The 144,179-nt window shown below is 36.2% G+C and overlaps 1 protein-coding gene and 1 long non-coding RNA gene across 5 annotated transcripts; both read left to right on the top strand.

The window, feature by feature from the left end:
- Positions 1-7,192: 7,192 nt before the first annotated feature.
- On the top strand, positions 7,193-21,642 carry LOC117095366. Its single transcript, XR_004441942.1, has 3 exons — positions 7,193-7,391; positions 16,031-16,038; positions 21,632-21,642. It is a non-coding gene; the product is annotated as an uncharacterized LOC117095366 (long non-coding RNA).
- A 2,897-nt stretch (positions 21,643-24,539) lies between these two features.
- UBE2E3 (ubiquitin conjugating enzyme E2 E3) lies at positions 24,540-108,657 on the top strand. 4 transcript variants are annotated; one of them, XM_033230978.1, is made up of 6 exons: positions 24,540-24,701; positions 26,174-26,392; positions 28,191-28,241; positions 103,257-103,389; positions 106,242-106,389; positions 108,021-108,657. In XM_033230978.1, the coding sequence occupies exons 2-6, from the start codon at positions 26,199-26,201 to the stop codon at positions 108,116-108,118; spliced, it is 624 nt and encodes a 207-aa protein (XP_033086869.1). In that variant the 5' UTR covers positions 24,540-24,701; positions 26,174-26,198; the 3' UTR covers positions 108,119-108,657. The 4 variants fall into 4 exon arrangements, with proteins under 4 accessions (XP_033086869.1, XP_033086867.1, XP_033086870.1 ...); XM_033230976.1 differs by lacking the exon at positions 24,540-24,701 and adding an exon at positions 24,718-25,130; XM_033230979.1 differs by lacking the exon at positions 24,540-24,701 and adding an exon at positions 25,270-25,637.
- The last annotated feature ends 35,522 nt before the right edge of the window (positions 108,658-144,179 follow it).

The raw sequence follows: 144,179 nt of genomic DNA, 5'->3' as shown, positions 1-144,179 counted from the left end.
AATCTTTATCTGTCCGCAAAGATGCTTTTTATAGGTTCTAACGCAGCAAATCCAATACAGTAAGTTATTCTCCCAGTTTAAAAACATCTTTGATGAAATAATATGTAAGAGTTTATTGGAGAATAACCCTTTCATAGAATGTTTGAGCACTGTGTTATGTAATCTGAATTCCACTTTTGGAAGACAGTGTTCTCACAATAGTTTCCTTTTGACAAACTATTGATACTGCTGAATCCTCTACTCTCAGTGAGGCAAAGAATGGAGAAGAACCAGGTAGAGATCAACACAGACAGTTGAGATGCTGATATCTCAGCGTAGCACAAGGAGTATTTATAATGCCTCAATCAAAAACTATACAGTTCTTTAGGAAAAAAATAAAAGGGAAGTGTAACAAGACTTTTATAGGAGAGATGTTGGTTCTACATTTAGGCTATACTTACATGCAATTCAAATTAACTAACTGTAAACAGACTCAAATATGTTTTACAAGCATTTAAGTCTGTTTACCCTAAACTTTGTTTCACTAATGATAGGTATGTGTAACTAACAAAACCTTGTATAGAAAGGTGCATCATACCATTAGAAAATGGTCTGAGAGATACAATCTTGCCTATTTTGCCAGTTTCACAGGGTTATTATGAAAGGAGAATAAGATAATATATGTAAAAATGTTTTAAAAACTTATACATGCTATACAAATCATTTACTACAATCTACATCATAATGGAAATAAAATTAATTCTTGGCTCTAGTTTTAAGGGATGGGTTTTGTGTAAATTCAGAAGTTCCTAGACTCATGGCTGGAAGGAAGTTCTACAGAAAGAGGTCCTTAAAGTATGACACCAGAAGACTCCGTCTTGTCAGGCATCTATCCTTGTCTGCCATTCATGAGGACTAACCTATTTTAAAATGAACTCATCTATAAATAGCTAGCTAACACCTGGAAATAATATTAATAATACACCAGATTTTAAAACACTTTACTCCTATTTTTAAAAGGAGGGAGGGAAGTGAGGATATTACTTATATTATTTATCAGATAACATTTCCAGGATTCTACTAGAGTCATGTGTTGTTTAGTGTAATCTAAATGCTTGTGTTTGTTTCATATTTTCCATGTGGAGCTTACTTTTTTAAACTGTTTTTTAAATTATAAAACTACTATTCATACATGCTAGGATAAAAATGTTTAAACAGAATGAAGGAGTAAAGATAGACATGAATTTCTGTCACCTCTTCAGCTCACCCACATTGAGTCCAAATAATTCAGAAAATTTAATAACATTTCTATATTAAAAATAGTGTAATATTGCAATAAAGAATACTGATTTCCATATTTATTTGAAATGGGAAATGATCACATTTCTTAGCAATACCAAGCATCTGAAGTCCCAGGAGCAAATGGGTATCTTGAAAGATCCTAAAATTTTGAGCTTCCATGGCAGAAGACATATCTTCAGTTGCCTGATTTTATTTCTTGGTGTTTCCACATTCTTTTTTTTTTAACCCCATGTCTCCACCTCAAACACAGAAAAGAAACAAATCTCTTTTTTATGTTTATATGAGAAACAGCAATACTAATTGGAAAAATATCCAAGTATTAATAATTTTATAGCCCAAGCTATCCCAGTTTTTCAGAATGTTCTCACAGGAAAAGCATTTACTACTACTATGACTGGCTACTGCTGCCATTATTACTGATACTCATAGTAATAAGAATCATAATAATATTCTGAGGAGCTACCATTTTCTAGTTGAGCATTTGCAATGTGTCACAGGCTTTGCCTGCATTTTCTCATATTTTTCTTACTATACATGTAAAAACTCACCAAAAGCAAACTGAGATGAAAGATTTTAAGTAACTAACTTATGGTCACATAGTAAGAGCTGAAGCCTATGTGTGGAACCAGGTAGCGATCCCAGTATTCAGGGCTTTTTAAGCATTAGGCTTAACTGCCTTACAGTCTCACAGACTTACCAAATGGAACTTCTAAAAGCATACTATTCTCCAAAGTAACAACTTTTGTGGTTGCTAATATTATGACTTAAGGAAAATTACTCGAAATAATTTTTAAACCCTGTATTGATGTAAAAAAGTAACAGATTCTCAGAATAGAATTAACCCACAAAGATGCTTTGAAAATCTATTTCAGAAAGCACTCTGCCCAGCATAATTGACAATCTGATAACCTTACACATTTCCATGGCTTTAACTAACACCAATGTGTGATGAAGTCCAAATCTTTAGCTCCAGTGCCACCTTGCTCTTCAAGTTTCACGTTCTATAATTGTGCTGGGACTTTTCCAAGGGACTACCCCATATGTACCTAAAAGTATGTCTCAAATGAAAATCATTTCCACAAACAATACTGTTACATACAAATCCCTTTACTGTTTCTTGGTGTTCTGTTTTTCCCCTTTACTCAACTTTACCACAATTTGTAATCTCGCATTTATTTGTTCATTTTTTCCTCCGTCACTGAAGTGTTAGCACCAAGAGGGCTGGCATCAAGTTTATTCACACAAAATTGAAAGTTTTAAACTCTATCTGTACTTTGTGCTTTGACACACATCTTGCTTTTGCTTGAAATATTAACAATTTCCTCGTGTTTTCCTTTACTTGACTAAATTCTATTTATCCTTCAACATCAGGCATGACTTCTAAAGGTAGCTTTTCCTTCTAAAGCCTCTTCTTTGTGCCAGTAGTATCCAGGGCCAACTGCTATTTCTGTCAATTATTGCCCTCTATTGTAATAATTATTGGTTTGTCTACCTTATTAGACCTTAAGTTTCTAGAGGGCAGAATTAGTAAGATTCGACTTGATATGTCTATTATACCTGGTATGACCTGGTAAAATGCCTGGTCATAATAAGGACTCAACAGATGCTTTCTAAAGGGATTAATGAGAAATTCAACGAATGAAGGGGTGAATGAACCATATAATAGATTCCAAACATATGGCAGTTCTTGATACTTTAATATATAAGCATGTAAGCATAGTGCCAGGATATTACACCTAACAAATACTAAATTGCTAACTTTTTCATTTTTCTTTTTTCTTTTCTTTTCTTTGCATTATCAGGAATTTCATCAAGATCTTTGAAATAAATTTACACACACCACACAGAACACAATGGGCCATTGTAGTCTACTCAGGTAAATTATGGAAATCTCCACTGAAAATAAGACATAATGATATATTTCCCCACTTAAGGCCAAACTTAACATAGCAGTCCCATACTCAATCCCCAAAATGTGGTTGGATAAATTTTAAGACAGAAAGAAAGCCAATGTACTCAATGTTCTAATATTTATTACTGTGTAAGAAATTACCACAAAACTTAGTGGCTGGAAACAACAAATATTTATTACTTCAAATCGTTTCTGTGGCTCAGGAATCTGGGTGTTACTTAGCTGGATGGTTCTGGCTCAGAGTCACTCACGGGGTTGCAGTTCTGCTATCAGCCAGGGCTGGAGTCTCTGAAGTATCCACTTTTGAGCTCAGTCACGTGGCTGTTGGCAAGCCTCAGAAGCTCTACTTCCGAGATCGTTCACATGTGCCTTTTCACAGGACTGCCTATAATATGGTGGCTGGGTTTCCCAAGATCAACTTAAGAGAGGGCAAGATTTAAGGAAGAACAAGAGAGAATGAGCAAGAGTACTTAAGAGAGAAGCTGCAGTCTTTTTTTAACCTAATATCAAAAGGAATATAACATTGCTTCTGTCACACTGTTATTTATTAGAACTGAGCCACTGAGGCAACCATATACTCAAGGGGAAGTGACATAAAAGGTGTGAATATCAGGAGGTGAGGGTCATGGGGGCCATCTTACAGGCTGCGTACCAGAAACATATTCTCTGTATTTCAAATATATTTTAAACAGAAAAACATCACAGAATATTACAGGTAAAATTGCACAGACATTAAGATGATGAAATCAAATAACAAAGAGGAAAGCCCTTACAATAATACTAAAACTCAATGTTTAAAACGAATTAACGTTATGTAGAGGTGGCTTTTGAGACAGCATATTGTGGGCACAACCCATCTAATAGTTATTAAAATGGTTATTTCTATGCTTATTTTGGAATTAGTGTCAGGTTAATGCCCTAGTTCTCAACATAATTCAGATTCCTCATCACCAAAATATAACAAAGGAAAATAGTCACTTGCTACAGATATTGTCTACTCTATTTAACTATTACCACTGGCATCATTTGATTTTTCTTCTTAACTAAAAGGGAAATAATGTTCTTTTAATTATTGAGTTAACCATACTCAACTTATAAACTAACATATGTCTCTAGGTGGTTCAATGTAATTCCTTAAAATAAACTAACAGTAATTCCTTAAAATAAACTAACAGTTAATATAACCATGAAAATTTACACTTCTATCTCTGTTAATGCTTTAATGAATAAATATTAATTTGTTTAGGAAGACAAAATTTTACACTTCTTATAGCTTGAAAAACCAGCAAAGAATAGATTATTATCCACGTCTGAACCATGGCAGAAATTTCCTATCTGGTTTAAAGCCAATTTCATGTTATTAGCTTCATTTTTTTCATTTGTATGTAATAGCAAAACTAGACCTATAATAAGAAAGGCACATATTCATTATTTGTAAAATTATGGGTTATGGAACACCCTTTAATATATATATACATCTCAGGCTTAAATTCTTTAATTCTTTTTTACGGAGATTGATTTTAAGTTTTCCAAAGCTCTGAGACCCCTGGGAAAGGGATGTTATGATGAGCAGAGAGGAATGTTTAAGGTGAAGAAGGATCTGTTCCAGGCCTCCTAGCTGTTGCTAGTTCCTTGGCTTGTAGCAGCACAGCTCCAGTCTCAATGGCATTCTCCCTTCCTCCTCCCCTCCCCGTGTGTGTGTGTGTGTGTGTGTGTGTGTGTGTTTCTCTGTAAGTGTCCAAAATTTTGCTTTTTATCAAGGTACCAGTCATACTGGATTTGCTGTCCACCTTACTCCAGCATGGCCTCATCTTAACTAATTACACCTACGACAACTGTATTTTCAAATATGGTCACATTCTGGGGAATTAGGGATTAGAATTTCAACATATGAAGTTTGGGGAGACACAGTTCATCCCATACCAAAGCCCAGGGAGTCTAGTTGAGTCCACTGCCAATGATAAGCCACTAAGTAAAGATTTTTTTTGTGTTGTTAATGGTTTTTCTGTTTTCCTTTAGTCAGGAAGCTGACATGTTCCAACAGGTCTTTTAAATAAACGTGTCTTAGTTGTTACCGGTAATAGTGACTGAAGGGGCTCTAACCTCGAGGCACAGAGGCTAATTTTAAGCTGTTTGAGGGCTACAATCTAGTACATAGTTTACAAAGAGCTACATGATCTGGCCACCTACCTTGCCAGCCTCAGGGCAATCCATTCTCTGCCCTCCACCCAAACTGGCTTTGACTCAGCATCATAAATGCCCCAGGTCCTTTCCTCCTGGGTTTCTTTCAGCACATTGTTCCTTTATGCCTAGTTTGCTCTCTCTCCGCTTCACTTAGTTAATGCACTGCTTCAGAGCCCAAGGTAAATAGCACTTCTTCAAGAAATCTTCACTTGAGCCCTCCAGACTAGATCTGTCTCTCTAGTTATTTGCTGTTATAACTTTTCTTTCATCTGTGAAACTACCACAATTGTAGTTGTACGATTAATTTTACAATTTGTCATTTACTCCCTGTCTGCCTTGTTAGACTATAAATTCTCTGAAGGAGAGACAGCATCTATCCTGTATTGCCATAGTATAATGCCTTGTTCAGGGTAGGTCCACAATATATATCTGTTGTATAAAAGAGGTAATAAAAACCTGTGCTAGTGTGAGAATATGGAAATGGCAAAGAAAGGACAGAGGAAAGGTTTAGGAAATGTTCTGACTTAGCAACTGCACGTGGTGGGCAAGGAAGGAGAAATCAAAGATGGTACCAAGATTTCAAGTGGGACAGAAAGATAGTACCACTGATAGAAATGAAGAGGCCATGATAGAAATGAAGAGGCTAGAGGAACTAGGTTGGGAGCCCCATTTTTGGCATTTTTAACACGAGATGGATGGTGAGACAGGTTTGTAGAAACAAGTACCACTTAAAGAAAGAAAGGTAGGTAGACAGACATTTGGTTGATATGTGGGTCTTATGCTGGTTCCAGGAAACTCCCAACGATCACTGTTGAGGGAAGTGATATTCTAACTTATTTGGTCTGCATTTCCAATATACATTTATAGTCATTTTTCATATGTGTAAGTATTTTTTATTTTTAAAACATTCACATTTAAGGTAGATAATTTGGAAAATAAAAAAATATAAAGAAGACCTTGTAGGACAGGTACACATAAGTAGTAACTGGCTTGCCTACATGGAAATATGTAAATTGATATAATACTTCTGGATGACTATTTGAAAATGTAACATAAACCACTTAAAAAATAAAAATGGCAATATACCTCATACTGCATCATTTACATGTTTTGGAATTTATTCAAAGGAATTAACCAGATATGTGTACACAGTTTGCTTAGAAGGATGCAATCTCTTTATACAGATGTGACCGCTGCATGGTTAAGTTTCCATTCAGTAATTTTTAAATGTTCGGTCTTATTGTACTAATAATTTTAAAATTCAGGTCACACTATATATACTGTTTCAAGCTCTGCTTTTTTTTACCCTATCTTTGCCATAACCATATATTAGGTTATGTTTCAATAACTTAATAATTGTTATTTCCATTTTTCTTTTATAATTTTACTGTGATAAACACTTCTATACATAAAGCCACTTTACCCAAAAGTGGTGATCAGATGTGAACACAAAGTCAAATTGCTATGTCTTTTTAAGTCTCTTGATACATTACCAAATGATCTTCCAAAAAGTTGAACCAATTTACACTCTCACAAGCAGGATATGACATTTTATAGTGTCACCAAATTCTGGCCAAGTTAAATGCTATTTCTGGTTATATATTGATTACTTACCGGGGCCAGTCGATGTCAAATAGGCATTTGTCTGGGCTTTTAGAAAGGAAGAAGGAAAGGAAGTCACCTTAATCACATACCTATCATTAGTGAAACAAATGATATGCACAAACAAATGGGTGCACAGAAGTCAAGAAGTGAGGTTTGAAAATCTCCACCTGCATTTCAGAAGATGTATGGAAACACCTGGATGCCCAAGCAGAAATTTGCTGCTGGGCGGGGCCCTTATGGAGAACCTCTGCTAGGGCAGTGCAGAAAGGAAATGTGGGGTCAGAGACCCTACAAAGAGTTCCTACTGGGGCAATGCCTGGTGGAGTTGTGAGAAGAGGGCCACTGTCCTCCAGACACCAGAATGGTAGATCCACTGACAGCCTGCACTGTGCACTTGGAAAAGCCGCAGGTATTCAATGCCAGTTCATGAAAGTAGCTGGGAGGGGCGCTGTACCCTGCAAAGTCACAGGGGCGGAGCTGCCAAAGACCATGGGAATCCACCTCTTGCATCAGCGTGACCTGGATGTGAGACACGGAGTCAAAGGAGATCGTTTTGGAGCTTTAAGATTTGACTGCCCTGCTCAGTTTTGGACTTGCATGGGGCCTACAGCTCCTTTGTTTTTGTCAATTTCTCCCATTTGAAATGGCTGTATTTAGCCAATGACTGTACCCCAATTGTATCTAGGAAGTAACTAACTTGTTTTCAATTTTACAGGCTTATAGGCAGAAAAGCCTTGCCTTGTCTCAGATGAGACACTGGACTGTGGACTTTTGAGTTAATGCTGAAATGAATTAAGACTTTGGGGGACTGGTGAGAAGGCATGATTAGTTTTGAAATGTGAGGACATGAGATTTGGGAGGGATCAGGGGCAGAATAATATGGTTTGGCTGTGTCCCCACCCAAATCTCATCTTGAATTCACACATGTTGTGGGAGGGACCCAGTGGGAGGTAACTGAATCATTGGGGCAGGTCTTTCCCATGCTGTTCTCATGATAGTTAATAAGTTTCATGAGATCTGGTGGTTTTATAAAGAGGAGTCTCCCTGCACAAACTCTCTCTTTGCCTGCTACCATCCATGTAAGACATGACTTGCTCCTCCTTGCCTTCTGCCATAATTGTGAGGCTTCCCCAGCCAAATGGAACCGTAAGTCCATTAAACCTCTTTCTTTTGTAAATTGCGCAGTCTCAGGTATGTCTTTATCAGCAGTCTGAAAACAGACAAATACAATCTCCAACCCAATATGCAACACAAGCTCAGAGGCATGTAACCTTGTCTTCTTCTTAAATTTAAATGGACTAAGTTTTACTGGTAAGATATACTTTAGTCCTCACAAAACCCCTGTGAGAAAGTAGGCAGTTATCATCCTCACTGGAGAGGTGCAAGGTCAGTCTGTCACTAAGAGTTGAAATAAACAGGTTCAGTATTACACAACTCAAGTTTTAGAGCTAGAATTTTCATCTAGGTCCATTGATTCCAACACCTGTATTCCTAACCACTGTATTCCAAGTATGCCTTCACTGCATGCATGAATCTGTGTATTTACAAAAACAAGAGCTAAAATAACCTATGTTCCTTTAGAATTTCTTTTTACTCTAAAAAAAGTAGTTGAATCATTTTTAAAAACAAAAACTTACAAAGAACCCCAATTAATAAAACAGATACAAGTGAGACTGCTCTGGGTAAACCTGGGATAGATGGCCCAGAATTGCGTCTGTTCTGTCTATTCCATTCACCCTGGTATCCTTGCTTGAGGTACCTCTGAATTCCATAGCACCTGAAACTGCATCTGAAACTACCAATTTAGAATATCGCTCCTTTTCTAGGCAGACAAGTAGATGTTTGTCTTATTTAATAGGAATTGATACTTAAAGACAAATCCTCCCTATACCCATGTTCTTCCTTGGCAGTTAATTGGCTGTTTGGTAGGTCAGAGTCACTCAGATACTGTTTACCGAACCGCAACAGCAATGGCCTGAACAGAACGGCCAGTGTCCACCACAGAACTGGGTTTGCCAACTTGTTTTGTTATGCCTTTTCCCCCACAGCGCAATGGATCCTCCAGTTGCCTGACAGCAATTTAGGAGAAGGGAAGAAGAGGCCCTCAAAGCTCTCTTAAATTATATTTGTATATGCCTCAGCAACAGCCCATCTCAGGAATAAGATGCTGAAATGGGAGGAGGGGTGCCTGAGCATCTGTTGAGAGTTCTCAGTAGACTGTTCTGCCCTAGTAGTCTGAGTGTCATTTTTGCACCAAGGTTTTCAGAGAATGTTCCAAAATCAATGTGGCATATTCACAAGTAGCTCTTATTTAACTACCTAGGAGAAGGCTTTCTGTAAAAGACCCTGTACACAAGAAATAGGTTATTAATAAAAACTACTTAATTGTGTTATGGCTTCCTTTTTTGGTAGTCATAGACATGGCTTTCCAGGATCTAGACATCTTAGAATGTGTCACAACTTTAATGGGTAACTCAGAATAAATGTAAAGTAAATACATCAGCTGGGCAATGTGTATAGAAATTAAGCATAAGTGGCAGACTGAATATGGTCCCCAAAGATATCTAGGTCCTAAACCCTGGAAATTGTAAATGTTACTTACATGCCAAAGAGAACTTAGAGACATGATTAAATTAAGAATCTTAAAATGGGAGAGTGTTCCTAGATTATATGAGTGAGTTCTGAATGTTATCACAAATATCCTTGTAAGAGGGAGGCAGAGAGATATTTGACAAAGAAGAGAGAAGGTCATGTGACTATCTCAGCAGAGAGAGAGAGATTTAAAGATGCTATGCTTCGGGGGATGGTGGGGGAGGGTGAACATTAGAGAAAATAGCTAATGCATACTAGGTTTAATACCTAGGTGATGGGTTGGTATGTCTAGCAAACCACCATGGCACACATTTACCTATGTGACAAACCTTCACATCCTGAGCATGTACTCCCGAATTAAAAATAACAATTAAAAAAATACATAAATAAAGATGCTATGCTGCTGGCTTTGAAGAAAGAGTAATGGGGTCATGAGCCAAAGAGTGCAAGGACCACAGCTCTAGAAGCTGGAAGACCAGGAAACAGATTTTCCCCTAGAGCTTCTGGGGCAAGCATGGCTCCAACAATACTTTGATGTTGGCCCACTGAAACTTATGTCAGGCTTCTGACCTGCATAACTATAAGAGAATAAGTATTTGTTATTTTAAGACACCAACTTCGTGGTAATTTGTTATAGAAGCCATGGGAAACTAATACAACATGTTTTGGATACACAGCAAGAAAAGATTGGGGAAATCAAAAAAGTTGCCGCACAGGTGATGATAATGTTATCATTGAAAAAAATTTTCCAAACCCCTGGGAACTTTTTACTAGGAATTTATAATCTGAGGATGTTTGTTGTTGTTCTAATGGCAATCTCCCTCCTTTCAGGCAACTAAAAAATCTGCACACTAAAATCAACAAAATGCAGTCAGTATATAGTTTCCAAATGTCTGACCACAGAATGAGGCTGGCATAGGATATTTTTAATTGGTCCTTGGATGAAGTGAGAAAAATAAAGACAATATAATGAGATTTTTCTAAATTAAATGTAATTATGTATTTGCTCTTATATGTTATATTTATATTATTATCTTGTAAAATTATATATGCCGCTGTCGTGTTATAATTTTAAGCAACAAGTTTAGAATAAGGCAGTAAATTAAAAGCTAGCAATTGGTTCCAGCACTTTTTGGAACTTTTACTGGTCTATTAAATTCATAAGTTTAGTAACCATTTACCTAATGCAGATAATCACAAGAATTTTTCTACCTTATTAATTGCATTAGTTACTTATTGCTGACATATCAAATTACCACAAACTTACATCAACAGTGTATTATCTTACTGTTTTGCAGGTTAGGATGCCTGAGGTAGATCTCACCAGAAGAAAGTTCACTCACTTCTGGAGACTCTAGGGGAGAAACTATCTTTTTCCTTTTTCCAGCTTCTAGACACCTCCCACATTCCTTGGCTTATAGTTCCTTCCTCCATTTTCAAAGTCAGCAACAGCAACTGAGTCCTTCTCAAAACACATCTCCTTCTTTGACTCTATACTTCTGCCTCACTTTTCCATTTTTAAGAACTGTATTATTAAATTAAAATTTTAATTCTGAGTTATTTAACAATCATATTCAACAGTTTGATAAATGACTAATCTTAAAAATTAGTATGTGCTTTTACTGTATTTCATAAAATTGAAAATTTGATTCTGAAATATGTCATTATTTTATAAACTTCTAAGAAAAATTGTTGTCAATTAAACAATAGCACACTATTAAATCAAATTAAAAATTTGATTCTATGATGAATCATTATTTTATGTGCTATTGTGGAAGAAAAGTCACTGCCAGTTAAACTATGATTTTTTTTTTACTACTTAGAATTGTTACTTTGTTTATTGAAAGAATTTTCTTAAGCTTAATTGGATTTATATTTTTATCATACATCATAGCAATATGAAGAGCTATGGCCAAGTTCATGCAGTCACAGGCAATGACAACTACATCACCAATACTGCCTGGCTGAGAGTGATTTAAGACATCATTGATTGGAAGGTATATTTTGATTTCAGAGATGTTAAAACGCGCATGTTAGAATCAATGACATTATATATATTAGGGAGACTGTTAGAATATGTTGATTCTTGATTCTCACTCTTCAGCAGTAACTGAGATGGTCCAGGAAGGGAGGTGATTTCTGCTTTGCTGGGAAACACACTGCACATGTTTCCTATCTGGTGCACAGGACAGGGTTCCTCAGTGAATGAGCCTGAAGGATTATGCACTCAACTTGCACAGCCATGAGTGCACACTCATGCAGAAACAGGCACTCTCCTTGCCATCTGATGCCTAAATTTAAGTATATGCAAAGATTTCCTATAGCCCTAATAAATGGCAAAGGTCTACCGTGGCTAGTTATAGAAAATATATATTCCCAAGGAGAAAAAAAAAGCAGGTTTTCAAAAAATCTGTTTGAATAACTAAAAATGGCTACCATTTATTCAGGGCTTACCACATGCCAGGCACTATGGTAAGGATTCTGTCAACATTTCCCCCATTTAATCTCCCACAACTAACAATCTTACACAGAAGATATCAATATAATCCTTTTATAGATGAAAAAAGTGAAACTGTAGACTAGTTAAGTGATGTGCTCCAGGAAACATGCTAGGAGGGGGCAGAGCTAGGTTTTGAGTCCTCGTTTGAGTCTAATCAGTGTACTAGACAGTCTTCTATATTCTACATCGATTATATCTAATCAAATAAATAACTGCTTCCAACTTACTGAAATTGCATCAAAGTTGGGGGAATTTTTGTATCTCTACTATAACTCACTTTTCTTACTGGATAACTCTAAGATACCTCAGGAAAACATACTTTATGAAAATGAATATAATTAAGGAATAATAGCACAAAGCATAGATTTATCTTTTTTCCCTAAGTTGAGAATGGCTTAAAAATCAATTTCCCAAGGACACCTGCCACCTCCAATTACCCATCTGAAAATTATTCATTCTGCCTCATGACTACACAATGTGTATATTATACTTCTATACAATAATGTGTATATTATACTTCAAAACCACTTTTTTCAAAAAGGACAAAACAAATTAAAAATAGTTCTTATATGACCACAGAGGAAATCCATAGGAAAAAATAGTTATCACAGATTAAAATACAGGGGCAAGTGATTTACTGGTATACTTCAGATCACATTTCTATAATTTGTAAATTTATTCTTTCATGCAACAGATGGAACTGAAGTTAGGATATTTCAATGAATCAGAAAAAAACAGTCTAATAATCTCTTTCTATACATCACTGGTCTATGGCAATTTGAACAATCACTAATGTTCATTCTTTAATTTAGCAAGTAGATATTATTTTCGTACCATTTTTCCACCATACCGATTCTTCACATCCCTACCACTAAGTTATGGAAAGCAATGATTCTCAACCTCGACCATACGCTGGAATCACCTAGGAAAGCTTAAAAAAATATTAATGCTTGGGTCTCACCCCAGAGCTTATGATTTAATTGATCGGGAGTATGGCCTGTGCATCAGGATTTTTAAAAGCCCCTCAATCATCCCCAGATGATTCTAATGTGCAGCCAAAGTTGACAACCACTAATATGAAGAGTTAGATAATCAAAAACACATCTGTCAGTTTGAGAAAGAAGGCTGACTCAAATAGCTTAACAGTGATATTTTTGAATTAGCTACAGATTTCTTTGTATATATTATATATGTTCTTATAACACCATAGATAATGGAGGCTTAGTTATGTTGCCAAATACTCCAGGCATTTCATGAACCAAAAAATATAACCAGATCCTTATCTCATTATAACTTTGCTCCTAAAATTATCTTATTTGTTTTTAGAATTATGTAACAAATCTGTGTTTGGATCATAGGACCATAAAATCCAATAGTACTACTGTCTTGGGGGCGTGGGTGGGAGTGTGTAGTAAAAAGGTTTAAAATTTATAACTTGCCATCTTGGGCAGTAATCCTGGCCAAGTTTCTTACAAGACAATTTGATACACTAATAAAACTTCTGCCAAAATAATCTTTTGCAGAGCCAAAGTAACTTTAGGTATGATAAGCTGGCCCCAGTGCATGAACTTATGAATCAAACAATTGTAACAGGCTATCTGTACTTCTGATACTACTGTTTTCTTGAAAAATATACTTAGAATAAAGTAAAATTTTGTATAATAAGTGGTAGAGATGCAGCTAGGCCCCCAAATAACAATTTCTATTCACATATAACTTTATAATCTGTAAAGCTTCTTTACAATAAAATTCTTTATTTGGTTTCTATGGTTATTTAAAGTCACTTGACTCCTTGGTAATGTTCTCAGATAAATATCTTTCCAGTTCTACTGGAGGTATACTAATAAGGTAATTTAAAAGAAAATTCATGATTGGTTGATGAGAAGCTGTCATTATGCTGTCAAGAAAGTTAAGGTAAGTCACTATGATGTTTATATCTAGCATTATTGCAGTTTCTAACTAGCACATTTACTTCTAGTTCAGATTATACATCAATACTCTACTTTACCTAGCTCCTTTAATATTATGCCTTCTAAATAGACAATTGGCAACTACAATAGCAAATATTCTATAAGAGGAAAATATGACCTCTTAAGAGGAAAGTGTCATCTACTGGGACTTGATGTCAGCAAATGAATATTCATTCAAATAAACATCTGTTACTTCCATAAGCCACTGCAGTAAATCAGTTTTAAGAAGCTGTACAGAGATGAATACCATATCACCTTTCCTCACCCCAAATCAATCTCTTTAAACTGGGATCCCTGTTGTCTGGATTTTCCATTGCACATACCACACTACAACACATTGTAGCTAGGCAATATAGAGCCTGTGCATGTGCTCCTGATGTCAGTCCCTGATACTGGTTTTAACTTATTTAATATTTGCAGCACTCAAGTTACATGTGTTTGTCAAGTTATGTGGTTGAGATTGCTGCAATGTTAGTCTCGTTTGTAGTGTCTTTAACAAACAAGTGCTTGTTCCTGTAGCAAACTGACCATCTGTGCACACACACTTATATATATATGTATGTGTATACATATTATATATATATTTGCACTCTGTTCGATTAAAGTAAGTACACTCAGATTAAGTCCTTAGTCCAAACACTATTTGTGCCACAGTAGACACAGATGCCTGGTGATGCTGGGAATTTTCCCCAGACAACTCCTTTAAATAACTAACAATTATGTTTATATACTCACAGTTAAATGCACAAATACAGCTTATCAGTGATTTAGTGTTCTTTACAGAAATGCAGAGATTTCAGCATTCTATAAACTATCCCTCGGCCTACATTAGCCACACAAGAACTTCTTGTTCCCATTATAAAGTGAAGGGTCTAATCATTGTTCCTAAATCTAAATGTTGGGATTTTAAAAAAATGTAAAATAAAATGTTAAATTTTAATAGCAAATGCTTTGTACTTAAGATTTGGCCATATCTTCTAATATTGAAGTGACAGAGTACCAAGATTTATTTTCATAATCTCTTTTTTTAAAAAGACTTTTTTTAAAAGTTTAGTCCACCTGGGGACACTATTCTTCTGTTAAGAGTCACTGACCTGCATGTTCCTCACCAGTAAGAAATCATTTTTAAGTTACTTCAGTTGTTTTCTTCTAATGGAAGTGGAGAGAGAGAGTGTGATGATATAGACATTTGATTTAATAAATACTTTAAAATTTAGGTCAATATTATAATAGGCTAAATGGGATAGGAGAGGAAACGGACAAAGAAAGAAAATGTCATAAAGAAAGAGGATGAACTAGAGAGAGTTTGGTAGAAGAAAAATTGCCCAGGAAGACCACATATTGTTTCTGATTTTTATAGGAGCTTCTTTACACATTTCTTCCTCATCGGACAGTTACTGTCAATCCCACTATCCAAAGACTGTCCAAAAGCAACGTCCTGGGGTTGCCTGAAACCACAGCACTTCCCTATTCTTCACTGGCTGTCAACATATCCAGGCTGTCCTAGACATCTCAATCCTTTCATGCCACTGTGGGGCCAATGATGCTGTTAATTTCTTCTCCTCTTTCTCATCTCTTCACTTGGAATGCCACTGTTTTCTTCAGAAATGGCACAGCACAGCAGCCAAGAGCATATGTTTTGGGGCACAGTCCAACATTTACTAGTCATGTAATGTGACCTCGAGTATGTTGCTTTATTTCTCTGTGCCTCAGTTTCCTCATTTGTATTTATTAACATATAATAATTGGGGTTATTGGGGGTATTACCTGAGGCAATGTACATAAAAGACAGCATAAAAGAAGTGAGTGAGAGAGTCCAACATCTGAAGTATCCCAGTTGAAAGGTTGAATTCTGAATTCCATTTTTTTTAAAAAAAGATAACCTACCACAATGTGAAAATTAAACTGCTGCTATTTAACCACCATATAATTATCCTAAGATAGAACTTGTTTTCTATCTACTCACTAGTGCCTATTTCTTCAGAGACTGCTCTGTGTGCATGCATGCATGCATGTGCTCATGTGTGTGTTAATGGACATGTCACCTACATTCAAAAATACAGTTTTCTCTGCAGGACTAGGTATTACAAAATGCAGTTTTTCATTTGTTGAATAGGTACTCAATATTTGTTGGCTGAGTCGGTATATAAATCTACCTTTCATATCCTCTGGCCTACCCTCTAACGCATTTGAAGGCAGCAAAACAATTCCAAGGGGCTACTTATTACCTAAAGAATAGGTAAAATGAAATTCAGCCATTGCTTTTTTAGGTAGGAAGTCCCTGTTTTTAGACCTTGAGGCCATCCCTCTTAAGCTATCCTCCTAGATTATAAATCCTTTAGAGCAGAGATGCTGTCTTGTTTGGCACATTACTCTCTACCACTGTTCTTTGTCCTTTAAAAGGACTATTATATTTATTATTTGAATAAATCAAGTCTCAGATATGCATGTAATTATATTTCCTACGTTCATTTTTATGGGACTTTTTGTGTGTATAGCAAGAGTAGCCATACAGTAGTCATAACTTTGTTTTTTAAGAAATTCTTCTAAGAACAAGAAAAAAATTAAGTTGAGAATTAATCTAACCAGAAAGTGGAAAACTCATGTGACAGAAACAACCTTATTAAAAATGAAAAATGACATCAATTATTTTTTACAAAATTCTAAACAACTTGAATTGCTGTTGTATTTTTTCCCATTTAAATTGACAGCTGGTTTGGATACTCATATGTTCATATAGCCAAAATAATGGGGAAAAGGTGGCACTGGTTATAGTATCCTTTACATAAGACATTCTAATTTTTAAAAGCTAAATTGAATTTTAACAGTTAATCAACTCATGTGGATACATATGGCCTTAAATCATCACTGGCATAAGTGGTGCCTTTAAGCATTGTTAGTTTTGTTGTTGTTGTTTCTGTTTTTAAAGATGTTAACAATCATGTTAGTTAATTCAGTGTGTTCAACATTATTTATTTAAACAAAAGCATAAATCATAGGGATTCCAGAATTGGAAAGGACTTTCAGACTCTTCATTTTACTGATAAAGAAACTGGCATCTAGAAGGCTGAAGCATTTTAACCAGGACTTAAACTTAAGATGCTGAGTTTCTGGGTCAATGACCACAATGTTTTGATAAAGTAGTAGAGAGAGTTGGACCAAATGTGTAACAGTTTTATTTCCATCAGTTCTTTTAAATTGCTCTGCCAATGAGTCTGAGATTGACTGAGGTGATTGATTTTAATCTTAACTGCCAGACTTTAGCTTTATAGAACACAAAACTTGATTTCTTCTATGCAGACATTTTATTAAACAGGTTAGAAAAACTGTGTTACCCTGCAGTACTTTTAGAAAACAGCATAAGCCTATAGCCCAGTACTCATTCTCTGACCATGATCTTATTAGAAATTGGGTGAGAAAATGTGATCATTGTTCTCCCTGACATTTATCTCAGAGATGAGAGTCATATACCAAACATCTTTAATTTATTTCACTGTATGAAACTATTGTCCTTTAATTTCTCTAAATACCTTTCAATTCCTGTATGCTTGGCCTATGCTCTCTTTAACGAAACTGGTTCCATAAATATATTAGGCAGTGTGAAAAAATAATTTTTCTTGTTGTTATTATTCTGTAACATTTCCTTCAGTTGGCTCTCTTTGACTGTGAATGAAGGTAATGTGGTCTCATTCAAGAATTATTTTACTAAATATTATATGCCAAGTATGCCAAGATACTGTCCTAGGCACAAAAAATAGATATGGGACCTTCCCTCCTTCTAGTAGGGGGAGAAAAATATTGCAGAAATAATCACACACAAAAAATTTACTTATAAATTGTGACAAGTCTTATCAAGAATATATAGGATGATTATGTAGAGGATGATTATAACAGGATTACTGAATCTATACTACCATATTAGAGAAGGTCTCTTTCATGTTTATGAACAAAGGTACAAAAAGACTTAAAGTTACAATAACTTTCTGATGACAGTCTTTTGACAATCTCTATAGGAGCTGGTGACTTGGGAGACTGGACTCTTTGCCCTGGTAGATATGACAGCATAGCAGAATGGGCATACAATTCCAAAGTGCTCTCTACAGTTCTGTCAAGAGCTACTTTTAAGACTTTAGGAAAGTGACTTATTGTCTCTAATCCTTAATTTCATCGGTAGAAAAAGTCTAGTACCTCAACATTCTTTTCTGGATTATTAGTACTGATACTAAGTGGTCATTCCTTCATGAATCTAAGTTGGAGATGTTCCTTACCTCTACCACACAGAATATATATTCTTTTTGAAAAGTATTTATCACTGTTTTTTTACCTCATTCACATTACTCTGGGATGTTTACTTCGTCTGAGTTATTTTGGGATATTATAATCCAGAGAAGTTAAAGTCATATACATCTGACATTTTACTAGGCATAAAAGATTTTTGAGATCTTTATAAATTATAATGAGCCTTTAAAATTGACCTGAAAAAAACTAAAAATCTTACTCTTGAAACAGAAACATTCTGTACAAATATTGTTTTACTACTTTAGTTATATAGATGTTCAACTGGCACATAAACCTGATTATCATATCAAATTAAACTACTTTATTTGTAGCCCCAAAAGAAAGCACACTGCCCCTTATTGAGCCTTTTCTAATTAGATAACCATTTATGCAATATGGAAGAGGTAGCCAGAATCACAAGCAATCAGGCTACTTATTCCAAAATGATTGTTTGCATATTTCTTCCAAATCTCTATTATACATTTTTCAACCATCATGGATACAACTTTGTTTTCTGAAGCAGAAAGGATACATTTAACTTGATTTTACAGAAGATGCTATAAGGCATCTCAGAAAAATGTAAGTGATGATGTTAAGTAAAAATATAAGTTAAAAAAATGATGTGTGACACTTTTGTTAGTCTTTTTAACTAAGCAGGATATGAGCTGATTTCATAGAAAAGGATTTTCCGACAAGGAGGAATTGATAAACTGTTAGTTATAATACTCACCATTTTATATTCATGTATCATATTCCATCGAGTGAATGAACCGTAATTTACCAAGCATAGTCCTTATATTGGACAGTTTGAGTGGTTTCCATTTTTATATAGTATAAATTACACTGGGATAAACATTGTCAGGCATATAGCATTTAAAAAATATTTTGGATTATTTCCTTAGGATAGATTCCCAGAAGTAGAATTACTAGGTTAAAAGAGTATGAACATTTTTATGATTCTTGTAGCACATTGCCAAACTGCTTCCCAAAAAGGTTATATCAATTTACAGTGCCATCAGCAATATAGGAGAGTGCCCTTCTCATAATACTCCTCCAGGTATTTGGCATTACATAGTTTTTAGATTTGCAAATTTTGAACGCAAGAACGTTGTACCCCATTTTAATATATATATTTCTTACATTTTTTAAGGCAAATATAAATATTTTTACATACAGTTTAATAACTTCAAATTTCTAACATGTTCTTTAACTATGTTTTGATATTTTTACAAGCCTATTCAGAATTACATGTGATATATACTAATCATTATTCATAGTATTATACAAACCATTTTATCTAGCTTGTTGTTTCAACTTGCTACATGTATACGTACGTGGCTCCTTTAGGAAGGCATATTGAGGCTTCAATTTGTGTATCTGGTCAAATGCTTTTTTTTGTAATTTTTTGTAGTGCTGTTGCTTTTTAGCATAGTATATCATAACTCTGTCTCTCTGCATCATGTACTCAAATTATTCTAATTTTCTTAAGTAGTGACTTTTAAAAATGTTAACTCTTGAACTCACTTGTAACTATGCTCATGTATGAAATAAGGCATGATTTTAAGTGATCTTTTTCCATATTGGTAACTAGTTATCTCAGTCATTTATTGCATAATACTTCTTTTTTGTATGTTTTAGGTAAAATCTCATCTGTTACATAATTAAATGATCTAATTCTTGGTTACATCTTTTTCAGTGGTCTATCTGTCCTCGAGCCAGAGCTTGTTTTATTTAATGTGGAGTCTCTTCATATGGCTTTTTTTCAGTATTTAAAATTGGTCTTCCCTATTTTTTCTTATATCAACTTTAAAATCCTGACAAATTCTAAATAGTCTGCTTGAACTTTCATCATTTCTTTCAATTTATGTAAGAACTTTTTTTAAAAAACCATTAAAACAGCATTTATTTTTGCCAAATCTACACCTCTGCATTTATTCACATCTTTTTTCCCCTCATAAAAGTAGTATCTGCTTATTAAACTAGAAAAACACTGCATATAGTAAAAAGAATATAAAGTTGTTCATATTCATAGTCATTCTAAAATCTAGGTACTGGTCAACCTTTTGTTTTCAGACATTTTTGTTTTGCTTATTGTAAAAATACAATGGATATTAATTCAACAAATATTTATAGAGGATTTACTTTGTGCTCAGTACCTTGAGAGGTATTGAGGCAGGCTCTGATTTCACAGTGACTAAAACAGATAAACTTCTACCTTAAGTGTATTTTATCATAATCTGTTTTTGTATTTTAGCTTGCTTTGCACAACTGTTATTTTAATAATGGCAAATTTAATTACGTGGGTGAATCAGTATGTGTAATCATTTGCATATTGTTGGACATTTCCAATTTTTCAATATCATTTTTCTCACTTTTAGAATGTTTCCTTAAAGTACATTTCTTGAAATGGAGAAATCTGGTCAAAGGGTATGGCAACATTTAATGCTCCTGAAAAAAACTTCCAAATTGCTTTTTGAAACATGTACCAATTTTCATTGCTACTGGAAACGGGCAAAGGGATTTTTTTTTAAAACCAATTTGCCAGGAATTATTGTAACAACTAAAAATTGTTTTTGCTATTTTGATAGATATTTCATTTCAACTTTCCTTTCTGGATAACTAGCAAGGCTAAATTTTTGTTATAATGTCAAATATTTCTTTAAAATTTTTCTGTAATGCCTTTTGACATACTAAGGTGCTCATGGTTTTGTTTCATGTGTACAGGCTCCTTACCATGACATAAGCCTTTCTTGGTATATACCGTCCCTTAGAGTTATCTCAAAAGAGAAATACAGAAAATAATCACTGAGTTATCTGACATCAAACCAAGGCTTACGCACCTTTCCAACTCCAGGGCCCAGCGCTTGGTACAGCACACAGCAGGTTTTCCCCTCAGGATGCAGTGGAAGTGCACACAGATGTCAAGCGATGCATTGGATTCTGGGGGTCCAAAGACACTGGGACTAACAATGACAAACAAAGCTGTGTAAACTAAGGCTGAGCCAAGAAATACCTTCCTAGTAAACCAATCCAGTCTTTATGGGTAGAAAGAGAAAACTGCTTAGCCAGAGGACTGAGGATACAAGTAACTGGAAAGCATCAGAAACAGCCAGTAAAACTGAAGGGACACTCAGAAAAGTTATTGACTGGAAGGAAACAAAGCACCTTCAAATCAACAAAATAAATTCATATGTATTCTACATCTTCTATGTGTGAGGGATGCTGTTGGTCATGGTGGATGAGTTGAGGTCTATACCCCAGCTTACATAATCACTCAATTAAGAAACTTCTTAGGTAACTCAGTGATAGATCCTGTGAAATTCTTAGTTACACATACTCACAATTATGTACACAGATAAGAGAGACTCATTGAAAGGCACAGGACAAAGCATTTCCCAAACTAGGGAGGTGCAAAGGATTCTGGGGTCTGACTTATTTGCCCTTAGGCAGGCCTCTTTTTGTCACAACATTTGTTGGGTAAGGGGATAAGAGATAATCATTGTAATACTGCAATTGGATTCGGCATCTTTCCTCCTACCACAGCCCTTCTCAGGGTTGTGAGTGAGAGGCTGGCAGGACCCCACACCAATAAGAGAAAAGAAAAGAGACTGAGAGGAAACAATCTGCTTTGTGGTAGCTGGTGTCTGCTTGTGGAACTATTCTGAGGGACCTTATGGGAAAAGGGCCCTTTTTATTATATATTTTATGAAATAATTGCATTAGGTCAAATTTATATGCTCCCAAGAGTGCCTGTGAAACATGAACCCTAATTTCAAGGATTGACATAGCAAAAACAAGAGAGAGAGAGAAAATAATCACAAAACAGGTTGTCACGTGAGGAAGAACTAAACATTAGAAGCAATTTGTACCTTACAAGTTACGTCTGGTGGAGGTGATGCCATGTTACCTGAGAGAGGAGCTGTGAGTTGAAATCACTTGAGCAACCCCTTGAGTCAGCTGAATGAAGGCAGCCAGGCACCTCACATTGTGGGGGCAGGGCACTACTGCCCCTAACCTCATGGAACCATTCATTATCTTTATGTTGACTTTAACAATAGGTATTATTTGTTGAACACCCAAGTTCCAGGTATTTTGCCAAGAGTATTAACCTATATTATCTACATTATCACTGGCCCTAGTGCTCTCTCCAAGACTAATCTAATGTTTCCTTCTTTGACCTTTACCTCACGCCCCACAACTCCAATCTGAATTAATAGTTCCATTATTAATTGATGATGAATAATGCTCTATTCTCATTCACTTCTTTAATATAGCACTTCTCATTCTGCAGGCTACGTTTCTGGCTGCCCTACTACACAATTGAGCTTGGTTAAGAGCATGACCCATGTTTCACTCCAATTTCCCAAGCAGTTAGTAGATCCTGAATATTCTGTAGGGTGAATGTTAAGTTAAACTCCATGACTTCAAACTCACCAAAAAATCATAGAATCATGGAATTTTTGAGCAGGAGAGGGCTTAGAACCTTTGATACAATCTCCTTTTACATAAGAGTAATTGAAATAACTTAACTTGCCCAAGGTCATATGAACTTAGTAGAATGAGGATTAGAATACACTTACCTTGCTTTTCAACCCAATACTATTTCTGAAGATGTTACCAAACACAACTAAATATCTTTCTCCCCTAAGCTCCTCACCCCACTAAATCCTATCAGCAATTGGCCTTTGGGCCTTCAGGCTATTTCTGTGTTCTTAAATTTCCTAAAAGAACCCTGTTTAGCATACAGCTTTCCTTTTATATCTCCCCATTCCAAACAAAGCAAAGCTTGAACTCCAAATTGTCTGGCTTTTGCTGTAACATCACATCGTGTAAAGCTGGGGGAAAATTCTGCGTCTATTTTCACTAGCAAGCTTTTCCCACAAGCACTCTTTGACCCAGCCAAATCAAAATGCTCGTCCACAGACAGACCATGCTCTTTTTTGAGGCATGAGCTATTCTATCTGTTCATTCTGAGTGGAATATCCTTACTGCTTATGAATCTAGTGAACTTTAATGAACTGTTCTCCTTCTGGATTAGGAGGAACTCTTAGCACAGAGTAGAGACCTGGTTTTAGTCACACAGCAATTGAATGAGAGTGTGTCCAGCACCTAGCAACATAGAGCCCTCAATAAAGTTCACTGAATGACTGTGTCTTTGGAAAATTACGTAAATGTAACTTACTCTTTAGAGTTGTTATCAAGCTTTTACCAAAAGTTTTCTATTAGGAGAAATAATAAGCAAATAGTTGGCTCACTCAGTCTTTTCTTCTTTCCCTTAACTCTGGTACATGTTTTGACTCTGCCATTCTCACTCCCTCTGTGAACTGCACATTCTCACAGCACCCCTGCCCCTGGACACTTGTGGGAGAGGAATCCACAAATTCCTTTGAGGCTCCATCACCGGAACAAGTTCTCAGTAGCTGGAGAAGGTCTGGGCGGCAAACAGGAAGTTTTTGTATTCTGGCTACTTTGTGCCGCAGGGTAAAAACCGCAGAGTCCACCTGGAGACTGCAAAAAGAATGGTAGAACAAACAAAACTGTCACTATCTCCACCTAAAGCTTTTCTGGGTGGACATTCTGACCCACCATCACTCAGGACTTCTTTCCAGAACTGGCACCTCGTGTAAGATAGAAGAGTCCCGCAGAAAAGTGTCATGTATTTAGCTCTCATCGCCACCCCACAACCCTAAACTCTTCTCCTTCACTTTTAAGAATGTTGAGTGGGACATTTTAAACACTGTTTTGGATTTTTAAGGTTTCAAAGCATCCGAAGGACAGTCCCTTTTGGCAGCGACAGTTGCAAGCTGTGAGCCAAAAAGAAATAGAGGTTGGCCCCCTAATCAACAAATATATTCTACCCTCTTCAATGCCCAGGACCCCAACTTGTCCCTTCCTCCAGCGAGGGGCAAGTGGCAGCTCTTCTCCGCCTGCTTGCCTGGCCTCGCCAACAACACCCATTAGTCTCCCGTCTCCCGGGGCGGCGGGGGACTCCCAACCACGCGCCCAAGGCCCTTTCCCAGGTACTGGTGCCCCGGGAGCCACGACGTCGCCCACGCAGGCGGACGGGATGGAACCAGCCCTGGGGACGCGGGTAGCCCAATGGGCAGCCTCCGCCCGGAGGCGGGCCCAGGCCGGAAGCCACCCCGCGGCACAGCGGCCCCACGATACGGTGCCCGCGCCCCCGCCTTCTCTGGCACAGGCTCCGCGGCCAAGGGCGGCAGGGGCCAGCCCGCCAGGTCCCCGCCGCGCTCTTTGTCCTGGCCGCGCGCGGGCGGAGGCGTGCACCCCCCGGGTGAGGGGAGGTGCGGAGAGCGCGCGCGGCAGCGCGCGGGAGCAGCTCGCGCCCGCCGGGCGCCGGCGGCGCGCGTCCCTCCGCCAGGCAAGCAGCGAGCACGCGCGCCGCCGCCGCGCCCGCCCCTCCCCCCGCGTTCGCCTCGGAACTTGCTGACTGCGCGGCCGGGAGGAGCCGAGCCGGGCGGCGGCGGCGGCGGGAGGCCACAGCGCGCGGGGGTCTCCCGCGTCCCCTCCGCCTCGCCGGGAGCTCGCGCCCTCGCCCAGCCGAGCTCCCACCCCCCCTTTTTTCCGAAGGCGCTGGGCGGCGCCACCCTCCGGCCGGAGCCCGGCACTGCACAACCCCCTCCGACTTTCAATGTTCCACACTCCCCGGCCAGAGCCTCCTCGGCTTCTTTTTTTCCCTCCCCCCCCTTCCCCCCCCCACAGCTGCCTCCATTTCCTTAAGGAAGGGTTTTTTTCTCTCTCCCTCCCCCACACCGTAGCGGCGCGCGAGCGGGCCGGGCGGGCGGCCGAGGTAAGGCGGAGGGGCCGGGGGGCCGCGTGGGGGGCGGCCGGGGCGGCGGCGGCTGCGGTGGGGGAGGGGGCGGGGGCGGGCAGCTTTGTTCGCGCCGGGCGCCCGCGCCGCCGGTGTCCGCGAGCCGCGGCGGGGCCGGCCGGGCTGCTCGCATCACTTGGCGCCCGGCGCGGCGAGCGCTGCCCGCGGCCCCCGCGCGGCCCTCCCCACAAAGGGCCGCGGAGCTGCGTGGCCGCCGACGCCGGCCGCGGCTCGCCTCCGCGGGCGCGGAAATTTGTTGCACTTCTTGGGGCTTTGTTTGTTTGTTTGTTTTTCCTCTGGGTTTCTTATTTTTTTCGTTATTTTGGACAAAATGTCGGTGCGTGATGTAAAAATTGAGCGAGGAACCTTGGTGGCATTGGGAGCTTTGCAGAAGGTGCAGTTTGAATTCTGCTTTTCCCAGGGTGGCAGCTAGGTCTTGGCCGGATGAATCTTCGCTGCTGGCGGTGGAAACAGCTAGAGGAGCTCGTTAGTTGATTTTTAAATTTCCAAGTGTTGTGTTTAAAGGCTTTACGTGCACTGAGAAGGAATCGCCACCTTAAATAAGCATATGGGCGATTAACAGGGTGTGTTTTCCTCTCGGAAAGGGAATTTGGTAGCTTTGACCAATGTCAGTGTGTAAATATTTAGACGTTATTAGTGACTTTTAAACATTTTTCAGCGAGATCTGTTATTTACAGTGTGTCATATGTTATTAATGCTTGTTGCCTAAGTTCCTTGGCAAATCTGTTTCATGCCTTCTGAGAAAGTAGACAATTGATAGATTGTCCAAGAGATGGGAAAAAATGTGAGTGGGTTTTCTAACTTGAGTTCGGCAAATCCCTGAACGCTGGCGTTGTGTGACACATCACCTCCCCTGTACCCTTGTTGTATGATGAAATAAGTGTGAACACTTTTGAAGCTTTTTCATTACAATACGATTTTAGATGAATAGAAGAAAATGCTGTTGGTTTATTTCCTAGATTTAACATTTTCTCCCCGTCCTCCCCTGTTCTCTTTAAAAGTTTTCCAAGAGATAACTTTACCAAGATGTCCAGTGATAGGCAAAGGTCCGATGATGAGAGCCCCAGCACCAGCAGTGGCAGTTCAGATGCGGACCAGCGAGACCCAGCCGCTCCAGAGCCTGAAGAACAAGAGGAAAGAAAACCTTCTGCCGCCCAGCAGAAGAAAAACACCAAACTCTCTAGCAAAACCACTGCTAAGTTATCCACTAGTGCTAAAAGGTAATGTGTAAAAGAAGGATCCAGCACACTTTGTCAGGTTGTCTTCCAGGTGGTTGGACGCTTCTGTTGGTTTTACATCAATAGCAATAGTTCAGAAATATTTACTTCATTATCAGTTTATTTGTACTTGAATGAGTTGTCATTCTTTAGGTGGTGTGTAAGCAACCTTGCTAGAATTATGCTTTTAAGCAAACTTACTCTGTACTTCGGTAACTTCAGTTAAGAGTGTCCTTGAGTAGAGATTAGACTAACATTCTGACAGATTGTTTAAGGAGTTGGCAAGGAAAATTTGGTGAACCCAAATTAGATGGTACTTTGGGGATGTTTCCTTTTATGAGTCATAATCTTCTTTAATGAAATTGACACTTCCAGAGATTAGCAGGGCCTCTCTTCATGAAACTTAATGATCAGAAATGATCATATTTGCTAGAGAATTGCAAATTCAGGCCTTTGCTATGTTTGAAAGCAGATTTAAAATCGTGCTGCGAATCTGCTTACAGTTTTACAAAACATGACTTTAAATCATGTATCACAGGTAACTTTCGTGGTTAAATTATGATTATCCCTCCCTGTGCTTGTGAGGGCAAATCAAACTGAAAAGTAGCCCTTTACAATTTGAGGTGTCACTGGTGATAGAAAACTTTCATTGTCCTTGGGCCTCTTCACTCTGAAACTTGTGGATGTGCTTGACAAGTTAATACTCAACAGCAGGAGAAACATATTTAATTGGATGTAAGTGGAAGATCATTTGTTTCCTATTGATTTATATTTTCTGATAGAGAAGAAAAGATTCTGTCAATGAGACTGTCAGTGGTAGTAGTAGTAGAATATCCACAAACTCTAGTAATTATACATAAAATGTATAATCTCTACAGCGTTAGCCAATGTTGACATTTTGTTAATTTTATTGATCACAACTAAAGGAAAAAATGTAAAAACTGATCAAATACTACATTCTGTGGTGATTCATAAATACTCATATTTTTCTATGGATTTTCACCTTTATTGTTTCAGTAATGATGTGTTAATAACTTGAGAATATTTTTGAATGGCAGCAGTCTTTGACATAATTTAAAATCCTTCTCAATTTGGTATAGTGTTGATGTGGAACATATTAGACACATCTAAAGTTTTGAAAGCATATTAAATTTGAATCAAATCAGGGAACCGCTTTTCTCCCCCTGAACTCAGGCCTATGTATTTTCTCTTTCAATATTTACTAAATTTAAATGCTGTGCCTATAATCAGGGAAGACAGAAATGGGTAAATTAGAATGTCAAGTAGTCTTCGAAAGTTTTTCACCAGTAAAGATATTTATAAATTTTAAACTTTTTTTTTGACAGATAAGATATTGTCAGAACTGTTAATGTGCTCTTGCAGTAGCCTGTTAATTTTTACCTCAGTAAAAGTCACTCGAAGTCCTTGTCAAATATTCCAGTGCTTTCCCTCCTCCCTTTTTGTCTCATTTGCATATAAGCTTGAAAAGAGAATTTCTTTGGTAAAAAGTGTTTTGAAATAGATATTATATTCTTTACTGAGTACTAGTGGATGAGTATTTCTCAAATCAAGTGTAAATGACTTACTTATTTGCAGCAGCAAGTGAGAAAAAAAGCTGCAAAGTTTCTGTTAAGGGATTTGGGTTATGCCTCTGAGAACAAAGAGGAAGCAGCCATGTTAGCATTACTGAAGGCAGAGCCAGCCTTGCATTTAACTGCATGGTGGTAGAGGGCAGTGTAATTCCCTGGTTATTCTGTAGACTATCTCAAATCCTTTTTGTCTCTTCTCATTTCACTAACAGAATTCAGAAGGAGCTAGCTGAAATAACCCTTGATCCTCCTCCTAATTGCAGGTAAGAAATGAATTTTGTTGTTTTGGTTTCAAATTGTGGAAAAATATCAAGAGATTGATGTATTGTCTGGATATGTGTGCAGCAGAGGAGACAACGTTTGCTTCTTTACAGCTTTGCAAGTGCATTAAATAAAAATTGTAGAAGGTGAACTAGATAAAATTGGGAGAAAAAATACTTTTTAGCATAAGTATACTTTGTGGATTTATGAATATACTGATTTTGTGCTTCTGAGATTCTTATGAATGGTGCTGATTTTTGTTCTGATGTATTTCTGTAGAGGGTGTTTATTCAGAAGTATACTGAAGAAACTTCTAAAATTTTGCTCAGCTTTAAAGTTACTGCTTGTGTGCAATCTGGACTGACCTTCCCCATTTAGAAATTGCTGAATGTGGTGTTACAAAATGTAAATGCAGTAAACAAGCATATAGTTGGTTCTGTTTGATTTATTCAGTTACTAGCCTTAAGGATAAATTTTATGGGCTAAGCTAATGGTTTTAGTCCTCGTTTTCTACAGAATGCATTGTTGGAATTATTTACCTTTTAAGCAAATGTCCTGATGGCTTGAGGAAATTTTTAGTAATTTTGGTAGTTGGAATATGTGTATGAAAAGCAGTAAATGAATTGGAATTGTGGGAATTCATTTCAGTGGAACTCAGGTAGATGAATTTAAGATTATTGGTTGGTATAAGATACTTTAAAAGTATCTGGTTGATTATTTTTTCTCCAATAATTTTTTTCATTTTGTTTGTATAGCGCTCTATTCTTTTTTAAATGACTATATGGCTTACAAAATTGAACACACATAGAAAACAATATTGTAGATAATTTGTGAAGAGATATGTGCTCAATAATGTGAGCTGCTGCAAGAAATAAGGCAGTTTTATGGTTTGGTAGGAAAATGTTTTCATGTTTAACCTGTATTTCTGTTATAAGTTGTATTCACTTGGGATGATCAGACCCTATCTCTGAAGTCTACTTGTGATATATAATAGGATAATCCAGTTACTTCTTATTGTGTATGTTAACTGGATCCTCAGATAAGGTGATTTGATCCTGATTTATCCATTGAATGAACAGTTTGCTTGTATTTGTAATTTCAGTTCAAACAGGAAACATGAATGTAAACTAATTTTAAGGAGATAGTGGTATGTGAGATCTCAAAGTATTACTTAAGGGCTGTGCTGTCCAGTAACATCGCCACTTGCCACATGTGGCTGTTGACCTCTTCGGTTGTGGCTAGTCCAAAATGAGATGTGCTGAAAGGGTAAAATTTAAACACATTGGGGTTTGAAAACTTAGTACAACAAAAGAATGTATAATATTGCATTGACTTAAAAAATATGTTCATTACATGTTAAAATAATATTTTGGATGTATTTGGCTATAAAATGTTATTAAAATGAATTTCAATTTTTTACTATTTTAGTATGGTTGTTGGAATATTTAAAATTACATGTGTGACTTGCATTATATTTCTATTGAACAGTGCTGCTTTAGAGAACAAGCAAATCAAAGTTTTTTCCCTCCAGCCTTCTAAATGGTGTGTCAAATCTGTAGCCATTTAGAGAGGTCAAGTTAAATTTGCTCCCTGGAAGAATCACTTAACTTGCAGAGTGTATTCTGATATTTCCCATTATGAAAAATGTAAAGATCTATCAATTCAGAACTCTTAAATGTTTTAAAATTGCATGTAAGGTCAAACATTTTTAAAGCTTTCTGTTGATTTTCTGCAAATGGAACAAACTAATGTATATGCATAAATCTAGAAAGCCTAGTAGACATGTGTTGAGTGCCCTCAGAGCAATAGCCTACTGTTGCAGTTACCAGAGAAATCTGCTTTACATGTTTAACTCGGGAATGTTTCCTCAAGGTCACTGAGAATTATTTTAGAGAGAGGAGAATCTTTCCATGAGATAGGAGGTTTCACTTGTCTTTCTCTTTATATACCAGATTTCATTTAAGTCCTTGAAATAATGCCCCCTCATTTAGTAATTAGACTAGTGAAACATCAAAACTTTGGGCTTTCTGTGAACAATAACATGGAACACCTCATCCCTGCTTTCCCTTGTCACAACCTGTGATGACTATCACCTATTGCAAATGACATCTTTTAGTTCTCAAGTTCTTTTAGTAGATGAGTTTATGTGTGGCTGTAGTATGTGAAAAACAGACATAAAATATGTCTTAGTAGGGAACCAGGATAAGTTGTTGCTTATTATTGGAGGCAGTGTTTTTCCGTATGCCTCACATGTAAAATATCCAGATACTTTGTTTGTCTTCAAATTCGACCTAGTTTTTGTCCTTGAGTGGGAATTGGAATACTGAGTATTCAGTAAAGGTGTTTTAGAATTTTGACAAATAAGAAGCCTGAATTTGTATTATATTTTTACCTTCGTGTCAGATCTGTGACAGACTGTGGTGTTATGTTCTTTTAATTCACAAGTGCGTAAATGAGAATTTTAGCTTTACGGTGATTGTACAGTTTAAATTTATTAATTTATGCTGTAATTAAAAATGGAATCTATATTCATAAATTTTAGAATATGTGAATTCATATTGCCTGAGATCTATGAAACCTAATACATTTGGCTTTCATGTGTAGTTATTTAATCAGAATTCCATTACAGTCTTGAATACGATTTTTACAAGTTTGTCAAAGTACATGACAGCTTTAATTCTTCCTCGGGGAAGAAACGTAAAGTGTATCTGTGTACATTCAGGAAAAAGTTGAATGAAATACAAGAAAACTCAGCAAAACAAAAATTATTCAGACTGGGACGATTTCTCTAAAATCCATTCCTATTTTTTAATTAATGAAATATTTTTTAATTAGTATATAGTTACATCTAGTACATACACACCCAGGGTGATGTTAGTATTGTGTATGGCTTTATACGTGTTTTAATATATTTTGATAGCATTGATATTTCTTTTCCTGATAGTGTAAAAGTTTGATAATGACATTATTTCCAGTGATTTGATGTTATTTTAGGTTTTAGGTATTGGAGGGCCATGGACCATAGTGTACTAAACATAGGGATATATTATTTATTGGTTTCAGTTTATGCTGTTTACATAGTATAAATAATTGATACATCAATGAGAGTCAAGGGAAATTGTGTTATGGGCATTTCCCTATTTGTATTTAGAGAGAATTATTGACTAGAATTGTTTAGTGATGTGTTATTAAGACATTTACTTTCCATCTGTTTCCCAGAGGGTGTCCTTGTCCTCTCCTAGTCACCACTTGTGCGAACAGCAAAAGTTTAGAAAGGTACTTGATTTCTAACTTAACCCTTAATTTCTTTCCATATAGGAAGAAGCACAAATATACACTCTTAAAATATTCATCAGTATGTTCAGAGTGAATCTATTCTGAAGATATTCGGGGGTATTTGTGTTAATAAATAGTTTATTGATGTGGGAAAGGCCATATTGGGGGATATGTATTACAGTTTCAAGTTTATAGTATTAATATACTGACTAGCAAAACCTGAGATCAGGTAATTTCGTTAACTTTCTTCTTTAAAAATAAAAAAATAATGAAATCATAAAAGAAGCAGTTGTTTCTAAACCAGTAGTTGGTAATCTCTAGCTTCCTCATTAGCCTAATTGTCTGAGGATAAATTCTACTTTCTTCTGAGGGTAGCTACCACTTTCCATCATTTTCTAGGGTAGACTAGAACTTTGCTACTTAAAAGAGTGCCCTGCAGACTGTCAGCATCTGCGTCACAGATGAGTTTGTTAGAAATACAGACTCTTGCTTCCCCCAACCTGCAACCCAGAATTTGAATTTAACAAGATTCCTGGTGAATTGCATATGTAAGTAGGTTTGAAAAGTGCTGGTACTGGAGCAAAACTGTCTGGGTTGAGATCCATGCTCTGCCACTAACTTGCTGTGTTACCTTAGATACATTTTGGAATATTTCTGTTCTTCTCAGTTGTAAAGTGGGGATTAAATTAATACCCCCCTTTATAATAGGGTTATTGTGAGGATTAGACGAATTAATATGTTTAAGTTTTGTAGCAGTGTAAATCGAGTCAGTAAAGTGGCCACAGCAAGATAAAAATGGGAGACACAGTGTAGCGGTGTGCTCTCACTGTTGCTGGCATTTTCTCCAGTGCATTGACGTCTTATGTAATTTTATCTTAATTCGTCACCAGATTATTGAGTACAAGTACATAACAAGCAATTTGTTTTTTATTGTCAGTAAAAGTAGTTCCTAGGAACTTGTGTAAAAAAGAAAATAAACCTAAAAGCTTCAGGCATAGATGAATAAATACTGCATCCTTTTAAAGGAGCATACATAAGATTAATGATATTTAATTCAATAGAGAATATTATGATTGTCCAGTAAAGTATAATAAACAATTTTTAGATAAGAGTAATGATTGTGTTTTCCCCTTTTAAAATATAAGAATTTGTGATTTTACTGTGAATGGGATTATATCAGCAGTTCTAAAATTCACATTCTGGATTGCTGTTACCTGCATTACCCAACCCCATAGCATTCTTTCCTTGTCTGTGAACTAAGGAGAAATTTTGAAAGCTTTTTTCTAATTGGCATATGAAAGCAGGTAATAATTGAAATAACGTGTGATCCCTCTATTAGCTTTGTTGGTTGCTTGTAGAGTACTTGGTTGTAAACTCTCTCACACATATAGATATATTGCTCTTCCTTCTTAATACGTTTGATTGTTTTTGTTGTAGTGTTTGCTACAAGATTGTATCTCATTGGTTATCTAGTCCTTTTATTTTCAACTCTTAAAAAAAAAAGATCCTGGAAACCCCTTTTTATAAAAATTAAATCTTAATTGGAAGCTCGACTGTAAAACAGATAAATATGGAACTACTCTGACAAAGTATTTTTCATCCCACTGTGCCGTGGTCATCTACAGGTAGTTTATATTATTAGTTTTATTGTTGATAAATTCATTTTGGCATCAGTATAGACCTCAAAGGTCATGAGGATTTTTCTGGGGACTTGGGCATTAGTGATAATTTTAAACGGTTTATGATCAAAGCAAATTGATGTTTTATTTCTCAATAAGCCAGTAGTTTTTTTCAACACAACTGTAATAAAGTACTTTTTTCATGCTGTATTATAATACTTGTTTACCTTCTGCAATAGCGAGTGTTCCTTGAAGGCAGAGATTGTCTTATTCATTTTTGTATCTCTTCCTTCCTTCACATGGTGCTTTGCATGTGAAGGTCTGTTAATAAATAAATTGAAGTCTCTCAAATTGACATAGAAATAGCAATTCCAGGCAAAACAATGACTTAAGAGAAAATTTATTAAATATCCTATACGTTCTTTACCTTTTCAATAATTATGATACTTAATATTTAATAACCTATTCACAGTTTACCTAGCTACTGTTTTTGCTTATGAGAGGAAATTGATACTCACAGTAGGCCTAGTTATTTCCTCCATACATACCAGTATAGCAGAAATGCTCAGTATGCTGTGTGACTAGAAACATTTTCCAAAGGAGTGACCAAGTGAAAATAATATTCTTCCCTCTAAACTTCACATTTTTATTAAGGATCTATTAAGTTCAGTGCAGATAATGTAATTAGAAGGTGGGTAAAACAGCGTGTGCTTTTAGAAAAGTTACGTGTTTACTTTGCAGCTACATGCTGCAAATCATATTCCTCTCATAACCAGTTAGTACTTTATTCTTTCCTTAAATGCGTTGCTGTAACAGCAACTATGGCTATGTTTGATTTTCAGGAAAATCAACAAGTCTTACATGGAGTGTAAGGACATTCAGATTGAGAATGAAGAACTTGACCTTTCAGTCTCTTCTTCCCTATCAATATGAGATGAAAACATAATAAAATCACTTGTAAATCTAGAGAAATAGAAAGTGATTTTTTTTTTCACATACCAATTTTGACAGGTAAGTATATTTGGGCATTTTAATTGGAATCTGGAAGCTGAAACATCTTCAAACTTTTAATCTTTTTTTTGCCTTTGGATCAGTGGTTCTCAACTGAGGCAATTTTTATCCTGCCCTTCCCCAGCCCCCAGGCTAGGTGACAATTGGTAATGCCTGGAGATATTTTTTGCTTTTCATAACTGAGGGAGAAGGGGGCTACCACTGACATTAGTAGGTAGAAGTCAGGGATACTGCTGAATACCCTATAATACATAGAATAGACCCCCCACAATAAAGGATTACCTGGGCCAAAATGTCTAGTGCTGAAGTTGAGAGACCCTCCTATAGATATTTGTTCCTGTACTTTGCCTCTTGAATGTTTGAATAGTTTGCTTTTGACTGTTTTCCTGTCTTATTAGTGATGCCTGCTTAATATATTCACCTACACCCTCCTCAGCTGATTCTTTACTTCCTGCTACTTCTATGCATAGTTTACACATATCTTACATTATTTGACATACGTGTGTATTATTTTTTATGTGAAACCACAGGAATGGCTACCTTGAGTACCTGCTAAATTATGGTCTTCTGAGGCCAGAAATGCTTACAGCAGTATTTTTATTTCTTTTAGGTCTTGTGCCAGTTAATTATATCCCTGCATGATCTAGCTTTAGGCTGGTTATGTCTATTCTACTAGGAGTATTAAAATAACATCATGGAGAAATAACATTGGACAGTCATCAAAATTCAGTTTGACATTGAATTACACGCAGGTTAGAAATTTGTGCTCCTCATTTAGGTTTTATTTTCATCATTATGACAATACACAAGTTACTTCAATTTTTACAAGTTCCCAATCCTTTATTTCAAACCCTTGGGGCCGGATGTATTTCAGAATGCAGAAATTTTCATGTTTTAGAAAGGTAATATGATGTGTTTGTGGTACTTTATGTAATCTGTTCCACAGCATTACTGTTTCTCTGCGTTACTGTTTCCACACCAAAAATGTATTAATATTCATACAGGTGGGATAAATAGAAGCTACAAATAGTTTCAAGTCAGTTCAGATTTAGGGTTGCTACCAAATTATTTTGTGACAACCTTATTAAAACTTTGTTTTTTTTTTTTCAGAGTTTTGAGATTCTAGAATTGTAGATAAGCTGTTAATGGCCCTATACAATAGTTCTCCCTTATCTGTGGGGAATACATATCAAGACTCCTCAGTGGATGCCTGAAAGTTGACATAGTAGCCATTGTTAAATAAAATGAGGGTTATCTGAAATAAAATGAGGGTTATCTGCAGTAGTCTATAACCAATTCTAATAGTGGAGTCTGATAGCGAAGACCACTACTAAGTGACTAGAGCAAGCTTGTTCTACCTGCAGCCCTTGGGCCACATGGTGGCCAGGACATCTTTGAATGTGGTCTGACACAAATTCATAAACTTTCTTAAAACATTATGAGATTTTTTTGCGATTTTCTTTTTTTCTTTCTTTCTTTTTTTTTTTTTTTTTTTAGCTCATCAGCTATTGTTAGTGTTAGTGTATTTTATGTGTGGCCCAAGAGAGTTCTTCTACTGTGGCCCAGGGAAACCAAAAGATTGGACACCTCTGGACTAGAGCATATACAGTGTGGGTAAACTGGACAAAAGTATGATTCAAGTCCAATTGGGATGGAACAGGGCAATGTGAGATTTCATCATGCTGCTTAGAATGAGGTGCGATTTAAAACTTAAGAATTATTTCTGGAATTTTTCCATTTAATGTTTTTGGATTGTGGTTGACCTAGAGTAACGGGAACTGTGGGAAGTGGAACTGCACGGATAAATAAAGACTGCTTTGCTACTTCTGTTACGTGACCATGACTGAAATTACTTACTATTAATGATGAAAGGGTGTTTTTATTTTCCTTTGCTTTCTTTTTTACCTGTTTCCTAATAGCTGATTTTGGTTTCTCAGTTGTTATTTTTGGTTTATTGAGTTTTTTGTTTTGCAACTTGTATGCTTAAGAGTTCTTTTCTCTTAAGGTGAAACTATCAGTGTCCACTTGTTTTTAAGTTGTTCTTTGTATGTTGGGTTGTTTTTTCACTTTGCTTTGAAATACTGTCTTTTAATCATTCCATTCATTTTAGATACACAATATTACACAGAAAGGAAGATAATCTTTAATACTTAAACACAAGTATTAAGTAATACTTAATACTTATGTATGTATTTTGCCTTACATTAAGTGCAATTAGACTATAAAAGGAGACATTAAATTTTGCTGGTTGTGTTGTGATTACAAACAAAACTAGAAGGCTCAGTGGCTCAACATATAAAGATTTATTTCTCACGCATGTGAAGTCCGCTGTGGGTCCAGAGACTATCTTGGGTAGCTCTTCTCTGTGTTGACTTGTGTCTATGTATCTTGTAGCTCTGACATTTGGAACATGTGTCCAGGCAAGACACGTGGAAGGTCATGTGGCAACTTTCAAGTGCTTTGGCCTGGAAGCAAGGCATGAATTAGTCATCCGTGTAGAGTAACTGCAAAGTAGCTGAAAAATGTGTAGAAGTGTACAGATACTCGGTGAGAAACAAGTTTCCGTGCCACAAAGTAGATCCACATATTCTCTCTCTCTCTCTCTAAATAAGTGACTTTCACTCTCACTTCAAAAGCTTAAAGAGGAAATAATTGAGTACCAGCTTGGCACTGTACTAGGTTCCACAATACGGAAACCTAATAATACAATATTTTGTTTTAAATCCTAAAACAACTCTATGAAGTAAATATTATTATTCTGTTTAGATTTCAAAACTGAATGTGATGAGAAAATTGCCAAATGTCATGCAATGTGTATGTGTATATGACAGATCCAAGGCAAAAACCTAGTTTTTGACTTGAAATGAAAGCATTTTTGGTTTTGTACAGTGCTGTTTGAAAAATCTGGTAAAAGCAGAGTCGATATAGATCTATAAGTACACGCTTAGTGTAAGTATATCCCTTTCGTTTGCTTATTTCTCAAAGGATCCAAAATACTGTTCCTGTCCGGCTTTAGAATCTGGCAAATAAAGTCCAGATGGTGAATTGGAGAAAGAAGAGAGTTTTCTTCTTTGGCTTGGAGATGCCAGGCCCTTCCTACATTTATCTTTTTAAAATTATCATTCAGAAGCATTTTCTTTTCAGGTAATATTCCCCAAGTGGTCAGCTGTCTTGTCTTGTTCTCTTTCTTTGTAGGAAGACGGTCAGGGATTGAATATGATCATAATGGAAAAGGTAAATCTGTTTGCAGCCTTGTGATTCTTTATGTATGGCTTTCTTATAGGCAGAGGAGTAACTTTTTAAATCTACCTTTACTTTTTTCTCTGGGGTGTTGTGAAACATTCCATGTTTATGAATTGCTTTGAAATTGGAAAAATTCTCTCTGCAGATAAGAATTTTTGTGTTGTATGAGGAAAAACTTCAATCATGGAAGATTTTAAGGGATTTTTAAAGCTGATCTCTCAGTAATGTGAGCATGTATTATCTTTTAATATTGATACCAGCTCTGATTTTTTTTTTTGCAGAAATTTGGATTTTTTTTACTAGGTTCCTCTTAATTTTGTCTTGTTTTATGTATTTCATAGTTTATTTAGACTGTTTATCCTAAACTTATGAATTTGTACTTTTAAATTTATGTAAACTTGTGATCATTAGTATGGGGATTTGCTTTTTCTCTTTTCTTTTTTTTTTTGAGACAGGGTCTCACTCTTTCACTCAGGCTGGAGTGCAGCATGATCTTGGCCCAGTGTAACCTCTGCCTTCCAGCCTCAAGCTATCTTCCCACCTCAGCCTCCTGAGTAGCTGGGACTACAGGCGCACCCCACCATGCCCAGCTAACTTTTTTTTTTCTTTTTGGAGACAGAGTCTCGCTCTGGAGTGAAATGGCACAATATCAGCTCACTGCAACCTCTGCCTCCTGGGTTCAAGCAGTTCTCCTGCCTCAGCCTCCCGGGTAGCTGGGACTATAGGCATGTGCCACCACACCCGACTAATTGTGTATTTTTTTAGTAGAGACAGGGTTTCACCATGTTGATCAGGCTGGGATTTGCTTTTTCCAGTGAGTCTCTTTGGAAGAGTGGCTGGTCCACTTTATAAAACAGAACTAATGTTCTCAGGGCGATCTACCACATTTATATATTTCATTTTAAATTGATGACATTATTGAGTTTTATTAAGCAAATATGTGCCTTGCGTCTTGTCTAAATGCAGTAATAAAGTTAAATTCTAAAGCCTTGAGATTTTTCTCTCTGTTGACATTCTATCAGTTTTATAGGGGTGTATAGAGAAATAACAAAAGCTTGTTTATTGCTTCTGTTTTCGATGTGCCTGTCAGTAGGTGGTGATAAAGTAATACCAATAGTGAGGATCAGCTTAGGGTCATTCAGTTTTTAAACATCCCAGTTCCTTCTTTTTGGTCCTTCATGTGTATAATAATTGTTTTAATTTTATGGTTATTCACAACAAATGAAGCTTTGAAAGGAACTGCAGTGTAGTCTGTCTTTTTTGGAAGCTTTTGGACTAGCTATGCCATTCCAAAGTTTTGCTGCTTTAATGTTCCAGAGCAAATATACTCAGTCATTCTGTTTAACTTCCAGCTTGTCCGGGGAAAAATAAAGACATCTCTAGTCCAAAATTGCTTTTGGGAGTATAGTTCCACATCTTTTGGTCTGAATGAAAGGCCTAGGGAAACATGAATTTTGTTACCTTTTTATTTTATTTTCCTTCACTTATAAATCATCATCATGATCCTCACTTTACATCCATGCGTCTCACTTTTTATAAACACTGTTTATTCCCTTTCTGAGGGTGGTTATTTGTAGTTAGTTTTGCCATTTACAGTCTTATAGGTCCTTTACAAATGGATCATTTTTTCACATTAAATTTTAGTAGGTCAAGAATCCATTTATTCAGGGTCCCGAAGAGAATCAATCTCAGAAGATTGTGGCTACATATTTTTTATGGCTTCCTTTTGCTTTCTGTAGTCTTCTCAATTTAAACAGTAGCAATAACAAAATGTAGAGGGTAGCATAAGGCATTGGCTTTATGATTTATTCTTGCCTCATACTTGCCTCTTAGGGTATTGGTATTATTTGTTAGATTTGGAATATATATGCTTGTACTAAATTTACCTGGTGTCACAATGAGAAGAAACCGGGCATTTGAAGGCTTTGAACACAAACTCATAGGCATGTAAATCTGTGTGGAATTCAGTGGCAGTTTTAACTAGTGTGCCTTTAATTTTTCTTCATTTTATATTTATACCAGTGTCCTTGTAAAATTTTAAAAGACATTTTTCTCATCTTTCCAGATGCTTACTATCCCCATTTCCATTAGAAGATGCCAAATACTCATTTTGTTCTTTTGAAAACCCTAAAATAAGCATGTTGCAATTACCACTTTCCCCTTCTGCCGAGGTTTCTTAATTTTGGAGAACTTGAAACATACACAAAAGTAAACAGGCTGGTATGATGAACCTCCATAAATATAACCTTTATCCAGTTTCAGTAGTTACCTAATCATGGCCAATCTGGCTTCATCTATGCCCCTATCCATTTCACGCTCCCATTATTACATTTAAAACAAATCTCAGACATCATTTCATCTGTATCTTAAAATATGCAAGTATTTCACTATGCACTTTCAAAACATAAGACTCCTTTTAACTTAACCATTGTGACATCAGCATGCCTACAAATTTTCAGTAGCTCCGTAATCAGTCATTGTTTAGGGTTACAAATGGGTGTTGTCCTTCCTTCCCCACAGTTATTTGAATGAGGATACAAGTAAAGGCCAGTTGACCTTTGAACAACATGGATTTAAACGAGTGCATTCATTTATACATAACTTTTTTCAATAAATGTATTGGAAAAATATTTAGAGATTTACAATTTGAAAAAACTTGCAGATGAATGCTGTAGCCTAGAAATAGTGAAAATATTAAGAAAAGGTTAAGCTTGTCATGAATCCACAAAACACATGTGGATACTAATCTGTTTTATCATTTACTACTGTGAAGTAATACACAAATCTATTATAAAAAGTTAGAATTTATCAAAACTTACATAGACATTTACAGATCGTACATGGTGCCATTTGGAGTCAAGAGAAACGTAAACAAATGTAAATACTAAATCATAACTGCATAAAATTAACTATACTACATACTGTATTACCGCAGTAATTTTGTAACCACCTCCTGTTGCTGTTGCAGTGAGCTGTAGTGTTGCAAGTATCTGCTTAAAACTATGTGATGCTAATCATTTCTGTATAAGCAGTTCATCACTCCAGTAAATTGGATATTGCAGTAAAAAGTGATTTCTCCTGGTTCTTGTGTATATTTTACTGTGTTTAGTGCAATACTGTAAAGCTTGAATAACACCATGGGACCCATGTGAAGTGGCACTAGTGATGCTGGAAATGCTTCCAAGAAGCAGAGAAAAGTCATGACTTTACAAGAAAAAGTTGAATTGCTTGTCGTGCGTGTACTGTAGATTGAAATCTGCAGCTGTAGGTGTCTGCTGTTTCAGACAAGCTTACAATATTGATAAATACAGTATAGTACTGTAAATGTATTTTATCTCATGGTTTTCCTTTGCTTATTTTACTGTAAGAATACAGTATATAATACATGTAACATACAAAATGTTTTTGTTGTTGGTAAGGCTTCAGGTCAAGAATAGGCTATTAGTAGTTAAGTTTTTGGGGCATCAGAAGTTATACTCAGAGTTTTTCTTTTTTTATTTTCTAATCTATAAGGTTCTCCTCAGTGTTTTCTTCATTTTTGCAGTTTGTTTATTGAAGAAACCAGGCTGAGTTTCTTAGAGTCTGTTTTGCTTATTGGATTTCTGTGGTGTAGTTTAATATCTTTCTTCATCCTTAGTGTTTCTTGTATGTTTGGGATATTAAACTACATCACAGAAATTCAAGCTGGATTTCTTTTTCTTCTAACTACTACTACTTTTTGTTTGTTTGTTTTGTTTTAACAAAACTCCTGGTGTGCTTTTGTATCAAAAGGCACCTAAGATCTGGTTGTTGTTTTGTGATGTTAGCAGCCATTGGAATACAGTTCTAAACAGAAAGTTCTTCTCATCTCCTATTTGGTTACCTAGTCATGCAAGTTGCATACTAAAGGTATGATATGTGCTTAATGTTTTTCCCTTACCAGTTTTTTCTTCTTTTTCAAAATAACGAGTTGGTGTCCTAGTATCCTTTTCAGAATGATTGCCAACTCATAATTGTATTTCAACCCATTGTAGTACTTCAGTTTATTGCTATCATCTTTATAGAATTTCTTAATTCTTAATTAAAAAAAAAACTTCAGCTTAAATTGCTTTGGTCTAGGAAACCTTAGAGGGTAAAAGTCATATGGACCTATTTGGTGTGTAACAATGCAGGTGCATACATTCAACTTAACCATTGCTCTAGGTATTATTTTGAAAACAATACTTATTTAAGCTGTTGTTTCAAACATGACATTCTTCTAGCCACTTCCTTGTCAGTTGTCAGAGATAATTAAGTCTTGGCATTAGGAGAACTGAGATATCTTTATTAAAACTATAGATCTGCTTTAAGTTTTGAATTAAACTGAGGGGGTAGATTAAGGTAGAAGGCAAACCTTTATCAGAATCAAATTAATTTGTCACAATAATTAAACTTAAAAATTAACTCTGTTGTTAATATACAAGAAGCAGCCTCCTTTGTCTGTTTAGTGTTTCTCATCAGGGGCATCTTAGTTATATTTGACTGGATTGTGCTTTGACTTGGAAGACATTGAACATCCTCAGACTGCTAACTAAATGCTATGTTCTGGCCACCAAAACCTGCCTCTTCCCCCCATTTCCAGATATCTTGGAGGGGAGGGCCTATCACTTGCACTTGCAAATTACTGGTCTAGATTCCACATTGCAGTGATAGCAAATCATAATGCTGTGAGAAACTAATTTTATATAGCATTACTTTGAGTAATATATAATAATTTGTAATAGTTGTGTTTCTTACATAAAATGTATCTCGACTAAGTTTGTGTGATTTTTACTGCATATGTAATTGTCTAATATGTGAAAAAAAAATTTCTTCCTCTAGCTTTTTACTTTTTACACCTCCCCACAATTCTGAACTCTCATAGTACATTTGAACTTTGTGCATGAGCTTAATGTGTATGTACGCACACACACGGCTCTTATAAATATGTGAGTCTATGTATCCCTTTGATCTTTTTATTATTAATGAATTCTTTTTTTTCATTTACAGGAAAACTTTTGTTCTGAAAAAGATTTCTGTTTACCCCATTGCTTCAAACCACACTTTTTTTTTACTCTTATTTCTAATCTCTCTTCAATTATTTAACCTCTTTTTCTAAGAGTTTTTTTAAGCTCATTTAATTGTTTCATCTTTCTCTACTTATTATCCCATTTATCTATCTGTATTAATTTTTTTTGTTCAGTTTTGTGTCTTGTGTTTCTTTCATCTTTTTGTTATATGGCTTTTCCTCTTTCATTTTATTTTAGGAAAGTCATTTGGAAATATTACCTGTTAGTATTTTTTCATATGACTTACTCTGTGTCTTTTTTGTTTTATATGCCCATGTTCTCTTTAGTTTCATCTTTTCTGATGTACTTGAAATGTCTCTTCTTTCTCCCACCCTCCTTTAGTATTTCTTCATGTATGTGATACATATTCTTTTTCCACCCTTGTGTCGTTTATCCCTTCTCATCTCCCCTAGGCTCTCATGCCACATCGTGTCACAGCTGCTTTTTGGTGATGGATTTTCCCTCAGAGTTCCAGTGGTTGTCTATCAAAATTACCTGCATGTAGCTCTCTTAATTGATCTTTATTTTTATCTTATCTTTATTTTTTTTCCCATTATGTAGAAAAGTCTTGTTCCTACTACCTGAGTAAAACTTGAGTTTTCTAGATTCTGCATCTTTGTTTACATCTCTCGTTGCCTAGGATGGCTTTCATCCTTCAAGTGATAGTGATCTTTTAAAGTCTATTTCAAATTTTACATCTTTCCTGCATATGTCTTTTTTGGGAGACATTTGTACTACTAATATTTAATTCACTGGTACTGCCTCTTGTCATGTGCCCTTTCCTCCCAGCTGAACCGGGCACTAGGACTGGGTATAGCTCTTATGTTTCTTTACATTTTCATGTCAGTAAAATGGTGTAGCGCTGTAAGAATAATTTTAATTAACTTAGTTGAAAGTAGTTCTGAAACTTGCCAGATTCTCAAAGTGTAGAGCACAACGGCAACAGTGTTTGACCATACACCTTGGTTTACATCTATTGTCTTGACAAAAATATTAATAGCATTTCCTTTCACTTTTAGAAATACCCGAGTTTGTGTGATAAATTATAGGTTCACCTTACCCTCATGCTATGAATTGGTGGTGTTCTGGTTGGACTTGGTGAATCAGGAGATTCTTATAATCAGCAATTACCCAAAGCAGAGATTCTTACTTAGTGGGCCAAGGGTGACCTGACAATGTGCATTTTAAGAAGGCACATCTAAGGATTCAGGTAGTAATGTGAGAAGCAGTACTCTGTGTCTGGTACTGAGGCCAGTGGTCTCAGTAGGGATAAGGAGAGTGGGGAAGGGGCAGGGGGAGATGATGAAATTCATTTATCCTCTATGAAGCTATGAAAGAACAATTAAGATCATATTTCCTATTTAATTTTAATGGCTAGTCATTTCTTAATCTAAGCACCCCGTGTAATTTACCTATGTCATAATGCAAAATAACCGTTGGTAATAATGTTGGGGGGAGGAGTCTATACAAGAATATTAAGGCCCTGTGTGTGAGCGTGTCTGTAGTTACAAAGACTTAATGAGAAAGCATCAAATTGTAGTGCAGACAGCTGAAAGTAGAAGTAAATCGGAACATAATAAGGTGCAACTTTGGAGGAGCTGAAAGCAACAGGTATGTTTTTATCCGAAAAGGAGTAAAACAAAAAAATCTTCAACAGCAGTTCCTTCAGATAATTAACAGATGATTCATTTGAAAGCATTAATTAACTAGGTTGTTTGTAAAAGAACTTTTTTCAATTTATACTTTTAATGTTTATTAAATTACTTTTCTCTATAAATCTGCAGATATTTTAAATGTGTAAGTGGTATAAATGTCCCGTGTGTCTTATTCTAGAGCATAAGACAAGACGGGAGGCTACCTCAAACTTGTTTTGAAGCAAATGTCATAAGCATCCCCAAGCATAACACCAGTACTGCTGAATGACAGTTATCTAATCTTACTGATGAACAAAAATATTAAAATTATAAAAGGTCAAATTTATTTATTATGATAAGAATAATACCCATCCACGAAGGGTATTACAAGACCGTGAAGAATGGCAGTTCCCAGTACTCTGACACACCACAGTAGGCTAAAGAAGAAAAACTGAGCATTTCAAGAAATACCCAAAAAAGGATTTGGTAAATTTTGTCTCCTCACCACTTGTGAGCCTTTGGGTTGTTTCCACCTTTTGGGTACTGTGAATAGTGTTGCTATGAAGGATTCACAAACACATATTTGTTCGAATACGTGTTTTTATTTCTTCACTGTATATTCCTAGGAGTAGAATTGTTGTGTCGTATGATAATTTCTCTGTCTTTGTGAGGAAACATTGAACTGCTTTTCACAAAAGCTGTGCTATTTTACTTTCCCAATGGCATATTAGGGTTCCAGTTTGTCCACATCCTGGCCATACTTATTTTCTGTTTTTTTCTTTATAGGCACCCTCCCCGCCGCCCCCTTCCTCCCCCCAAAAAAAGAAAAAGCCAAAATAAAAAACAGACCTTGTACATCCAGGACATCCACATGACGCAGATAAAGGGCTTTGAAGTTAGACAAATGGAAGTTCAAGTCCTGGCTTTACAATTGAGTAACTGTAAAAGCTGGAGCAGGTTATCGCCTCTATTTCTCAGGAATGTGAATAATCCTGTTTCATTGTTCTTAAGTGTTTCAGATATTATGTAACTGATATATGTTACATATAATGATATAAAAAGCGGTTGTTATATGGACAAATAAACAGGCATGTTTATGAAAGAACATTTTGAAAAATGAAGTATTAGAACCAATTATAATACAAAGATATATTTTTGAAAGTGGTTCTGGCCTACAAATAGCACGGACCAGTGATACAGAATAAAGTATTAATACAGTTTGATAATCGTTTTGTGTTTTCAGCTGCCTTTTGCAATTTTTCTTCTTGGCATTTAACCCAATTTCTAGACATATTAGATATATACATATATATAATTTTGAAGTTTTGTTCACTAGATGTTCGGAATAAGACAGTATATTATAAAACAAACACCTCTTAAAAAATCTATTAAAATAGCTTTCTAAAACATGGGGTTAAGATTATTAAGTGACAGGAATATGTGAATAGTGATTTTAAAAATTGTTAATCACAACTTTATAATATAAGCTCTAGATGGATGAAAATCTTATATGTTGTAAAGGATTAAGCTATTGAAAAACTTTGCAAATAGGCATATATATTACTGGTTGAATCTAAAATGTTAATGCTGTACAACTCCAGGGTGTACCATTCACACTGTACTCTGTATTCAGCATAACACAGCACAGAGTAAGTATAGTATAAATGGTATCCGTGGAGTTGTATAGTGTCGTGGCCAGGATCAGACCTTAAAGAAAAACTTTTTTTTTTTTTTTGAGATGGAGTCTTGCTGTGTTGCCCAGGCTGGAGTACAGTGGCTCAGTCTCAGCTCACTGCAAGCTCTGCCTCCCGGGTCCATGCCATTCTCCTGCTACAGCCTCCCGAGTAGCTGGGACTACAGGCACTCACCACCATGCCCAGCTAATTTTTTGTATTTTTAGTAGAGACGGAGTTTCACTGTGTTAGCCAAGATGGTCTCCATCTCCTGACCTCGTGATCCACCGACCTTGGCCTTCCAAAGTGAGAATAACTTTTTAAATTCATAAGCAAAATCATGAAGGCATTGATTGAAACTCTGTTATGTAAAGTAAGAATTCTTGTGCTTTGAAAAGGAACAAAATTTTAAACACATTAGTATTTAGTGTGTTTAAAATATTTACATCAACATTACAAATAATATATGTTATGCATCGTTAACTCATATCAGTAATAAAAACATTAAGATTTACTATGATGGGGTGGAGAATATGACACACTGACTCTTAAAGAGGCAAAAATTGGAAACAGCTTGGGACGATTGCATTACTTGGACTCTTTCAAAAACCTTTTGGAAGTTTTGAACCACTGCTTCAGAAGAATGCTTAAGAATTTTTGGTTTTCTGAACTCCAGAGTTCCTTTCAAGCTCTAGTGTTTTATAAACGTGAATTACTACATTTAATGTAAATTAGAGTGAAGAAATGAAATAAGGTAAAATATGTCACTTATTCAGGAAAGAGAGGTGGGAGAGAAATACACAGTAGCCTCCACAAAGTTGAGAGCTGGGATTTCCAAAGTACAATTTTCTAGCTGCTTAAACGTCTGGGGAAAAGAAACATACAATTATGTTTTGCCTTGAGTCCCAGAAGTCCTCCACCCCCCACCCCCCCAACTGTGAATGTAGAGGGTGGGACATCAAGAAGTGGAAATACAACAAAAGAGACAATTTGGAGAAGGAGTCGATTGATACAGCACCAGATAAGTAGGTTTGCTTAAGCACAAGAGAAGGAATAGGCAGAAAGGTGAAGAAAAAAATAAAGGAGATTAGGAGCCTGAAATGACCTAAGAGGCCTGTCAAAACCGAAGATAAGGATTCTGACATGTAAAGGCCATAGAAAATCTTTACAGAGTATTGAAAAGAGGAGCTGGGATTTAGAATGTGACAGATTAGCATATAACTTGAGTTGTGGTAGTTAAAGAGACTTGGTTAACTAACAAACTGGGGAGGGCGGAGAGAAAGAAAACAAGCTGAATGCAATTCACCTTTCATATCTGTTAATATACTGTTTTCAAGTATGGATGAGGGGATTTTAAATTTTATTATTTAATCCTCTAAAATGGCAAGACTGTCTTTACTATTAAATACTTGTTGATGAAAAGAAATGTATTTTTACGTGTCTTTGCTTTAATAATAGAAGTTTGCAAAGAAGTTGTAGTTTTCCACCTGTTGCGTATGGAGATTGAAGGGCTTGAATATCCCAAGCAGCAGACAGTACAGTATCATAGAAGCCTAGTTGGCATTAGCTAGAAATACATATGGCCTTCCACACCTAGCATTTGCTGGCAAATGAAATAGTAGGGATGAGGTTGACTTAATGGCTGGCCTACTGATCACATCTTGGAATGAATTTGTTTTAATGGATTTCTGTTTTACTGAAAATCATATTGCTTGTTGTCTGCATGATAAAAGTACTAGTACACAATTAATATAATGCCTTTTGATCTAGTTTCATGTTTAGTCTATATTATCCATTAATATGTTTATTTTCTGTTGCTCACTGTGGTAGGTACGGCATCCCAAGAGGTTGTATGAAAATGTATAGAAGGATGAAGTACATACAGAATGTTTAAGCTGGTGGATACCTATCAATTCACAATACTTTTTTTAAAGACAAACTTAGGAATGATTACAAATGAAGAAAATCCTCTAAATTCATAGATTTAATTGCCATGATTTACAACAGAGCTTTCCAATGAAAATGTAATATATACCACATATGTAATTTTCAGTTTTCTAGTAGCCACATTAGAAATTGAAACAAAGGAAATGAATTTTAAGTTTTTTAAACTCAAATATGAAAAATTACTAATTTTAATGTAATATAAAAATTAAGGAGATATTTTATAATTTTTTTGTACAATGTTTTTGAAATCTGGTGTTAAAATATACACCACCTTTTAAGGGCTTAAAATAGCCACAGGTAGCTAGTGACTACTGTATTAGACAGCAGAGATTTACAGTTGCTGCTCTGTGTTCTTCCACTTATCTTGGATTATCTTTTGTTCCCTCTTACATCTTTTTATTGTGCATAGATTTCAGGAACTGGGGCAAACCCCAGTTTGTAAAAAGGTGGACAACCCTTCTTGGCTAGAGGTAATTAGATGTGAAAAGTCTGAAAGAAAACTCAACATCCTGTACAAAAATGCAGGCTTCTTTTTAAAGACTTTTGTTTTGAAACACATCTCTCTGCCCATGTCTTTGTTATTGGTATCTTGTGTAGTACATGTGTGCTTTTTGTTTTGAGAGAGTCTCTCTATTCCTTTTGAGAATGGAGTGTATGTCCTGAACATCACTTTTGTGACAGGAAGTATAATATATGTGGCTTAATTAGTATTCCCAGATGGAGTTTATTTAGTAAGGAGCTTATATTAGCCTAAATATATTTTCATTGGTGTTCTGAGATGAAATGTTATTTGTTATGAGTTTAATTTTTTTATATTAACAGTGTTAAGCAAACATGAGCTAGTAATGTATTTATAACTGCTTTATCACATTATAGGCAATCTTGCCATTAGCAGTCCTTATGTTTCGGATGACCTCTAATGAGCAAATATGGTATTGTCACTTGAGACATTTCTAGAAGTACTTTGTAAATAACTTTAAGTCAAATTATTTATGTCTACTTTTGAAGAACTTCCAGGAGGGATGACGCTGTCTCAAGATTTAAAAACAATCTAATTACGATTTGATATAAATTAAGATGGAGTTTCTGGATATTTGGATTGTAATTTTACTCAGTACCCGAATGTCATAAGTCAGTTTGTTGGCTTTGAACACTGAAGTTGAATATTGTAAAACTTTATAAAACAAAATTTATTTGTTTGCACATGGTACACTGTGGAACCAGACTGTATTTTCTAAGACTTCTAGCCATGGACATTTTCATTGCCATTTACTTTTTCCTTATATGATGAATTGTTACAAGGGTCACTTAATTGCAGCTATATATGCCCATTTGAATATGGTTTCAAGTGCATTACTTGTTGAGTGTGGTAGGTACTATTCTAGGTAATTTACAGGTATTGTTGATATTTCTGCATTCTCCCGGGAAGATGTTATCTTTTTAGAAATGAGAAGAATAAATCCTTCAGAAATTATATAACTAAAGACATACTAATAAATGATGGAAGCAGGATTCAAACTTAGGTCTCTCTGACTAAAGATCATGCTCTTCATCACACTGCCTGCATCAGGTGTGAATGTGCGTTCGGGAAGGTCTTTGCGAGGCTGGAGTGGAGAGTTAAGAAATATCTACTACTGTGAAGTTAAATTAATCAGTACAGCATAATACTCTGCTTTTCTCTTCACTTTCCTCTGTATTGTACAGAGTTTGAAATTAATTGACTCAGAGCAACTTTCAGAAATTATAATTTTTAGAGTTGAAACCAATGGTGTAGTGTGTAGTAGTTTTAATTGTAAAACTTGATAACATAACGCTAATATTTTAAATTTCTTATTTGTACACAAAAAGTTAACTACCTTATTAGCAATAGCTTAAGAAACAATACAGCCGAGTGTGGTGTCTTGTGCCTGTTATCCCAGCACTTTGGGAGGCCGAGGCGGGCGGATCACAAGGTCAAGAGATCGAGACTATCCTGGCCAGCATAATAAAACCCTGTCTCTACTAAAAATACAAAAATTAGCTGGACCCGGTGGCACACCCCTGTAGTCCCAGCTACTCGGGAGGCTGAGGCAGGAGAATCACTTGAACCGTGGAGGCGAAAGTTGCAGCGAGCCGAGATTGTGCCACTACACCCCAGCCTGGTGAAAGAGCGAGACTCCGTCTCAAGAAAAAATGTGTTAAAGTAACTTTTGATTTGGGACTAAATATGTTTAATATCAGGAATACTTGTCAGTTTATGTATGTGTCCTTTGCACGTGCTTAGAGCATGTTTCTTTTTAAGGAAGCCAAGGCATCATAGCCTTTTATATTGTGAAAAAAGGTAATATATATATTATGTGGTAGGTGACAACCAAGGCCTTTATTGTTTCTTGGCCTTTTGCCAAATGTAATTTTGAAGGCTAGTGTTTGTATGATAAATCTTCAGACAATGTCTTACAAAGAAAATATTTTGAAAGGATTTTAAGTAAAACCCAAAACTTACATTTGCATATGCTTGCATGCTGTCAACATATAAGACAAACTCAGCACTGTGTGTGTGTAAGTTACTTTTAAAAATTGACTTTGACTGCCTGTATCAGAATTCATTTGGTTGCAGCGGCATACAACTCAAACCAAACTGGCTTAAGTAAAACATGAATTTGTTGGTTCACATGACTGATAAAGTCAGAGTAGATTTGACATTTGACATGCTGTCAGCATCTGATTTACCTTTCCATTTGCTTGTTCTCCTTCCTCTTAGTTGACTCCATGTTCAGACAGACTTTCTCCTTGTGATCATAAGATAACTGGTAGTACCTCCCAGCTACGTTCTTCAGATTGAGATGCAGTGTGAAATAGTGTGAATCTTGGCCCCAGTTTTTTCATCAGAAGTCTAATGCATTTCATTAATTCCAGTTGGGTATATTATATACATATGGTTCATTCATGCCTAGGCCACACTGCTCTATCCCCAAGATAGGAATGGCATTAATTCCATTGGAAGCATATAGACTATTAGAAAGGGTGCAAAGATGAACTGGGTTACCACAAGTTAAGTAAATGAAGCTGAGTAGCAAAATTAGTATGTATCTTTTTGGAGTGATAGGTGTTATGTGTTTCCCCATAGTCCTTAACTCTTTCTATTATGATGGTCGCTTAACTAATTTACATTACCTGTGTGGCACCTTACTGACATTTGGGTTTGATTCCTCTGGTTTATAGTTTCCTGTTATCTATTGAATAATTTGTTATGGTTATATAGTTATATATTTTTTCTATTTAACAGACCTACGTTCATAGCTTTAATCTTTTGTGTATCTACGTATTTAATATTTTTATGAATCTGAAGTTATATTTGTTTCAGTTGTGAAATGGCAAGGATGTTTATAAAGGGTCAGATTAATTAGTTTTTTCAAATGACTTTACCAAACACAGGTTTATGTGTTGGTTAAAGCTCAGCTGGTAGTCTTGAACTGCTTCTGGCAATTTCTTACAAGAGGCTATAGCCCAGATTTTGGCTCATGTGTATAATTATAGCTAAGCCAAGAGCTACGGATGTAAACACCAGTTTATGGGCTGAGGGCTGGGAGGCTGTCATAGCTGGAACAGAGAAGGTCCAAGCCTAGTCCTTCTGCAGGAATAGAATTGGGAGGCATTTCCAGAGTCCCTTACTCTTGACAGCAAGGCAGACCTGGAGAGGGTAAGGAGGCAAAAGTCTGTGGGGTCAGAATTCATGTCACCAGGATAAAATGAACAAAGAGTGAGAGCTAGAATTGAGCACAAGTAGTACAGAAAAAATTCGCCTGTCAAGATTCCCTTGAGCTGGTGTTAGATTTAAGGTCATAGAGTTTGCTTAAATAGACATACTTTCACTTGTTTTAAAGTAAAGGCACACCTTCCTGTTCAGTGTATATGCATTCTGTTCATATTGTTTGTGATTTCAGATTTTGTTGCCTTCCACCTTTTGCCTTTCCAGATTCCACGAAGGATACTACTTCTGGATCTAGGATGGCCAGATAAAATACAAGATACCAAATTAAAATTGAATTTCAAATAAACAATAATTTTTGTAAGTGTGTCCCAAATGTACATGGAGCATACTTATGTGCATATTAAATATTAGGAACATGCTAAATATTTCTTGTTTAACTGAAATTCAAATTTAACTGAGTAGTTTTTGTTTTTCTTTAAACGTTTGATTTTGATACAGATTCATATGTGATTGTAAGAAAGAATTCAGAGCGATTTTTTCTGTATTTTTATTTGCTAAATTTGACAACCCTCTCTGGGTCTTTTCATCATAAAGCAACCCAACCTCCAAACATTTGTGTTTTGCAAATAGTAAATATTAGTTAGAAACCCTTTGGATCCTATGATACTTTAGGGAAGACTGATTTTTGAAAGACCAGTTTTTAAAGTAAGCTACTACTAAAATTACTTAAACATTTGTAATTTCTTAGAGTAAAATTACTTTAAAAGCCATGCAGAGTTTATAATACCTAACAATCTAATCTTTCTAGCAAGATACTGCATTGGAAATGTTAGGAAACAAATAATTTAGCTTGAGGCATCTCTGAGCAGGTAATATTTTCAACCATTCAGTCTCAGGTCTCTTTCATCCCCCAGTCCTTCCAAGTTCTTCCAACTCCTTTGACCCAAATTTAATCATATTTTTTTTTTCCGGTAGTCTGTGGTGACTTTATTAGTGATTTCATAACTATGGGATAATAATTTGGATAAATAAGATACTAATGCCCACCACCCCTTTTAGTAAGCAGAAAGAAAGAAGTGATCCTTCAGGTTTTTAGAATTTTTGAGCCTAATTAAGATAGCTTGCTTCCTTATCCTTTTCCCTCATCTGTACAGTAGGTGGTATGGCCTGGGGAGAAAGATGGCTAGTGTGTTTTCCATGCAATTACTTAGCCTATGCTGTTGCTCCCTATTGATAATCAGACCTTGTGAGTACTTCCATCGTTTATAAATATGAGAGTTGACTGGACTCGGGAAAAGAAGAGGAAGTGGAAATAAGTAAAACTGGGAACTAAGTATAATTGATTATTATTTTTTCTTTATGCTTGGAAATAACTGGGCAGATAGCTATAGAACATTGTTCTCTAATGAGATGCAAATTGGAGCTGGAATTAATAGGCCCATTTGACTTTCCATTGATTGAACTTTGGTCTCCAGCTTTACCATCCTGGAAGGGGCAGTGTGTCAGTGTATTCTTTCTGCCACTACTGTCAAGGGGGCCCAACAGTGAATGGAGGCCAGTAGAGCCAGAAGTGCTGCTGCAGGTTTCTGTCTACACTAGTGCTGGACAGGAGAACTTTCCACAATGGTAGAAGGACTTGATATCTGCCACATATGGGAATTGAGCACTTCAAATATGGCTAGTGTGAATAAGAAATTGACTTTATAATTCAGTTTTAATTATTTTATATGTATAAATAGCCACTTGTGGCTAGTAGCTAACATATTTAATGGAGTCTTGAACCCTTATCAAGGAAGGTTTCTACAGGAGAAGTTTGTTAATCCTTATTCTTCAAGCATCCACTGAAACTAAAGCCAAACAAATACGGTACTTTGTATTCTGAATTGTCTTTTTAATCTGGCTTTTAAAAAAGCAGGACTTGAAAAGTATTGAGATTTAATCAGTTTAAACTTTGGCCTTGGTGATAAAATAACCAGTTGTGACATGGGATATCTGCAGTATAGACAAATATGATGGGTATGCGAATCACACATATGTTATTTTGCTTATGGTGTTTTGTTTCTTCTGCACGAGATTTGCTTGGAAGCTGTGCAAATAATTCTGCTAATATTTATTGACCAATTACTATGTGGCAGGCAATAGTCTAAGTCTTGAAGCAACCTTATGAATGTTATCCTCATTTTGAGGTGAGAAAACTGAGGTACAGAGAGAAATTCTTCCTAGGATCACATGGTTGGGAAAAGGTGGAAGCAAGATTTGAAATCAGGCAGTCTGGCTCCAGAGTTCATGCTCTTAACTGCCACACTGCACTAGTCTTGTAAGTTGTTCTTAAAGTGGTCGTAGATGCTTCGTTTATGCATTTCTAGTTCTGGCTGAGGTCCAACTGGATATATACGGCAGTCCTGAGTGGGTAAGGGGAGATTTCCCTGTTCCAAGCCATTCTCGGGGCAGCCCCAGCTTCTAGCAGAGACAGGAATTAGGCCTGGCTGTGGTGGAGTCTCTAGTGGTGAGAGGAGGATGGAGGAATTCCTTAGTGGCTTTGGGCTAGTTAAAGGGAGTGTCATTGGGAATGCTTAAAGCAGGTCAGAGGGCACTGGGTGTGCTTAAGTCAGGTCTGTATCGCACAAGCAAACGTTAAACAGTTATTGAGGGTGATGGTTTAATTTCTTTACAGCTAAGCTTGAAATAATTTTGTAGACAGTGACCATGATTCTCCCTTGCAGTCTTTGACAACGTCAGTCTTACAGTATGTGCTTTTTTCTTTATCATACTAGGCTATAATTTGTTTTATTTTTCATGGGAATGTAAACTTAGTTGAATAAAACATCATTGGATCTTGAGGCATTAAATATTATGGCAGTGCTAAGGATGGTTATTCTAAAACAACATAAACAGATACCATTTGTATAAAATCGTTAAAAGGTAACGGAAGTAGTTATTTCTTCTAGCCAGGTCTTCTACATTTTGTCACTTGTCCTTCTCCTTTAGAATGTTCTATCTACTCCCAGATTTTCTTCCTTATTAATTGTTAATGTAATGCTAGAGTGATGTTTTCCCCAGGCCTGTAATATTTTTGATGCTAAGAGATTGGACACATTATAAAACAAATAACTGAAAATAAGTGACCTTTTATACTATTTATCTATAAAACAAACTTTGAATTATTAAAATATCTTACCATTTTTGTTTGTTTTGGTGTGTACACCAAAATAAAAAGCAGTTTTTACAACCATTCTTGATTACAGTAATGTTTTACTAACCAGAAACAAAGTAAGATGAAAGTCCATCACATACTTCTCCTATCATAATGGTGTAATAATTGGAAAATATATATTTGTACTAGGTTTCATTATTTTATATTATGAATTGTGATTCTCTGTATAGTTCTTTTTCATTCAAATAACCAAATGTATTTCAGTATACACCAAAATAAACACTACTTGAGGTCAGTGAACATACGATTTTCTTTATTTTAGTGTTTGTTTTTCTGACTTCTTAAGTGATAATTGTGACAGTTTCTTCTGACTCCCATACTGTAAAGTACAAGCTAAGGCTAATTCCTTTATGAAATGTAAAATGTACTATTTTATGGATTTGTTGATAACTAGAGTGTAAGGTGGTATTAATAAAGTACACTGGCACTTAGCTATATACTTTGTAAATGCTTTTTCTATTTTTAATGTATAGCCTATTTTTCTTGATAAGCTAGCTTTTCCAGTTTTTTTAATACTTTTTTTACTCTTCATTTATTCTTCTCAAACGTATTTGTATTTTGATATTTTAAATACTATTTCTATTTTGTTTTATGTTACCCAGATATGTGGTTGCAAGTATAAACAGATTCTGGTCACATGCAATTTTTACCTATTCTTGATTACAGTAATGTTTTACTAACTAGAAGCAAAGTAAGATGAAAGTCCACCACATACTACTTCTCCTTACATAAAGGTGTAATAATTGGAAAATATATATTTGTAGTAGGCTTTATTATTCTATATTATTAATTGTGGTTCTCTATATAGTTCTTTTTCATTCAGATAAATCAGTAGGCTTAATTTCAGGTGTGTCAGCTAGTTACGGGGTTAATATGTTACTATGACACTATTTCTTGTCAGTAGTATTCTGTGTTTTCAATACAGATTTTTTTTTTGGAAGGATTGTTTTTTGAGGTGGTCACTTTAGCTGGTAAAGAGTAGTGGGTGTACAGGATGCGCTCTTATTGCAGCCGGCAGCACGTCAGTCTCATACTCTGAAGAGTAGTTGTTGATATTCTTAGCTGTAGAAGAAATCAGGGAAATCAAAGGGATATTTGCATATTTCTAGATTCTGCCTATCCTCCTGAATCTGTGTTCTCTAATGTAAGAAAGAAGATCTGAGTTTCACAGGTAGATATAAAAGGAAAACAGTAGCCAGCAGAATTTTTCCAAATGTCATCTTATACTTTACTTTTTCTACATTTATATAAACAGTGTTTTCTGGTGGGACTTCAAAATAACTAAAACAGCCTGTGACTAATACAATCAATTTAGGGACAAAAATCTTTGCTAAGAAGATGTCTGATGTTATAGAATGTTGAAAATATTTACCTCCTGTTGGTTGTTTTTGTTATATTCTCTTTTTTTTACATTTTGCGTGGATGTGTTTATTGGCAACATTCAAATCTGCCTCGGACTTTTATGTGTGCTTTGAGTATCTCTGCAAAAATGAACCTACTGATTTCTTTACTAGTGAGTGTCTTGAATTAAAACTTCCTGCTGAAGACTTGCCAGCTTCAACTTCACATCATACAATAGCCAGAGCTTTCACAGATTTATCTAATATAAGCCCTTCACTTAATAAAATTAAAGAGAGACTAGATGACTTGAGCACAGGGTCTTGACTTTTTTTTTTTTTTTTTAATTAGAGCCAGAACAAAAATTCAGATTTCTAAGCTTCAGTCCTGTCTTAATCTATTTTGTGTTGCTGTAACACAACAACACAAAATTATTTGACTCATTATTTTGGAGACTAGAAAATCCAATATCAGGGTGCTGGCAGGATCTTCTTTCTAGGCTGCTGCTTATCCCGTGGCGAAGTTCAAGAGAGATAGGGGATGGGGAGAAAATGGGGGTGATAAGGAGGTAGGGAGAGATAGAGATACTGCACACAAGAGCAAAAGGGGGCCAAACTCAGTCTATTATAATTAACTCACTCTAGGGTAGAGCCTCCGCAACCCAATTACCTCTCAGAGGATCTACTTCCTAACACTTTCACAGTGTCAGTCAAATTTCAGCCTGAGTTTTGGAGGGGACAAACATTCAACCCGTATAATAAGTCCAGTACTCTTCCCAGTGCACCTAAATCAAAACTAAGCCAGAAAAAATTTAAGAAAAATAATGGCACTGGCTGCACAGGAATGATGGTATAGAAGTGCCATTTTAATGTTAGTTGCTAGGTAATGCCTTTCTATTTTTTAACTTCCAGCTTAATGCCAGCCTTGTGTGAGCTGTAACAATTTAATCATTGAGGTCCTCTGGCAAGTAGTGTTACAGAAATTGGATCATACCATTATTTATTGTTTTTATTTTGGCTTTTAAAATGAATGAACCATGTGTCCTCCTTTTAACTGATTTTAGGAAGAGCAAATGATAAGGATGGACTGTAACATTTTTTTCCAGTTATTTAATTTCACTTTATGAATAGTGATTTTTATTTATTTTAAAATTTCCTGAGTGAGGGTTATTAGGCAAAATGGACTCCATAATGTGCATCATATTTTCCTGTCACTTTAGTGTCTCAGAATTAAACCATCATTTTATGTGGAAGTGTAGCTCCGCTTTGGTCTACCGCAAGGTAGAGGGCTCAGTTATTAGGTGGGAAGGAAACATGTTAATTGATGTTTTCTTTTGAGAGAGGGCAATATGATGGGTCAGCAATTCCAGATTTTTGTCACTTGTGATGACATTTTTTAATAGTATGCATGCTCCTTTCTTGTACCAACACTTACTAGATTAGTAACACTGATTAGCTTCAGTAAATCTACATGTATAACAAAGTGTACATGTACTAGTATATACTGTAAATTTTCAAATATAACTCACACAAATAGTTTGTCTTATGCAGTTGATGGGGTATTGATCAGTTACAGTTGTCATTCGAATCAGTGCTGTCTTGTTTACATTATTTTCTAGATAGTTTGCTTTGTATTTTAGGTACTTTAATAGCTCTTTAAATTAAAAAATGTCAAGGGATATGTGTGGGTAGGTGGGTGTACACACACACATACATGAGGTCACTCATGGATTCAGGTTTGTGAGTGTAATTATTTTAAGTCATTTATTTGACAACCACACATGGTCACATAAGCACACAAGAGGTTTAACATGATGGCCACAAAGTAATCTCTTTGTTGTCTGTGAAGCCAGTTTGTAGTATCTGAGTAAAATGAGTGCAGTATATTTTGTGTAAACTAATAGTTCAAAATATGCATATATCCCATATCCCTAGTTGTTGTTATACAGATATTTAGTTGTAATTACAATCTAGGTTCTGAATTACGTTGTTAAACCATTTGGTGGCATCACACATTCAAGTTTTATTATCTAACACATGTATAGGCATGAATTTAGAGATACTAAGTATTGGTGTTTCTCATATTGAATATGCATGGAGCCTCTACTATGTGTTAGACATTGCTTAGTATTTAGAATATACCAGTGGACAAAATCAGGCCTTGTCCATTCCCATATACTCCTTCCTAACAAGGGATCAGGAAGACATGCATATTAATTTTTTATTTTTTACATGGGAGTCTAATTATGTTGCCCAGGCTGGCCTTGAATTCCTGGACTCAAGTAATCCTCCCACCTCAGCTTCCTGAGTAGATGGGACTACAGTCATGCACCACCTTGGCTGGCTACGTTAATTTTTTAAAATTGCAAATATATTAAGTGCAACGAAGGAAAAATACTGGGTGTTGATGATAGTGAACCATAGGAGTTGTGTTATACGTTGTTACTTAACAAATTACTCCACAATTTAGTGGCTTTAAATAGAAAACATTATTATCTCATACTTTCTGTAAGACAGGAGTTTGGGAGAGGAGTAGCTGCTAGCTGGGTGGTTCTGGTTCAGAGTCTTCCATGAAATTACAGTTAAGGTATCAGCAGGCTGTAGCTGTCTGAAGACTTGATGAGATTGGAAGATCTGTTTTCAAGGTGACTCACTCACATAAAAAGCTGTTGACAGAAGGTCTCAGTGCCTCACTGGCTGTTGGCGGTCGTCTTAGTTTCTTGACTTGTTGGCCTACCAGTAGGCTGCTTAAGTGTTCTCATAAAAGGGCAGTTAACTTCTTCTAGAGTAAGTGACCTGAGGGAGGGAGGGATGACATTTCCATGTAACCTGGACTTCTATAAATCTGATGGCTGGGTTTCAAGAGCAAATATTCTGAAGCAGGGGAAGTGGGAAGAAGAGAGGGAGCTCATGTGTGTGTATGTGTGTGCAGCAGATGAAATCCTCATTACTTTTTTTTGACCTAGGCTGGAATTCATACAGCATCACTTCTGCTGCTTTTGGTGGAGGTAATCAGAAGGTTCCACCCAAATTCAAAGGGAGCAGAAATAGACCATGCTTCTTAATGGGGAATGGCCAGGTTCTGGAAGAACATTTGGACCAATAGTATTGATGTGGTCATTTTTGGAAAATACATTTTGCTACAGAAGGGAGAGCAAGAGCAGATGCTGGGAGATCAGTAACATGCTTCTAGTAGTCTAGGAAGGATTTGATGGTAGTGGAAGTGGAGGTAGTAAGAAGTAGATAATACAAAAGATGTGCCGAAGGATGGATAGCATCTATTGACTGAAAAGATGTGGATGGTGAAGGAGATGGATATGTCAGGGATGATCCCCATGTTTCTGACATGAGTTTTAAATGAATGCAGTGCCATATTCAGAGATAGGAAATCCTGGAGGGTGTGAAGATGGAAGTTTTAGTTTTAGTTTTCAGTGGTTGTGGTTGTGGTGGGTGGGGGAACATTTTAAATTCATTTCTGAGCAAAGTGAGTTTGAGTTACTTGAGGGATATTTGGTGGAAATGGAATGTTGCTAGTTGGCTACATTCATTCTGATACAACTCACAGAAGCAGCCTGGGTTGGAAATTATTAGAGAATTTTAGTTGTATAGATGGCAGTATATATGAATAAAGTTCACTTAGGTGAGTGTAGACTGAGAGGATGAAAATAGGGGAAAAAAACTTTGAGAAATGTCAACTTTTAATGATTAATTAGAGAAGGCTACACGAGCAAGCAAGGCTGAGAAGAACTGACCTGAGAGATTGGAAGAAAACAAAGAGGTTGTGTGTCATGGAAACCTGAGGTAGAAAGTGTTTCATACGTGTGCCAGGTAAGTTGAAGACTGGAAAATCTTTATTAATTTTTGTCTCTTGGAGGTGACTTCAGTAGAGTTGTGTTATTATTTTTAAAATTTTTATTGATACAGTTGTACATATTTTTGGGGTACATGTGATATTTGATACCTTTATATGATGTGTAATGATCAAATGGGGATAGTTGGGATATCCGTCACCTCAAACATTTATGTTGGTAACATTACAGATCTTGTCTTCTAGCTACTTTGAAATATACAATAAGTTATTAACTATAATTTCCCACTGTATTATTGAAGTGGAAGTGAAGTCGATTTAGAATGGTGTGAAAAGTGAGTGGGAAGGAAGAGAATGGTGATGCCTGATGAGGCAGCCCTTAAGATGTTGGTCAAAGAGGCATTAGAGACTGAGGTCAATAGCTGCAAAGAAAAATGAAGTAGAGAGTTGCTTTTTTCTTAGCATTTTTTCCCTTTTAAGATGGAAGGAGTTCAACACCTTTATATGCTTATGGTAAGGATCGGGAAGAGAGCAAAAAGGGTAGAATCCCTTGAATTTAGTATAAAATTCAAGACATGCAAAAACATATTTAAAAATTGAAACAGCATTTATGGCCCAATGTATTAAGGCTACATATAGTCACATTAGGACATCTTAAAATGAGGGCTTTATCACGTAGCTTATATGTGTTCTTTGTGAACTAAATTGGTGACTTTTTTTTTTATTTCAATACATTTAGAACATTTTGTTAGTAACTACAGTGTTATTGAGACAAAGGGATAGATGATAGTACTTAATGATTTTTGCAGTAAAGACTAACAAAAACAAAAAGACTTTGCTTATTAAAAAGACTAAGTGGTGAAATAAATGATAAAATATAATCTAGAGGAAATGCAGTATTAAAAGACAATGTCAGAATTCTTGGAAAATGAACAGTTTTCATTATATGATAAAGGTAAGACTATTTTTTACTTTAAAGCTTTTATAATAACAGATAAGAATGGAATAAAAGCAAGTTAATTGGTTTTAGGAAGTCCCTAGGAAATCATTGACATTTAAAAAATAAATACCACAAATTCCGTCAAAGCCAAATGATAACAGAAAATCTTAAAAGAATGCACAGAAGCCTGAACTGGAGTATAATCACTAAAACGATCACATGGTACTTGTTCCATATACTAGAGATAATACCCACAAAACTTAAGTCACTAGTTCAATAATTTACAGCTAACTATACTGCAAATGCCCAAACTAGAAATTGGGTACTCTTCTTACCAGCAAGTGTTGTTTCTGTTACATAATACCATGGAGCATGTTAGAGCAATGAGAATGAGACCAGAGTAATTAGCAATGAAGATTAAAATTTGTTCAACTAGCTTTATAAAGTTATAGGAAATTTTAGAAAGATAACCACATGCTACTTCTGGCATTCATATGGCAGACCTTGAAATAAATGCTAGTGAACAATGTAGTGGGCCCGGTTTCAGATAACTGAGTTTTAACCCTAAATCTGCCACTGATTTCACTTTGTGAGCTTGGGCAAGACACTAACCTTTACCTTCTTTATACCTTTTCGGGGTTTAATTTTTTTTTTTTTAATTTTTATTTTTAGTAGAGACAGGATCTCACGGTGTTGTCCAGGCTGGTCTTGATCTCCTGGGCTCAAGCGATCCTCCTTCCTTGGCCTCCCAAAGTGTTGTGATTACAGGCATGAGCTACCATGCTTGGCTAATACCTTTTTGTCTCTATCAATAAAATGACAAGGTTGGAGTCAGAGCTATAAAAAAACTCAAATTTATTGGACACCAACTATGTGGCAGGTCGTGTCATTTTCTTAATATTTCTTATTTAATATGTAACACCCTATAAGGCTGCCTGTGTCAGACTCATTTTACAGTTTAGCCTAGATAACTTGACAATTACCCGGCTTATAAGTAATGGAGGTAGAATTCCAGCTCAAGCTTATTGACCCCCAAACCGATGCTTGTTACACAGCAACAGTATCTCCCAAACCTTAGTTTTGTACAACTTTAACAACTGTTGCCCTATCAGTGTCACGACTACTATGATTTACTAGATATTTTTCTTTAAATGTGTATTCGTATATTTTACTTAAATATATTTCAGAAGGAAACTGCCTGATAAATAAGAACAAAACTTAACAAAAAATTGGTATGAAAGTCTGAAAAGATAAAGAACTCTTTCTTTTTCCTCTGGGGGCAGCAGGGTGGATATATATGAAAGGTAGGAAGGACCAAGGGCCCAGAGAGAGGGAATCTCGTTGAGTTAGAAGCGAAAGCCTGGAAATGCCATAATTGTTCAAAGAATTGTGCTTGAAACTGGTAATTTGATCCCACCTGATTAAGAACGTTATATCACAGACAGAGTAGGGAGAGTGAGAAGCACCTGGATTTGATTTAAAAGAGAAAACTGGAGGTGGAGACAGAATTGGGCCAGGAATGGAACCTGGGTTATAGAAGGGCCTGAGACTGAGGATAGTACATTCCCTGGGAGTGAGGAGAAGGTTAAAGTCTGAAGGAAGGACATAGGGATTGGGAAGTGTGGAAGAATCACAGGGGCTAGAAGTTTACATTAAAGTGGGATACAGTGGTCAGGACTCCTGGAAATAGATGTGTGCAGGTGAAGGCTGAGGTCCAGGCGGGCCCAGTGGGACAAGTTTAGAATAGGACCAGTAAAGGGGGCTCAAAAATGAAGCCTTAGAGATGGGTGCATCTGAGGTGTTGGAATGGTAAGTTTTGAGTTAGGAGCATGAGAGAGGGGGAAGCAAGCATGATCCCTCGTGGATTAAGCCAACACTTTTTCTTCTGAAACTGGACTATGAATGTGACAGTTCTGAGAACTTTCCTCCAAGGGAAGACAGCGTGTATGTGTACTGTCTAAAGTCACTTCATGGAAATGCAGTAATATGCATACCTTCATTTTGGGAAATATAGCTTTTTCTAGAGTGGATTCATCTGTGCCTTCCTACTGTGGACTCTTCTTTGATCCATTTTTTTTTTTTTTAAATGTAGAAGTGTCACATGTTGCTTATTTAACAACAGCATAAAAGGTTTTTTGTTTGTTTGTTTCTGTTTTTGTTTTTCTTTCTAATTTGTTTAAGTAATAGATCTAGTATGCTTTAGGCTTCCCTTGTCTTTCAGCTCCGAACTAAAATAGGGGGATCTGCTAACTACAGGATAGGGGGTTTAAGATGCTTTCTTAAAGGAAGTGATGGACGAGAGCTCTGTTGCTACAGGATTTTTTGGTTAGAGGAATCCCAGCTTCACGTCACCCATCATCTTCCAGCTCAGTCTTCTGAGTGTGACTCACTTTTGTCTGTATTTCTTTTTACAGTGTCTTTACTTTCTACTCTTTCTTTCTACCTAGAAGATCACCCTAATTTTGTTTTCGTTGTAGTTTTTACCTAGCTCTACATTATGGGACTGCTACAGTGATTGTGCTTTGGCTTTGTTTATGCCTGTGGGACTTTCATTTTCTTTGCTCTTCTTGGTACTTTACTGGCTATCTTCTAAAATGAATAATCTTGAATATATAATAAAAACAGTTATACTCTAGTAGCAATTTATGCCAATAAAATATAAAGAACACTACTTATATTTAGAGATTCTGTCTACCTTGGAGGAATGCATTCTAGTGATGTACCTGTATACATAAATACACATCCACACATACAAGTACCTACGTTTACACATGTGGTTAATATTTTTATCTGTATATACATATATATTTGACCTAGGAAGATAATATTTTTATCTGTGTATACATACATATTTGACCTAGGATTGTGTAGTGTATCTATCTGGGTGCAGATACCTATCTACCTTTCAGTGCAGTTAATCTATTGATTAACTTTTGTGCCCGAGGACTTGGGAGTATAGTAGTAAAACTGTGTGCCGTTTTTATTTGCTGATCTCCCTGCATTTTGTTTCAATTTCTGTTTTTTGTTTTGTTTTGTTTTTTCATTAGTAAGCTGATTCTGAAGAGCTTGAAGGAAGTCATTTTAATTGAAGGACTTAGAGCTTCTTCCTTACACTTTCCCAGTCCACCAGGACTCTTCATCTTTGATTTCATACAGTTGGTAACATCTTAAGAAATGGCCATAGTGTAATAATAAATATATATAATGAGATGGAGTATTACTGTTGTTACCCAGGCTGGAGGGCAGTGGTGTGATCTCCGCTCACTGCAACCTCTGCCTCCCAGGTTCAAGCGATTCTCCTGCCTCAGTCTCGTAGCTGGGACTACAGGCATGCGCCACCACACCTGGCTGATTTTGTATTTTTAGTAGAGATGGGGTTTCACCATGTTGACCAGGCTAGTCTCGAATTCCTCACCTCAAGGGATCCACCTGCCTCGGCCTCCCAAAGTGCTGGGATTACAGGCATGAACCGCCGCGCCCGACCTAGCTCTAAAATTTATGAGAATATGGGTCCCTGAAATTCTTAGTTGATAGACATTAAATCATTGGAAGATGTTCAGCCAATGCTCAAAATGTGCTGTCCATAAATGTCACTAGGAAGCATATTAACTTTGCATTAATCTTTTTTCTACCTGTAATATAAACTTTTAAACTTTCAAAATTCAGTGTTCAGTGTCATTTTTAACTTAGCGGTTGTTTCATCTTGCTACTTGGGAAACCACAGCATATATTTTATTTTCATTTTGCATTTTGAAGGAATAATAGAAACTAGAAGACTCTTAGGAGATGGGAGCTTCATTTGTAATTATCTCAAAAATTATTTTCATTGGGGACACAATGTACCAGTGACTTTTTAAAAAAATCAAAACCACAATGAGATACCATCTCACACCAGTTAGAATGGCAGTCATTAAAAAATCAGGAAACAACAGGTGTTGGAGAGGATGTGGAGAAATAGGAACACTTTTACACTGTTGGTGGGATTGTAAACTAGTTCAACCATTATGGAAAACAGTATGGCAATTCCTCAAGGATCTAGAACTAGATGTACCATATGACCCAGCCATCCCACTACTGGGTATATACCCAAAGGATTATAAATTACTCTACTACAAAGACACATGCACACGTATGTTTATTGCGGCACTATTCACAATAGCAAAGACTTGGAATCAACCCAAATGTCCATCTGTGACAGACTGGATTAAGAAAATGTGGCACATATACACCATGGAATACTATGCAGCCATCAAAAAGGATGAGTTTGCGTCCTTTGTAGGGACATGGATGCAGCTGGAAACCATCATTCTTAGCAAACTATCACAAGAAGAGAAAACCAAACACCGCATGTTCTCACTCATAGGTGGGAACTGAACAATGAGGAAACTTGAATTCGGGAAGGGGAACATCACACACTGGGGCCTATCATGGGGAGGGGGGAGGAGGGAGGGATTGCATTGGGGAGTTATACATGATATAAATGACGAGTTGATGGGTGCTGACGTGTTGATGGGTGCAGCACACCAACATGGCACAAGTATACATATGTAACAAACCTGCACGTTATGCACATGTACCCTAGAACTTAAAGTATAATAAAAAAAAAAGTCACTTACTGTTAGTTTTTTTAAACATAAAAAATATGAGCTTTATTGAGATAATTGACAAATTTAAGTACTGTATATAGTTAAGGTATACAGCTTGGTATTTTGGTATCTATATTTTGATATATGTATATTGTGAAATAATCACCATAATCAAGCTAGTTAACATAGCCTTTACCTTACATACTTATCATTTTCTTTTCTTTTTTTTTCCTTTTTTTGTGGTGAGAACATTTAAGATCTACTTTCTCAGCAAATTTCAAGTGTGTGATACAATATTGTTAACTCTAGACACATTGTACATTAGATCTCCAGAATTTACTCAACTTGCATATCTAGAATTGTGTACCTTTTGACCAGTATCTTCCCATTTCCCTGTACCTCAACCCCTGACAACTAGTGTTCTACTCTCTGCATCTGTGAGTTTGACTATTTGTATTTCCTATCCGTTTTTGTGGGAAGGTTGATGTATTAGTTTCCTAGGGCTGCCATACCCAAGTACTACAAATTAGGTGACTTTGAACATCAATTTATTATCTCACAAATCTAGAGGCTAGTTCTGCAGTATAAGATGTGGACAGGGCCATGCTCCCTCTGAAATCTGTAGGGGGAGCATCCTTCCTTGCCTCCAGTAAGTTGTGTTTTCGACGTCACTCTACCTCCATTGTCATATGACTGCCTTCTTCCTGAGTATCTCTGTCTCTCTTCTCATCTTGTAGGGACATAAGCCGTAAGGATTAAGGGCCACTATACTCCAGTATAACTTTATCTTCACGAATTATATCTGCAATGACTCTGTTTCCAGATATGCTCACATTTTGAGATGCTAGGGGTTAGGACTTCAACATTATCTTTTAGGGGCCTACAATTCAACCTGTCACAGTTGATGAAAAGATTTTGATCTTTAATAATAATGTAATAAAACTAGAATTATTTCCTTTATTTTTACTTCATAGTCATTTCAATAATACCACTACCACTTTTCCATCTGCTGAGCAAATGTTATCAAATACTTCTTTGTTTCTTGTGTCTAAGTTCAAATAAAAGCCATAGTATGGATTCAGAGGGAATGCCTAGTTTTCATATAGAGCTAAGGTTAAGAAGGTAAATGGTTAAAATGGGTTTCATATGTAATGCATAAGAGAAAAAATAAAGTAGTCATAAGTAGTAGACAACTTTAAATTCACCTCATTATTTCTGGATTTCCCTGACACGGGTAAATCTAGTGATATGGTTGTAGATGACTGGATGGATTAAATTTTTTATTAAGTTTTTAGAGTTAGGAAATGGTAGGGGATAGAAAAGGGGAATTTTTATCCTTCCTGTTTTGTAATGTTTTAGTTGGACATGTTTCAATATTTGTGTATGTATTTGAAACTAATGAAAGGGTTATTACACACTTTGTCAATGATATACACTATTATATGTGAAAAGTAGTAATTATTTAAGGGAAAGGTGGTTTACAGAAATAGGATAATTGCTACAGCAATATACCAGTCTTTGTGGACTTTCACATGTAGTAACGTAGTTGCGACTACAAAACATGAGATTAGTCAGGATTGTGATGTTTTTGCTGACAAATAAGATACTAATCCTAATGGAGTATTGTTTTCCCTTGTGAAGTCATGTATTCATTTAAGTTACATTTTTCTGTCTTTATCCTAGCTTTATGAATTGATTGTCCATATAACTTCCCCATTACAATGTTTTTCCTTTTCTCTTTTCTTTTTTCTTCTCTTCTCTTTTCTCTTTTCTTTTCTCCTTCCTTCCTTCCTCCCTCCCTCCCTTCCTCCCTCCCTCCCCTCCCCGCTCCCTCCCTCTCTCTCTCTCTCCCTCCCTCTCTCTCTCCCTCTCTCCCTTTCTCTCTCTCTCTTTTTTCTTTCTCTCCCCTCCTTCTCCTCTCTCTCCCCTTTTCTTTCTTTTTTTCTTTACAACTTTTCTTTTAAATATACTCCTGATTCCTTCCTCCCTCCCCTCCCCTTCCCCTCTCCTCCCCTCCCCTTCCCCTCTCCTCCCCTCCCACTCCCCTCCCCCCCCCCACTCCCCTCCCCTCCCCCCACTCCCTTCCCCTCCCCCCTTCCCCGTCCCCCTCCCCTCCCCTGGCTTCCCCTCCCCCTCCCCTCTCCTCCTCCTCTTCCCTCCCCTCCTCTCCCCTCCCCTCCCCACTTTTCTTTTAAATATACTATATCTATTAGTATCTGTGGTCATGGAACCATATAAAGTAATTTAGCAGTTTTTGACCAGTGAATTTCTTAATATGTTTGCAGACTAGCTTTCTGTTTGTTTTTATTTTAACTTTTTCACGGATGATATGTAGGTTGGAAAATATTTCTGGGTTTTGCTTTCTTAAGTGATTTTTAAATGCACCTAAAAGTTTAGAGTAAAAGTCCTCAGAATCCTTGACCTTAGTCTTCCTTATATGTGAACCACCAATTTTTCCCTTTTGGTCAGTTTTTTACTGTTAAGGTTAAAAACTGCTCTGCCTTACAGCTTTTGTGAAGGTAAAATAATAATGTACGTAACATTTTGGAAATCGTAAAATGCAGTACAGATGTAATAAGATAGCATTAACAGTAATATTGAAACGTAAATGGAACGTTAAACTTTGATGTCCTATGATTAATACTGTTATGGCAAACATACTGTAAGTTTAGGAGTCAGACTACCATTTTTTATGAATGTTAATAGTTATTTTATAGGAAATTTAATCTTTTCATCAGACTCTTGAAAATAAGATTAGTATTATTGCTAGCTGTGTCTATTTCAGGAAGATATATCAAACAGAAAAATAAACACAGTTGATTCTCATTATTCTCAGTGGTGTTATGTTCCATAAAGTTGTCAAACACTGAATTAGTGAATACTGAACCATTACTCCTAGGGGAAATAAAGGATTATCTTTTTTGATATTCTAGTTAGAGCATTGTTGTTAAAAATTAATACATAACCATTTTATGTTTCTGTTGAAAAACATCTTTTAAATGTATATTGTTGATTCATGCCAACAGCAACAATAAGCCTGAAGGAAGCTTATCTAACATGTATTTTCTCAGTAAAGCATGTCACAGCCTTCTTGCACTTAGAAACACTAGATAACACTTCAGCATTATGTTGGGCACCATTTCAAACAATGAAATTACTGACAAAAAGCACAATAATGCAAAAAGCATGGTACCAAGTAGGCTACAAAACACACACACTACATACACACACACACAGGTTTACAGAATGAGAGCTGGAACAGAAGGCAGAGTACTGCCTTGTTCAACCTCAGCTGGGACTCAAAATTTTTCTCCACTCTGCATATTGTCTGCAAATGACTACAAAAGCTCCTAGTATTGATTTTTGGTTTGCAAATACCAGATGTCCTTCAACTTACAATGGGGCTATGTCCTGATAAGCCCTACTGGAAGTCAAAAATACATTTAACGCTGGTAATAAACCAAATAGTCCCAGACCAACAGTGGTTTCACTGAGTGTTTTTTATGATGATGGGAAAGCAATATACATTTAGTAGAAATCACATGCATTGAGTAGAAACCGTAACCCCATCAAGAGTAAGTTGTGAGGAGTTCCTTGACTTGCAGTGGGGCTATACCCCAATAAACCCATCGTAACATCTAAAAAACTTTAAGTAGAAACATCAGGAACCATCTCTATATTTTGGGGAGTAGATGAATTCACAGACACAAAATCCCCAAATAATGAGAATTGACTGTATGCTGAATAGTGAGAAAATGAATTGGATTAAGTTCATATTTCAGTTGTTAAAATTTGATTTAGTTACTTTTATCTTGAATTTCTTAATCTTTCATAGTAAATAGAACATCCTTTACTTTTGTCTTCTGATTTCTCAATATATATTGCCACAAAAACTCTGTTATCAATGATATTTGTTGCAAATACTTAATGCTTTCAACTTTCATTTGATGATAAGGAGTCTGCTACTTAAAGGAATCGTGAATTGCTTTGTGGCACAAGAAGACAGAGGAATTTGGCTAGTGTGAGGCATCCCTTACCTTCTTTAACACAGCTGCCTGATACAACAATAGCCGTACTGTTTAAGTAAATCTACTCTGACAACCTTGAAATATTTCTGGGCATAAAAATTGGGGGCATCCGATATAGCAAAGGGGTTGAGAGCATGGACTCTATCCTGGTACCGTCACTTACTGGATGTATGGCTTTAGGTTCATTACTTAAATTCTTTGTGTGTTGATTTATTTTAAATGACGACGATAAAATGTCTACCTCATAATATTGGTGTGAGCATTAAATGAATTGATACATGGAAAGTGGATAAACCAGTGCCCACCACGTAAGTTGCTGCTCGATAAGTGTTAGCTGTAATCATTACTATTATTATTATTATCCTTAATTTAAGTAGACTATTTCTCCCCACTCGTTACTGTCACAAGTGATAAAGCAATGGGAATACCTGTGTTTTATATTTCTTGCATTTGTAACCTCTCCCAGCACTCATGTTTGTTATTAATATGGTTAGTCATTTTTTTCCTATTGATACTGTCATTGTAGGTCAGGTAAACATGTATGTTCAGTCCTTCATTATGAATGAGCCAAAAGTTCATTTTAAGACTTTAGCTTTGAGTTCCTAAAGGATTTGTTAAAAAGTTCATTAATATCTTCATTTGTCATGTTCCAAGATTAGCCTCTTGACTGACTCTTCTCAGAAAATGATTGACACTTCATGTAAGATTAACTCTTAAAGTGAGCTATGAATTATGTTAAAGCCAGACAGATTATAAAAAAAAGTAAGACTTCATCCTAGCATTCTACCATCCTATTATCCACTCACCTTTTGCAAAAAGTGTAATCTAGAAACATTTTCAAAAAGGAAGGAAAATTCAATCAAGTATGTTGAAAACTGAGTTCCAGTCATCATGGAGTAAACAAGCAATAACCAGATTAGGTAGTGCTCCAATAAATTAAAATTGTAACAGAGCTATACATTAGACTTTGAATATTTTTTAAATTTATTTTCAAACTTGACTTTTAATATATATGATTATAAAGATGTAATGGTGATGTGCTGTGTGGATATGAATCAGTGTTACAGTAATCTATTTTTCTCTAACATTTTATCATGAAAATGTGTAAACATACAATAAAACTGAAAATTTTAGTGACTACCTATATGCTCATCATCTAGATGCTATCCTTGAGTAATCTATTTTTATAAAGGTATTGATGTAACCATTTTATAAATGAAAAACTACACTATGAAAACCAAATATGTGATCTCCAACATCACAGAAATGAAATAAGGATTTTTTTTAACTTAGGTAGTATTCCTTGAACTTTAGTAATTCAGATGTAGCAATTTCAAAGGTAGAATTTTCTGGTGTATTGTCATATTGCTTCACATCAGCTCTATTAATAAAAGTAGAACAGTTATAAAGGATCTCTTGACAGGACAGACAATTTAAAAAGTTGTTAATAAAGGTTTTTAGAGTTCACTGTAAGCCTTTCATGTGGCTTTAGTTACTCATATGGAGATACGTTCTGGGACGAAAGTTGGAAGTACTCTCAAGAAGAAAAAATACCAAATAATTTCTAGGGGCACGAGTGGTTTGAAGTACAGTTTAGGATTAGCGTGGGTCTTGGCATTTGTCCAGAAACCAGACTACTTTGCACAATTATGCTTGAATTCCTAATCATATCCACTAGCCTACTGTCTTAAATAGACCACAGAAACCTTGCTCGTAACATGTAAGACAGTGGAGTGTCTTGCTTTCTAGAAATGCTTTTATTTTTATTACCACTATGCAAATAAATGTAATTTTCACAGTGTCATAACCTTGATTTTGTCATTGAAGATATTACCTATTTTTTTCCCTGACAGTTCATGTTAAAATGCATTTAGCTTTGTTAGGTAAGAGAATTTTGATACTTCTTTTTCATATTTATTGTGTAAACAGGTATATTTGCCTGGGATATATGGTATTTAAGGGTATTCTTTTAGAAGAGTTTTCTAAGTTGTTAATAGTTGTTACATACCATGTTAATTTTTTTCTACATTTAAATGACCATTTCCTGTGTTACTGGACTTGTCTCAGAAATGAGAGAAATATAGGACCATTATTAATTTTGTATTTGAATTATGTCATTGGCTGTTAATCTTCTACAGTCACGTCTACATATATTATCTGTGAAGAATCATTTTAGTGACAATTTGTTAGTCTTCAAAGAGAAAAAAGAAAAATCTGAGTTCATACCAAGTCTTCTATGAGAACAATTCTACTGTCAATGTACAGCTCTTTCTTTTTTGTTTTTAAAACTCTCTAAGATAGTTCTATTTTATATGGAAGCAATTTTCTGAAGAGCAGGCAATGGATTTATGGAAATTTGCACATAAACATGTAATCACGTTTTGTTTAAAAAGTGTAAAAATATTTTCTTAATGTCATTCAAAATATATGTTAAATTTTGAATAATACCAAGAAGCAATTTGATTTCATTGACAGGGTCAACAGAGCAGTTAATACAATGACTAGATCTGGGGAGGCTTTTGCTGTAGAATCAACTGTGTTGGGATAATGAATACTTAAATAGTTTTAATTAAAACAGCAGGAAAAGCTGAAACAACACTGAAACGCTTTGGAAGATTGAGTTAAATTTTGAAAAGAGTGATTAAAGCTAATACTTTAGATATTCTCATAGAAACAGAAATACAGATTGTTTAGTATAGCAACTATAGATTACATATTCTGTAGATTGTCATGGCATTTTCTTGTAATCTGATTTTTTTTTTTTCAATTTCAGAAGATAATGAATGAAGTCTAGGTAACTCTTTCAGTTCCATTCCCTTAAAAAATAACTGCAGTCTCTCATAGACCATTTTGATTCCTGCTGGTTTCTCTATCTTGTTTGTCTGAAGGTAGAGCAGAGACACCTCTGTGTATTGTATTTTCTGTCAGCTAGTTCTTAGATCTTTCAACTATTTTTTTAATTTAAATCCTTGATACATGCTTTCCAAAGGCTGAGGAAACAGAAAGTGAGAGAGGAGCGAAAGCCATATATAATGGGGATTAGCTGGAGATTAAAGTTTCACTAATGCCATTAGTTTAAATATTTGACTCTGGCCCTTTCATGTATGAGATTTATTCCACCATTACTTCAGGTAGATTTCATTACCTCGACTGGACTGCCTAAATACAACTTTTGTGTCAGTCAATATGGTTATACTTATACTTAATTTTACACATGCCAGTGGCAATATTAGATCTACTGAACATATATCATCAGTAAACTTGTATTAATGATTGATATTCATGTCCAACTTTGATTATTGATCATACAATATTTTGTGTAATTTCTGTGGTTATTATAAAGATTGATAACCGGTTACTCATGCAATTTGCATTTAAAATTTTTTTATGTAGATTTTGCTATTCAGCTAGAAATGTCTCTTCATGAAGGTGATTACTAGTAAAAAATTAGTAAAAACAATTTGTGCAGAGAATTGCACAAAGTATCTTAACTTACCCTACTATTAGGAATGTTCTTAATAATCTTTATTAAAAATTTACTCAGTTTCTTAGATTATCTGTACCTGTGTTAAAATGTGGTGTACAGCCATTTAAATAAAGAGTCTCTGTTTTATAACTTATGTGAATTTCGGATTTGTAACATGTATATGTGTGTATATTTATGTGTGTGCATATGTGCATAAATTAAATGGTGTGCAAAAAAGATGGACCGCAACAAGTGTGGGAAAGTGTTATAGTTACAATATCCTACTTTTTGCTTTTCTGTATAAGAGACTTGGTAGCTTCATCATGGTCATCCAAACGTCTTGTTTTAAATGAGAGACATAGTTAACTATAATTAAAAATGCTAAATAATTTTGAAATAGGAACTATTTGACCCATTAAATAAAAAGATCCCAGGAATATAATTCTTAGCTGTAAAGTTATTTAATTCTTGAGATTTAACTTAATATAATTTATTTATGGGTAGTTTTTTTTTTTTTTAATTTGTCTTTGAAGCGTTGTGGAGACTAGAAATTTTGTGTTTTTCTTTTTTTTTAATTTGAAGGTCCTTAATAAAACAGTATGTAATTGTGAGAAGCAAAAATGCTGCAACATGTTGTATCTTTTAAAGATCTTTGAGAGTAACAGAAAAGCCCAAATTCTCTCCTAGTGTCATTTTTAAAATCAAGTATTGAAACTGAATATAGTCCAGCTAAGCTTTATTTGCTGTCACCTTAACATTGCCATAACTTAACATTGTCACCTTAACATTGCCATAACTCATTGTCATTTGATTGTACAGAAAAAGTATATATCCTTATCATCAATCATGTACTGCATGTAACATTTTTTGAAGCATAACAGTAACACAATACTGATGATTTCTCACCTAGCTTGAAAACTAGATGGTTTCATTGACTCTCTGTATGTTGTCTGTCCCTATTCAGTCACTCTATTTCCCTTCACCCAGTTGTGATCATTATTTTAAGATTTTTCATTCATTTCCTTACTTCTTATAAAAATAATGGTTTCTGAATGTATTACTGAACAGTATATATTTAATTTTGAACATTATACATGATGTAATGTAATTACATATTAATGTAATTTTATTATATTAATTAAAATTATATTTTAATGTAATTATACTTTTTTCTCTTAAATGTTTCAAGATTTATTTGAGTCTTGGCATGTAGCTATAGTTAAATTTCATTGCTGTATACGATTTTATTATGTGGATATACTTGGATTCATTGTAGTAGGGTGTATTGGGTGTTCCATGTTTATTTTGTTTTTTGTCATTATGAACAATTGTACTGTGAAGATTACTGAACATGTATTCTAGTATATGTGAGTAAATTCTTTCATTGTGTATCTAAGAGTGGAATAGGTGAGTCTCACAGAGTATGTGCATATTCAACCATGCAAGATAATGCCAAATTGGTGATACACTGATAGACATTTCTGCCAGCAAATGTCTCTTTGTGCTACAGGTTTATCAACTCTGACAATCTTCAGACTTCTTGATTGTTCCTAATCTATGAGTATACAAATAGTATTTCATCATGGTTTTTAATTTGCATTTTCCTAATAGTGAGGTTGAACTTTTTTTTTAATGTTTATCTTCCATTCCCATTTCTGTGAACTGCCTGTTTTTGTTATTTGTCCCCCTGCCCCCGATTTTGTTTTATTAGGAGTTCTTATGTATTGTGGATACAGATGCCTTTTGTTTATATGTTGCAAAAATCTTCTCTCTGTTAATGACTTGTTTCTTCTATGGTATATTAGTGAAAAAAACTGAATTTAAATGGTAGTTAAATTTATCAGTCTCTTATATCATTAGCACTTTTTGTGTCACGCTGAAGAAATTATTCTTTGTCCCAAGGTCTCGAGGATAATATCTCTATTTTTTGTTTTTTCAAAGTCTTGCCCTTCTTGTTTCAAATTTATTTGGAATTGATTCTTTGAAAAGGGTAAGGTGGTAGTCCAGTCTCATTTTTCTCCGTATAGATAACTATTTGTTTTAGTAACTTTATCGAATGGTCCAGTGGCTAGAGTGCCATCTGTCATTTCATGATTCTTTTTGCCTGGTTCTGTGTTGGACTCTTCTGTTCTTTTCATCAAGTTGTCTATCTCTGCACAAATAATATATAATATAGTTTTAATTACTATAATTCTAATGAGTCTTGATATCCACTAGGACAAGTTCCTGTATTTTCATTAGGAGCTGCCTGACTCATTCATATAAAATGAGAATCAGCTTATCAAATTCCTTTTCCTGGAAAAGTATTCTTGTGGTTTTAATTAGAATTTTATTGAATTTGAGAAATTAGAAGTGGAATTCTTAAAAATGATGAATTTCCTTTTCCATGAACATACCATATCACCCTCATTTATTTAGGATTTCTTTAATTCTGATTTTGCTTTGTAATTTTCTGTATATAAGTATTGTACATCTTTTGCTAGATTTATTTCTAGGTATTTAATATTTTTGATGCTATTGTAGATTTTATCTAAAAAGTTTTTAAATTAATTTTTGTCATATCTAGCAACCTTGTATAAATGCTTTTTAATTCTAATAATTTGCTTATACATTCTTTGATTGTTATATGTAGACAGTCTATCTCCTTTTTTTTTTTTTTTTTTTGAGAGGGAGTCTCGCTCTGATACCCAGGCTGGAGTGCAGTGGCCGTATCTCAGCTCACTGCAAGCTCTGCTTCCCGGATTTATGCCATTCTCCTGCCTCAGCCTCCCGAGTAGCTGGGACTACAGGCACCCGCCACCTCGCCTGGCTAGTTTTTTGTATTTTTTAGTAGAGACGGGGTTTCACCATGTTAGCCAGGATGGTCTCGATCTCCTGACCTCGTGATCCGCCCGTCTCGGCCTCCCAAAGTGCTGGGATTACAGGCTTGAGCCACCGCACCCATCCCTTTTTTTTTTCTTACTTTACTGTCCAGGACAACCAAGTCATAATTGGGCTTTCTTTCTTGTGTCATATTTTAAATGGAGCGGTATAAACTTGTCATCTTTAATATTGGTGTTTGGTGAGGGTGTTTGAAGAGGTACTCTTTATCAATTAATTCAGTCACTTTTTTTTTTTTTTTGAGACGGAGTCTCACTCTGTCGCCAGGTTGGAGTGCAGTGGCGCAGTCAGAGCTTACTGCAACCTCCGCCTCCAGGGTTCAAGTGATTACCCTGCCTCAGCCTCCCAAGTAGCCGGGACTACAGGCGCCCACCACCATGCCCGGCTAATTTTTGTATTTTTAGTAGAGACCGGGTTTCATCGTGTTGGCCAGGATGGTATTGGTCCCTAGACCTCATGATCCACCTGCCTCGGCCTCACAAAGTGCTGGGATTACAGGCATGAGCCACCGCACTCGGCTCCTCTATTTTTCCATGAAAGTACTTCGGTTCTCTTTGGTGGTGGTGGTGGCCTTATGTAAAGTCTTCGTTGGGCATTAAATTGTAACGAATACTTTATCTACTAAAGTAATAATTATATGATTTTGCTTTAATCTATTAATATGATGAATTGAATGTGTATATTTTTCTAATGTCAGACTAACTTTGTATTTCCAATTTGGTAATATATATTATCCTTTTTCAATATGAACACTCTTGGATGTGATTTGTTACTAAGAGTCTTACATGTATGTTCATGATTTGAGATTGGCTTCTTTTTTTCTTACACCTAATTAGCCTGTTTTTAATACTGGCCTCAGAGAAAAAATATGTGTATTTTTTTGTTTTTTATTTTTGTTTCTCAGATGAGTTTTAAGAGTGGAATGGTCTCACTTGAAATTTCATAGAAGTCTCCTGTAAAACTGTTTGTGCCTGGTGGTTTTGTATTTGGGATAAGATGAGCGGGAAAGGTGGAAATTAACTACCAGTCCATCTCTATATTGTATAACCAATATTCACGTAGTCTGTTCCTTTTAGTAGGTTAAATTTTTCCAGGAATTAGAGCATTGGTTTTTTTTCATGTCTGTCTTCTCTCAGTCTTGTCACAAGGTTTGTATTTTTTATTAGTCTTGACCTAAAAATTGTAAAAAAACTTTCAGTCTTTATTCACACTATTTTGTATTTGTGTTGTGTTTTGCTAGTTTATACTGTTACCTTTGTTACCTTTTCTGTTTACTTGAGCTAATTTTGCTGTTCTTTTTGTAGTTTTTTAGATTGGATTCTTAATTTTTAGCTTTTCTTCTGTAATACAAGCAATAAAGCTGTACATTTACCTGTAAGTACTGATTTTGTGGCCCTTCATCCTAAGTTTTTAAAAAATGTGTTGAAAATTGCTTTTGGACCTAATGTATTGTTAGATTTTATACATATGTCCAGTATACTTGGGAAAAATACCTCTTCTCTGATTGTTACATATAGGCTTCTCTATGTTTCCCTTAAATCATGTTCATTTATTGTGTGGTTCAGATATTCTGTATCCTCATTTTTTCCTTCTGGTTATCAAAAACAAAACAAGATATGTAGAAATGTGTTTGCTGTATTACTTTTTATTTATATATTGCTGTATAATCTTTGCTGTATTACTATACCTTGAGGCTATTTTATTATGCAGAGCAAGCTTACGATGTTTCAGTAGCATTTATTTTTACTGCTTTGGTTTTTTTTGTCATTTTAAAATACCACATTACTCTGTGTGTTTTTATTTATTTAGTCTGACAGTCTTTAAAGAGTTTGGTTCATTTGTATTCATTATGATAGGGGTGTGTTACTACCATTTACTTATTACTACTTTCTGTTTTTCTCTTTCTGCGTCCCTCCTCCTTGCCTTGCCTTTTTGATTGAGGAGTTTTTGCTTATCAGTTTTGGTATTTTGTTTTGTTTTGCTCATAATTCCATTCCTTCTTTACACCCGTTCTTGGAGGATATACACTATTTCTGTATCCTTAGTGGTTCTGCACCTTTAATATGCTTACTTAAAAAGAAGTCGTAAGTTAATAATCTTAACTCACTCTCCTATAAGATTGTGAAATAGTTTAATTTTAATCAACTCCTTTCCTGATTTAAATGTTTCCAGACTAGTGACTTTTAAAATGCCAGTTTCTTCTGTTTAACTCAAAAGTTTGCCCAGCTCACAAATGCCGTTTGGAAATGCCATGTAGCCTGTTCTTACAATCTAACAGTATTCTGCAGTGGAAAACCAGCTTCAGGAAGGTGCTCCGTTAGCAAAATCTAGAAACCAAAAACTGGATAATCACTCTGCTGAGGTTTTTATTCTCTGAAGAAGCAAAAGTTGCTAGTCTCCCTTTGAACAAATTTTATGCCTAGCTTTCCTTGCGTTTAGAGGCAAAATTAACTTTTTTTGTTGAAGTGGTAGTATGTTACGAAAGCTAAAGTGAAGAACATCATTATTTCAAAGGAAAAGTAAAATAGAATATGGTCTTATTCACCTGGTAGCAATTGCATAAAATAACATGTATTCAACATTAGTTTTTAATCGGTGATATTTTTTCCTCTGGAGAGCCAGCTTCTGCTATCTGATAAAAATGTATATTATCCTTTTATATACATGGGTTACAGAGTTATTTGACTGACTTACTCAAATGGCTCCTATTTAAAGGAACCTCTGTAGTAGATAGTGTGGATAAGATAATGAAGTTTCAAATAAACATTTGAGTTGTTTAGTAGTTTTGAATATCTTTATATCTTAGGACTTTCTCATTTGTCAGTGTCTCATTTGACCCATTTCCTTATTCTTAACTCTAGATTTTTTAAACTTGATGTCTCTTCTTAGTAAGAAAAATTTACAATCTCTTTGAAAAAATAAATGTTACCACTATAATTTGGACATGCAAAGAAAACAAAGCTGAAAAAATGTAATTTTTAAATATGCCTCCTTATTCCCAGCTGATTCAGAACCACTGAAATTTATGGACAAGTGCTTTAATTTAGGATTATCAAACAGTATCTGAAATTTTCTGAAACTAGCATATCACAATACCATTTTATTCCCAGCTTAACGTTTAGTGTATACATTGAATTTTATTTCATTTCTATTTATATTAAAGTTTCTAAAGAACAGAAGTTTCCAAGAACAAATGTGGCTTTCAACAGGTGAAATGATTCGAGTAATAGAAAAAATTAGAATTTGAAAAATTTGAAGAATATAAAAAGTTAACATATTTGAAGAATATGAAATAGCAACATCAGGGAGAATTAGTTTGATACTTTTAATTTAGGAACTATTAGAGAAAGGGGAAAGACAACTAATATTTTTGGTGATTCTATTTAGATAAATGACAAAATCCACCTTGGAAAAGCTACATAATATATATAATATACAAATAATTTGTAAACTGTTGGGATCGTTTAGGTGCTTTACGGTTAGTATTCATATTTTAAAATTAATGTACATTATAGCAAAATAACTGTTTTGTTTTAATATTTGTATGTGTTCTATATAAGGGATAACAACATTTTGAACTGTAAAAAGTGAAATGTACAAAGTAAAACTTATGTTATACTATGGTTTGCATGATGTAGGGCTTTAGATGTATATTCCTTTTTCTGAACTATTCTTTTGATGGTTGCAGTTCTGTCAACTACTGATTTTTCCTTTTGAACTTAAACACAGCTTTTGTCGTTGTCATGGAAATAATTACCATTTTCTTTATTTTTATTTTAAAATGTATAAAAAATATGAATTACTTTTTAAATAGTAATAATTATTGCTGATACTACTCTTACTAATGATATATATTACTCTTAGTAGATGTATTATATATTACTCTTAGTAGTAATATTATATATGTATATGGTAGTAAACATGTAAAAAACATGTAATGCTAAGCTTGTTAGTAATAGTATATAGTAATATATTAGTAATAATATATAGCAAGCTTGTTCAACCCATGGCCTGCGGGCCACATGCGTCCCAGGATGGCTTTGTAGCCCAACACAAATTCAAAAACTTTGTTGAAACATTATGAGATTTTTTGCAATTTTTTTAAAGCTCATCAGGTGTCGTTAATGTTAGTGTATTTTATGTGTGGCCCAAGACAATTCTTCTTTTAGTGTGGACACCCCTGATATATAGTCGTACTTGATTGTTCCCAGGGGTTTTTACCATAGGGACAGAGGAAGGTCACATAATAGGTAATAGAAGCTGATGATAAGTTTTACTCATAATTTAATGGCCAGCTGTCTTAGAATTTAAAATTTATTTTGTTTGGTGTTGAACCCTATAGGTATAAAGTAAGCCTCCAATGTAGTAAGTGATGTCAGTACAGTACATTCTTCAGACAGTAGAGTCAATCCTGATTTCTTGACTGGTATGTTTGAAATATCAAATTCCTTATTGAAATGGACAGAATGAAGGACTTGGCTCACAGCAGGCAACATCTTGTACATTCTAATTTTTGCAAAGAAAGAACGAAGTTGGAGGACTCATACTACTTGATTCTGACATACTAGGTAAACATACAGTAATCAGAATAGTGTGGTATTGGCATAGGATGGGCATATATATCAGTGAAACAGAATAAGGAGCCCAGAAGTAGGTCCACACATAAATGGTCAGTTGATTTTCAGTAGAAATGCCAAGGTAATTCAGTAGGGAAAGGATTTTGACAGAAAGTGTTAGAATAACTGAGTGTCTGTACACAAAATACAGCAGGTCCTTGAATAATGTTTCATTCAACATTATGTTGTAGTTGCAACATTTATGAGGAAAAAACTGATTCCTGGCAGGGGCCATTGTGTGGAGTTCGCATCTTCTGCCATGTCTGCGTGGGCTATCTCTGTGTATTCCGGTTCCCTCCCACATTTCAGAGATGTGCACGTTAAGGAAATTGGTGTGTCTAAATTGTCGCCACCTGAGTGAGTGAGTGGGTGTGGGGGGTATGTGAAAATGTGCCTTGTGATGCAGGGGCATCCTGTCCAGGGATGGTTCACACCATGTGCCCTGGGCTGCTGGAACTCTTCAGCCACCGTCTACCCTGAACTGGAATAAAGGGGTAAACAATACTCTTATTTCTTTTTTATTAAGCTTTCTTAACTGGATGTATAGCTCACATTTATTTCAATGCTTGATGTTAGAAATATTTTGGTCTTTAGTAAATTTTGGTGATGTTGTTGTGACCGGAAATATGACATAGGAACTTGAATCTTGTTTATGTCAATTAGCCTGTAGTTAAATTGGTTTCAGTATATGTCATTTCGCATAAAGTTGCAGTTTCCAAAAACCTGTCAACAATTTTAAGCGAAGACTTACTGTATTGAACCTTGATTGTTACCTCACATCATCCATATGTTATGCATTGTATAATGACATTTTGATCAACGACAGACCACATACATGATGGTGGTTCCAGAAGATTATGATAGAGCTGAAAAATTCCTGTCACCTAATTGAGCTTGTAGTCATCGTAGCATTGTCAGACAGTACATGCTGGTGGAAACAAACTTGTACTGCTGGTCATATAAAGGTATAGCACATACAATTATGTATAGTACATACTTGATAATAAACGACTATGTTCCTGGTTTATGTATTTACTGTACTTTTTATTGTTATTTTAGAGTATACTCCTTCTACTTATTTTTTTTTAAGTTAACTGAGAAACAGCCTCAGGCAGTTCTTTCAGGAGGTATTGCAGGAGAAGGCATTGTTATCCTAGGAGGCGACAGCTCTCTGTATATGTTATTGTTGATGAGGACCCTACAGGGGAACAACATGTGGCAGTGGAAGACAATAGTGATACATATGCTCCTGATCCTATGTGAGCCTAGACTAATGTGTGTGTTTGTGTCTTAGTTTTTACAAAAAAAGTTTTAAAAATTAAACAAAATAAATTCTAAAAATAAAAAAGCTTAAATGTGGCACATGTCCTTTGTAGGGACATGGATGAAGCTGAAAACCATCATTCTGAGCAAACTGTCACAAAGACGGAAAGCCACACACCGCATACTCTCACTCATAGGTGGGAATTGAACAATGAGAACACTTGAACACAGGATGGGGAACATGACATACCGGGGCCTGTCATGGGGTGGGGGAGGGGGGAGAGATAGCATTAGGAGATAAACCTAATGTAAATGACGAGTTAATGGGTGCAGTACACCAACATGGCACATGTATACATAACAAACCTGCACGTTGTGCACATGTACCCTAGAACTTAAAGTATAATAAAAAAGAAAAGCTTATAGACAAATACAAAGGAAAATATTTTTGTACAGCTATACAATGTGTTTGTGTTTTAAGTTCAGTGTTATTACAAAAGTGTCAGAAAGTTAAAAAATTTAATTTAAAGTTAACATAGTATTACAACCAGGCTCACACCTGTAATGCCAACACTTTCGGGAGGTCGAGGGGGGGAGGATCACTTGAAGCCAGAAGTTTGAGGCCAGCCTGGGCAATATAGCAAGACTCCATCTTTACCAAAAATTTAAAAATTAGCCAGGCGTGGTGGCATATGCCTGTGGTCCCAGGTGCTTGGGAGGCTGAGGTGGGAGGACCACTTGAGCCCAGGAGTTCAAGATTACAGTGAACTATGATTATACCACTGCACTCTGGCCTGAGTGACCAAGTCAGATCTTGTCTCTAAACAAAAAATACAAGTTATAGTAAGCTAAAGTTAATTTATTGTAGTGGAAGAAAAGTATTTTTGCATAAATTTAGTATAGCCTAAGTGTTTATAAAGCCTGCGGTAGTGCACAGATACATCCTGTTCCTTCACTACTCACCCCTGACTCACCCAGAGCAACTTCCAGTCCTGAAAGCTCCATCGTGGTAACTGCCTAATACAAGTGGACCACTTCTTTAGTATAATTTTTACTGTATCTTTCCTGTGTTTAGATACACAAATAACATTGTTTTACAGTTGCCTACAGTATTCTGTAGAAGAATACGCTGTATGAGTTTGTAGCCTGGGAGCAATAGGCTATAAGTGTGTAGTAGGCTATACCATCTAGGTTTGTGTAAATACACTATGATGTTTGAAAAATGACAAAATCCCTGAAAGACACATTTCTGAGATCATATTCTTGTTGTTAAACATCAAGTGACACATGACTGTACAAAAATTAATTCAAAATGGGTCATTGACCTAAATGTAGGAGCTAAAGCTATAACTTGTAGAATATAACAAGAGCAAACTTTTATGCCCTTGGATTAAGTAAAAATTTCTTAGGACAAAAGCAAGAAATAAAATAATTGACAAATGCAACTTAAAGTAAAAGACACTGTTGAGAAAATGAAAAGGCAAGTCACGGAAAGGGAGAAAATCATTTCAAAACCTCTGTCTGATAGAAGACTTGTATCCAGAACATGCAAGTCTTAACATATGTCTTATATCTTAATAGACAATTTAAAATAGACAAAAGATTTGAATAGACATGTTAGTGATGAAGCTATATGAATAACAGTGGTGCTTACACATCATTAGTCATTAGAAAAATGCAAATTAAAACCACGATGAGATACAACTACATACTGACTAGAAGGGTTAAAATAATTTTTAAAAAACAGTTTTAGGAAGGATATGTAGCAGTTGAAACTCTCATACATTACCATTGAGAAGGCAAAAGGGTACTGCCACTTTAGATAACAGTTTTGCGGTTTCTTGTTATAAACATACACTTATTACATGTGACTTGGTGATACTGGTTGAATTACGTCCTGCAAAATGCTATGTTTAAGTCCTAACCTCCAGCACTCAGAATGTGACCTTTTTTTTTTTTTTTGGAAATAGAGTCATTGCAGTATAAATAGTTAAAGATGGGATCATACATACTGGAGTAGGGAGTTCTTAATCCAGAAGGATTTGTGTTCTTAAGAGAGATACAGAGGAGAGATGGCCTTGTGAAGACAGAGACTTACACAGAATGCCACGTAATGACAGAGGAAGAGATTGTTTTTATACAGCTGCAAATCAAGGACTGCCAAGGATTCCTGGCAGTGGCAGAAGCTAAGAAAAAAACATGGAACGTTCTTTTCTAATGACTCTCCTAGATGATTTAGGAGAGCGTGGCTCTACTGACACCTTGATTTCATACTTTTAGCCTCTAGAATTGTGAGAAAATACATTTCTATTGTTTTAAACCATCTAGGTTGTGATATTTTGATATGACAGCTTTGGGAAACCAGTAACCAGTAGTACCACTTCTAGGCATTTACTCAAGAGCAATGAAAACATGTTCACACAAAGATGTACTTGAATGTTTATATAGTTCTGGTTATAATAGTGAAAAACTGCAAACAACCCAGTGTCCTTTATCTGAGCAATTGGGTGCTATATCCATGTAATAGAAAGAACTATTGATAGACATAAACACACACCATGTATAAGTCTAAAAGCATTATGCTGTATAAAAGAATCCAGTAATAAAAGTCTATGCCCTGTATGTTTCTCCAATAACAGCATTTTAACAAAGGCGAAACTATACTAACAGAAAGCAGATCAGTGGTTACGAGGAGTAGGGAATGGGGACAGAGGACATTGACTTCAAAGGAACATGAGGTAACATTTTTGGGGTGGTGGAAATGTTCTATAGCATGGTTTTAGTGATGTTACAGGACTGTATACATTTGTCTTACCAGTGTTTATTTCAAAATGGTGAATTTTATTGTAAATATACTTCAACAAAGCTGATTAAAAGCATTTGAAAAATACAATAAATGGTTACATTGAAAATGTAATGAATATACTTTTAAATCAAAAAGTAGGTGCAGATGAGCATTTTGGCTCCTAGAGCAGCTGGGAGGGCAACTTATAACTAGAATGCCTGTGGTCGCCCAGGTGTCAAATGTAAAAACATTGTCTTAAGAGTGTACAGGGACTGGTGTGGTGGCTCACGCCTGTAATCGCAACACTTTGGGAGGCTGAGGTGGGAGGATTGCTTGAACTTAGGAGTTTGAGGCCAGCCATTAGTCTGGGCAACCTGATGAGACTCCCATCTCTACAAATAAAAATAAAAATAAAATAAAATAAAATAAAATAGCGTACAAATGCTAATTTTGGCTATGATAAAATTTCTAATAGTGTCAATTCCAGAGTCAAAAAAAAAATTCATCTCAATAACTTACTAATGACAAAGACACTGATGTCTAGGAATTGAATAAAATTTTCATAAAATGTGATTATAGAGAAGACAGGGACTAGTGTGGTGGCTCATGCCTGTAATCTCAGCGCTTGGGATTTCGAGGTGGGCAGATTGCTTGAACTCAGGAGTTTGAGACCATCCTGAGCAACATGGCAAGACTCCCATCTCGACAAAAAAAACAAGTGTACAAATGCTAAGTTTGGTCATGATAAAATTTCTAATAGTGTCAGTTGCAAAGTCAAAAAATTCATCTCAATAATTTAGTAACGACAAAGACACTGATGTCTAGGAGTTGAATAAAATTTTTATAAAATGTCATCCCGTGGTATTCTTGGGGGATTGGTTCTTGGACTCCCACAGATACCAAAATCCTCAAAATACTCAAGTCCCTTGTATAAAGTGGCATACTATTTGCATATAACCTATATATATCTTCTGGTATACTTTCAATAATCTTTAGATTACTTATAATACCAAATACAATATAAATTCTATGTAAATAGTTGTTAAACTGTATTGGCTTTTTATTTGTATTATTATTAGTTTTTTTCTGCATATTTTCTGTTTGTGGTTGGTTGAATTTGTGAATGTAGAACCCATAGGTACAGAGGGCTGACTGTATTTATAATTTACTATATGGGGTGATTTTTAATATCTGTAGCTAAACTAATAAGTATTTGAAGTGGCCATTTGACTGTTTCCTTGACATTTCTAAAAATTTATATACTTAAATGGGGAGGAAAATATGTTTGTGTTCTTCTTAGTGAGTAAATGGAAGATAGCTTTTTAGTCATATATTCATAGAACTTTCTGATTTACCCATTTAAGCAATTTTGATACATCCTTCTTCGTCCTTCCACGGGACATTGACCTGTCTCTAGTTCTGCACATATTACACTGTATTGCATTTAGCCTTTTCATAACAATAAATTCAATTAGATGTCATTTATTCCTTTTATCCCTACTACAGTGCCTGCCTTATGATTTACATAAAATAAATATTAGTGGATAGGAAAATTTTTTTATAAAGAATCATTTTTGTGCCACAGTGCAGTTTTCCGTGGTTGACATTCAGCAAGCATTTATTGAGCAACTGTTATGTGGAAAGCGTTATGCTGGCTGCTTTGGGATATATAAAAGAACTATAACATCTAAACATGTAATGTTAGAATGAAATGTAATTTCTATTTACTATAAGGTATGCTACAAAGTATAGGATTTCAGATGGATCGTAGGTAAAGTACATATACTATAAGGTATATATATTTTACTATACATATATACTATAAGGTATATGTATAAATACAAATACTATAAGGTATACTACAAATTATAGAGATTTCAGATGGATCATGGGAAAACTGTATAGTCTGATGACAAAATCACTTTTTAGTAGCTATGGTATTCAAAATAATCATAGTTTAAAATGTCATTTAACAGTTTCTTGAATTTGTATAAAATCATTCTCCTTACTGTCATATTGTTAGATCCAGAGAGTTAGACTGCACAGTAAATGAGCTAGTTTTTACCTTAGAAGAGCAGAAGACTTGAAGTTTCATAAGTAGACTCTTAGAGCTCCCTTCTGATGCTTCAACACAATTCCTTTTCTCTAAAGAAATGCTTCAGGGCCGAGTGCAGTGGCTTATGCCTGTAATCCCAACACCTTGGGCGGCCAAGGCGGGCGGATCATGAGGTCAGGAGATCAAAACCATCCTGGCCAACATGATGAAACCCTGTCTACCAAAAATACAAAAATTAGCCGGGCGTGGCAGCGCGTGCTTGTAGTGCCAGCTACTCGAGGGGCTGAGGCAGGAGAATTGCTTGAACCTGGGAGGCGGAGGCTGCAGTGAGCCAAGATCATGCCACCAAGCGACAGAGAGAGACTCCATCTCAAAAAAAAAAAAAGCGTTTTTTTTTTTTTTTTTTTTTTTTTAGTCTTCATGTAGAGTATCAAATAGTGCTTGAACCAAAGCCCTTTACCTCTCTTCGTACGGGCATCGAACAGTAATAGAAGCTTAGAACGTAATGTACTACTTTTTATACAGATGATCAGTATAGATCTATTTTAATTGTTAAAATGGATGTCAGGGTTTTCTATGAGCAGTGTGCAACGTAAGGATTATTATTTTTTTTTTTTGAGATGGAGTCTCTCTTTGTCGCCCAAGCTAGAGTACAGTGGCACAACCTCGGCTCACTGCAACCTCTACTTCCCAGGTTCAAGCAATTCTCCTGCCTCAGCCTCCCCAGTAGCTGGGATTACAAACACACACCAGCATGCCAGGCTAATTTTTCTATTTTTAGTAGAGATGGGGTTTCACCATGTTGACCAGGCTGGTCTCAAACTCCTGACCTCATGATCCACCTGCCTCAGCCTCCCAAAGTTCTGGGATTACAGGTGTGATGTGGCACACTGCTCACAGAAACTGTGGTAATAAGCTTTTGTCAAATAGGAATTATGTTTTTGGCCAGTACTTTCACTAGGTGAATTGAATGACAGCCAAACCACTGTCAGGAGGCAGCGTGGTCTGGAAGAGCAGTGGAGTGTAAGTCAAAACACCTCATCCTTGCCATCAGGTGTGGAGAGTCATCTCAGCAGAGCCTAGTACTGTTGACTATAAACATTATGGTGATACCTATCACCATAGACTGGAAAGCAAGTGGAAATGAGAATATAATTGTGGAGCCTTCTGTATTTGTCAAAACTAAGAAATTAATATTGGCAAATTAATATTAACTAAACTCCTGGCTTTATACCAGTTTTTTTCACTAATGTCCTTTTTGTTTCAGGATATCACATTGTATTTAATTGTCACATCTTTTTAGTCTACCTTATGCCCATCAGTCATTCTAAGCTTTCCAGATGTTTGAAAATTAATGTTTGCCTGTCTTAGGAATCAGAGAATATGTGCTGAGTGTTGCTCAGTCTTTCCTTGTTAATTCAAGGGTATTGTGAAACATCAGTTAATATTCTGTGCCTTCAGGGGCTATTTACATGTTTGATGTTTTCTGATTTAACTTTAAGCGGCTGTGCTCTTCTGGTTAGACCTCCATCAATGTGACCTAGTCAAAAAGCCAAACAGCAGTCTGTACTAGAGTTCAAAAAGAGGGATAAGTCCGTTTTGGAATTAGGGAAGGCCTTCTATTTATTAATTGAATTCAGATAAAGAATATTGAAAGAGTCAGTAGTCATCAGGGAGGTAGGAAAGAATGGCATGAGCAAAGTCCTGAGAAGTTTTCTAAGGATGCCTGTGAAAGAGTGCCAAACTGGAAGTCATGGAACAGGTTAGAATTCAGGTTCTGCCACGTATTAGCTCTGGAGCCTTGAGCAAGCACCTGACCTCAGTTTCCTCATTTGTAAAACCAGGGACCCATAGTAAATGATATCTAAAGACCTGTCATTTCTAAACATCCATAATTGAGTCCCAGGTCAAATGTGCTAAGTATCTGGGTTGGAAGTAGTGATAAAGAAAATTACATAATAGTAGGAGCTGTCAACTTCACTATAACTCCAAAGGCAGGTGCCATCACATACGAATGGAGAAAAGTTGAGTAATTTGGACGTCACACATCTGGAAAATGCAACCAGATTTTAGATCTTGTGTGATTTCCAAGCCTTTTCAATACAATTTACTGCTTCCTCTCTATTGTTATAAGAAAGATTATTCAGAAGAACCTTCAGGATGTCTGGTGAGCAAGGAAGCTTAAAAGTCAAGTTTTATGCCTGTACAACTGGAAAAATAAATGAAAGTGCCATTTAAAAAAATTGTTTTTAATAGAAGTATAACAGGTTGAGCACCTTGATCTGAAATCTGAAATGCTTCAAGACCTGAAACTTTTTGAGTTCAAACATGATGCCACAAGTTAACCTGAACACATTTTTTCATTGTATCCATGGTATGTTCTGTTTTTTACTAAATACTTATATGTGAATAAATATAAGAAAATGAATGCTTACCAGTAGCATATAAATTCAAGAGTCAGGAATAATGGTTATGCCAGTCAACTAGATTGTCCACATGTGTGGAGAGTCATCTCAGCAGACCCTAGTACTGTTCACTATAAACATTATGGTGATATCTATCCTAATTTAGACTGGAAAGCAAGTGGAAATGGGGATATAAAAGGAAATACACGTAGACATATTGTATACACATATACAAATTGTTTACACAATACGATTACTGCTGTGTATATATAGTTTTGTGATCTACTCTTCCCTCTTAATCTGTCATGAACATTTCTCCATGTCATTTAACAGTCTTCAAAATCTTGAATTTTTTTTCAGTGGCTACAATCATGATTGATTGAAAACTGTAAGTGATTTAACCATTATCATTTAGTTGGACATTTAAGCTATTTTGAGTTTCCCTATTGTTATTTTGCTTTGAGCCTCCTTACACAAAAACATTTATTCACATCTCTGTTTTTTGTCCTAGGATAGCTTCTTGGATGTGGGATTACTTGATCAAATGACTCTTGATACATGTGGCTAAGAATTTTTAAAAAGCTGTATTTCTCCTCTGACCTAGTGGTATTTGAGCATGACTATCCCTCCACATTTTTCCCAAGTACTACAATTTCTGGTCTTTGGTAGGGCCAGGTTTTATGTTAAAGATAATTTTGATTTTGTTCAATTTGAGGTGACGGTTGGTTGGAAAAGTATAATGTTCAATAAGTACTTAAAAAGTGAATAGTGCAAAATATACAGTGCTACTACTAAAGATTTAGAAACTGATTATATGTAGTTTATATAAAACAGGATGAAATCTCTAAGCGATAAATAGGTATAGTTTGTATTATCTATGGCACCGTGTATAGCAAGAAGGATGCCAAAGACAACTTCAGGGCAAACCCCGATCATAAGGGATAGAAGTGGAAAAAAAGAATGTTTAGTGGTAATGGAGAATACTAGAAGTGACAGAATGCAGGTTTACTTTAACAGGAGATTGTGTTTTCTGTAAGGCTTTGTCTAAGGAAGATTCAGTTTTAACTTACTGTGTAGAAACTGCTTTTTGTAATTTCAAGATTTGTGACATAATTCCCCTATTATGCTGATATAATTTTTATGTCACTAGATTAGTGTATTGATCTTCTTAATGTACCTTTTGCTATTTTGTATGCTTATAAATAACATAATTCCTAAAGTCCCTGTGAATGGTTCTTATGTTAACCACTATGTTCAAAAGTCTTAATTGCTCACTAGTTTCTGATTTAGCTTACTGTACTCTCCAGTAACTGTTCAGTTCTAGGAGTATTTTATGGCATAGTAGTCATATAATGTCAGTGGTGCACTGGTTAATGTTCTAGAATTAATATAATAATACATTTTATTTTCATCTTATGTAGAATTTTCTAAATGTTAGAATTTAAAGTCAGAGAACTTACTAAATGTTTACATAGGATACTAAAATAAGATTTTACCTTTCTCTAATAGCATACCTTGTGTTTATGCTTTTAAGTCTGCTGCTTTATAAACAGAAAGAGAGGGAGGGAAATGGCAAGAAAGCATACAGCAGCAAGAGCTGAGAATCTTAAACTGTCATAATCTACTTTTTAAAGACAAATGTATAGGCAAAATTACTTGTGCTGTGTATGAGAAAGAAGATTGTAGAGACATTTTCTCATTTGATCAATTTTAAAAAGCTGTTATATTATGCTGATTATCATTACAGCTTTTTGAGGTGGCGATGAGGAGGTTTTCCAAGGAGGCTGGCATGCCCCTCGCTGAGCCCAACTATTACCTTAATAAATTCACCACAATCTAAAGATGTTAATGAGTTTTGGCAGAAGTTATAATAGCTTCTTACATCTTTCTGCACAATAGGAGTAACAGTTACAGAGACCAGGCAATTGTGTCATATCTGAGGATTGGAATACTTTCTTGTTTCCATTCTGTTTTTTCCAATTCTTTCTGCATATCTGCTCTCCTCATCTCCAGTTGTTTTGAGTCATGGCTGAGCATTTTATCACCTGAGGAATTTTTAAGCCTCTGTAAGCTCAGACCAGCCCCAGACTAATACATCAGAATCTCTTAGGGGTGGGAGCTGGTATTGGGTAAGTTTTTAAACTCCACAGGTGATCACATTTGGCAGCCAAGGTTGGGACCCATGGTTTTAGATGTAGTAACCACATCAGTTAACTTAGTACCTCTTAAGAAGGTTGCTTATTAGAATAACCTGGGAGATTTTCTCCACACTGTTCCCTCCCGCCCACTTCCCTTATTACTTTAGTGAGCTAGTGTTAACTGATGGGAATATAGACATATCCTTGGATATGTTGGGACAGGAAAAAAAAAGACCAACAATTTGTTAAGTACTATTTTTCATACACTCTTTGGAATATAGTCTGCTTATTTAAATGACTTTGTATTTATCCAGCATTATTTTATGTGGATAATTTTGTGTAGTTCAGTATTTGCATAATCACTGTGAGGGCAAGGACCTGGTATGTTCTGTTCATCACTGTATTTTCAGTACCCATTAGTGCCTGGTACATGGTAGGTAATCAGTAGATGTTAGAAGAGTGAATCAGTAACACTTGAGTACCTCACATATGTGCCAACTATATTATGAAGCTTTGTAATTACATTGTCCACCAGGGAAAAAGATCTTCCATAAAGCCAAAGATAAGCAGGAAATACATTTATTGAATTTTGAGTCTTTTGCAGGTCAGGGATTCTGTATACGCATTAAGGTTTTGAACAAAAATGTAGCACAGAACACAAATACTTCCTGATGGAAGATACATTTCCGTACCTGCCCTCGTATATCAAACTGCAAAACATACAGAAAAAAACTAATGGACAAACAGGTGCTTTTGGAGTCTGTACTTAGTTTAAACCTCATGATAAACTGGACTAAAGCTTGACACATTTATCAACTGTTAGTTGTATTTTCCCTAATCATAGCCTGTCTTAAAGTTAAAGGCAGAAAATGAAAACAAGATGATCTGTCACATATGGTTAAGTTGTAATTCAAATTTACAATATATTGGTAAAATGGCTTCAATTTTGGATGAGCCCTTAAACTGTACAGTATGCAAAGAATGGGGGAGGGAAGATACCTAAGAAGGGTAAGTAATCTTAGCCAAGATTTCTCAAAGCTCTTATTAATCTGATTTTTCAGAATTGGAAAATCTCTGTTGTCAGAGATCGCCAGTTTGGGGTTTGATAAGAAAGCATATTATAGAAATTACTCTGCCTACCTAAAATCCTTTCTGGTTTAGACTTTCTTCTGTAGTGCTTTTACAACACTCTTAGTGCTTCAGTCATCGCCCCAGTTTGGACTTCCTGGGCCCCTGTCCCTCTTATTTTTCAAATTAAAACTTACACAGAAAACTATTCAGAGTGGAAAGAGTATACAGTGAAAATTGGGTTTCCTTTTCATTCCAGAGCACCACATCCTTCTTAGAGGTAACCACTGTTAGTATTTCCTTCTGTATTTTTACAGAAAGAATTAGTTCATATTGCCAGCATACACATGCAGATAGTTTTTGCAGTTTATTGGTATGATCCCCACATGACTAGATGACATCTTCTTTAGTTTCTAACACACTTTTCAAACCCAGCTTCTTTCCATATTTCTTCATGTAATTAATCTCTCCTCTGCTTTGTTTCCGTTTGCTTTTTTGTTCCTCTTTTATACACCTGTCACAGGTCTGACATGTGTTATTGGGACTTAGGTGTGGTGGTCTCATCTCAGGCATCATCTCGCCTTCTTCCTCTGTACTCTTTACCTAGTCTGGTGCATCCCACCTGCAGGACATTAAGGACCTGTGTATCAAAGTCTCACAAATTTATATCTATAGGACTAGTCCCCTTTATCTTATTTGTCTGTCTCTTTGACATATTTATCTTTTGGATATCTCATAAACTTCTTAGTCCCAGTGTGTGCAAAACCAACTTTTTTTCAACATCCATATCTTAGTTAATGTCATATACATTATCTCAGTCATACAGTCTGAAAACCATAAGCTATTCTTGATACCCCCTTTTCCTCACTTGCCCTATTTCAAAACATAAGTCTGGTTGATTTTTTTTTTTTTTTGCCTCCTAAGTAACTCTCAAGTCCCTCCTCTTTGTCTCTGGTACCACCTTAGTCTAGCCTGTCATCACCTTTCACCCACATTACTGCAGTGGTCCACCCACAGCTCCTCCAGGCCTCTTCCAGGCCATTTTCCACAGAGCAACCTGAGGAGGCTTTGCAAAATGTCCATGTTAGTTTAACACTCCCCCTTTGTTGCTTAAAATCTTTTGATAGCTGCCTATTGCTTTTAATATAAAGACAAGTATCTTTCATGTAGCGTTATAAGGTCCTGCCTAGATGTTGGTTACAGCTTCCCTCATCAGGTCCTGTTTCATGGTACTTCCCATGTTCCCTTCGCTTCTGCCACATTGTCCTTCCAGACCCTGCTACTTGTTCCTAATAGCCTCAGGGCATTTGCATATGCTATGAATGCCTCTTTCCCAGCCCTTTCCTTTCACCTTCTCCTGATTAGCCCCCACTGGGGTATTTGAAGTAATCTAAGTATTGCTTCCTCTGACTCTTCCCTTACCTCTCTAACATTTCCCTGGCATTCAACAAAGAATACCTTGCCTTTGTAGCATTTTCTGTTTTCTGTTTTTTTGTTTTTTTGTGTGTGTGAGTTTATTTGATTAAGATCTATATCCTCAGCTAGGCTGAAATCTCCATTGTGTATTTAGTTCCTTGTACAGATTCCTAGCCCCAAATCGTAGACACTCTTTGATGAATGAATGAATTTGTTTCCTTTATTGAATCTGACAAGTACTATATTTTGTATATTGTTAAAGCTTAAATACTTTTTTTGATTTCAAAGGAAATTCATAGGTTCACAAGGTACAGTATGGATTAATATGCAATACTATTTCCTGGTTGGTTGTAATAGAGATTACATAAGAATTCACACATTTACCAAAAAGAGGTCATTCTTGGGAAGAGGAGTAGGAAGATAAAAATCATTGGAACTGCTAGCACATACCTAGATCTGCTCTTTTAGTTAGTAGAATTATTTTTCTATATTATTTCTCCAGCCACTCCCCTCACCCTAATTGTCTGTATTATAGCTTTCCCTAATTGTGAACTCCTAAATGCTTTCAATCTAAATAAATATAATTCTTTCTAAAACACTCAGGAATAATAACTGTTCACTTATAAACAGGTTTTGAAGTTTGGAAAGCAATATAGAGGTATGGCTTTCCTTTAGAAAAACATTACAAAGCCACCTATATTCTCTGCCTAGTTCACACATGCCCATTTAGCATTTGATGTACTTCATATAATTAAATTTGTTCTGCATCCTAAGGATATTCCTAAGCCCCAACCGCCTTGATAAGGTTGTTAAAATGAACAACTCATTGCTAAGATTACCTTTTCTCCCTCTCTTGGGCAGTGAAGATAGAACTCAGCTGAGAGAGGGAATAGAGGCGATTAGGAGAAGAAAGAGTGGTGGGTTGAGATTTCTGGAGATTTCAGCTGAGGGAGTAGAGAAACTTCACAGGATAAATATATTCTTTATGTCATCATTAGCAGAGAAGTCAAGGATCTTCTGGACAGAGCAGCTTTTTGAGTGTAGGTATTTTAGCTAAGTCGGATATTATACACCACAATCAATGTAAATATAAAAAGCAAGGGATTTAAGTGTGAAATTGTGACCACAGTATTAGTGAAAGACAATATGCTTATAGATGTTGATGTTTAATTTCACCATACCCACAGTTTATTCTGGCATCCCAGTGCTTGGTACATAGTAGTTATTTACAATGTTGTTTAACTGACTGGACTTGGATGTGTGTGTGTGTTTTTAATTATTTCACCTTGTGTATGGTTTTACTTTTAGAAATGTTTTCACCTATGTTTATATAAGTGTACAGTACTTTGCAATGAAAAATACTTGTACCAGAATTCTTCTCTTACAAAGCGTTTCTTCTGATTATATACAATAGATTTGACTGCATTTGGATGATGAATGTCATAATAGGCCTTAAGACAGACAAAGCACAAGCTTTATAGTAGCAGTTTTGAAGAAAGACTATATGGTAATTACTAGATCAGTAAAGCATTATTGCATTATCTGTGCAGATAGAAGCCCTTAGGCGATGCCATAAATATTTTTTTTTTACTTCTGCTAGAAATAGTTATTAATTCTTTAATGAAGATGGTTTTGCAGACTGAATTTATGTATATGTATATAGCATGCACACCCAGCTATTTTATTTTTGTGTTCAATCTAATTCCTTTAAAGAAAAGACTATGAAAATACTACTATTCTGTAGACCATGTGATAAGGTTGTTAGGGCTGGACAGAGAGAAAAAATATGTTTATTTGCCATACGCTCAATATATGAAAAGAAGACTAGGTTTCAAAAATCATACTTGCATGCATCACAGTAATTTACAAAAGGGCCAAGAAGTTACACACTCATTTGTAGTAATTTATGTAAAAGACGTGAAGCTGATAAGGGATGGTTCAAAAACTTACGAATCAGAATCTGCTTAATACAAATTTTAGGAAAAGAATCCACTTCTTTGCAAGGCAGTACTCTGATCACTATTTTCTGAACAGTTATTGAAGGTGTTTCAGGCAAGGGTTACATGCTAATATAGATTTTTAATGCAAATGACCATATTTGTTTTGAAGGTGATACCTTGTGGGTTTTCTTCTACTCTTTCAAAACTTGAATTTTATATCATTTTGTTTTTCCTTCCATCCCCACATTCTAAGTGTTAAACATAAAAAGGCTCAAAAACTCATCTTGTCACCTGCTGTTTTGTTCAGCAGGATTCTCTTCAGACATATAATCCTAAAGTTTGAGAGGAACTCTTGGACACTTAAAACAGAGATGTAACAAAGGATTAATAGTCCAAATTATATGAAGCATTTAAAAGTCTATAGAATAGAAGCCATTACAGAATCACCTTTAGTACGTGATTAGATACCTTTATTTCTGAATCTGTTTACATTTTATTTTTGGCAGGTGCTGAGTAATTAAAAATATTTGTATGGATTTATTGCTTTAAAATTTGTGATGAAGACATTTTGGAAGAGAATCTTAGCTCTGCATATATGACCCTAGGCAAGTCACTTAACCTTTCTGGCTCGTTTTCTCATCTATGAAATTGTGATAAAAAATACTTGAACAGGATTACTACTATCGAGTTAGATGTGATATAAAGCACCTGGCATAGAGTGGGCACTCCATAAAATGTTATATCTTTCTTTAGTTATGTTAATAGTAAAATAGAACTCTGGTGTACTTTGAAACTTCCTTTTTTGTTTCAGCGTACAGTAGTAGGTAAGACTTGAGTAATAATCCAATAATCCTTTCATATATTCTAGCTTGAACATATTTTTTAAAGGAAGTAAAACTATATATAGTTGAAGTTTCTTCATACTTTCTTCCCAGTCTCATTCTTTTTCCTTCCTGCCCAGAGGCAATAACTATTTTGTATGTTTGGTCCATGATTTCCATATACGTTTTCATACTTTCACTGTGTGTGTATGTATGCATTCATAAACAATATGAGGGATTTTTTTAATGTTTTTTTTTAAATGTGAATAAATGGTATTCAATTACGTGTTTAATCCTACAACTTAACTTTTTTCACTGAGCATTATTTTTGAGATCTATCTCTTGCTGAAAAATATAGGTCATTCATTTTAATTGCTGTGTAATTATCTGTTTCCTTATTGGTAGACATAATGGTTTTATGCAGTTTTTTCATTATTTTAAACAATGCTAGGTTGGATATGTTCGTATTAATAGTCTTCTTAGAACTCAGGTCTGCTTATTGAGTCGCACCTTAATCCCTGAAATGTGTTTTACTGACCTACAAATGTTTGTAATGAACTTACTTATAAATGAACTTATTTATAATCTTAATTACGTAACTCATTCCAGTCTTTTCTAAAGATTGGTCTAGTTTAAGGGCTCCTCTTTCTAATCTCCCCTACTCTCATTACTCATACTGAGATGCTAATTTGATAACCTCATTGTGGGAAAAGTCATATCAACATTAGGAACAGTTATTGCTTATTTTGGTGATATTAATAGTGATTGATTTTAATTTTCAATATTACGCATTTTAAGTATACCAGTTCTAAAGTATACTTTTGCAGTAGAATATGTGTGCAAATTCTTAGGACTATTAAAATACTTAGTCCAACCTAATGGAGTAACCTTTTGTATTTAATTTCTTTTTAAATATGTGTTTATAGTGAATACATGAGCTGGTTTTATAATTACTATTCTCTATGTTTTCTAGACTCCTTCTTTTTTATGCAGTATGGCATCATATCTAAAATTTTGTATCTCTGTTTTTAAGTCAAAAATACGTTTTCCAAATAAAATTATTTTGTATAGAGCCTGCAGACACTAGATACATTTCTGAATCACTGAAGTATTTCCATATAGTTTGGTACAATGTAAAAGTTATGTGATTTAACTTAATTATGACTGAATCATGGTGCTGAAATGCCTCCTTTCATTAGCCATATTATTAATCTGAGTGAATCTTATCTAGTTGTTAAGGCTGAGAAAAGAAAGGTGGCTGACACAGCCACATCCTATAAGAAAATGTAATGCTTAAATTACAGTCATTAAGGTGTAACTAATTCTCCCATTTAGTTAGGATGTTGGTGATGTCAAGAATTAATTAAAATACTTGGCAGGGGTGTCCGGGGAAAGAATACAGTCATAGGTTCTTGAAGTTTCTGTTTCCGGTTAGGCCAGTAAAGCCCCGTCCTCATCCTCTTTTTCTTTTATCACTAGAGACAGAAACTAAAAACCATGGCTTGGCCGGGCGCGGTGGCTCAAGCCTGTAATCCCAGCACTTTGGGAGGCCGAGACGGGCGGATCACGAGGTCAGGAGATCGAGACCATCCTGGCTAACACGGTGAAACCCCGTTTCTACTAAAAAAAATACAAAAAACTAGCCGGGCGAAGTGGTGGGCACCTGTAGTCCCAGCTCCTCGGGAGGCGGAGGTAGGAGAATGGCGGGAACCCGGGAGGCGGAGCTTGCAGTGAGCTGAGATCCGGCCACAGCACTCCAGCCTGGGTGACAGAGCGAGACTCCGTCTCAAAAAAAAAAAAAAAAAAAAAAAAACAAACCCCATGGCTTTAGGCTGCTAAAAGCATAAAACAAAACAATAGCAGCACAACAATAACAGCAAAAATAAGCAGGTTGGACAAGTTTGCTAGAGTCTGTGTGGCATTTAAATATCTTCGTTAACCTGTTTAAGGTATATGCTTATTGCTTTTCAGAAATTTTGAATTTTAAAAATATCTGGAAATAGTTGAGTGCTGAAAGTTAACAGTGCAGTTATCATTGAGAACACCTGACTTTCACACATTAATTTAACACCACCAACATTGGCTAGTCCTTTTTATTATTTAGTAATAGCCACAGAAATACTCCTTTCCTGCTTACCTCCCAGTTTGTAGTTTCTAGTCATATCAAGACCTAGTTCTTAATCACTTTTGCTAAAAGATGTGCCCACTCTTAAGGCCAGGGGTAGATTCCTTGTTTTATTTTCTTTGTTCTGCTTCTTCTGCCTCTGCTTTCCAGGAGAGTCTCCATTTTCCTATCTGCTGTGAAATAATTGCTGGTCACTTTTCTACCTTGGTTTTCTTTTATCCTTACCTCCCTTTTATCTGGCCTATTGGTGGACTTTCCATGTGCCTCTCTGTGCACAGGACACCTCGCCATCGCTTTTACAGTGCTGTTCCTTCTTGGTCAATTGTTAGTCATTTCAGCACCCTTTAAGTCTCCAGGAATAATCTTTTTCTTTTCCTCTCATTCATTTGTGACCAGAATTTCCTTATTTTTACATCTCTTTTCTCCTTGGTTTATAAACATATGTTTGAAAGAGTAGGAAAAGATCAGAGGCCAGAGTGAATACCTGCCAACTACATGAACTTTGACAGCCAGAGTGATCAATTTAAAGGCACTCTGGGTTATGTATTTTTAAAATGTCTTAACTATATATCATATTTTTCAGTATTTTTCACTGCAGATATACAGTACCTTATTTAATGTTACGGAAGAAATAGTTTAAATAAATTTTGTGGACCAGGATTTAAACCACCTTAGTTCTGTGGTCAAAATGTGTTTCAAGTTCCAAAATACCTGATTTCAAAACAAATTTTTGGAACATACTCATTTATAAAAGTTAGTAAATCTTTTTATAAACCAGTACTTAGAGAAACACAGACTTCTTATTTTAATATATAAATATTTGCTTGTTCTAAATGTTATTTGTATTTTTTAAATTAATAGCTTTTTCTGGGCAGTTTTAAGTTCATAGCGAAATTGAGTGAAAACTCCTTGTCTCTGCCCCTGCACAGACACACACTCACCCCTGCTATTATTGTCCCACACTACAGTGGTATAGTTGTTCCATTCCAATCAGTAAACCTACATTGACATATCATTATCATGCAGAGTCCCTAGTTTTCATCACGGTTCACTCTTGATGTTGTACATTTTATGGATTGTTACACATACATAATGACATACCCGCCATGTCACACCATACTGAATAGTTTCACTACTTTAAAGATCCTCCGTGCTGTGCCTCTTCATCCCTTCCACCCCACTAACCCCTGGCAACCACTGATATTTTTACTGTTTCTGTAGTTTTGCCTCCAGAATGTCATGTAGATAGAGTCGTACAGTATGTAGCCTTTTCATATTGGGTTCTCCTCCTTAGTAATACGCATTTAAGTTTCATCCATGTCTTTTCATGGCTTGATAGCTCATTTCTTTTTAGCACTGAATAATATTTTGTTGTCTGGAAGTACCACAGTTTATATATCCATTCACCTACTGAAGTACATCTTGATCACCTTCAAGATTTGGCAGTTATGAATGAAACTGCTTTTCACATCTGCATGCAGGATTTTGAGTGGACATAAGTTTTCAGTCATTTGAGTAAATACCCAGGAGTGTGACTGCTGGATCTTATGGTAAGATATGTTTATGTTTATAAGAAAATTGCCACTCTTCCAAAGTGGACATCCAGATGCGTAAAAATGAATCTAAATATTTTGCATTTCCTGTACCATTTTGTATTCTCCACTAGCAACGGGTGAGAGTTCCTATTACTCCACATTTTCGTCAGCATTTGTTGTTAGTGTTTTAGATTTTGGCCATTCTGATAGTTGTGTAGTGGTATATTTTTCTTGTTTTAACTTGAAATTCCCTAATGACATTAGGTTGAACAGGTTTTCGTATGCTTACTTGCCATCTGTTTATCTTTGGTGTGAGGTATCTGTTTAGGTATTTTGCCCGTTTTATAATCAGGTTGTTCATTTTCTTGAGTTTTAATTGTTCATTGTATATTTTTGATAATAGTTCTTTTGCAAATAATTTCTCCAAGACTGTTGCCTGTTGTCTTCTCATGACATAGTCTTGCAGAGCAAAAACAATCTAGGCTGCAGTTACAGATGTGGAAGTTAAGAGCATATTGGTGCTATTGGGAGCCATAAAACTGCATAAGATAACCAAAACAGTACAGGTAGGTAGAAAAGAGAAGAGGTGTAAGGTCTTAGCTCTGGAGGACTGATGATATTTAAAGTTTAGGGAGATAAGGAATAGGAATAGAGAGTGAGAAGGGGCCAGGAAATGTAGGAAAACTAACAAAGTATGTTATTCTGGGAATTAAAGAGAAAGTGTATCAAAGATGATGTGATTGGCTGTGTCAGATGTTGCTGGACTAATCAAATAATGTGAAGACTGAGATATGATCATTGGGTGTAGTGATGAGGTCACTGGTGACCTTGGATGAGAGCTGTTTCAGTGGAGCAGTGGGAGGAAATGCCTGTTTGGAATGAGTTCAAGTGATAACAGAGGAGAGAAACTGAAGATAGGAGGTGTAGATAAGATTTCCAAGGAGTTTTACTGTAAAGGAAAGATTATTGAGATGGAAGCTGGAAGGGATAGAGAAATAGATTTAAAAAAATAATAATAAAGTTGGGAGAAATGGCATTGTTGGATTCTTATTGGCATCACTCACCAGAGAAGGAAAAATGGATGATTCAAGACGGTGAAAGTGGCAGAGAGAGTGTCAATCAGCTGTTAGCCTCTAATATGGTTTGTTTAAATTACAGTGGACTCAGCTCTGCAGCTGCTCATATCCCTTCCTGACGCCTTCCCATCTTGCCCCATGTTTTGTCTAACAGATGGTACATCTATGAGAATGAAAAGAGACCCCTAACTCCAGACAGGTAGCCAAAACTACCTGGATTTTAGCCCTCACTTGCCCTAAGCTAGGTATCTTTGGGTACAGCAAAGTAATCACACTACCACAGATTCTCTGCTTAGGTTACTCCGAGACAATAGGAAAAGTTATTTACTATCCTGCTGTAGTAGTTAAATGTACACTTTGTCCTATAGTTAAATGTACACTTTGTCCTATGGCAAACAGCATGGTAAGTGGGAAGAGAGCACATTTAAGAACTAAAAATTTGGTGTGGGAATCCAAGCTCTTCTACCAACTGTCAGTAAAATATATTTGAGGAGAGTTTAAGGCATATGAGTCGTCTTACCGACAAGTAATTATGAGTTTAGATTTTATTTGAACTATCTGTCCTTTGTATTTTATAAAGTAATGGTGTTAAGCACAATGCACCAAAATGTAACTGAGACTTAGTAGCACCTAGGACTCAGATCTTGGTTTTTCTGACAACATGCCCATTGAAAGGAACCCTGGCTCTTTGGAAAAATGGCTGATTCCAAGGATGGGATTCCTTATGCCAAAGGAAGGAAATGCTTAAAAAAAAAAAAAAAAAGCTTACATGTTGCAAGGCTATAGGAGTCATTTTGAAAGGGTTCTCCATTGGCCAAGCCTGCGATAATTTGGGCATCAAAATAATTAAAGGCATTAATGTTAATGACTTACAAAGCATTGGGGAAAAATGAGACCATACCAATAATACTTACTTCTGTACATACGTACAGGCAGTAGAAAGGGCTCAAGGGGTAATTGTTAAGTGTAGAGAAAGTTCTAGAATTGGAAAATCATGATTTTATTGCTGTAACAGAATACCTGAGACTGAGTAGGTTATAGGGAAAAGAGATTTATTTGGTTCACCTGATGGGCGTCTGCATCTAGTGAGGGCTTCAGGCTGCTTCAACTTGCTGTGGAAAGGCAAGCATCAAATGCAGAGAGATCACAAAGCAAGAGAGGAAGGAAGAAAGAGAAACCAAGGAAAGCCACCCTTTTTAACAGTGAGTTCTCTTGGGAGCTAATTCATTTTTGCTAGAGTGAGGACTCACCCCTGAGGGAGGGCATTAATTTATTCATGAGGGGTAGATCAGACACTTCCCAACATTGCCACATTTGGGGGTCCGATTTCAACATGAGTTTTAGCAGGGACAAATCAAACCATAGCAATCACAAATGGATGCTTAATATTGGGAAGAAATTTTGATGAGAAGCAGGATATTTGCCTGGTCTTAAAGTGTCTGTCCAAAGATTGCTTACTGGTTGCAGGGAAAAAATAGTAACTAAACAGTAGGAAAATTGGATAGCACTATGTCTGGGTGATGAAACTTAACATCACCAATGAGGTACAGGTAGATGCTATGTGCATCCAAATGTGATACCATGAGAAGGACACATCACTTACATACTATTTCAGCCAGAAAGGCATTACATGAATCAAATCATAACGAAACATGGAAAGCTCAAAATGATGAGCATTTTTAAAAAAAGAAGACTAGATTCTGCAAAAAAGGTTAATGTTACAAAAGTTAAAGAAAGGCGGAAAGGACCCATATTAAAGGAGAATAAATAAAGACACAGGAAATACATAGTTCCAAGACTGGGTCCTGCATCCAGAGAAAAATTAATGTTTTAAAAGGGTATTACAGAATCAGTTGACAACATTATAATACAAATGGCAGTTTAAAGAATTGTATTAATGTATTTACTGAAATTGTAACTGTATTGTGATTTATAGGAGATTATTTTTAGGAAATGCATGCTGAAGTGTTTATGGGGAAAAGGCCATAAAGTGTGCAACTTTCAAATGACTGAGAAAAAAGCGTCTCTGTATGCATGCTTGCAGGTTAAGAGGGGTGTGTGTTTCGGAGAGAGAGAGGAGCAAATGGGGCAGAGCAGAATGCTAATGGAGACTGGGTAAAGTTATACCGATTTTCTTTGTACTTTTCTTGCATTTCTTCTGTAAGTTTGTAATATTTCCAAATAAGTTCTTACACACATGCACATGCAAACACATTGGGGCTTATTTCTTTTATACTTATTTCACTTCTTATTGCTCTAGATTGCTAATTTACCTTTAACACTTCCCTGGTTTTAGGATATTAACATGAATTGCTAATATATGTACATACTGATTTTTAATTTCTTTTAAATAGTGCTGGGCCTAAAGGAGATAACATTTATGAATGGAGATCAACTATACTTGGTCCACCGGGTTCTGTATATGAAGGTGGTGTGTTTTTTCTGGATATCACATTTTCATCAGATTATCCATTTAAGCCACCAAAGGTAAGAAGCTAGAAGTGCATTCTTTAATATTTAATCCTCCTTCTCTAAATTTAATTGGTTATTCTAAAACTTAAATGTGTATTGATAGAATTATTTTGATTTCATTGCTTTTCATGGATTGATATGGAAAATTTCATGTAATCAAGAATTTTAAAACTGGAAGTAATTGACTCCTTTCACAAATAATTTGTAATAAGCAGAAAGAGTTTAATTCTTAAGTGTAAATAAAACTATACCTTGCACCTCAGTAAAGCAGGTAAATTTTATGCTTATGAGGGAAAATATCCTATGAACCTTCATTAATACCTTAATTAATAATACCTTAATTAACTATTAAGGTATTAATGAAGATATTAGGATAAAAAGTAAAACTGACAGCTTCCAGAAATAAGTGTTTAATAATGTGAATTTTGTGCTGAATACCTTATCTTTATAGATAAGCAAAAACTTCATAGCCGAGAAGAGGGAAATGAATAATATTTAGTAAACTCATTTTGTACCTTCTGTGGGTATGATGTAGTAATGGAAACAGAATGCCTCAGTTTTGTTGGCTCTGAGTTCATTTGAAGTATGAATTAGATGGATAACAGAGAACGGGGTGAGTTGTGCCTTGTAATGACCGTCAACTTTGCAAAGTTTAAACGTAACAGTTACTTGAATGGCTCCCTCCCCTAACTTCTGTTTCTACAATGGTCAAGTCAGCAGGTAAAAACCACTGGAATTAAGCATGAGCATTATTATGCTCTTGTTACAGAGATACCTGACATACTAGAGGAAAGTATATTTTCAAGTCCATAGCCCTTAACTACAGTGAAATGTTTTTCTTTCCAACATGGTAACTTTTGTTCTCTATACTTTATAAAGTTTATGTTGCAGTTTATGCCATTTAAAATTTATGTAGCCTGTGTGTATGTGTGTATGTGCACATAAACAGATTTATTTTGTGAATAAAAGAGGGTTATTTCTCAGTAATGAATCATCTAACAAGGTAGCAAGAGTTCCATCTAGTGGTATTTACCCCAAACCGCAGACACTGTTTACTCTCAGTTATAGCTGTTAGTGTTTAAAGTGCTTTAACCGTGTGGTCCCATCAGAATGTAAGATCTTGAAATTATTTTTGCATATGGGGAAGATTAATTGAAGAAAAAGACTCAAGTTTTTCTGACACCTTTTAATGGAAAATGGAAATTGACTAATATAAGAATTTCACAGTATATAGTACTGTATATGATTTGCCAATAATTTTGATTAATATAATGATTATAAATTTAGCATGTTAGTTTTTTGCTGAAATTGCCGTATATTAAATTTCTAATTCTTTAGTGTTAGTTCGCTCTGTTGCTAAGATATACAGTATTAACCGTTATTAAGATCTGTAGTTGGACAAGTGAAAAATGATTTCTGGTATGATCTTGGTATTTGGAACAATTATTTCTCTACAATGCTAAATCTTTTTGAAGTTTGGAAAAAATGTTGAGCTTCTTGAAGGATAATAAATATTTAATAGAAATCCGTTCATGAATGCTACTCTGTTCAGTAGTTATAACTGAAAATATATTTGTAAATCACATGTGTATTGAGTAGTAATGTCTGATCTGAACATAAATTATTTCTACATTCTAGAACAGCATTAATGGAAATATAGTAAAATCTACATGTATAATTTTAAATGTCCTAATAGCTACATAAAACGTAAAAACCAGAGTTTTAGTAGTATATTAGTTAACCCAACATATTCAGAATATTGTCATTTCAACATGTAATCAATGTAAGAGTATTGTTAATGAAATCTTACACATTTTCTTTTTGGTACTAACTCTTTGAAATCTGGTATTTATTTTACAACACTTTCAGTTTGTTTCAATTCACTTTGCCACAATTTAAGAGCTGTATATGCACATGTAGCTAGTATATGCTGTATTGGTCAGAGCAGTTCTGGAAGGGCATTCTCTCTTCCTCCCCCACTAAACTAGTGTGGTGCTCCCCCACCCCCTCCCCATCATGCATTCTTTTCAGAAAGACACTTTTGAGAGCATTTAATATTTTCTTCCCAGATTCCACTTTTGTGCCCACAGTACACTGCTAGTTTCAAATGATCAGAAATTGTTTTTTTTCTCGGCAACTCCAATTATGAATTAACTATCCAATTAGTGTTTGTGATTGTTTTGAGACTTGGCAGTGTTTGTTCTTATGATTTATCTTCTTCTCTCACACATTTCAGTGATATATTAGTTTCCTTTATCCAGTAGCTAAAAACCTTGCTTATTTTATTTTAATATTTTAGTCTAACAAGACAGTGAACCAGCTGTAGAAATAAAAGGCTAAGAAACAGAAAGGCAGGTAGTGTAAATGATTTTACCAACCTTCTAAATCCTCCAGTATTTTCTAACGTTTGGTAGGAAATTAGCTGAATTGATACTGATCTTTTCTACTAAGAAACTGATGTAACTTTTATGTTTTAAAAAAGATCTTCATCAGTTCCTCTTACCTTTGGCACCAAAACATTTCTCTTCCTCACTTTCTGTCTTTCTGCATGTTTGTGTACACACACAGTTGTATATGATGTGGGTGTGTATGCAAACACACGTACCCACACACATAGATAGAATTACTGTATCAGTTATTTAAGTATAACTGATCAATTCCTTACTTTAGTTCTTTCTATACAGGGTAAAAATAAAAATTTCAACTGAGTCAAAACCATTTAATTCTGTTATTAAACCTAATCTAAGGTTAGCTCCAGTCAGATAATTTAGTATCTTCTATGATATATTACCCTTCATTTTTTTCTAGTGTTTTAGTTGGTAATATAGCATTCATTTTCCTTCTGTTTTTAATGTGACTGTGCTTAGGTTACTTTCCGCACCAGAATTTATCACTGCAACATCAACAGTCAGGGAGTCATCTGTCTGGACATCCTTAAAGACAACTGGAGTCCCGCTTTGACTATTTCAAAAGTTTTGCTGTCTATTTGTTCCCTTTTGACAGACTGCAACCCTGGTAAGCAAATCTTTATTAACACAAAAACCAGTGCTTTTTTTTTTTTTAGTTAGCTTTAAATGTAGATTGAGAGGTAAATGTTATTGACAGAAAGATCTCCGTAAAACAGTTTGTAAGGAAATTACCAGTGCCATTTGAAGTAGACTAGGCCAAAAGTTTCTCAATACCTTCATTTAATTTGTTAATGGCATACCACTCTATAATTATTTTGTCACCATCATTAATGGAATCTCTACTTTTAAAACTATTTAGGTGCGCAGACCACTTATAAGAGTAAACCAATGTCTCTGAAACCAGTGCCTCCTTTTCCTGCTCCTTCCATTCTGCGATATGCTTTTAGGCAACTACTTTAATAATAGAGGGCTTCTTGTTCTCCCTTCCTTTTTGAATTAATTAGTTATATTAGGTGTAGTAGTAATGAATATTAAAATGATAGCCAATGAGAATTGAACTAGATTATGATTATATAAACTCAGATAAAATCATTTGTGTATAATTCATAACTTTAAAAAATGCCTGCCACATATGAACTTCAGAAACTTGAGTAGCTGACTTGATAAAATGATGTTTAGACCTGAAATTTCACACATTTTGTTTTGCTATGTGACCTTTTTTTTTTTTAAGTTGATTTACTTTTTCTGAATATTTGATAAGTCACTGAAAACTGTTACTGTTGTTACCTTGTGCTTGGTAGAGATACATATGCAATAGATAGAGAGAGATGGATATTCATTGTTGTATCATTTATTAGAGTATTGGAAACAACCTCAATGCCCATTAATTGATGTAACTTTTTAAAAGAATGTGACAACTCTATATGAACTCATAGGGAAATATCTTCAAGATAAATTAAGTATAAAAGGCACTGGAAAAAATACATATATACAACATAATATTCTAAATGGTTGTCAGTGCATGTAAGAACTCTGGAAAGTAATGTTGTAAATGGGTAAAAGTTGTTTGCCAGGGAAAGAAACTTCTGAGTAGTTGGAGTCAGGAAGGAAGAGAGTTTTTTTTACTGGCTATGGTTTGGTACAATTCAAATATTGTACCATATGTGCATATTTTTTTCTTTTTAAACATCAAAATAAAAATTTATATCAGGTTCACTCTAGTTCAGAATTCTACTTAAAACAAAATGGCAAGTAAGGTTTCAAGTGGAAATATAGATAATGATTAGAGTCATATCAGGCACAGAATGAAGGAAGCATTGTATTTGAAATAGCATGATATCATAAGACTGGGGTTTTACTTAAAAATTACCATTTTTGAACTATTCATAAGCAGAAATATAACCTCCTAGTATAGTTCCATTGTTGAATGAAAGGCCAAAATTATAAAATAGTTTTTGTATATTAAAGACCTGTATCTTTCATAAAAGTCAAATCTAACTATTTTTATATATAGCTCAAAATTCGTTGTTGTTGTTGTTTTGCTGAAGGGGGCTTTCCTAACTTGAATATTAAAATATACATATGATCATGTTACTTTAATTTTTTTCTTTTGAAAATCTAGCTATTATATATGAAGATACTGCTGAAAAGTAAGCATTTCATTTTAATAGAATATTAGAACTATACCTTGAAGAAGATACCACAAAATAGCTTTTAATGTTCTTTCCACTTTTCCAGCGGATCCTCTGGTTGGAAGCATAGCCACTCAGTATTTGACCAACAGAGCAGAACACGACAGGATAGCCAGACAGTGGACCAAGAGATACGCAACATAATTCACATAATTTGTATGCAGTGTGAAGGAGCAGAAGGCATCTTCTCACTGTGCTGCAAATCTTTATAGCCTTTACAATACGGACTTCTGTGTATATGTTATACTGATTCTACTCTGCTTTTATCCTTTGGAGCCTGGGAGACTCCCCAAAAAGGTAAATGCTATCAAGAGTAGAACTTTGTAGCTGTAGATTAGTTATGTTTAAAACGCCTACTTGCAAGTCTTGCTTCTTTGGGATATCAAAATGTATTTTGTGATGTACTAAGGATACTGGTCCTGAAGTCTACCAAATATTATAGTGCATTTTAGCCTAATTCATTATCTGTATGAAGTTATAAAAGTAGCTGTAGATGACTAGGAATTATGTCATTTGTATTAAACCCAGATCTATTTCTGAGTATGTGGTTCATGCTGTTGTGAAAAATGTTTTACCTTTTACCTTTGTCAGTTTGTAATGAGAGGATTTCCTTTTACCCTTTGTAGCTCAGAGAGCACCTGATGTATCATCTCAAACACAATAAACATGCTCCTGAAGGCATAGTTTCCTGTCGTAATATTTTAAGTCAGTCTTGTTAGAAGGTGTGTCTGAGATGATTGTTGAAATAAAAATGCGTCTATGAAGATTACTAAAGACTAGCACAAATAAACCAATTCTTAAATTGAAAACATTTAAAGTCCTATTAAATGCGTAGAGATTTTTTCCTTTGTTATTGAAAGAATGACCGTAAATAATCAAAAGTGGATTTTAACCCATTAGTCTCCAACACATAAAGCTGTACTTTGGTAATATGATGTTTAAGTCAAAATGCGTCTGGTAATGTCTTACGGAACATGTTGCTTCCAGATTGGTGATTTTTGTTCAGCATTGGGCAGTATTGTTAGATGGTAACTTTAATGTGGTAGCTAGTCTATGGTGCACTTTTTACTTCTAATCCTGGTCTTGAATTTTCGTGGTGTGTATTACCATTCTTACTATGGCACGTGGCCAGCAAATATAGCCAGAGGCACAGTTGAACACAGAAATCTTTGTCTGCCTTGAAGGTAGACTAGAACTGTGTTAGTGTACAATGTGATATTTCTCAATTGGTAACATACCAAATTGTAAGGTTTTTAGAAGGTTAAATTTCTTCTTCCTAGTTGTAATTGTGAAGTGTTAGATTTCTTGAAAGTTAGAATTACTTTGCAATATTTAGATTTGCTAAACAGAGTATCATTGTGTGTGGTTTGTTTTGTTTTGTTTCCCTATGACTAAGGTAATCATCTCTGGTCATGTAGCCAAGGTTGTGGTATATGGGGCAGGTGTCTTCTCCAGTCCTCAATATGGAAATGAAGTATCATCTTAAAAATGTATAGAGTGAAAATATTAACATAAAAAAATGCTTCAAGATAAAAGTAAAAACGTGTAGTTGTGTGTGTGTCACTAGAGGAGCAGACTCCTATTTGTCAGTAGAAGTCTTATAGCAGAGTAAAATTAAAATTACACTTATATATCTGTTTTTCACTTAAACTCCCTACCCCCCAACTTTATTACAGAGGAACACCATACCAAGGGACTATTTTGAAGAGTTCAGACTTTACCTCTGTGAAAACCTAACTAATAGTTTATAATGGAGTCCAAGTCAATGTGATGAAAGTAGAGACCGTTTTTTAAGTTGTAAGGGTTTTTATCAACCATGGGTGAGCTGTAGAAAGTAGTTTTTCCTCCACTACCCAAATTGTATATTCTGCGTCCTAGAGTAATAAACTTGTCTCTTGGTACTAGAAAAACTTAAATCATACTGAATGTTAGGATGTTTGGGGATGCTATGATTAGACTTCTTTTAGTTACTATAAGCCTAGTTACCACCGCCAACCTATTTTGCTTACCTGTTGGCTGTGTCCATACTGGTTTGGGATAAAGTGGAGGGAATTGGTTACTTAAAATATTTGCAGCTTTTCCACAAACTACCACTGTGGCCTTAAATAAGACACTTTTAACTCTTTGAGTTTTAGTTTGTTTGTATGTGAGACAGAAGAGTCGATTAGATAATTTCCCTCTTCTCTATTCACCCTCAAACTCAGTAAATTTAATCTTGTAAATTTTGTTGTGCTTGTCTTGCTTATTCTTTTAGGGAACAGGCTGCTCTCTGAAGTGGACTAGTAGTATCTTGGTGTTCTAATGAATAGATCAACCTATGACATGAGAGCCACTGCATGCCAGGGCACTGTTCAGTCACTGATGTGCCTTATCTCATTTGAGACACCTAAAGAGCTTTAGGAGAGCAGACACTGATGATCCTTAGTTGACAGTTGACAGTATGCATAGACAAGTTTAAATAACTTGCTCTATATTACACAGCCAATACGATACTTCCTCTCCCCCCGCACCGTCATGCTTTCCCACTAGGCAAAGAGTTTTTGTTTATAACGTCACAACTTTATATTGAACACGTGCACACACACGCATATATGTATATACACATACACATACACAAGTTATAACTGTTCCCTATAAAAGTAGATATTCATAGATTATAGCTTCTGGAAATTATATAGTATTTCATTTTAGCAAATCTTTGTTTTAATATTTTATTTTAGTCTCAAATGGAACCTTATAAAATATAACTGCTGTTTGCAATGAATATGAGTTAGGTAGGTTTGTATTCTCCCATAGATATTTGTCATAGAAATACTTTCAACATCACTGATATTCCTTGATCAATTTGGAAAATGAGATAAACAATGTTATTTCAAATTTATTTAACCATATATTGCATAACCACATCAGAAAATTTGTGTTAATAAATAAAGCAAGCATTTAATGGAATACCTTTTTCAAAACAGAAATTTTAGCTCTGTAGACATTGCTTTTTTTAAAAATGAGGAAATTTTAATTAATCACAGGAATGAAATTCATGTGATGCTTAAAATTTGACCTATGTGTATGCCACCCTTTGTAATAAGAAATTTTAAGGTGGTGGTTTCTGATGCGTAAAAAACTTGCAGTCTGCCCCACTAACTTGTCTAAGTGTTCTTACAACAATATAAGAATGTGATTGTATGATAAGATTTCAGTGCATTTCAGTCCTGTGACTTTAGATAGTAACCTACATTATAGTGATATGTGCACACCACATTAACACATTTTTGTTAACATTTACATTGAGGTCTTTGGACGGAATTATGGCATGATGTGAAACGTCAGTTATTTTTCTCAAGTGTTTATAAATTGTCTTAAAAGAGTGAGATAATGGTTCTACATAAGCATTATCTACTTATATTACAGTTAGTGGTCTTTATTTTAGGTAAATAACATATACGAATACATTCGTTTGTTTCATATTTAAATAAATTACTAAATTTTCTCAAGTAATAGCCAAGTAAAAATTATAGTTACATTCTAGTAGATATTCATTATTTGAAATGAAACAAAATTTTTCTAACTAGTTTGTCAGCTTTTTCTTGTAAAGTTCTTCAGTGATTTAAATGTGTATCTGCAATGTGTAATGGGATGTTTCTACAGAGTAAAATGATAGTCCTTTCAAAATGGCTATAAAATGAATGACTGGGAGTGGCATTTATAACTGCATTGCTGACAGCAATAGGTAATGTGAAAGCCTTTGTCTTTGTCAAACAGAATCAATCTTGTTAAATTAGAAATGAGGAGTGATCCTGTAAGATGTATGCCTATCATACACACACTAGCCTCACTTTCTTCTTTTTCTCCCTGACTCTCTTATGAGTTCTCGTAAACTCATAAGCATTTCTTTTAAGGGAATATCCTTGGAACTCAGCAGTATCTCTCTTACTTCAGTTTACCCCTTGCCGGGCTCTCAACTTCTGTGGTTCTGGTTATTCGTGTAACAGGAAGCCCAAGGTGATTTTTAAATGGCAACATCCAATATATCAATAAGACCATATATTGAAAAGCTAAGTTTTGAAAAGAAAAAAATAAGCAATAGATTACCCAGATTCAGGCACAAGTACAGTATAAATAGTCTTTAATCATCTTCATTGTTAATTTATACATGAGAAAGAGTGATTAAACAATGATTAGGCAGCAGAGCTTTGGTACCTAGTCCTGGATATATTTTGAAGTAAACAGAACAATGCATAGCAAAAGGAATTTTTGACGAATGTAGGTATTGTCATTGACATATATTTATGGAAATTTAAGTTCACATTAAATCTTCATATCTGTAGGTTACCTTGTTGAAATCTGGTGAAGCTAAAGCCAGTTACGCAAGTCCTCCAAACACAGGTCACTAAAAACATTTTTTTCCTCCAAATCCTGCAATCTCTAAATCCCTAAAGTTTATCTCAAGTCCAGCTCCTTCGATGGAAACCTTTCTGTTATACTGCTGTCACGTACCTGTTGGTCTGTTTCTCTGAGATGCCTTCTTCACAAACATCAGAAATATAAAAAGGAGTCAAGCATATGCATATTTCCAAGTGCCAACAACAAGCTAGGTGCTTTCCTCAACAATGTGTGCACTAAAGCCAAGAATTCTTTTTCCTTTTTCTTTTTTCTCTTTGGAAGGGATTGGGGGAGATGAAAGGTGGTTATGCTATATAACTCCTCAGCTGATCTTCACTCTGAGTTTATTTGCTCTACAAATTTTATGTGTTTGCTAATTACAAGGTTCTTTCTGTCACTGTGGTACATACAGAGATGAATACATTTTCACATCCTCAAACAGTTTGTCATTTCCGTGTCCAGATAGACTTTTCCCTCTCATTAGCAGAGAACACATCTTTGCTAATGTATATCCATTTTTATTGAATGAGAAACTGAACAGATGTTCCTGATTTAGCAATGAAAATATTAGTATAATGTTGTTTTACTCTATATATATTAAATATGCTTAATACGATTTGATGCTTTTAAAATAATTATTCTTTCTTAAACTACACTTAGTAACCCATGCTTCTAGCATGTGTTTTGGCATTTTATGCAATTTTATTCCATATCCATATTTCTGGATAATGAGCTTTTGGAGGATAATATCTATGCCCCGTGTCTCCTTATTTCAGTATCTAGCCCAATATGTAACATGATATATGTTTGTTGAGTGAATGATAATATCATGGGTGTAAGTCTTCTCCATAAGGTTATCCAGAGACCATGTGAAGCATATCTGTCATGTCTCCTTTAATTCCCCATGTTGATTCAGTGTTTTGTATGTGGTTGGTGCCACATATATTTAAATTGTTAAATTGAAATATGGGAAATAGCAATGGGTTAGTCATATAACGCACCTAATGACAATGTGTTTAAAATAGAGACAGACTTAATCTTGTAATTTTAAACTTCCTTAAATTCACCAGAATACTTTCTGTCCTACAAAGTTTACATAATTTCTCATTATCATTACTGTCTTCTTAATTGATACTTCTCCTATCCTTTTTTATTGGTAAAAAGAAAACAACTAAATACATGTATCTGCTTGCAATATTTTAGGGAAATCTAATAGAAGAAATGAAAACAGATGGCCTTTGAGAAAATCTTTTAAGATAAATATTTTAGGGAAAGGGAACTAGTATACCATTTGGTAATGTGGAACGGAGTATTCTGGAGTGTTGGAGGTCATTTATTGAAATATTATTCAAGTCTTTTTGTTTTCTGTATGTCGTGTGTGTTTTTCACTTCAGTGAGAAAAGGGAAATGGAGGACGATGACGAGTTACAGGGTCATTTTTTTCTGTATTGCCCCATGTTCTTTCTTTGCCAGTAGGTTGAATTGAAAATTATCTGGGTAAGAAGCGCCCTAGTTTCAGAAGTATAATTTCAGCAACTTCTATTTTGTCTCACACCATAAATATTTCTTGTTAGCTTAGCAAACTCAGATGTGTTGGCTGCTCCCACCTCAGTCCAAGAGGGGGAAAAGGTAAATCTGTGGAGGAATGAGTTGCCGAGAGGTGTGTGGTACTGAGAAGTCCTGACAATTAGGGGCCCAGGTGTGTAAGGAAAGTCAGGGATTCTCTAGTGATTGAGATTGGAGTAGTTAAGTCTTCATATGAGCATTTCAAGTTTTCATCTACAAAGTGATGAAGAAGAGTCATAATTTATGAGATAAAGGGTAGGAGGGGATAACACTATAGGGCTTTCACTGGCACCCCTTACCTGATTTCCTTTATCATCGTTTGAAGAGCACTTTTTGGCCCTCTGCTAAACTCTTGCTGTAATCACACAACTTTCAAATGGTGAAGGTCGTTTTAAATATGCATGAGAGACCATGTTTTTTCTTCCATAGTTCCTTTTTTTTTTTTTTTTTTTGTAGGACACACATAATGTTTTACTTGTGTATGTATATCATCTCAATTATGAGCCCCTAGAAATAAGGGATCCAATTTATTTCACTCAGTAAGTTGTCAGTTGTGTCCACTGGAATATTGGTTTGGGTGCTTAGGATTAACAGTGAATAAAACGAAAATTCCTGCCCTTACGGAGTTTACTTTCAATTGCTAGGAGACAGACCAAAAAAACGTTAAAGTACATGTGTGTGTGTGTGTGTATGCATACACACACGCACACATTCTCACACAGACACACATATGTATGTTAGATGGTAAGTGTTATGGAGAAAAGCAAGGGAAATAGTGTGTGCAGCGACGGAGAAAGAGGAGGTTGAATTACAGTTACAACAAGGGTAGTTGGGGAAGACCTCACCTAAAAGATGAGTCAAGAGCTGAAGATGGGGCTGGGCACAGTGGCTCACGCCTGTAATCCCAGCACTTTGAGAGGCCGAGGCGGGCAGATCACGAGGTCAGGAGATCCAGACCATCCTGGCTAACACGTTGTGAAACCCCATCTCTACTAAAAATACAAAAAATTAGCCGGGCATGGTGGCGGGTGCCTATAGTACAAGCCACTCGGGAGGCTGAGGCAGAAGAATGGCGTGAACCCAGGAGGCAGAGCTTGCAGTGAGCCGAGATCGTGCCACTGCAGTCCAGCCTGGGCGACAAAGTGAGACTCCGTCTCAAAAAAAAAAAAAAGCTAAAGATGGTAAGGAATAAGCCACATAGGGAAAGAGTCTTACAGTCAGAGGGAATACCAACTGAAGAAATCTTGTGGCAAAAGCATGCCCAATGCATTCAAAAAGTAGCAAGTGCTTAGGAGGGCTGGAGCAGGCGAGCATCTAGGAGAGGAATAGGACACCAGGTCAGGAAGATGACAGGTGGGCAGATCACATAGGGTCTTGTATTTCATTTTAAGGAGTTTGGCTAGTATTTTGGAAGCTGTTTTTAGCCAAAGAGCAACAGGACATGATTTATTAGAATCTCTGATCAGTCAGAAAAAACTTGCTGTGGGGCTAAGGAATTGGGAGCAGGGGGATCAGTTAGGAGCCTAATGCAGTAATCCAGGTGAGAGATACCAGTGACTTCAACCTGGCTAGTGGCAGTGTAAGTAGTAAGAAAAGGTCAGATTCTGGTTAAAAATAGAGCTAAGAAGATTTGCTGATAGATTGAATATGTGGTGGGAAAAAGGAGTTACAGTGTAGGGCCTGAGCAAACTAATGGGCTATAGTCATTAACCAAGGTGAAAAACTCGAGGGTGAAGCAGGATAGGGAGAAAGATTATGAACTTAGTTTTTAACGGGTTAAGTTTGAAATGCCTATTAAACATCCAAATGGAAGTGCAAGACTGGATATACAAATTTGGAATTCAAGAGTTCTGGGCCAGGGATGTATGTTTGTGACACATGAGTGTGTAGCTGGTATTTATAGCTGTGAGACCTATGATCACTCATTCAAGGGAATGAGTGCCTGCTAGAGAAGAAAGAAGCCTAGGCACTCCCAGCATTAGGAGGCTGAGGAGAGATGAGTCAGCAAAGGAATCCAGGAAGGAACACTCAAGAAGTGAAAGGAAAATCAGGAGAGTGTGAGAACCTGAAAAGGAAGTGAGAAGTTTCAAGGAGGTGGGAAGACTACTGATAAGCCAAATGAGATAAGGACCCCTACCCATTAGTCCTAGACACTGGTGACTTTTATATGCAATTTTGTTGGAGCAATGAAATCAAAGCTTGATTGAAGAAAGTAACAAGGAATAGAGAACTTGGAGACTCCTGACAATTTTGCAGTGAAATAGAGAAGTGGGGAGTAGTTGGAATTTCTTTAAGATGGGAGAAATTACAACATGTTTGTATATTGATAGGAAAGATTAGAGAGGAGGAAGTGGATGGTGTAGGGGAGGAGGAACAGTGTCCTTGAAAAAGTTACCTGCTACATCATTTATTCGGGGTGTTTTCAAAGCTCTGTGCACACTACCCTGGAAATCTGTCTTTCTCCCTGACTAGAGTAGAAGCTCTTTGTGAAGTGCAGCACACAGCACTTAGAGCAGCATTGTCGTTCACCAAATTCTTGAGTTACCCTAGATAAGAGGGGATAGGATCTAGCACAAGTGAGCTGTTTGGCCCTTGTTGTGAGTTTGCAGAGGACACGGGCATAGGTGAGACTGGAGGGTAGATGTGGTTAATAGGAAGTCCTTTGGTAGCTTTTCCTCCTCCATGAAACAAGAGATGTTATTGACTGAAAGTGAGAATGGGGAGACCACAGTTCATTTATCTGTGTGACCCATTAATGTCCAGCAGAGTAACTAGTCGTTCCTGGTCAAGTGTAAAAATGAATGATTGAGTTGTCTATCTGGATTAACCTTTCATTTATTTCATAGTTAGCATGTTAATGAACATGCAATTAAAACGTCCATATTAGCTCGAATGACCCCTCTTTTTCATCAGGTATAGTTTAGCAGTTGTTTGAATCTTTAGCATCTTAATTTTTGTTTCATTCAAATGATTTTCCTGAAATCATTGAAGAATCTACATTGACACCAATTTTAACTAGAGAAATTCGATTATTTGCTGAAAGTTAATACTGCTTTAAATGCTGGACACAAAAAATAGTTATGCTGTGTTTCCCAAGAAGGTCATCATAGTCTAGTCAGGAAGAGGGATATCCAGGGTGAGTTACACAGAGCTTTGGAAAACCCTCAGTGGATAATGTGGCAGATGATGTCTCTGAGTTTGCTAGAGGAAAAATGACTCTAGAAAACTGAGTATTCTTTACCCCAGTTCTATTTTATGGATATGGTGGTCAGAGAAGGACATAGTGACACCAATTTCTGTGATCCTCCCTTCCACCGTTGGTCCCGTGGCAAGACTCAGTTACAAGCCTTCTGTCCCTTTGGACTGTACCTCACTCAGGAAGTAGGGAATTTGAAGATAGGTTTCATTTCCAAAAAATCCATAGGACAGTCACAACTTATGACCAAGGCTCATACCTTTTATTCTGCTTACCTTTCCCTGCTATTGTCCTGACTTCTTGCCTCCCAAGATTGATATGTAAGCAGTGGGGCCTTTTTTTGCTTATTTTCTCTGAAAAACTAGTCAGCAAAGAGGTTGGAATTTTAATTGGCTCAACTACTTAACTTAGAAAGCCAAGAGTTAAGAGTTAATAAATACTTAGAAGTGAAACTTTTTTCTTTCTTTTTCTTCCTGATTGGGTCTTTCTGAACAATACTTCTGCTGTGATTATTGCACCTTTAAGCCCTACTATAGTTTTTATCTGAAAAATAAATAGGATATGACTCTTAACTTTCGTAAGCTGATTACAATAATATTCTTTAGAACAGGGGTGTCTAATCTTTTGGCATCCCTGGGCCACATTGGAAGAATAATTGTTTTGGGCCACACATTAAAGTACACTAACACTGTAACGGTAGCTGATGAGCTAAATAAACGGCCCATGCATAAATCTCATAATGTTGTAAGAAAGTTTACGAATTTGTGTTGGGCTGCATTTAAAGCCATCATGGGCTGCAGGTTGGACAAGCTTGCTTTAGAATATTTCACAGTTAGACTGGTAGTTGCTTGCTTTTTTTCTTGTTTCTGAAGGAAATCATGTCTTGATTCTGTTCTCTTCCTTCCACTCCTACTGTCTCATTCAGGCCCTTGGTTATTCCTTATCTATAGGGACCTTTTAAAAGTTATCCTCTTGTTCATCCACACAACACCAACCCATTCTTCACACCACTATTACATTAATCTTCCCAGAGTAAACTCTTTACCAGGACAGTCCCTGCTCCAACTTCAGCGGTTGCCTGTTGTTTCCTGAATAAACTCCACACTCCACAGAAGCCTTTCTGTCATTACATCAGTGTACTCCCTCGATGAAGCAGCATCTATTTCAGTAGCAGCTTGGGATGCACTCATTTCTTAATGAAATACCAGAGTCACTCTTAACAATGGCAGCAGTTCCATGTATCACTGAAAAATATTTCCTCAGAGAAAGCGATAGTGACTCATTGAGAACATTTCCTTAATTCACTGACTCTTCTTCAAGATTTTCTGCTCATAGGACTACAACTCTTTGATGCTCTGACGTTTTTATAATTTTACTACTAGCAGTTGAAAGTATTGATGCATGTAACCTTGTTGCTAGCCATGTTAAGTTTCAGTCAAGCATCAGAAAATGGATTGCTTAAGATACTTGGCTAGGCACACCAGTATTTTAAATGTGAATGGATATACTTGGTGCTTCAAGACAGATGGTGCATTGCTTCTGTGCCTAAGAGCATTTGGCAGTGCTGAAATTGAGCCTTCTGTTCAGTTCAAAATAATTCACTGATGAGTGGGCAACTTTATACTTTTTTGAGGGTTTTTTGTTGTTGTTTTGCTGAATTTGAGTATTGGAAGTGTTTTAGCTTACGTGCTAGCTATATGTAGCACCTTCAAAAAAATGACACTACAGGTGTAAGCAAGTACATGATTGGGATAAGTACTGTATATCAGTTTGACATATGGCGCCACATGTTTTTATTTTTATTATAGTGATATGTTTCCAGTAAGATTTACAAGTGCATTTGACCATTGAACAACACGGGTTTGAACTGCACAGGTCCACTTAATATGCAGATTTTTTTTTCAATAAATGTATCAGAAAACTTTTGGAAATTTATAACAATTTGAAAAAACTTGCAAACTATTTAAAAATAGTTACATCATGAATGCATAAAATATATGTAGATATTAGTTTGTTTATGTGTTACCCTACTTTGTTATCAGTAAGACTCCTGATCCACTGTAGGCTACTACTTTTGGGAAATCAAAAGTTATATGTGATATTTTCCACTGTTTGGGGTCACCCCCCTGTGTTGTTCTTCAAGGGTCACCTGTTTGGCCACATTTAAACATGGGCCCAAACTTTCCAGATTTAAAGTTAACAGGCTAATGTTAGTTAAGCTCAGAGGGAAGGCTTTTCAATGAAGTGAGTTTAAGAGACCAGAGAATTTTAAATCTCATGTTGATCACCTTTCCTGTTTCATGTTGTTAATACTTCTCCTCAGGCACCTTGCTAAAACAGCATTTTCTTATTTAAGGCCTGGCTGGAATATTGCCATGAATAGTATCTCCGAAGTCTGTACTTAGAGAATAGCATCTCTGAAATCCTATATATTGTTAACTAAAATTAGAAATCATTTGTATTTCTTTTGACTTGCAGCTTGTTAGAGGCTTCTTAGTCATTAGCTAGAAATGTATTTTTTCTCTTCGTGTAATTTCAAAGAAGGATTTACATAACCATGTGGTTGTCATTGGGGAGGCACTGTGTGTTCAATATCATAGGATGCCAGAAGCCCACAAGAAGATAAGAACACTCCGGTGAGGACCTCTGAAGAGAAACAGCAAAAGCATCCCCATCCTGCACTGAGTTGTGGGTTATTATTGTCATGGAGGTGAATGAAGGTTTATATAATGTGGAGGAAACATCCAGCCCATTTATGGTTTGGGAAAAAGGTTTACTCCTTTGAGCTTGGTTGGGTTAAAACATTGTATTGCCTGCTCTCATAATACTGGAAGGATAAAGAGATCAATAAAGTTTCCTCAGATTCTGTAAGTCAGACTTGTCTCTATTTTCTTAACATTTCCAGGGAAGTCAGTATCACAAAAAGTGGTTGATTCTGGTGGTGGGAATATTGATATTGATTCTGTAATATTACTGTAAATGCTTTTTCCAAGATTAAATATATTGTGCACAAGTACTCTGACCACATCTCTGGATTCATTTTATGTAACCTGCCCATGGACTGATCTTTGAATAACCACCTCTTCTTAGAATCTGCAACTTTGGACATGTCTGGAAGACTCATTTCCTGTCTAGGATATGGCCGCATGTCCTCGGAAAATGGAACTAGAAGGTCTATTTAGGAGGATACACAAACATGCAGGCCCCCTCCCCCACAAACAATTTGTGAATTCTCTCAGAATCACTGGAATCTGCTTCTTCTGCACTGTAGGGACAGCAGCCTTAGTTCCAAAGCTAGGATCCTGCTGGGAAATCTTTAAAATCACCATCTGTAGAACATGCCCAATAAAATCTATATTATACATATACAAAAACTAATTACCAAGGGTTGTGGCCTAACACATTTTGACACTTTCTCTTGAAAGAAATGAATGTGGGGATCACAACTTTTAAATGTTAGTTATATCTTTGGAGTAATTATGGGTCATTGATTTATCACAATAGTCTCTTAGTGAGTAAAACACTTCAATAATAATTGATATTTTAAATCTGACTTCTGGGTCTTTAGAATACTGAATTCCAGAGCCAGAATAGTTTAATTAATGTAACCACCAGCCTGTAATAGAGTAAGCTTTCAAATGCCTTATTTGCTGCCTTGCTCTGTAGCAAGGAATTCTTTTTTACTTCTCTGGGCCTGAATTTTCTCAACTATGTAATTGGACTAAAAACAATGAACAACACTACAGAAATGTAGTGAAAGGAAAATTTATGTAGTGGTATAACAATGGGCAGTGTAAAGTGTCTGAAAGACTTTTTTAAAGCTGTAAAAAAAAAATAATTGTATGGATAATTATACATTGGAGTGCAGCATGAAGCTTCACTGTTAGAACGTTGTTTTTGCTTGTGCTAATAGGTTGTGTCGCATCTTTTTTTGTTGTGTTTTTGTTTGTTTGTTTTTGTCTCTGGGCTGTGAAGATTGAAGTTTATTAATTGCTGAGAAGGAAATAAGTGAGTATATTTCTTTTTACAAATTTAACAACACCATCAATGGATATTTATTTAAGGACATTTGGTTATAATTAAGTAACATGGCTGCCTTAAGATTATTTTAGGGCCAGGTGTGGTGACCCGTGCCTGTAATCCCAACACTTTGGGAGACTAAGCAGGAAGATCGCTTGAGGCCAGGAGTTCAAGACCAGCCTGGGGAACATAGCAAGACCTTTATCTCTACAAAAAAAAAAAATTAAAAATTAGCCAAGCATAGTGAGCACACCTATAGTCAAGCTACTTGGGAGGCTGAGGCAGGAAGATTGCTTGAGCCCAGGAAGTTGAGCCTGCGGTGAGCCATGATCATACCACTGTATCCAGCCTGGATGACAGAGCAAGACCCTATTTCAAAAAGAATATATATATATATGATTTTCCACTTGAGAGCTGGTCTAACCATTTCTGGATGATGATTCTTATTTCCAGACATCATTGAAAGAGCGAATTAAAGAATTTAGAAGCATTCTGGGTGTGGCAGGAGCAACGTCATACACATTTTTGTCAAGAGAAAAATCACATATTTCCTAGTTCTTGAGGATTTCTTTTAGTTCCATGTTTCCTCCAGGCCAACAGTAAGATATTTTCACTTTTCTTTTCTTCTTTTTTTTTTTTTTTCAGAAGAGGTGTGGTGGAAAGGTCTTCCAGAACCAGAGACTAAGCACACAGCAGTTTAAATATAAATTCTTTATTCCAGCTTCCAGAATTTCTCCTCTTCAGCTTTGCCTGTTGACTGGAATAATGAAGCAATTAAACAGTGATGTAAAGAAGTTCCATCCAGTGGTTGAAGTTCAATAGAAAACAAGGAAATAGGCTGATGATGTATATCAAATATACCATCTGCACTCCAAGTCCTTCCCAGGTTCACTAAAGGGGGAGGAGGAGACACAGTTTTAGATTTAATTTGTACTGTACCAGATATAATTGTGATAATTTTCCAATGAATAATTGTTAATCTGACCTAATTTAAATAATTATATGTTAAATAAAATATGCAGATATTAAATTGACTTCCTCCTGGGGCCACTTAGCATTTATTTCTTGTTACCTGTGGAAGGACAGAAAAGTAACACAAAAGCCATGCTTTTACTGATGGTGCTAAGCGTTGGGAAAGCCCAGGGTAATAGAAACATTTTGTTTTATATTTTTATTCCAAAGTAAATACAGTATATTAAATGAGCAGGTTTAGACAAATGCTTAGTGACATGCCAAATAGCTTACACATATATTTGCTTAAAGGAGCTTTCCTTCTGGAATTAATAAAATTCTAACCACAAGGAGATGCAGAAGTTAATTCAAGGGATGTAGTGGAAACCCTGGAAGGCTTGCTTCCCGTGTGCCCTTTCCTCATTTCTCTCCCGCTCCCCTTCCTTCTTCCTTTCTTCCCTCCACCCTTGTCTGCATCCACTATAAAAAGTAAAGAGGAAGTGAGCACATAATTACATCTTGCTCCTTTAAATTCTGAATTAGTGAGATAGTTTTTGGGATCTGTCAAGCCACAACATGAAACAGTTTTTCACCACTCCCACCTCTAATATTCCATGTTTTTATTTTATGTTTTGTGAATTGGCCAGTGTTTCTAATTGAACAAGCAAAACTTAAGTATACAAGAAATATACGTTTCTTTAATATTTTAAAGATCTTTTTCTTGATGCCTTGCATAAAAAACAAAAGGTGCTTTTTCTTTCTGCCCCATCAGAGCTGTGGTTATTTTTGGGTGTATGATATCCTTTCGCACACCATAAATCTCCACTAGATGTCAGTGTGTCACTAAATGAAAACAGATTCGCATGCTCTCCAGACAATTCTTGAAACGTATTGGAAAGGTAAACTCATTTATAATTTTTAACCAGAATGATACAGAGATGTTTTAGTAGGACAAGTTAGTAATAAGTGGTATTTATTCTAATGAATTTTAATAACAAACGAAATCTTCTGTTTAAAAAATCCAGTATCTTTCATCTGAGGATTTTGAAATGCTTATGAATATTCTTGCTTTTTTGCCATCATATCTACAAAGAATTGGAATGCCAGTAAGATCTTCCTTTTACAGTAGACTTAACCTGAATTGCATGGGGCCAAATGATAGGCTCAAGATAAATCACAGTCAATGTATGGTGGAACCAGGCTCGTACTTCTTTAATTGCAGACTCGATTCTACCTAGATAATGCTACCTCTCCTTTGGTGTTTGTAGTGTACTTAGATGCGGTTGTCCTTTGAAGAAGTCTGTCATTTGTATTAATGCCTTCCTTATTCAACAAGCTCAACAAGAGAGGAATAAGAACAATGAGCTATTTGGTTAAGTTACTATGGGGATGTTTATACCAGAAAATTTAAAAAGCAAAGTGTATACAGGAAGAAGTACTAAAATTACTTGTGGAAAAGACATTTGATAACTTTAAACTTTTATGCAGATTTGAGAATCTGCATTCATAATTTTAAGATTTTATAATGATTGCATAAAGATAATGCTAAGCAAGAAGATAATAATATTTTACATGTATTCTTAGGGACAGTGCACTTGAACTAATGAAAGCCTCCTATTAGTTCATTTACTCAAGTGGAGAAGGAAAGCAGGGAAGTTGTAATTTGGTCTGATAGTTGAAACTCTTAGGTCTGTAAGGATTATGGTGTAAGTTTTACACTGTATACTTTCCTTAAAGAGAAGTCTGCATAAACCCTTTATATTACCCCGTAAGTAGTGATTTCCTCTAAATTGTATGAATACATGATTACAACTATGTAAAAAGTATGTTGTGAATAAAGATTAAGAATACGTTGAAAAAAGATTAGAGAATAACCTTTCTAAAAAGGTTAGAAAATAAAGATTAAGAGAATACCTAGAAAAAAAGGAACTATGGGTAAATTTAATTTCCTCTTTATGTGGCAATATTGTTTTTATCATAAATATAAAGGGAAAAAATTGTTTCTCCTTTATTGTCCATATTATAAAAACTTGCCACAATCTCAACTTTAGAAGGGCTTATTCATATCATTGAGGTACATTGTAAACAGTTGTAATTCAAGAAGCTAGGCTTCATGCTTAGTTTGTTTACCAGTGTTTCAGTTAAATTATAAAAATCAAAGTAGAAGTACCTGGTCAGATTTTCAAACTTTAAATTTTAGGTAAAGATCAATGATTGTCCAATCCCAGCAAGCTCTTTGCTGTAGTATTTAGTGCATAGTTGGTATTCAGTAAATTTTGATGAAGAAATGCTTAATAAATATAGCCATCCTCAGCTTGTATTTTCATTTTAAATGGTTTAATTTTAAAACAGTTACTAGCAAAATGCAAGATAATACCAAAATTACAATTGCTGTTTATTTTGCATGCTTGGACCTATATTTAGATGCAGAACTTATGTTATAACAAATCATGCATGCATCAGATTGAGGTATAAAATGGTAGCATTTCATATATATAAAAGAAAACGTCTATTATATGTCTTACTCAAGTAATAACAGTATAGTCACCATTGAATTATGCATGAAAACTTCATGAACAGTAACACAACTGATCAGTAATTATCAGAATTGGCTAAAATTGTGTATTATAATTGGCTAAAAAACTTTAAAAACCATGCCACCATCTCCATCCTATAATCATAATATTTGGAAACTGGGATCTCCAGATTTGGGCATAGGGTGGTTGGAGGAGGCAGGAGTATTTGATTCCAGGACTTTTCAGGGTGCTGTAAAGTGCCAATGTGTATAGAACTTTCAAACACCCCAACCCCTAGGTGTATATTTAATTTTTGGTCTCTTGAAACCACTGCAATGTTACTGGCTAGACCACCTAGAATACTGGGCTCATACTGGTCTGAGGTTATCGGATGGTTGAAGAAAATCTAGGTGACCGGCCAGTGGAGGTGAATTATTTGTGCAATCATTTCTTGTTTATAAAAGAAAGGAGTCAACCTAGTCATGCCTGATTTGTAGAATATAAAAAACTCCTAGCCCCCCAAAACCTTGGGTTACTCCAGTTTCTCACTGTGCCTAGAATCTCACATTAGAGAGTCATTCAAGGAAAAATGACACACACAAAAATCCAGTTTAAAAATGGGCAGGTGATCTCACTAGACATTTTTCCAAAAAGAAGACAAATAGCCAATAACTATATGAAAAACTGCCCCAAATCACTAATCTTCAGGGAAATGCAAATCAAAACCATAATGAGATATTTTCTTATCCCGCTTATAATGGCTGTTTTCAGACCAACGAAAAACAATGGATGCTGGCAAGGATTTAGAGGAAGGGAAACACTCCCACACTGTTGATGGGAATGTAAAGTAGTACAGCCATTCTGGAAAACAGTCCAGAGGTTTCTCAGAAAAACTAAAAATAGAACTACCATAAGATCCAGCAATCCTACTTTTGGGTATTTATTCGAAGGAAAATAAATCAGTTTATCAAAGAGATATCTGCACTCCCATGTTGCAGCAGTAGCCAAGATAATGGAATCATCCTAAGTGTCCCATCAGTAGGTGAATGGATTAAATGTATATACACAACGCAGTACTATTTAGCCATAGAAATACACATTTTCACTCATGTAATCTAAAAAACGTTGATCTCATAAAGGTAGGAGAGGGTAGAATAGTGGTTACTAGAGGCTGGGAAGGGCAGGAGAGAAGGGATGTTAGGGAGAGGTTGCTTAACAGACATAAAATATTACAGCTAGATAAGAGAATCAGTTCTAGTGTAGTGTTTCATAGCATTCTTGAGTGACTATAGTTAGCAATATTTATTGTATATTTTCAAATAGCTGGAAAAGAGGACTTTGGATACTCCCAACACAATGATAAATGATTGAGGTGATGAATATGCTAATTAATTTACTCTGATCATTCTACTTTGTATACATGTATCAAAATATCACTGTACCCCATAAATATGTACAATTATTGTATCAATTTAAGAAAAGCCTCATGAGATAAAAAATAAAGCCTTTTTATACAAGCAATGTATATAGAGAGAGACAGAGTCATCTCCAAAAATCTTTTCTCTTAATGCCAATGTTGTAGGAATTCAAAGCACATTGAATTTTACCAGTAACTATACACTAAAACTTATTAGCTCATAGAAATCACTTCCTGTCCCTGCGCCTGCCTGAAACACATTGTTGGGTAAATGAGGATTTTGGTATGGGAGAGGAGAGAGAGGCCCAGAGCACTCTAGCTACTGCTGGAGAGGAGAGGCCTTGGGGGGAACACTCCCTCAGAAAACAGGCGATCAGCGCCCTTTCAGTTTCCTCCAACTTGGACTTGAAATCCCATAGGGACCTTCCTAAAATGTAGACCAACTCTGTAGGGCTAGGGCAGAAAAGTCTGTGTTTCTCAAAAGTTCCCAGGTGGTGTCTATGTTGCTGTTATGGGGGAACAATCTGATTGTCCATGGCAAGTCTTGTAACCCGGCACCCAGAAGTCCTTTAAACCAGAAGTTCTAGCGCTTAAGTGAGACTAAGAATCACCTGGACACCTTGTTAAAACAGAGATCCCTGAGGCCCATCTCAGAGATACTAATTCAGCAGGTGAGGGTCACAAATCTGTATTTTTAACTGCTGATGCTAGGGCCAGACTTCAAGTAGCAATGCTTTAGACGAGACATTCCCAAGCCATATGTGCAATCCTGACAGAGCACCTGATATTCCAATATATCCTTGAGTTCTAAGTTATAGGTGTTTTGTGACATGCTGCAAAGGTGAGCCCAACCTTTTCATTTTTGCCAAAATAATAATCATCCAAAATCTTTTCATTCAAGCTCTCAAGATGTCTTCCGTGTCTTTGTAAGCTCAGCCACTAACAGGAAGATCAAGATTTACTGCTGATGGCTTGTATACTGTTATCGGGAGGATAAAGAAAAGAAATTCAGTGGACACTAGAACTCAAAACATTTAGATCATCATTTCCTGGCTGTGGTGTGTTGCATTGTTTGAAATCCACAACTTGCTTAAGGACATTACTAGCCAGAGTTGGCAATGATACTGTTTTAAATGTTGCAGACTTTTCTTGGCAAAATCTTTCCAAAATTGATAGAAATATATTAAGAACTTGGAAATGTATTGAAAAAATATCCATAGGCAACTGGGGAAAATTTCTTAAAAGTTATTATCTCCTTAGCACAATGTTTATTCCATTCTTAAAGGATAAAGATGGAGCTAAATATAGAAGTGTTTTTAAATACTTCACATAAATTGACCTGAGAGAAAATTTCAATTATTATTGCAATAGCTTAAAATACAAAACGGTTACTTGATTTTTGTTTCCAACGAGCAGTTCCCTTTTTATTTTATTTTATTTTTTTTCTTTCTTTTTCTTTTTTTTTATTTTTTTTGAGACAGTCTGGCTCTGTTGCCCAGGCTAGCGTGCAGTGGCACAATCTTGGCTCACTGCAAACTCCGTCTCCCCGGTTCAAGCGATTCTTCTGCCTCAGCCCCCCGAGCAGCAGGGATTACAGGCGCCAGCTACACTATTTTATTTTTTTTGTATGTTTTTCTTTCTTTTTTTAAAATTTATTTATTATACTTTAAGTTCTAGGGTACATGTGCACAACATGCAGGTTTGTTACATATGTATACATGTGCCATGTTGGTTTGCTGCACCCATTAACTCGTCATTTACATTAGGTATATCTCCTAACCCTATCCCTCCCCCATCCCCCCTCCCCACTCCCCACAATAAGCCCCAGTGTGTGGTGTTCCCCTTCCTGTGTCAAAGTGATCTCATTGTTCAGTTCCCACCTATGAGTGAGAACATGCAGTGTTTGGTTTTCTGTTCTTGCGATAGTTTGCTGAGAATGATGGTTTCCAGCTGCATCCATGTCCCTACAAAGGACACGAACTCATTTTTTTTTATGGCTGCATAGTATTCCATGGTGCATATGTGCCACATTTTCCTAATCCAGTCTGTCACTGATAGACATTTGGGTTGATTCCAAGTCGTTGCTATTGTGAATAGTGCCGCAATAAACATACGTGTGCATGTGTCTTTATAGCAGCATGATTTATAATCCTTTGGGTATATACCTAGTAATAGGATGGCTGGGTCAAATGGTATTTCTAGTTCTAGATCCTTGAGGAATCACCACACTGTTTTCCACAATGGCTGAACTAGTTTACAGTCCCACCAACAGTGTAAAAGTGTTCTCCACATCCTCTCCAGCACCTATTGTTTCCTGACTTTTTAATGATTGCCATTCTAACTGGTGTGAGATGGTATCTCATTGTGGTTTTGATTTGCGTTTCTCTGATGGCGAGTGATGATGAGCATTTTTTCATGTGTTTGTTGGCTGTATAAATGTCTTCTTTTGAGAAGTATCTGTTCATACCCTTTGCCCACTTTGTGATGGTTTTTTTTTTTTTTTTTTGTAAATTTGTTTGAGTTCTTTGTAGGTTTTGGATATTAGCCCTTTGTCAGATGAGTAGATTGCAAAAATTGTCTCCCATTCTGTAGGTTGCCTGTTTACTCTGATGGTAGTTCCTTTTGCTGTGCAGAAGCTCTTTAGTTTAATTAGATCCCATTTGTCAATTTTGGCTTTTGTTGCCATTACTGTTGGTGTTTTAGACATGAAGTCCTTGCCCATGCCTATGTCCTGAATGGTATTGCCTAGGTGTTCTTCTAGGGTTTTTATGGTTTTAGGTCTAACATTTAAGTCTCTAAACCATCTTGAATTAATTTTCTTATAAGGAGTAAGGAAAGGATCCAGTTTCAGCTTTCTACTCATGGCTAGCCAATTTTCCCAGCACCATTTATTAAATAGGGAATCCTTTCCCCATTTCTTGTTTTTGTCAGGTTTGTCAAAGATCAGATGGCCGTAGATATGTGGTATTATTTCTGAGGCCTCTGTTCTGTTCCATTGGTCTATATCTCTGTTTAGGTACAACTACCATGCTGTTTTGGTTACTGTAGCCTTGTAGTATAGTTTGAAGTCAGGTAGTGTGATGCCTCCAGCTTTATTCTTTTGACTTAGGATTGTCTTGGCAATGCGGCCTCTTTTTTGGTGCCATATGAACTTTAAAACAGTTTTTTCCAATTCTGTGAAGAAAGTCATTGGTAATTTAATGGGGATGGCATTGAATCTATAAATAACCTTGGGCAGTATGGCCATTTTCACGATATTGATTCTTCCTATCCATGAGCATTGTATGTTCTTCCATTTGTTTGTGTCCTCTTTTATTTCAGTGAGCAGTGGTTTGTAGTTCTCCTTGAAGAGGTCCTTCAGATCCCTTGTAAGTTGGATTCCTAGGTATTTTATTCTCTTTGAAGCAATTGTGAATGGTAGTTCATTCATGATTTGGCTCTCTGTCTGTTATTGGGGTATAAGAATGCTTGTGAATTTGCACATTGATTTTGTATCCTGAGAGTTTGCTGAACTTGCTTATCAGCTTAAGGAGATTTTGGGCTGAGACAATGGGGTTTTCTAAATATACAATCATGTCATCTGCAAACAGGGGCAATTTGACTTCTTCTTTTCCTAACTGAATACCCTTTATTTCTTTCTCTTGCCCGATTGCCCTAGCCAGAACTTCCAACACTATGTTGAACAGAATTGGTGAGAGAGGGCATCCCTGTCTTGTGCCAGTTTTCAAAGGGAATGTTTCCAGTTTTTGCCCATTCAGTATGATATTGGCTGTGGGTTTGTCATAAATAGCTCTTATTTTTTTGAAATACGTTCCATTAATACCACATTTATTGAGCGTTTTTAGCATGAAGGGCTGTTGAATTTTGTCAAAGGCCTTTTCTACATCTATTGAGATAATCATGTGGTTTTTATCTTTGGTTCTGTTTATATGCTAGATTACGTTTATTGAATTGCGTATGTTGAACGAGCCTTGCATCCCAGGGATGAAGCCCACTTGATCATGGTGGATAAGCTTTTTGATGTGCTGCTGGATTTGGTTTGTCCGTTTTTTATTGAGGATTTTTTCATCGATGTTTATCAGGGATATTGGTCTAAAATTATCTTTTTTTGTTGTTGTTGTGTCTCTGCCAGGCTTTGGGATCAGGATGATGTTGGCCTCATAAAATGAGTTAGGGAGGATTCCCGCTTTTTCTATTGATTGGAATAGTTTCAGAAGGAATGGTACCAGCTCCTCCTTATGCCTCTGGTAGAATTCAGCTGTGAATCCGTCTGGTCCTGGACTTTTTTTGCTTGGTAGGCTATTGATTATTGCCTCAATTTCAGAGCCTACTATTGGTCTATTCAAGGATTCAACTTCTTCCTGGTTTAGTCTTGGGAGAGTGTATGTGTCCAGGAAATTATCCATTTCTTCTAGGTTTTTTACTTTATTTGCATAGAGGTGTTTATAGTATTCTCTAATGGTAGTTTGTATTTCTGTGGGATCAGTGGTGATATCCCCTTTATCATTTTTTATTACATATATTTGATTGTTCTCTCTTTTCTTCTTTATTAGTCTTGCTAGCAGTCTATCAATTTTGTTGGTCTTTTCAAAAAACCAGCTCCTGGATTCATTGATTTTTTGAAGGGTTTTTTTTTTTCTCTATCTCCTTCAGTTCTGCTCTGATCTTAGTTATTTCTTGCCTTCTGCTAGCCTTTGAATGTGTTTGCTCTTGCTTCTCTAGTTCTTTTCATTGTGATGTTAGAGTGTTCATTTTAGATCTTTTCTGCTTTCTCTTGTGGACATTTAGTGCTATAAATTTCCCTCTGGTATGTTGTATCTTTGTTCTCATTGGTTTCAAAGAACATCTTTATTCTGCCTTCATTTCGTTATGTACCCAGTAGTCATTCGGGAGCAGGTTGTTCAGTTTCCATGTAGTTGAGTGGTTTTGATTGAGTTTCTTAGTGCTGAGTTCTAGTTTGATTGCACTGTGGTCTGAGAGACAATTTGTCATAATTTCTGTTCTTTTACATTTGCTGAGGAGTGCTTTACTTCCAACTATGTGGTCAGTTTTGCAATAAGTGTGAGGTGGTGCTGAGAAGAATGTATATTCTGTTGATTTGGGGTGGAGAGTTCTGTAGATGTCTGTTAGGTCCACTTGGTGCAGAGTTGAGTTCAATTCCTGGATATCCTTGTTAACTTTCTGTCTCATTGATCTGTCTATTGTTAACAGTGGGGTGTTAAAGTCTCCCATTATTATTGTGTGGGAGTCTAAGTCTCTTTGTAAGTCTCTAAGGACTTGCTTTATGAATCTGGGTGCTCCTGTATTGGGTGCATATATATTTAGGATAGTTAGCTCTTCTTGTTGAATTGATCCCTTTACTATTATGTAATGGCCTTCTTTGTCTCTTTGGATCTTTGTTAGTTTAAAATCTGTTTTATCAGAGACTAGTATTGCAAACCCTGCCTTTTTCTGTTTTCCATTTGCTTGGTAGATCTTCCTCCATCCCTTTATTTTGCGCCTATGTGTGTCTCTGCAGGTGAGATGGGTCTCCTGAATACAGCACACTGATGGGTCTTGACTCTTTATCCAATTTGCCGTTCTGTGTCTTTTAATTGGGGCATTTATCCCATTTACATTTAAGGTTAATATTGTTATGTGTGAATTTGATCCTGTCATTATGATGTTAGCTGGTTATTTTGCTCGTCAGTTGATGCAGTTTCTTCCTAGCATCGATGGTCTTTACAATTTGGCATGTTTTTGCAATGGCTGGTACTGGTTGTTCCTTTCCATGTTTAGTGCTTCCTTCAGGGTCTCTTGTAGGGCAGGACTGGTGGAGACAAATTCTGTAAGCATTTGCTTGTCTGTAAAGGATTTTATTTCTCCTTCACTGATGAAACTTAGTTTGGCTGGATATGAAATTCTGGGTTGAAAATTCTTTTCTTTAAGAATGTTGAATATTGGCCCCCACTCTCTTCTGGCTTGTAGAGTCTGCAAAGAGATCCACTGTTAGTCTGATGGTCTTCCCTTTGTGGTAACCCGACCTTTCTTTCTGGCTGCCCTTAACATTTTTTCCTTCATTTCGACTTTGGTGAATCTGACAATTATGTATCTTGGAGTTGCTCTTCTGGAGGAGTATCTTTGTGGTGTTCTCTATATTTCCTGAATTTGAATGTTGGCCTGCCTTGCTAGGTTGGGGAAGTTCTCCTGGATAATATCCTGCAGAGTGTTTTCTAACTTGGCTCCATTGTCCCTGTCACTTTCAGGCACACCAATCAGATGTAGATTTGGTCTTTTCACATAATCCCATATTTCTTGGAGGCTTTGTTCATTTCTTTTTACTCTTTTTTCTCTAAACTTCTCTTCTCACTTCATTTCATTCATTTGATCTTCACTCATCGATACTTTTTCTTCTAGTTGATCCAGTTGGTTACTTCAGCTTGTGCATTTGTCACGTAGTTCTCGTGTCATGGTTTTCATCTCTATCAGTTCATTTATGGACTTCTCTGCATTGGTTATTCTAGTTATCCATTCTTCCATTCTTTTTTTAAGGCTTTTAGTTTCTTTGTGCTGGGTACATAGTTCCTCCTTTAGCCCTGAGAAGTTTGATGGACTGAAGCCTTCTTCTCTCAGCTCGTCAAAGTCATTCTCCGTCCAGCTTTGTTCCATTGCTGGCGATGAGTTGCGTTCCTTTGGAAGGGGAGATGCACTCTGATTTTTTGAATTTCCAGCTTTTCTGCACTGCTTTTTCCCCATCTTTGTGGTTTTATCTGCCTTTGGTCTTTGATGATGGTGACGTACTGATGGGGTTTTGGTTTGGGTGTCCTTTCTGTTTGTCAGTTTCCTTCTAACAGGACTCTCAGCTGCAGGTCTGTTGGAGTTTGCTTGAGGTCCACGCCAGACCCTGTTTCCCTGGGTATCAGCAGCAGAGGCTGCAGAAGACAGAATATTGCTGAACAGCAAGTGTTGCTGTCTGATTCTTGCTTTGGAAGCTTTGTCTCAGAGGTGTACCCAGCCGTGTGAGGTGTGAGGTGTCAGTATGCATCTAGTGGGGGATGTCTCCAGTTAGGCTACTCAGGGGTCAGGGACCCACTTGAGCAGGCAGTCTGTCCTTTCTCAGATCTCAACCTCCATGCTGTGAGAACCACTGCTCTCTTCAAAGCTGTCAGACAGAGACATTGACATCTGCATAGGTTTCTGCTGCTTTTTGTTTATCTATGCCCTGTCCCTGGAGGTGGAATCTACAGAGGCAGGCAGGCCTCCTTGAGTTGCAGTGGGCTCCACCCAGTTTGAGCTTCCCTGCAGCTTTGTTTACCTACTTAATCCTCAGCAATGGCGGGCGCCCCTCCCCCAGCCTCACTGCCACCTTGCAGTTAGATCTCAGAGTGCTGTGCTAGCAATGAGGGAGGCTCCGTGGGCATGGGACCCTCTGGGCCAGGCATGGGATATAATCTCCTGGTGTGCTGTTTGCTAAGACCCTTGGTAAAGTGCAGTATTAGGGTGGGAGTTACCCAATTTTCCAGGTGTTGTGTGTCTCAGTTTCCCTTGGCTAGGAAAAGGAATTCGCTTCCCCCTTGCGATTCCCAGGTGAGATGATGCCTCGCCCTGCTTCAGCTCTCACTGGTTGGGCTGCACCCACTGACTTAACACCAAGTGTCCAACACGCCCCAGTGAGATGAACCCAGTACCTCAATTGAAAATGCAGAAATCACCCGTCTTTTGTGTGGCTCACACTGGGAGCTGTAGGCTGGAGCTGTTTCTATTTGGCCATCTTGGATGTCCCCCTCCCCTTTTTATTTTAATCAGTTTTATTTTCTTCAGTGTCTTTGAATGTATTTTTATGAGAAAATATGCTTATATTTCCTTGACATTTTTATAGCAGTGTTTGATAATCTCTTTAAGTATTATCAAATTTTAACTTTTCTCAAAGATTAAAGCATGTTCAATGTGGAAATTATATTTTTTTCATTTTTAAAATCAGTTTTACTTCTTTCGATAATATACAGTTATTCTATTTGAGCTGTAGTGTTCTGCAATTTGTAAAATTTCTCTCACTGGGCATGCATTTAACAATATTAGCTTTCCCCATTGGAGATTTGTGAGAGAACTAATAAAGTATTCCATGCCACAACTGGTCACTACAATTGGAAATAGCTAAGCAACCTTGGTTTCATAACCTAACAACATGTACTATTTGAAAACTACAGTAATAAGATTTACCAAATATTGCTTGTTAGAGGCTGGTCTAAATAGCAATGCTATTCTGAACAAGTCTATGCAAAGCATATTTTTTTCATTCCATAATGTAAAAATCTCTAGGTTATCTACTATATTGGATGGATTTCTTGGATAACTTTCAATGTTGATAGTTTAGTTACACACTATTGTAACACTATAAAAGATTTTAAAATGAGAAAACTCCTCAGCTTCATCAACCCACCTAGTTCACAGCTGTTTAACCTTGGGAACATTGCTTAACCAATGTCCTTTGTTATATGTTATAACCAGGCTTTTTGCTTAATAGAAATGACTTCAGTCGGTCATTAGGGTACTTCCTCATTTGTGTGACTATCTGATTGTCTTCCCTGCCTGGGCTTCTGAAGCACATGAGCTCAAGGACTAAAGCTTCTTACTCTTCATTGCATCTCCAGGGTCCTGCATATTGTCTAACTTTGTAGTAGCTCAATAAATACTTAGTAGTTATTTGGTATTAAAGACTTATCTATACTCATATGTAACAGATATTATTTCCTTAGACCATCAGTCTTGGGAGCCAGTCAGAATGTGTATTAATAGTTATTTTGTGCCTCAGTCCCCAAAATTTCTTCCTCTAGTTCAAATAAAGTAGGACTGATTGCTTGGAAACTTCCCAAGTGCCATATTCCTTCTGTTAAAATGTGGTTGCTTTGACATTCTCTGATTAACCTCTAGAGTAGCCCTGAGAACCCACAGGCCATGGCTGCTGCAGCAGGTGGAGCTCCCACCTCCCCTGGACCTGGGGTGCCTCACTTCACATGAAGCTGCCTTCACCAAGGAGAAGGGAGCTATCAGATGCTTGCAGAGTCAACCTTCTCCTCCATGTCCATACTTTTCTGCTTCCACTCCCTGTAAACCCAGCAGCCCCTCCATAGCTAGGGACTGCTGAAATATTGTATTTATCTCATCCTATGCTACAAATAGGCTCCTTGGAGACAGGGTTGTCATTTTTCTATATTCATTGTCTAACTTGATGACATACATTTTTATGCCTGTAACAAATTATGCTAACAAAGCATATTTGAGAGAGATTTTCCTACTTCTGTGTCCAGGGACTTGGGGCTTTCAGGTCTATTTCTTCTGGTAAACTAAAATTCTCCAGAGCCTATCACCTAAAAGTTTACCTAAGCACACTGTTTCCACTGCTTCTGAAGTCATTTTGTGGGTTGTTTCTGACTGTTCTCAACTCAACCCAGCCTAAGAATTTTCTATCCCTCTCCCTCTGTGTCCTCCCTCCTTCCCTTCTGGATCCTCTGCCTGGCCAGCCAGGTGTCTCCCACTCCCTGGCATAATTTCCTGTGGGAGAGAGGAAGAGGACTTTTGACTACAAAAGTGTGAACTTGTATCTTAAAATGTGACATCAAGAAATATACAGAGGCAATGTTTTGCATCAAATTGTTTCTACATTTAGTATTGTTGCTATTTCTTTGAGGTTATAGATATAAAATACACGAAGACTTTTACAAGTTTAAAATTCAAAGATATGTAAACCAGGTCTTGGATTCATATTATCTTGGGCCATCTGTACAGTTTGAATTTCTTTTTTCATTAATAGGAAAACTTTGTTTTAGACCTCAAGAACACTGGCCATCCCTGCCATTTTCATCTAATCATTTAATTCCTTTATCCTTTTTTTTTTTTTACAGTATAATCCACTTAATTGTATTAATTAAATCTTTAATTTTATCCTCTGTAGAGAGGATGAATGATTTGGTAGTTGCCTTCAAGCTTTTCACAAGATTTTTGGTAGTTGTTTGTTTGTTTGTTTCTAGTTTATGAGAAGCAAACAGAATTTGCTGAGAGGAAACTGTTGATAACAAGACTGGGCATGTAGCGTGGCAGAGCATTGGGCTCTTGGACCCACACCAGCTGTTTAACCTTGGGAACATTGCTTAACTCTCTGGTCTAAATTTTTCATCTGTAAGATGCAAATGTCAATAGTACTATTTTGTAGAGTTGCTATAAGGATTGAATGAGATAATGATTGTAAAAAACACAAACACAGTATCAAACAGCTCCTTCAAGTCTTCGTTTTCAGGAAAGGAACCCTATTTCCTAGACAATCTGACCAATCCAGTTCTTTCTCTTGCTTTAATTTCCTGATTAACTGAAATGATTCCGCTTTGTCATAGCTAGCTTATTTATTTATTTATTATTTAATAAATAAGCTAGCTTATTTAGTGGAAGCAGAAGTGGCATAAGTATTTCCAACCATATGTAAACTTTTTTAAAAAACGTACAAAAAATGGGAGATTAGAGCAGTCAAGTAAATTGTCATATGCCTCATTGTCATGAGGTTGCAGAAGGAACATGCCTCTGCTTGAATCCTAAAATGCACTCTTGTCATAACCTCATCAAACTGCCTTGTATTCGGCAAATGTTTGAATAAATTTGTTAATCTCCGGGAAGTCCTAAATGTGTTTATCCCTTCTGAGGGCAGATTTCCTGGGCCATACACAATGAACCTGTCCCAGGAGCAGGCTAGTTTTCTTTTCCTACTAGCTCTAAGTTTGTCCCTGCTGGTTTTATAACTGTGCTGTCAATAGTTGACATCAGTCCTTCAATACAGTTCTAGGAGTTGACAGCAGCAAGAATAGTGCAATAGGATTCTTGTTTTTGGATGATTACTTTATATTTTGTAGAACTGTACTCTTTAATATCTATTTAGCTTCAACATGTACAACAGATACATTAATTTCTGAAAATCATTTAATAAATGTTTACTGGTTTTCTAATGTGTAGTCTCTGTTGTTTAGCTTTCAGAAATGATTTGGAAGAACCAAGGTAAAAAGGTAGGATAGTTACACTTTAAGATAAATCTCTTGAGATGTTATTCATTCTTACATACATCATTCTTTTTTTCTACTTTTAGAAAAATTTTTTTTCTCTGAAAAATATCTCTTGATTCCTTTTTTCTAAGCATCCACATTTCTGATTAACATAGCTATTTTTTTGTATCTTGATTCCCTTAATTAAAACAAATTCATACAAAACTCCTTTCAGTCAAGTTGAAACAATGTGGCTTATAGCTCATAGTGTCTGTAAAAGGAGTGATTTGTGTATCTTACCCGAGGAAGAAGCTGCCAGTGGGCTTTTATTTTTTATTTTTTCCTTTTGCACAGGTGGCCTTAGGAGCAGTGTAAGAGGGAGGGGGTAAGTATTGATTATATACATTAAAGATGGTGACTCTTTAGGACTCTACTGGGAGCTCTTATTAAAAGGTTGGTCTGTAACTCCTACAGCAGTGATCCAATTGAAGGAACACAACCACAGGGAATAACCAAGGTGCATCGGGGCATAGTCTCGACTGTGGCATTGTGTCATTCAGCTTGCTTGTTACCCTGGGGAAGACTCTGCTGCGCTGAATAATCAAAGGCTTTGTGACACTCAGAGCATGAAACATCACTGCCTTCCCCGTAGAGGAATAGAGAGGATGGACATTCTAGTTAAAGGACACATCACGGTTAGAGGCCTGATAGAGCAGCTAGCAGTCAGTCAGTGTTTTAGGAGCAAAGTTGATATACTTGGTAACTAATTGGATAAGAAGTATGAAGAAGGAGGTGGATTTTTAAAAATGACCCTAAGTCTTTTAGTTCAGGTAACTTGCTATATCAATCAAGAAAGTAATTATCACTAAGGAAAACAGTAAGAGCAGGAAAAGGAGAGAACTCACTATTACTGTACCTGGTCATTGCCATGTGTGATTTCATGATTCTCTGAAAATTCCAGTGAGGGAGACATAATAAGACTAAGTGATTTGTCCAAGTTTACAAAGCTAAGGAGACTAGGATTCAAGTTCAGGACCTTTTAACTGCAAAGCCAGTGGCCTTTTGTTACAAAATCATGGTGAAGAGAAACATAAGCCACACTATCTTGGTAAGGATGCTACTGGAACTGTGCTCCAATTCCATAACACAAACCTGTCAAATGAATAGAACCATGCCAAAAAAGAAAGTAATCGTTTTTGTAAAGACTCAATGTCTGCAACAACCTGCCTAGTCATACTTTCTCAATTTACTTCAAATGCTGAACATTTAATTAAAGAGAAACTTGCTTGGGCACACAATTGAATCACTGAAAATACAGTGCTGCAGTGTTTTGCTGTTTTAATAGTTATAAAATTGGCCGCAGACCTTGAAACTAATATCAAACATTCCTGTACTGAACCAACTGCCATTTGTAAGCTATTCTTATATTGAACCTTCGTTCCTGGAAATTTTTGCATTTGAAATCCTTCCTGGCTGGCCGTGGTGGCTCACGCCTGTAATCCCAGCACTTTGGGAGGCTAAGGCGGGTGGATCATGAGGTCAGGAGATCGAGACTATTCTGGCTAACATGATGAAACCCCATCTCCACTAAAAATACAAAAAATTAGCTGGGCGTGGTGGCACGCACCTGTAGTCCCGGATACTTGGGAGGCTGAGGCAGGAGAGTCACTTAAACCCAGGAGGCGGAGGTTGCAGTGAGCTGAGATAGTGCCACTGCACTCCAGCCTGGGCAACAGAATGAGACTCCATCTCAAAAACAAAAAACAAAGCAAATAAATAAATAAATAAACAGAAAAAGAAAAAGACATCCTTCCTACACCAGTTCAACATGTTGCTTCAGACATGATAAATTGCCATAGAATACAGATTGGTTCAGGTCCTAAACAGTATTGGGGGCAACTCATCATTACTTCCATTTCCTATTCTAGACAATGTAGAGTCTATGTTGTATAAGAGCCAAAGCAGTGTTTCTTAAAGTGTGGTCCAAGAACACATCATTTTAGTGATAGTTAATATCCAGGCACCTGGGCTCTGCTCCAAATCTCTAAAAGAAATTATTGCAAAGTGGCCCAGGAATGTGCATTTTACTAAATGTCCATTATAATTTGTATACATACAAATGGTTGAAACAACTGGTCAAGATGTGGATCATGGCCATATAGTGCTTTTCAACAGTAGAGGTATTTTTCCCAGAGTAATAGACACGAACAGGTCCATAGAAATAGTTTCTCTACAGTCATCTGTTGTTCATTTTTCTTCTCCACATCCTGAGATGGGGCACACAAAAAAAGAAAGTCATCATTTTTATTTGGTAACAACCACTGCTTTTTATTTGGTAACAACACTATAGCATACCTGCTATAGTCACAGCCTCCTAAAAGGATGCCTCTTGCTGGTTAAACATTTACGTGTTTGTGTGAGAGGGCATTTCATATGCCATAAAACACTGGTGTTCCATTTTCATAGCTTTATTCTTTTTTAAAAAATTTCTGTAGTTGTAATTTTCAGTGATTTTTCATGGAGTTAGCCAAAACAATATGTTTCTCCCAAGTAGTGCACTATAATAGTGCTGTTTAGTGCTACCCAAATACAATGCTCAGTCAATGAAATAAAGCAAAAATATGTCCCATACAGAGCACAGCATGCCATGATCACTCTGATTTCTTAAGTGATATGAAACAAAAAGTAACTAAGAAAAAGTAGACAAAGTGTTTGTGGAGACAGCTTTATGGCTCTAAAATTCCATTTTTACATTTATAGAAAGATCAACAAAATAATTTGATTCATTCCATGTGTGTAAAGGGATGCGATGTTGATTGAAAACCCTCAGTCAAAAATACGTTGTGCCTAGGAAACTATGCTTAGTGCTAATCGGGAGTTTTTGTAAAGAGATAATTCACTGAGCATTTAATAAATAAGCACAATGGGTGTGCTCCACACACCAGTAGAGCCTGAGTCCTATGTGCCCCAAATTAAATGTTTTGTAGCCCGTGCTTATGATGAAGATCCATTTTCAAGCATTAGCCAAAGCATTGTGCCACAAAATTATTAGAAACTCAAAGAAATGAGAATTAACCAGATTTTATCATTAGATATAATTCTGCTTAAAACATAGCCGAAAAGTGGAAAAGCTCAGGCAGCTTCCTTGTCATTTTTCTCTATAACATTAAGCTATGAAACTCAACGATGTTTTCAGTTACTTTTACTAAATTTATAAGTGCCTTCCCTAAAATATATACATATGAAAAGATAGAAATAAGAAATCAAATTTTATATATATATATCCTAAAGACATTAGGGTGGCGAGGAGATAGCTCTAAGCTGGAATAATCAAGAAGGCTTCCTGGAAGAAGGGACCATTGAGCTGAACCTTTAAAGGAATCTGGGAACAGAAGATGGAAGAAGACAGTGGTAATAACATGGGTGATATGAAAAAGTGCATTTGGTAAATTATGTGCTTAAATATAGTTTTAGGAAAATATGTGTGTTGAGAAGGAGTAAGAAATCAGATTGGATTCCTGGGCAAGATGGCAGAATAGGAACAGCTCTGGTCTGTAGCTCCCAGCAAGACCAACGCAGAAGGTGGGTGATTTCTGCATTTCCAACTGAAGTACCCGTTTCATCTCATTGAGACTGGTTAGACAGTGGTTGCAGCCCACAGATGGCAAGCAGAAGCAGGGTGGGGCGTCACCTCACCCAGGAAGCACAAGGTGTCGGGAACTCCCTCCCCTAGCTAAAGGAAGCCATGAGGGACTGTGCCATGAGGAACGGTGCATTCTGGCCCAGATACTATGCTTTCCTTGTGTCTTCACAACCCACAGGCCAGGAGATTCCCTCAGGTACCTACATCACCAGGGCCCTGGGTTTCAAGCACAAAACTGGGGGGCTGTTTGGGCAGACACCAAGCTAGCTGCATGATTTTTTTTTTCATATCCAAGTGGCGCCTGGAATGCCAGCAAGAGAGAACTGTTCACTCCCTTGGAAAGGGGGCTGAAGCCAGGGAGCCAAGTGGTCGTGCTCAGCGGATCCCACCCCCACGGAGGCCAACAAGGTAAGATCCACTGGCTTGAAATTCTCACTGGCAGCAGAGCAGTCTGAAGTAGACCTGGGCCATTCAAGCTTGGTGGAGGGAAGGACATCTGCCATTAGTGAGGCTCGAGTAGGTGGTTTTACCCTCACAATGTAAACAAAGTCCCCTAGAAATTTGGACTTGGTGGAGCCCACTGCAATGCCACAAAGCTGCTGTAGCCAGGCTGCCTCTCTGGATTTCTCCTCTCTGGGCAGGGCATCTCTGAAAGAAAGGCAGAAGCCCCAGTCAGGGTCTTATAGAAAAAACTCCCATCTCCCTGGGACAGAGCACCTGGGGGAAGTGGGGCTGTGGGCACAGCTTCAGGATACTTAAACATTTTTGCCTGCCAACTCTGAAGGGAGCAGCACAGTGCTCCCAGCACAGTGCTCAAGCTGTGGTAGGGGACAGACTGCCTCCTCAAGTGGGTCCCTGACCCCCGTGCCTCCTGACTGGAAGACACCTCCCAGCAGAGATCAACAGTCACCTCATACAGGAGAACTCTGGCTGGCATCTGGTGGGTGCCCCTCTGGGACATAGCTTCCAGAGGAAGGAGTGGGCAGCAATCTTTGCTGTTTTGCAGCCTCTGCTGCTGATACCCAGGCAATAGGGTCTGGAGTGGACCCCCAGCAAACTCCAGCAGACCTGCAGAAGAGGGGCCTGACTGTTAGAAGGAAAACTAACAAAGAGAAAGCAATAGCATCAACTTCAACAAAAAGGATAACAACACAAAACTTCATCTGAAGGTCACCAACAGCAAAGACCGATGGTAAATAAATCCAAGAAGATGAGGAAAAACCAGTGCAAAAAGACTGAAAATTCCAAAAACCAGAATGCCTCTTCTCTTCCAAAGGATCACAACTCCTCACAAGCAAGGGAACAAAACTGTATGGAGAATGGGTTTGATTAATTGACAGAAGTAGGCTTCAGAAGATGGGTAATAACAAACTCCTCCGAGCTAAAGGAGCATGTTTTAACCCAATGCAAGGAAGTTAAGAACCTTGATAAAAGGTTAGAGGAATTGCTAACTAGAATAATCAGTTTAGAGAAGAACACAAATGACCCAAAGTAGCTGAAAAACACAGCACAAGAACTTTGTGAAACATACACAAATATCAATAGCCCAATCAAACAAGCAGAAAAAAGGGTATCAGAGATTGATGACCAACTTAATGAAATAAAGTGTGAAGACAAGATTAGAGAAAAAAGAATGAAAAAGAAGGAACAAAGCCTCAAAGAAATATGTGACTATGTGAAAAGACCAAACCTACGGTTGATTGGTGTACTTGACAGTGATGGGGAGAATGGAACCAAGGTGGAAAACACACTTCAGGATATTATCCAGGAAAACTTCTTCAACCTAGCAAGACAGGCCAACATTTAAATTCAGGAAATACAGAGAATATGACAAAGATACTCCTTGAGAAGAGCATCTCCAAGACACATCATTGTCAGATCACCAAAGTTGAAATGAAGGAAAAAAATGTTAACAGCAGCCAGACAGAAAGGTCTAGTTACCCACAAAGGGAAGACCATCAGACTAACAGTGGATCTCTCTGCAGAAACCCTACAAGCCAGAAGAGAGTGGGGGCCAATATTCAACATTCTTAAAGAAAAGAAGTTTCAACCCAGAATTTCATATCCAGCCAAACTAAGCTTCATAAGTGAAGGAGAAATAAAATCCTTTACAGACAAGCAACTGCTGAGGGATTTTGTCACCACCAGGCCTGCCTTACAAGAGCTCCTGAAGGAAGCACTAAACATGGAAAGGAAAAACCGGTACCAGCCATTGCAAAACAAACCAAAATGGAAAGACCATTGACACTATGAAGAAACTGAATCAACTAACGAGCAAAATAACCAGCTAGCATTATAATGACAATATCAAATTCACACGTAACAATATTAACCTTAAATGTAATTGGCTTAAATGCCCCAATTAAAAGGCACAGACTGGCAAATTGGATAAAGAGTCAAGACCCATCAGTGTGTTGTATTCAGGAGGCCCATCTCACATAGAAAGGCACTCACAGGCTAAAAATAAAGGGATGGAGGAAGATTTACCAAGCAAATGGAAAGCAAAAAAAAAAAAAAAAAAAAAGCAATCCTAGTTTGTGATGAAACAGACTTCTAACCAACAAAGATTTAAAAAGACAAAGAAGGGTATTATACAATGGTAAAGGGATCAATGCAACAAAAATAGCTAACTATCCTAAATATATATGCAGCCAATACAGGAGCACCCAGATTCATAAAGCAAGTTCTCAGAGACCTATAAAGAGACTTAGACTCCCACTTAACAATAGTGGGAGACTCCAACACCCCACTGTCCATATTAGACAGATCGATGAGACTGAAAATTAACAAGGATATTCAGAACTTGAACTCATCTCTTGACCAAGCGCACCTAATAGACGTCTACAGAACTGTCCACCCCAAATCCACAGAATATACATTCTGCTCAGCACAACATCACACTTATTCTAAAATTGACCACATAATTGGAAGTAAGACACTCCTCAGCAAATACAAAAGAATGGAAATTATAACAGTCTCTCAGACCACAGTGCAATCAAATTAGAACTTAGGGTTAAGAAACTCACTCAAAACCGCACAACTATGTGGGAACTAAAAAACCTTCTCCTGAATGACTACTGGGTAAATAACGAAACTAAGGAGAGATAAATAAATTCTTTCAAACCAATGAGAAAAAAGACACAATGTACAAAAATCTCTGGGACACAGCAAAAGCAGTGTTTAGAGGGAAATTTATAGCACTAAATTCCCACAGGAGAAAGCAGGAAAGATCTAAAATTGACATCCTAATATCACAATTAAAAGAACTAGAGAAGCAAGAGCAAACAAATTCTAAAGCTGGCAGAAACCAAGAAATAACTAAGATCAGAGCAGAACTGAAGGCAACAGAGACACAAAAAATCCTTCAAAAAATCCATGAATCCAGGAGCTGCTTTTTGAAAAGATTAACAAAATACATAGACCACTCACTAGACTAATAAATTAGAAAAGAGAGAAGAATCAAATAGACACAATAAAAAATGATAAAGGGGTTATCACCACTTATCCCACAGA

The sequence above is a fragment of the Trachypithecus francoisi genome, unplaced genomic scaffold (assembly GCF_009764315.1).
Source record: "Trachypithecus francoisi isolate TF-2019V2 unplaced genomic scaffold, Tfra_2.0 Lachesis_group13, whole genome shotgun sequence".
Classification (NCBI taxonomy): domain Eukaryota; kingdom Metazoa; phylum Chordata; class Mammalia; order Primates; family Cercopithecidae; genus Trachypithecus; species Trachypithecus francoisi.
This window is presented reverse-complemented; position numbering and strand designations above follow the sequence as displayed.

Excerpts from the sequence above, each read along its gene's own strand:
- UBE2E3 (XM_033230978.1), top strand. The coding sequence starts at position 26,199 with ATGTCCAGTGATAGGCAAAGGTCCGATGATGAGAGCCCCAGCACCAGC. Across the intron at positions 26,393-28,190 it reads TTATCCACTAGTGCTAAAAG|AATTCAGAAGGAGCTAGCTG; the intron begins GTAATGTGTAAA and ends TTTCACTAACAG. Across the intron at positions 28,242-103,256 it reads GATCCTCCTCCTAATTGCAG|TGCTGGGCCTAAAGGAGATA; the intron begins GTAAGAAATGAA and ends TCTTTTAAATAG.